This window comes from Ochotona curzoniae, unplaced genomic scaffold, assembly GCF_017591425.1.
Source record: "Ochotona curzoniae isolate NIBS_2020 unplaced genomic scaffold, NIBS_Ocur_1.0 scaffold_1852, whole genome shotgun sequence".
Taxonomy (NCBI): Eukaryota; Metazoa; Chordata; class Mammalia; order Lagomorpha; family Ochotonidae; genus Ochotona; species Ochotona curzoniae.
In genome coordinates, this window is record NW_024467087.1 from 56,152,144 (window position 1) to 56,286,789 (window position 134,646).

Here is a 134,646-nt window from a genome sequence, read left to right on the forward strand (position 1 = left end):
TTGGATGTCAATACTGGTTTTGCTCAAAAACACTCAAGGGAAACTAGCTTCTCACTTTTTTTTTTTCCTGCATGGCTATATATTTGAATTTCTTCTGTTTGTGAGTGGAGTGGGAGATAGAATTGTTTATGGTGAATATTTTCTTGAAGGGATAGCCAGGGGAGTCTCAACTTTACAATGAGTTTTTTTTTTTTTTTAACTTTTCTTGGGAATGAACGCTCAACTTTTTCACCTCTTTCCTCACAATCCACCTGACTGTGAAAGCTGAAACCCAGTTTAACTGGGAGCAGCAAGTACCCTCCCTGTGAAAGCTAGGTTAGGTGTTTTACTCCATTCTGCTGCTTTTTACTTCATTGACGCATTATTCCAATAGTATTAGTTTCTACTAGGAACATTGATCAAGATAATCTATTAGACCACTGTACTGCTAGGAATGATATAGCATTTTAATTTAAAATCAGTAATTCATTCAACTGCTCATTTGTAAGCTCTAGATAATTAAATTTACTCATTTAGTAGAATGTGTATTAAGACTCTGTCATGTGCTGAACCAAATTAACTTAAAAATTACATAAGAGGCAGATGTTCGGCGCAGTGATGAACTCACCACTTGAAAAACTCGTGTCCCATGTTGGAGCGCCTTGTTCGAGTCCTCGGTCCTGTGCTTGTGATTCAGCTAATGCGCATCCTGGGAAGTAGCAGGGCATGACTGCAACACTTGGATCCTCACCGCACATGTGGGAAGGGAAAACTGAGATTAGAAACAGACCAGACGAACTCCACCCCCACTGCCCCTTGCCAGCAAATACAAAGTGCAGTTTCCTGCCAGCACATACACTGAACAAAACAGGATACAAGTTCAGTTAGAAAAGTATTTGCCACTGAACAAATAGCAATAGCCTGTGAGACCTCAGCAACCTGGTCTTCTTCCTTTGATTCTCTCCCGCCCCCACCAGACCCTTCATTCCTGGAAGTTACTCTGTTTTCTATTCAAATAAAACCACTTTTCTTCTCACCATTGTATCCAGTCTCGTAAATTGTCACTTATAAAAGGAAACCAAGCTAGACTCATCCTGACAGTTTTCCTGCAACACCAGGAGACTTGAATGGAGTTCCAGGCTCCTTGGCTTTATCCTGGCTGGCCCAGCCATAGCTCTGATGAATGTCCCTCATGGTTCATAACTGATGTACCAAACTCCTATCCTACAATACTTCAAAATGGTGAACTCAATGTTAGGCGAAGTGTATCTCAATAAAACAGGCTATGAAAAGAGAAACCTAGTATTCATAGCTCTAAGATTTCTTGCCTACTTTGAAGATTATTTTGCAATATATAAAGAGTCTCTTTAAAAAAAAAAAGATTTATTTACTTTTTTATTGAAAAGTCAGATATGCAGAGAGGAGGAGAGACAGAGAGGAAGATCTTTCATCCAATGATTCACTCCCAGGTGACCGCAACGGCCGGTGCTGAGCCAATCCAAAGCCAGGAGCCAAGAGCCTCCTTCAGGTCTCCCATGCGGGTGCAGAAACCCAAAGCTTTGGGCCGTCCTCAGCTGCTTTCCCACACCACAGGCTGGGAGCTGGATGGGAAGTAGATTAGAGCAGCTGGAACACAAGCTGGTGCCCTTATGGGATCCTGGCATGTGCAAAGTCAAGACTCTGGCCACTAGGCTATCACGCCAGGCCCTAAAGAGTCACTCTTAATCAGGATTTTTTTTAAGATTTATTTATTTATTGGAAAATCAGATATACAGAAAGGAGGAAAGACAGAGAGGAAGATCTTCCGTCTGATGATTCACTCCCCAAGTGAGCGCAACGGCCAATGCTATGCCAATCCAAAGCCAGGAGCCAGGAACTTCTTCCAGGCATCCCACAGGGGTGCAGGGTCCCAAAGCTTTGGGCCATCCTCGACTGCTTTCCCAGGCCACAGGCAGGGAGCTGGAAGGGAAGTGGAGCTGCTGGGAATAGAACCGGCTCCCATATGGGATCCCGGGAGAGTGCAAGACAAGGACTTTAGCCACTAGGCCATGCCACCGGACCCAATCAGGAATTTTTTTATTCCATTATGTCTAGATTCTTCCTTTTTTGATCATCAAAATTTCCAGAATCTATTAAAAATAAAAATAAATAAATAAATAAAAATGTATACAAGTATGAAAAAATTTTTCTAGAATCTTATTTCTCCTATCCCAGTGATAGATTTCATTTCTCAAATTTGTTTTACATTATTTTATTTAGGTGTTCTATCACGCTAAATACAAACATCTTCAATAGGTATTTATAGGTTTCTTAAGCAAAGTACTGCAGTAAGCACCGTGGGGAAAATGTCCTCAAATGCCATATTGTGATAATCATTACTGAATATGTCAAAAGATATCACTTCGCAGCCTTTTGGTTAAGATCAAGTAAACATGTCATAAGAAGAAATGGTTCTAGGAAAGCCCATGGAAATACTAAAACTCAAGCTCATTATCATCAATATGATTGGCAACATTTGAGGAGCTATTTTAGGCACTAGAAGTTGTCGTACAAATTATGTAACACTGAAATCACTTGAATGTAAGCTGCAACTGACCAATGTTGGGCCCTGTAGAGCATGGCAGCCATGATTTAGTAGCCATTCACAGTTTAAAATGTCAAGCAAAATGAATGAATTTTTACTTTGATATAAATGCAGAATTTTTTTATGACAGAAATTCTACTATCTTATGTGTTTTTAAAAGAACTTTAAGAGTAGTTACTTTGGGTCCGACGGCGTGGCCTAGCAGCTAAAGTCCTCGCCTTGAATGCGCTGGGATCCCATATGGGCACCAGTTCTAATCCTGGCTGCTCCACTTCCCATCCAGCTCCCTGCTTGTGGCCTGGAAAGCAGTCGAGGACAGGCCCAAAGCTTTGGGTTCCTGCACCTGTGTGGGAGACCTGGAGGAAGTTTCTGGCTCCTGGCTCCTGGTTCCAGATCAGCACAGCACCGGCTGTCGCGCTCACTTGGGGAGTGAATCATTGGACGGAAGATCTTTCTCTCTGTCTCTCCTCCTCTCTGTATATCTGACTTTGCAATATAAATAAATAAATCTTAAAAAAAAAAAAAGAGTAGTTAGTTTACTCCAGGCATCAATTCCTATCTGTATGCTCTAGCAGGGTCACAATCACAGCACATTCTAAACCGCTCAATACCTCCTTCTATCACTCCTTCTCCCACGGGTACCTGGAAACTTACTCTTTTTCTGTGTCCCTTTTTAAAATTTAAATGCATTACCATCTTCCCAGTTTTCATGACTAGGAACCCCCTTGATTTTGTTCACATTTTCCATCTGAACAGTCAACAAATGTTGTCCCTATAAAATCAAAACCTCTTCCTTCTCATTTCTTCTGCCAATATCCTTTCTCAGCCCTCTGTTACCTGTTAATTAAACAGTTGCCATAGTCTACCAACTTATTTTCTTGTCTTTAAACTCTGTCCCTCTCAATTTATCATTTTCACTGTTATCTGTTGGCTTCCAAATACAAGATGAATCATATTTGCTCTCCTCAAAAGAGTTGTCATTGCTTACAGCATAAATTCTGAGATCCTTAAGTCACAGAGTCTGGTAAATAAAGAACATAAACTGTTAACATTGTATAGTTGGGCCTGAATCTTTGTTGTACTGCTTCCTCGTTGTATCAGAAAGTATTCACTTAACCTATCTGAGCCTCAGTTTCCCCCTTCATGATATGATACAGAGAGTATATTCCAGTCCATAGTTGATGTATAAACTAATGTTAATGAGATCATGCTGTGTGCTTAGTATCACATAAGAGCTCAGTGTTAGCTATTATTAATACTATTATTAGACCTCCATAGTCTCATCTGTTCTACTTCTCTTTCTTGAATTTACTTTTTTATTTGTTTAAAAGACAGATCAAAGCGAGATAGCCAGAGATTTCCATTCACTGGTTCACTCCCCAAATGTCCACAGCAGCCAGGGCTGGGGCCAGACTAATGCCAGGAGCCTAGAATTCAATTGGAGTATCCCACATCTGGTGACAGAGATCCAAGAGTTTGAACCATCACCTGCTGTCTCCCAAGGTGCATATTAGCCAGGAAATGGAACTGGAAGCAGAACCACAACTAGAACACAGGTACTGTGATGAGGTGTGCAAGCATCCCAAGTAGTATCTTAATAGCTGTAACGAATGCTTGCCCCTCTGTTCTGCTTTCAGTGGAGTTTTTGCCTGCTTACTGCGCCCCTCTCACCATATTGTGGAAACAAACTTTGTACTCTTATTTTTATTGCTTCATTAACCTGCAGTGCTGTCTATCCATCTCTTTTCCTATTGGAATTCTCTTTCAAAACCCAGTTGTTATGTTTTTCATCCTGTAGTATTTTCTGATCCATGCCCCTTCTTCTCAGTCAGAATAATTTTTTCCATTTCTTACTGATAGACTTATGTTTATTCTTCTAATGAATACTTCTTTTGTTCTGCATTTTATTACTTACATATTTACTTATATTTCTATGCCCTTTGCTATGCTATGGGTTATTTAAAGGACAAAGAGCTCTTATTGTAACATTTTCATTTTTTCACTGATTACCGTGCCTTTTTAAGTACCACAGTGCCTTCATATACACATTTGTTGAGTCAATTAAACAGCATGCAATGAACAGTAAGGGAATCCAAGAAACAACTATTTTTTTCGCAACAGAATAGTTTGTCCCCTTAGAAGCTCTTTGTCTATACTTTTAAAGATTTATTTTATTTATTAGAAAGGCAGAGTGACAGAAAAGGAGAGAGATCTTATTTATTTACTTACTTGCTTACTTAATCTATTTAAAAAGCACAATTAGAGAGAGAGTGAGTAAGAAAGAGAAAATGTTTCATCTACTTGTCTATTCCTCAAGTGGCCAAATGGCCCCAATGGCACGGGATCAGCCACAATGAAGGAAAGAGTCTGGAACTCCATCTGGGTTTCCCAGGTGGGTGACAAGGGCCTAAGTACTTGGGCCATTTTCCTCTGTTTTCCCAGGCATGTTAGTAAGGCTATTACCAGTGCTTGTACGGAATACTGGCTCAAAGGCTTAAACTGCTGTGCCAGAATGCCAGCCCTAGGTAACTTCTTTTTATTCTTTCAGTTGAGGATCCAGTCTTTCCAGAACCAGAACAATTGTGTAGCTGAATACGTGAGCAATTCCTCTTTCAAAGCTTATGGAGATAATATATTGCATAATGCTATTTGAAAATTACCTTTGAAATCATAAAATTAAATATGTACACAAAGTTGAACATAATATTGAAAAGCTACACAAAAATCAATTCACTATGTTCTTCGATGATTTAATCAAAACATTGCTTAGATACTTCTTACAGGTTTAATAATGTTGCCTCGTTGCTTAAAGATGATAAAGAGATATATATATAGTTCATATCCATGAATCATTTAAAAGCAATACCAAAGTATTTCCAGCAAAGCTATAATACCTTTTCAGAAGATTCAGTGTGGGAGATTTTTGTGACACATGTAGCCAACAATGAACTTATATCAGAATATATAAACATGCTTACAAAGAAAAAACAAAAAAAAAGTAAAATAAGAAGTCTTGAAAAGCATGTCACAAAAGTATCCCAATTTCTAATAAATATGAAAAGCACGTAAAATGTTTAGAGAGTACAAAATTACAAAAATTGGATACAAATAGAGAGTAGAATATACCATTGTATATCAACAGAATGTATAAAAGGAAATATATGTATACATCAGTACAAGTTCAAGTCCTGGTGAGGCTATGTGACTCAGCAATTCTTCTAGGTCTGTTCACAAGAGAATCGCACGCCCATGTACATCAATGGAATACTTACAGGAGTCAGCGTTGTGGTATAGTATGTTAAGCCACTGCTTGCAGTGTTGGTATTCCATATAGGTGTTGATTCAAGTCGTGGCTGCTCTACTTATGATCCGAATTTCTTTTTATGTGTCTAAGTAAGCAGTAGAAGATGGCCTAAGCATATGGGAGAACTGGATAAAACTCATGGCTCTTGGCTTGAGCCAGTCCTAGTTGTTGTGGCCATTTGGGAAACGAACTGATGAACAGAAAATCTCTATTTTCCCCCTCTCTCTGTCTGCCTCTCCCACTCTGTAACTCTGTCCTTCAAATAAATAGATAAATCTTTAAAAAGAACACATACAGTAACATGATTCAAAATGGTCTCAAATTGGAAACAACTCAAATGTCTATGAAACAGGAAAAAGGATAAAAACATGTAATGGTACTATGGCAGAATATAAATATAACAGAATATGACATGCTTATAAAAATGAATTATACAGCTATATGTAAATACATGGACCTATTTCACAAACAGAATGTTGGGTAAAAATATGATCGGGAAAATCAGCATATGATTTCATTGACTAAAATTGAAAATGAAGCAAGTCTACTTCCAGTAAAGGTTTCTTTAGTTTTCTTTAGTTTCTTCTGGGGAGACGGAATGTTTGTAATTGGGGACCTCTAGAAGTTTAGGAATGGTCTATCTCTTTGCCCAAGTGATGGTTGTTTGGAAATGTTGCTAGAAATAGTCATTTTGCCTTTTATATACTTTGATTTAAATTATTCTTCACAATAGAAACGGTTAAAATAAAATTTAAAAACAGACTATTTGGTGAATAAAATAACTGAGCAGAAAAATTTTAATGCTTTTAAGGAATGGAGCACTTGCATTCATAGTCTTAAATATACGTTTTCATTATGGAGAAAGCCCCATGGAAAAGTCTGTAAAGTTCTGTCAGGCTGGCTTCCTCTTTTCTAGAAAGTGTTAGAAACAAACTGCCAAGTCTTGGCTTTTCAACTCTTTCCGCACTATGCAGAAACCTGATGTTTCTATTTTTATTGCTTACCACAATATCATTCATCTCAAAGTGAAATTTCTTTTCAAAATACATTTGTATCTTATTCTCTTTTGCGTTGCTGTAAAAGCATGCCTGAAGCTTGATAAGATGAGGATTTATTTAGTTCAGAGTTCTGAACATTTAAGACCATGATGCTGATATCTGCTTGGCTCTGGTGAGATGACACAACAATGGTGAAAATACATGTGAGAGTAGGGAACAGCGTATGTGGAAGATGGATCCAAGGAAAGGCGCCAGACCCCCTTATTTTTTTTTTTTTTTATTGGAAAGGCGGATATACAGAGAGGAGGAGAGACAGAGAGGAAGATCTTCCGTCCAATGATTCACTCCCCAAATGACTGCAACTTGGCCGATGCTATGCCAATCCAAAGCCAGGAGCCTCTTCCGGGTCTCCCATGCGGGTGCAGGGTCCCAAAGCTTTGGGCCGTCCTCGACTGCTTTCTCAGGCCACAAGCAGGGAGCTGGAAGGGAAGCGGGGCTGCCGGGATTAGAACCGGCGCCCATATGGGATCCCGGGCGTGCAAGGCGAGGACCTTAACCACTGCGCCACTGCGCCACCGCGCCGGGCCCACCAGAGTCCCTTATAATGACCCATTCTCATGAGAGCAAATCTAGTCCCACAATATCTGCAATAATCCCTTCTGTTGTTGGTTCCACCATGACCTAAGTATCTTCCCCTACACCCCAATTTTTTCTTTTTTAAAAGATATTTATTTTTATTCAAAAGACAGATTTTAAATAGGAGAAACACGCAAGAGAGGTCTTTCATCTGTTGGTCCACTCCACACAGGGCCGGTTGCAAAAGCCAGAGCTGAGCTGATTCAAAGCCTGAACCAGGAGCTTCCTCTAGGTCTCCCACATGGGTGCAGGGTCTCAAGTCTTTGGGCCATGCTCTGTTGCTTTCCCAGGCCACAGGCAGGGAGCTGGACAGGAAGGGGAGCAGCCAGTAGCCATAATGGTATGCTGGCATCCCAAGTAGAGGATTAGGCTTCTAAACCACTGTCCTAGCCCCCAGGCACATTTCTTAAAGGATCCACAGGACCACATTGGGGACCAACCCCCCAGCACATGGATCTCTGCGAAACAAACTGTATTTAAATCATAACAGTTGGAAATTGGTCATAGGGAGAAGGTAGGCAGGAAATGTTTAAAATATGGGGCAGATATTTGGAGGGCAGAATTTAAAAATTTACATTAATTTTAGTTTTTGCATATCATAAGCATTATGAGTATAAAAGGGATAAGAGGCCAATTCTGTACAAAATTCTTTTAAGATTAAACTTGGACAGCTAACCATTCCATTTTTCACAAGTTACTCTAGTTTTAGTGTTAAACATTCTGTATCACATTTTAATATTAAATGTTTTTATCGATTATATTTTGGGTTGATGACTTCTTTTCCTGATCTTTTTTTTTTAAAGAGTTATTTATTTTTATTGGAAAGTCAGATATACAGAGAGGAGGAGAGACAAAGAGGAAGATCTTCTATCCGATGATTCACTCCCCAAGTGACTGCAATGGCCGGTGCTGTGCCGGTCCAAAGCCAGGAGCCAGGAACGCTTCTGGGTCTCCCACGCGGGTGCAGGGTCCCAAAGCTTTGAGCCATCCTCGACTGCTTTCCCACACCACAGCAGGGAGCTGGATGGGAAGTGGAGCTGCCGGGATTAGAACCGGCGTCCATATGGGATCCTGGGCATTCAAGCCAAGGACTTTTCAGCCACTAGGCCATGCCACCGGGCCCTATTTTCCTGATCTTATGAATAATCTGCCTTTAGCACCACACTATGGAATGAACTGTACCTTAAGAACATGTCACAATATGTGAATTCTTCTTCATCATTTTAATATGACATTATTTATTTTAAAACAAAAAATATATAAAAGTATTAAACTTTTAAAAACCAGCCTCTGATGTTTTCACTTTTCTTTTTAATTTTTTCCCCACGAAAATATTTTTGTGTTCATTTAGCCTTTCCCTGTAGGCATTTTAATATGTCATTGACATGTCTGTCAATCTTTGTGATTTCATCTGCTGTTTTAAACCTTAGAAAACTGTAATCCCTGTGGATTCTTTTTAGTTTCAATTAAATAAATGTCTTCCAGTCCCTCATATCTTATCCTTTCCTTGACCTTTGCTTTAAATATTGCTTGTTATAGATAGACCCCAAGGTAGATCTTACTCTTAAGCTTGCAGCCTTGTTTATCTCTTACATATAAAAGGATCAGATGAAGGGCAATGATATTTCAATTTATGAGGATTTATGAGTAAAGGTTAAAGAAATTGGGCTTGTTTAGCTTTGAAACTGGATTAGCTTATTGATGCTGAGGACAAGGACTGAAGAATTTTAAATAAAAGACTTCAAGTAGATGAAAGGGATAGATAGTATTGAGCACCTGTTCTCCATTTCTGTTGAGAGTGAAAAGAAATGAACGTATGAGGGCAAGGCTTTAGTCTTGAAAATATAGAAAAGATGCCCAGCCATCAGGATGAATATTTTGGGTGCTATTATCAAGAGAGCCTGAAAAGGAATTAAGTTGATCCTGCCTTTGATTGTAAAGCTACAGGCTACTTAAAAATAATTTAAAATTTTTGTTTAGCATTTTACAGTTTAGAAAGCAGTTCCGGGTAATTATTTCATTTGAACCTCACTGCAACCTTTGTGAAGTGGAATTATGTCTGTTTGAGGATAGTACTACATCCATTATATCCACTTAACGTTGAGGAAATTCAGTCTGAATTATCAAGCTTCAAAGGAGATAGCAAGTAGTACAGCTCAATTTCTTAACACAGCTTTATTAGGTATAATTAGCAGCCACTCCACCATTTCCCCATCTGTATTCCATCTTTATAAGCCTATTCATTTCGGTCATTTCATATCAATGGAATCAGGTTTGAGGTTTTATTTTATTTTATTTCTTCACTTAGCATCTGTTTGAGGTGCGTAAGTTTTGAAGCGGATACCAATGTTTATTCCTTTGTATAGCTGCAAAAATAATTCATTGTATACATATATAACAATTTTATTCATCCTGTCACAAGTTTATGGTCCAACATTTTGGCTATGATTAATGGTCATTTTATGAACATTTGTGTGCAGTTTTGTGTGTGTGTGAACATATTCTCATTACAACTTGGTCTTGAACTGCACTGTTTTCTTATAGGAATAATTCTAGGATGGTCCCCACCTCCCAGTACATATATGCCATGTGATTTTCTTTCCTTAATTGTGGGGAAGAGGAGGACAAAAATCAGAGAGAATTATCTGGCAAGTTATTTTTATGAGGTAGCAAAGCAGTTGAGGGGATTGAGTATGGTATCAACTTTTAAAAACACTTAATTATGTATTTGAAAGGCAGAGGTGTGGAGAAAGAGGCAGAGACAGAGTGATCTTCCATCTGCTGGTTGGGCCATCCTCCTGTACTTTTCCCAGGCCCTTACCAAGGTGCTGGATCAGAAGTGGAGCAGCTGAACATGAACCAGACAGAGCCAATATGAGAGGCTGGTATCACGGGTGACAGCTTTATCTACTGTGCCACAACACTAACCCATGCTATCAATATTTTTTAAAATATTTATTTCATATGGGATGGCATGATGGCTACTCTTCCTAATGTAAGCTCTGGCATCCCATATGGTCACCAGTTCAGGTCCCAGATGCTCTGCTTTTGATTTAGCTCCCTGTTTGTGGCCTGGGAAAGCAGCAGAGGATGGTCTAAAGACTTGGGACCCTGCACCAGCATGGGGAGACCCTAAAGAAGCTTTTGGCTCCTGGCTTTGGACTTAGCTAGCCCTGGCCATTGAGGCCATTTGGGGAGTGAACCAGCAGATGGAAGATTTCCCTATTTGTCTCTCCTTCTCTCTGGAAATCTGCCTTTCCCAGAAAGACAAATAAATCTTTTAGAAATAAATAAATAAATGTTAAAGATGTTATTTATTTATTTGTTTGTTTATTTATTTATTTATTTATTTATATTATTACTTCTCTCTGGGTTTTGTCTTCCTCTTACCCCACACTTGAGGAAAGAAAATCATACGGGATATATGTAATGGGAGGTGTGGACCATCATAGAATTATGCCTATTATAAAAGACAAATAGATATTTTAGAAATAAATAAATACATTTTAAAGATTTATTTATTTTATGGGAAAGGCAGATTTACAGAGAGAAGGAAAGAGAGAGAGGGAAATCTTCCATCCACTGGTTCGCTCCCCAAATGGCCTCACCGGCCAGAACTGGGTCAGTCCAAAGCCAGGAGCCAGGAGCTTCTTCAGGGTCTCCCACATAGGTGTAGGGGCCCAAGAACTTGAACCATCTTTTGCTACATTTCTAGGCCCATTAGCAGGGAGCTAGATTGGAAGTAGAGCAGCCAGGACTAGGACCAGGTCCCATATGGGATGATGGCACCTCAGGTGGAGGATTAGCCTTATATACCACAGCACTGGTCCCTGAATCTATATTGTTTTATTGGAAAGAGGGAAAGAAGGAGGAGGAGAGGAAAGTGGAGAAGAGAGGAAAGGAGAGGAGAAGAGGGCGGGGAGGGGAGGGAGAGGAGCGGAGAAGAGAGAAGAAAGAAGTTCCATTTGCTGGTTCATTACCTCCATGACTGCAACTACTTGGACTAAGCTGGGACCACAAGAGCTGAGAGTTAGGATCTCAACCCAGGTTTCCCACATAGATGGCAAAACCCCATTACTGGATCCATTGTCCTGCCTTGCACAATCTGTATCAGAAAGAAGCAGGAGTCAGGAGCTGGAGCTGGGATATCAAACTCAGCTCTTCCAATATGGAACAGATGTGTCGAGCAGCATCTTAGCCGCCAGGCTAAATACTCAGCCCTAATATCAATGTTTAATAGGCTGAGACTGTTGAAGATTATATCCAACTGTGGATATAACATCTTCAAGATTCATGCTTAGTTACAGCTTCATCATGGGCTACATGGTACACAGGTTAGAAAGACATATTTTGTCAGTTTACTGGATCCTTCACATCAGGCTTAAACTGTGGATTCACAAAACAACAAGCTAATTAGACATTTAAGACATGAAATCAGGGTATACCTAGAAACACTCCTAGGGAATCTGCTTGATGACACTCCAAGCAATGGCATGTGTGGTGTTCAAAAAAAAAGTTCCTTTATTGTGCATGAGCCCCACAAAATTCCAAGATCATTTTTTAAAAAGAAAGATCTTGGACATTGTTTCATAATATACAAGAGTGCATGTGTTATTAAACAGTGAAAACGGCTTTAGCATACCTCCTGAATTTTGTGAATGACATTGACACATAAATGAAGAGGCAGCATGGTTTAGATTGGCATCACAGATATTGGATTCAGGCTAAGGAATGAGTTTTGATTCTGCTGTTTATGGAGTAAGAGATATTGTGCAAAAACCTCAGTTTTCCTCAGCAGGAAAAAAATGATCATTACTACCTCCAACATTTGGAAATATTATGACATCATTTATGTAAAGCATGTAGAAAGTTCTGGTTAAAGGATAAGCACTCAGTAATTGATAGGCGTGTGTTATTATTATGCATGAGTGATTAATACATGGCTATTTTGTATTACATGCAAATGAACCTGCTCACTTAGAAATTTGCGAAGTATTTTCCCTTAGGAGTTAAGAAGCACTGTTGACTGAATTCTTTAAAGTTTTACTAAGTTAAATACAGCTAAAACTTTTTATAAGCTTTTAAAATTCTATTTTACACAATCAACAATGATGAAAATATGCTATGGCACAGTGATAAGATATTCTGGAGTGAGACCTCCTGCATTTGGATGTCAGTTCTACCACTTCCAAGGTACTTGAGCAAGCCCTGAGCTTCCTTTTCCTCATTTGTGAAATAGGGACTACAATCGCATGCACTCTATATGCTCTTTGAGAGGATTAAATTCTATGGTAAGTAGAAGCACCTGGTGTAATGCTTAAAATAAAATAAAGTTTGAATAAAATATTCCCCCGAAACATGGGGAAAACAACTATTTTAAAACGGCAACTTGTGACATGGAGAGTTGAGCTACTACCAGCAATGTTGACATCCATACCATAGTATTGGTTTGAGTTATCCAGCTGCCCTGCTTCCTATCTAGGTCCCTGATAATGTGCTGAGAAAACAGAGGAAGATGGCACAAGTCTTTGTGGCCCTGTCACCCAAATGTGAGACCCAGAAGAAGCTCCTGGCTTCACCCTGCTCAGCCTTGGAGGTTGTGGCCATTTTAACATTCATTTACTTATTTGAAAACCAGAGTTACAGAGATATAAGGAGAGACATAGGGAGAGAGAAAAGGATCTTCCATCTGCTGGTTCACTCCCCGAAAGATTAAAGCCAGGAGTCAGGAGCTTCTTCTGGGTTTCCCAGATGGGTACAGGAGTCCAGACACAGGTGCATTAGCAAGGAGCTGGATCAGAAGCTGAACAGTCAAGTCTCAAACCAGAATTCTTACGGGATGTTGGCATTCAGGTAGCGGGCTTATCTTTTATGCCACAGTACCATCCCAAGTAGAATAAATCTGAAAATAAATCAATTGCTTATTCTGTTGAAATTTTAATAGTAATAAATGCATGTGAGTATATATGCACATATAAATATACACATGTGTGTACACATGCATATATATGTACATATATGAAGGAACTTCAACAAGTTCATGGACAGCTGAATAAGAAGATAAGTTTGTCCCCCAGCTGTAGGCAACTGTCTAGGTTGCCTTGTACCTAGGCAAGTGTTACACTGCTGGGAGAAAAGCAGCCAACAGCTTGTGGGCATTCTGGGCCTAGTAAGTGCCAAATTTGAGTTAACTATACCAATATGCCAGCATAGTTACTTACTCTATATATTTTTTACTTTTAAAGATCTGGGGGGAAGGGGATGGAGCATTCACTGTGCCACCACAGTGCATGCCAGCCAGGGCTACAACAATTGCATCACCACTGCTATGAGCACATGAAGGGCCATGCATTACTAGGGGCTGGGGGACTGGGGACAGGTCAGAACAGGGGCCACTGAGGGCTTACTTGATATATGTATCATGATTTCTGGGGTCATCCATGAACCAAGCAATTGTACCCACATGTAACTGAGGGAGCTGAGATGGGGATCAGAAGGGTGTCTCACTGAGTCATGCCAAAACATCCCACCAATGCACAAGATCTGATCCTGGGGACAGACTGGGCCAAGGCAGGCTAGATCACAGCAGCCGAAAGCACAAACAGAAATTGAGTGTGGGACGGACCAGGCAGGTGCATGCATTGGCTGGTGCAGCAGGCAGATTAAGCCTTACCCTATAGCATATGACACACATGAGAACAAGGTCTGAAAGATCTACCAGGTAAGGATTATTAAGGTTATCCAACTAGATCTATGCACTTGACCTCTGACCTCAGGGAAACTTACATAGATTCATGGTCTCATCCTGGAGTACATGTTTTAGGGACTGGGCCACCTCCATGGCTGACCCCTGTGCAAGAATAGAGAGCATAAACAGATGAACATGAAAGACAAGACAGCCAGCTCATCTAAGCCAACAGAAGATTTTGAATACCTCATCAAATAAGGAAACAAAGACAATTTGAACAACACTCCAGGCCAAGCTCTATAGCAGGTACCTAGCTAGGTCTGTTGACATACTGAGATAGACCAAAGGCAGAAAAAGATCTTAGAAAGAATTTTGCACCTCTGGTGTAACAAAGCTGACAACTTCTCAGAACGATCAAGACCACTCAAGTAACACCCTTGAAACATTTTTCCCTATACTGGGGATTCAAAGAACCATTTTCATCCCCCTGTACTGATGTAGAATCACAGCAAGGAGCGGCACACTTTCTACCCACTGCCCCATCTTCTGAGGACACAGAAGAGTGAATCATTAATTAAATTCCCCGAACAAAGAAAAACCCAGGACTGGGTGGCTTCACTGCTGAATTCTACCAAATATTACCAGGACTTCAGCACAGCACAATGGCCTAACGGCTAAAAGTCCTTGCCTTGAACACACCGGGATCCATATGGGCACCGGTTCTAATCCCGGCAGCTCCACTTCCCATCCAGCTCCCTGCTTATGGCCTGGGAAAGCAGTCGAGGATGGCCCAAAGCTTTGGGACCCTGCACCCGCATGGGAGACCTGGAGGAGGTTCCTGGCTCCTGGCTTTGGATCAGCTCAGCTCTTGCTGTTGTGGCCACTTGGGCAGTGAATCAATAGAAGGATTTTCCTCTCTGTCTCTCCTCTTTATATATATCTGACTTCACAATTAAAAAAAAAAAAAGAATTACCAGGACTTCCAATGAAACTGTTAAATATATCTTGACAATAGGATGTTAGATTTTACACCATTGCCTATACCTTCAATGCCATGATGCACTAAAATAGCAGAACGATGGACTTGTGACAGTTGCTGCAGAACTATGCTATTGTAATAATATGGGGGAAAATAGTGGGATAGGAGAACGGGGAGGGAGAAATAGGAAGTAGAGGAGATAATTCCTATACCTACAAAACTGTATTGTGGAAAGTAATAGTAAAAAAAGAAAATTTTAAATAAAAAGGTTGATTATTATGGCCACATCCTCATATTCTTGCCGTCAACATGGGCAGCTCAGATGGAGTTCCTGGCTCCTGACTTCAGCCTAGGCTACCACTTACTGTTGTGAGCATTTGTGGACTGAATTAGGGGATAGAAAATTTCTGTCTCTCAGTGTCCTTACTTCTGTCTGTCACCCTGCCTTTCAAATAATATGTCTTCAAAAATATGTGTATAAGGGCCCGGTGTGGTAGCCTTATGGCTAAATTCCTCACCTCATATGCGCTGGGATGCCATATTGGTACTAGTTCGTGTCCTGGTGGCACCGCTTCCCATCCAGCTCCCTGCCTGTGGCCTGGAAAAGCAGTCAAGGACTGCCCAAAGCCATGGGACCCTGCACCTGCATGGGAGACCGAAGGAGGCTCCTGGCTCCTGGCTTTGAATTGGCTCAACTCTGGCCGTTACGGTCATTTGGGAAGTGAATCTTTCTATATTTCCTTCTTTCTATATATTTGACTTTTCAACAAAAATAAATAAATCTTTAAAAAGTGTATAAAAACAAATAAGGCCATTTTAGAAAGTGCTTTCAGTACCTCTCAAATTAATATGCGTATGAATAAGCTAAGGAATTATTTAAAATCAAATTTTGAATCTTTAGGTCTGGTATGGGGCCTGAGATTCTGTGTTTCTTTTTTTTTAAGATTTATTTTCATTGGAAAGTCAGATATACAGAGAGGAGGAGGGACAGAGAGAAAGATCTTTCGTCAGATGTTTCACTCCCCAAGTGCTGGTGCTGTGCTGCTCCAAAGCCAGGATCCAGGAACTTCTTCCAGGTCTCCCACACAGGTGCAGGAACCCAAAGCTTTGGGCCGTCCTCGACTGCTTTCCAGGCCACAGGCAGGGAGCTGGATGGGAAGTGGAGCTGCCGGGATTAGAACCGGCACCCATATGGGATCCTGGCAAGGTGCATTCAAGGCAAGGACATTTTAGCCGCTAGGCCACTGCGCCAGGCCCAAGATTCTGTGTTTCTAACAACCACCCAGCTAGTGCCAGTGCTCACAGTCTAGGGATCAGATTTTTAATTTATTAATTTATTTAGTTATCAATTTCTTTTTATTTTTCATAATAGAGTTCTATGGGTACAGGGATTTCCACTTCCATCCCCACCTTCCTTCCACACTGTTTTCCCTCATATTGTTCCAGTAGTATAGTCCTCCAGCAACAGTCACAAGTCCATCATTCTGCTATTTAAGTGTAGCATCACATTGTAGGTATAGCCAATGATACAAAATCTAACATCCTATTGTCATGATATATTTAACAATTTCATAAGCTAATCCCAAAAGCACAACTGCCATATGTTCTCTTAACATAAGGCAATCTTTATGCGAAATACAATATATATATATATTTGTAAGCATGTGTATTCGTATATTCTCATAGATGAATTGTATAATGGAGACTAGCATATCAGGAAGTGAAGACGTGCTTCAGTATGCATCTCTAATCCTGAATAAAAGAACTAGCAGGAAATTTAAGACTTTAAGGGAAGGGCCTGGCAGGGTAGCCTCATGATTAAAGTTCTTGTCTTGCATGCACCGGGATCCTGTATGGGCTCCAGTTTGTGTCCTGGCGGCCCTGTTTCCTATCCAGCTCTCTGCTTTTGCCTGGGAAAGCAGTCAAGGATGGAACAGTAGACCCAGAAGAAGTTCCTGGTTCCTGGCTTCAGATCGGATCAGCTCTGTCTGGCAGTTGCAGCCACGTGGGGAGTGAATCATCAGACGGAAGATCTTCCTCTCTGTCTCTCCTCCTCTCTGTGTATCTGACTTTCCAATAAAAAGAAAAAAGAAAGAGACTTCAAAGTAAGTAATGCAAGGCACCATGGAGCATGGAGAGATGGTGGTGGGGAAGGTGTTATTGGAAGCTTCTTTAAAAAAGTGACATTTAAGTTGGGACCTGAGTGACAATAAATGGATTATTAAAAAAACAAAAAGCTGGGCCTGGTGGCATGGCGTAGTGGGCAAAGTCCTCGCCTTGAGCGCGCCGGGATCCCATATGGGTTCCGGTTCTAATCCCTGCAGCTCCACTTCCCATCCAGCTCCCTGCCTGTGGCCTGGGAAAGCAGTCGAGGACGGCCCAAAGCTTTGGGACTCTGCACCCCTGCACCCATGTGGGAGACCTGGAAGCAGTTCCTGGTTCCTGGCTTCGGATCGGTGCAGCACCAGCCCTTGCGCTCACTTGGGGAGTGAATCATCAGACGGAAGATCTTCCTCTCTTTCTTCCTCTGTATATCTGACTTTCCAATAAAAATTAAAAATAAATCTTAAAAAAAAAAAGCCAGGGTGACATGGTGGCATAGCATAACTGCAAGTGACACTGGCATTGTATATGGGCTCCAATTGGTGTCCTGGTGTCCTGGCTGCTCCACTTCCCCCTCTAGCTCCTTGTTTGCAGTCTGGGAAAGCAGTCAAGAATAGTCGAAAAACTTGGGACTCTGCGCCCTCATGAGAGACCTGGCAGAAGCTCCTACCTCCTGGCTTCAGATCAGCTCAGCTGCAGCTGTTGTGGGCATTTGGGGTTAACCAGAGGTTGGAAGATCTTTGTCTCTCTTCTCTCTTTCTTCCTGTAACTATGCCTTTCAAATAAGAAAATTAAAAAAAAGTCTCCATGTATGAAGTAAAGGCAAGGAAAGAGAAGTGTTAATTACTCTGATTTTATCAATACATGCTGCATATGTATATTGAATTATCACAGTATACGATTAATATTCATCTTATTAAATGGTGATGATAAAGTTTTAATTTTTAAATTTTTTATTGCAAAGTCAGATATACAAAGAGGAGGAGAGGCAGAGAGGAAGATCTTCCTTCCACTGATTCCCTCCGTAAGTGGTCACACCGGCCAGAGCTGAGCCAATCTGAAGCTAAGAGCCAGGAGCCACTTCTGGGTCTCCCACACGGGTGCAGGGTCCCAAGACTTTGAGCCATCCTCGACTGCTTTCCCAGGCCATAGGCAGGGAGCTGGATGGGAAGTGGAGCTTCTGGGATTAGAACTGGAACCCATATGGAATCTTGGTGAGTGCAAGGTGAGGACTTTAGCTGCTAGGCTATCACACCAGGCCCAATGAAACATTTTATAAGTCTGCAGGGGAGATGTTCCAGGTAGAGGCAGAAGCAGTTGTGACAATGAGTTCTGTCATTTTCTAGAAACAAAGAATATTGCAGCCTATTTAAAGTACTCAAGTGTTTTCCCCACATTTCAGGTGTCATTAAGTGAAAAGAGCACTTTATTCAGAATCAGAAAATCTCCGTTTGGTCTCCATTCCATTAGCTCTTTGGCCTCTCGTCATATCATGTTTCAGCTTCAGTTTCCTCAAAAATATGAGAATATGAATAAGTAATAGCAACCATCCAGGAAGGTTGATGTGAGCATTAAATGTGAGGTAGGATAAAGCACTTTTTAAATTGCAAAATATTATGCACACTTAGATACGATTATTGCATACACATTGTTATCATATGATCTGTGGCTGCATCATCTATTTATAGCAGCTTTTATTGTGTGTGCCTCTGTCTATTTGATTTACAACAGACACTTATGTGTCAAGTTGCTGTGGGCCAACTTGGCCTGTCTGTTGCTCCTGTTCCCTAGCAATGTTCAGCTTTCACAATGCTTCATATTCTATTTCTAGGTGCATTGCAAGTTTTCTTTGGATTATTTGGCAAATAAATATTTGTCATGTTTTATATCACTGGTGAATAGCTCTTTGTCTATTTTGATACTATTTACATGCTTTAAATATAAAAGTTGGCTGCAATGATCATTACTTTCATAAAAAGACATTGAATTCATTCAAAGGCCTTGGTACTGTTATTCCACATCAAAAATATTTGTATGTAGCTATACTACAGTATTTCAAGAATTTTAAGGGCTATTCTTTGTGGTAGATGTAGGTATTTCAGGCCTCTGGAGTCTTCTATGGTTTAGTGGTTTTTCGATTATGGTAGCAAGTTTTGGGAATAGCAACTAAGATCCTGCTTGGGAGGCACATGCCCAATATCAAAGTACCCGGATTCTAGTCCTGGCCCTACTGGCCATTCTTGCTAATCCGTATCCTTGAAGGCAGCAGGTGATGGCTCAGGTGGGAGATCTGGACTGGGTTCTACACTCTTGACTTTGGCCTCAGCTACAGGCTACTACAGGCATTTGGGAAATGTCTCTGTATCTAACGCTCTGCCATTCAAATAAATAAAATAAATACATAAGTCAATCTTATGATTTTGTATGGCTTCTAGAGACTTTTGTTGAGTCTTGTTGTCGCTGTCCTGCAGTGATGGACTTCATGCACAGAGTTGATAGTAACACGCGTGGACCCTGACTGATGGTCAAAAGCTGAAGTTTATTAGGGGCATCAGACTTTATACACTGAGGGTCATCTGGGATAAGGGAGAAAGTAGTGAGCTTATCAACAAAACCCATCAACTGTTTCTATACTTTTGTTTGGAACTCCTTTTGTTTTGTATATTCCACCAAGTGTTCTCATTCACTTTCTGTCCACTCAACTGTTCACATGCAAATCATATCCAATCAGTTATACAAAAGGTATCCATTCAGTTGTTCTCATACAAATATTACCCAATCAATTGTAATCCTGGGCTGGTTGACCTCCTAGGGTCATAATGTCCTTCTTCGCTTGTGTGGGTGTATAGGGAACATCCTTTTTTTGTTTTAAAGATTTATTTATTTTTATTGCAAAGTCATATGTACACAGAGGAGGAGAGACAGTGGGAAGATCTTCTGTCAGATTGAAGAACCTCAGTATCAAAACCCAACCATTTGTTCATGGCTCATTGTTACTAACAAACTGTAGGCTAAACGGCCTATGTGACCTTTAGCACTGATGGGTCCCAATTCTTTTTTTTTTTTTTAAGATTTATTCAGATATACAGAGAGGAAAATCCTCCATCCGATGATTCACTCCCCAAGTGACCGCAACGGCCAGAGCAGAGCCGATCTGAAGCCAGGAGCCAGGAACTTCCTCCAGGTCTCCCACGCGAGTGCAGGGTCCCAAGGCTTTGGGCAGTCCTTGACTGCTTTAACAGGCCACAAGCAGGGAGCTGGATGGGAAGTGGAGCTGCCAGGATTAGAACCAGCACCCATATGGGATCTTGGTGCATTCAAGGCAAGGACTTTTTAGCCGTTAGGCCACGCTGCCGGGCCCGATGGGTCCCAATTCTTATGAATCAAGACCCACCTAAGTCTGGTTGTCTCACAGGTGGCTCCAAGTAATTAAGTGGGTGCTTCCCTTAGTTGCTGGAGGCATGGGCTGTCCAGCTGAAGTGTGTAGGGAATGTGTGGTATTTCCCCACCTTGCAGCTATTGTGAATTGCCCCTTTCAAACTATCGTGGACTGCCCCTTAAAAAAACCCTATGAATGTTCTGTTCAGGGCCACACTCCCGGTGAGGGGTGTTGGTCCTGGCCCGTCAGCCAGCTGCCTGCTCTCAACCAAGTACCCAGGTTCGGATGTGCTGAGCTTCAATAAACCATCCTTGTGCACTTGGATCGACTTCAGACTCCTGGTGATCTCTGGGGATCTCAAAATCTGGGCACAACAAGATGATTCACTCCCCAAGTGGCCGCAACAACCAGTGCTGTGCCGATCCAAAGCCAGGAGCCAGGAACTTCTTGCAGGTCTCCCACATTGGTGCAGAGTCCCAAAACTCTGGGTCGTCCTCTACTGCTTTGCAGGCCCCAAGCAGGGAGCTGGATGGGAAGTGGAGCTGCTGAGATTAGAACTGGTGTCCAAATGGCATCCCAGCACGTTCAAGGCGAGGACTTTTAGCCGTTAGGCCACTGCGCCGGGCCCTAGGCAACATCTTTTAATGTTCAGAGCAGAACTACAGCCAAAACATGATGGTTTGGTTTGTGTATCTATCACCATAGGCTTGAACCTTTAATACGTTAAAGGTAATAAATAATACCTGCAGAAAACTTTAGATTCAGGGAGATAATGTGTGTTTCTGAAAATAAGAAAATGTATGATGATATTCAAAGAATCTATATTACATAGGTTTGCACATTTAAAAATATTTATTTGTTTGTCTAAAAGGCAGTTAGGGAGGGTCAAGGAGAGAGGAAGGGAGGGAGGTGGAGAGAGAAAAGAGAGATTTCTATTTGTTGGTTCACTCCCCCAGATGGCTTTAATGGCTGGAGCTGGGCTGGTTCAAAGTTGGGCGGCAAGAGGTTCTTCTAAGTCTCCCACGTGCCTGTAGGTTGCCAAGCACTTGACCATCTCCCACTGCTTTCCCAGTTACATTATCAGGGGGCTGGATTAGAAGTGGAGCCAGGACTCTAACCAGAATGCGAGCATGGAAGGTGGTTGCTTTACCTGCATGCCACAGAGCTGACCTCAGATTTGTACTTTTTTTTTTTTTTTAAATGAGAGCATTATTGGATAATGCCTGAACTAGACTGTACCAAGCAGTGGCATTATTCAATCCTAATAGAAATAATTTCTCTAGTCCAGGGTTTCTTCAGCGTAGACTATTGCTATCTAACATGAAAAAATTGTTATGATACAGTCAGTAATAAAAGAGAGCATTCCTTATTTATAGCAAATAAAGCTAGAAACATCCAAATAGTCACTAAGCCCTGTCGATCCCATCTTCTTAATATTCTTGGAATTGATCTATTGTCACTGTGGGTGCTAAGTTCAGGCCTTATTTATTTTATGATGGAACTGCTCCATTAACTTCCTAACTCCTATCTGAACTTCCTCCAACCCAACCTTCCCACTTCGACCAGAGTGGGTTAATGCAAAAAACAAATCTGATTATGTTATCAATCCAAATAAAATCCTTCACTGGTTACAGGATGAAGCATTAACTGCTGAGTTAATGAAATACAAAGAATGAGAATGAAATGCAAATGAAATGGAGTTATTAAAAAAAAATCAGTTTATTTTGCTGTAAAGAACTTTGAAGCCTAGGGATTCTTTTGCAATGTATTGTTAAAACTTTTATTTATTTTATATAAAGTGAACAAAATTCATGTATTTCACAATACAGGTTTAGGAACAAAGTGATACTTTCCTCTTCAACCTTCCTCCTGCCCTCATTCTCCACCTTCCCTTCTCTTTCCTTTTTGAAAAAAAATTTCCAACGGCAAACTTTTGGTTAACTTTGCAACCACATACTTAACTCTCTCTTAGGTAAAGAATTCAACAAGTAGAAAATGGTAGTGTGTGTGGGGGAACCCTACTGTTCCTCAGGAGTATAGACAAAAACACATTTCTGATGGATTTCAACATTTTTTTTTTTACATCAAAATAAATTCATCCTTTAACTCCATTTTCCATGAACTTTTTGAACTGCCTTCATATAAGCTCTCTGGTCAAGCAGTCTCGTTTCCTGGTACTTTGCCATTCATTCCCCTGTCTGCTGAGGCTGAAAAATGTTCTTTTACTTTCTTGCTTTCAATATACCATCTTCTTTACATGAAAAGAAGTTGAAGTTCTTCAACTTGAAACTGCATTATTCAGCCAAGGAGCTCAAATATCTTTTTCAATGGAAATCTGCAATCTAACTTTTTTTTTCCCTGAAAAAAGTAAATGGAATTGTATGGGTTACATATATTCTTGTGTGTTTTTTCAGCAGATTTATTATTAGTCCACAGTCCAAGAAGTTTGCAACTCTGTGTGTTCCTTTTTTGGGGGTTGTGGGTGGGGTAGGGTGGAAAGATTTGAGAACACAGCAATGAATATAAGATTGCGATTGCATTATTGCCTCCAGGGTTTCAGGTAACAGCTATCTCAGTTTTCCAGGTAATTGTAAACATTCTTTGACATTCTTATTTGATGATAATAAAAACCGAATAGAAACCTGTCTTAAATAAAGACTTCTTGATTTTTTTCATTTGGCCATCCCTCAGCCAACTGATAGGTTTTTCAATAGTTACGGATCCTGCAGAAGAAACCAAAGGTAAGTGGTAGTAAGAGAGTCAAAATATCAGAGCAAAGATGTTCGGGGTGTGTGTGCATGTGCGTCATGGTCTCAAGAGCAACAGAACTAACGAAAACTGCCTCAAGGTTTATGTCACAAGCAGGAAAGTGAAAGTGATTACAAAACAGTGACAGTCTCACAGGCTAGGCCTTCTCCCAAGGGAAATTAGTGTTTGTAGTATAATCTTTTCTACACATTAGACCACAGGACAGTGGAGATAAGAATATGTATAGGGAAAGCAGAGAAAGTGGAGCGTGGCATTGAGCTGAAGGCAGTCAGGCAAGGGTGGAATGAGTTACAGGATAGGGTTGCCAGGTGTAATAAACTCAGTGTTTTCAACATACCCACATAACACAATATTCATTTGTCTGATATTCAAACTTAACTGGAAATCCTTTATCTGGCAACCCCAGAAAAAGAAAAGACAAAGCTATTCCCACGTTCTTGGTTGTACAAGAATAATCAATGCGGGCCGTAGGGGAGAAAAAAAGAAAAAGGCAGGTAGCCGAAAGATCACCATGGGCACACAGGAGCTATTTCCGGTCGCGAGCCCTCGGGGAAACGAGGGGGCGGGGAGAGAAGATTAAACCTGTCGCCTTCGGTCCGCCAGTGTCCCACAATCCTCCGCTCTCGGTTCCTCTTTCCTCGCTCAAGATGGCGCTGCTCGCGGTACACACTTGGCGTTGGGCAGCCGCGGCGGCTGCTTTCGAAAAACGCCGGCACTCGGCGATTCTTCTCCGGCCTCTAATTTGTGTCCGCGGCTCGGATCCTCAATGGAGAGCACCTCAGCGCGCCGCCTCGGGAACTACTCGGATCTACCAGGTGAGCCGCCGTTCACTGGGAAAAGTGGGGTGAAGGACAAGGGGACCCCTGGGGAAAAAGGTTGCCCTGGTGACCTCGGGTCAGACAAAGAACCAAAAAAAAAAAAAAAAAAAAAGAGTCTCAGAGCTAATCGGCGGCAGCAGTAAGTGAAGGAGAGTGGTGTTAGTAATTTGAAGGAAGAGAAAAAGCTCTGGGGACAGTAAAGCGAGAAGGGGCAGGAGGTTCTGGGCAGAGGGCACCTGGAGCGCTGGCGTCTTGAGGTTAGATTTTTCGGTTTTCTCTGGTATTGGGAGACTGGGTACACACCACTCGCAGCCCACTTACTTTTCTAAATACAGGAAGACCTGACTACTTCCCAAAGTTAGTAATGGCATTTGGCACCAATTTGCGTTAGCTTCCTAGATTCTCCTCAGAGGGCAGCAATTTGGATAGTGCCGTGGGATGACGGCAAACCACGAATGAACAAGCGGCAAATTGAGTTAGCGCCGGTTAACTCCCTTGTTGACAGGACAAAACCGTAATTATCTTCTCCTCCAAAACATAGACTGACTTTCAGTTCATATATTGACACATATGTCCTTTGATCTGAAAATACTGTGATGCTCTATGTGCATAGGTCACTTTGGAAGCCATAAGGCTTCTAATTCTTAACTTATGAATGTCATTGTGGTTAGAGTGCCTCTTAATATTTGTGTTCACTATTCTCTCACGCAGAAGGAGGTTTTTTTTTTTTTAAAAATTACTTGTACTTCTGTTCCTCAGCATATTTCTCCATGTTATTGACAAAAAAAATTAAGTGCATCCGTATCACTTAAAAATGTTTGCTTTTTAGAAAACAAATAACTATTAAATTTTGATTACTCACCAAATATGTAGTATATTAAGTATTAGTTTACTATATGTGCAGCAGTGTGCTAGATAATGGAGTATCAAGAGAAACATACAGTTATGCCCTCAAGGATTGTGCACTTTAATTAAGGAGATTAGATCTGTACGTTACAAGAATAACTGGAAAAAACCAGAGCAATAGGTTAAATGTTAAATAAATAGTAGCAGTAATGGGCATAAGCATCTAGATGAAGAAGTAATTATTAAGGAGCATCTTATAGCAAGGATCTCCTGCTGGTGATAGAACTAGGGAGAATGTTCCAAGCAGGGAGAAAGGGGGAATGATGCTAGATACGTAGAAGGCTGGTGGAGTTTGATTCCTTCATTTATCCAGTATTTATTGTGCCCCTTGATACTGTGAACAAGCAAAATATAAATCCTGTCTTTAAAAAGGCCTGACTGAAATTTAGTAGTGGAAATAGATAAATAGGCAATTACAATGAAGTAGAATTATGCACTGATGGGAGTGTGTAGAGTTCAGGGAAAGCTCCCATGAGTGACATTAAATATAATCTGAGAAAGATTGCCTTGAATAACTGATATATACCTGACAAACAGCAGTGGGCTAGTTGAAGACAGAACAAGCTCTGCAAAGGCCCACGAACATAAAGGCAGGCATTTGCCGTGCTGAGTAAGACCTCTCACTTGGGACACCTGCACTCCTAACCAGGGTTCCTGCGCTCAAGTCCTGACTCACTTCTGATTCTAATTTCCTGCTGATGTAGATCCTGGAAGGCAGCAGTAGTGGCTCAGTTAGTGGGTGCCTGCCTCCCATTTGGGAGACTTAAATTGCGTTTCTGACTATTGGCTCCAGTCTGGTCCAGCACTGGCTGTTGGGAGCATTGGATGAAAGAGCTCTTTGATTCTGTCTCTGTCTCTAATTTCAAATAAATTTAAAAAATTAAAGAATATGGATCTTCTGTAGAACTGAGTATAGTTTATAGTGAAAATTCTAGATAGGAAGTAGCAGAAGATCAGGTTAGAGAAACAAATCCTGATTATTTCAAGATTTTAAAATTATTTGGGAGCTGGTCATGTGAATGCTGGTTTGTGTCCTGGATGCTCCTCTTCTGATTGAACTTTCTGTTTGTGACCTGGGAAAGCAGTGGAGGATGTCTCATGTCCTTGGGCCCCTGCACTCTTATGGGAGACCTGGAAGAAGCTCCTGGCTCCTGGCTTCAGATCAGCTCAGCTCCGGCCTTTGAGGCCCTCTGGGAAGTGAATCAGCAGATGGAAGATCTTTTCCTCTGTCTCTCCTTTTCTTTGTAAACGTGTCTTTCAAATAAAAAGAAAGAAATCTTAAAAAAAAATACTCCATAGCTTTAACTTTGTGCCACATTTTCTCTTGAAGCTGTTTTTGTTCCCATTGAGCTCCAGCAAGCCAGATGCAGTTATGATAAAGTTTATAGGACTATTCTCAGGCTAGAAGAGTAAGAGGGAATTCTGGAGGAATCATTAGGGATTTCAGAGGGGGTGTTGGTAATTAAAATTCAGCCTTCCAGGAAGTGCCATTAGGTTAAACTACCCCTGTGGTGCTGACATCGCAAATAAGCAGTTCCCTGCTAATGTGCCCGGGAAAGTAGTGGAGAATGACCCAGGTGCTTGGGCTCCTGCACCCACATGCAAGATCTGGAAGAAGCTCCTGGCTGCTTGCTTGAGACTAGTCCAGCTTTAACCATTGCTGCCATTTGCGGACTGAGCCAGTGAATGAAGATTGATCCCTTTCTTTCAGTCTCTCTGTCTCCCCTCTCTTTGTTGAAATTCTGGCTTTCAGGTAAAGATAAAAAAATAAATAAATAAAATTAGCCTTTTCCCATGAGCGCTATTGCTACAACTTTGTTCTACTCTCTGCTCTAAATCTTGTTATTTGATTCCCATTTCTCAAAAGTGTGATTATTATTTAAATACAAAATGAGTGAATGTCATGCTTTTCATGATTCGTATTTAGAAGCATAGAGACTCTTCCGTGCCCCTCTTCCTTCTCTATTTCCTCCCTTCTCTTATTTTTTCCCAGGTTATCACATTGGCATATTCTTTCATGTCATAGTAACAAGCTTAACATTTCATTTTATATAAAAATATTATGACATAGTAAGTAGAGGAAAAAGAAAAAAAGAAAAATGGATGTCCTACTATTATTCAGAAGTATAGACACAGACTATGAATGACAGTTCATTTCCAGTATGTTAATCTCATTTATAGAGGTTACGCTTCTTGGTATATATTAGTCGTTCCAGATCAGAGAGAACATACGATATTTGTCTTTTGGGGATTGTCTTGTTTCACTAACCATGATGATTTCCATCCAGATCCATTTTGTTGCAAAGATAAAGTTTCATTCTCTTTTATGGCTGTGTATTATAGTGTATGTGTATTACATTTTCTTTATTCAGTTATCAGTTGATGGGTATCTGGGTTGGTTCCGTATCTTAGCTATTATGAATTGCGCTGCTATAAACATAGGGTACAGGTCACTTTCTCATATACAGATTTCATTATGTTTGGATATATTGCCAGGTGTGGGATCGCTGAATCATATAGTAGATCTAGTTTCACATATCTGGGACATCTCCATATTGTCTTCCATAATGATTATTCTAGTTTATATTCTCACCAACAGGGGATTGGAGTACCTTTCCCCCCACATCCTTGTTATTATTGTTTTCTGATTTCTGTGTGGTAAGCATTTTCCCTGGGGTGAGGTGTAGAACCTTATTGTAGTTTTTATTTGTGTTTCGCTGATAGTGAGAAAACCTGAACAGTTTCATATGTCTGTTGGCCATTTGAATTCCGTCCTTTGAAAAATGCCTGCTTGATACCCTACTCTCATTTCTTAAATGAATTGTTTGTTTTGCTGTTGTTGAGTTTCTTGAATTCTTTATAAACCCTGGATATTAGTCTTCTGTCTGTTGTGTAGTACAAATATTTCCTCCCATTCTCTTGGCTGCCTCTTCAGCTTATTGGTAGTTTCGTTTGCAGTGAAGAAATTTCTTGGAGTGATATAATCCGTTTGTTTATTTTTACTTTAGATGGCTGTGCTGCTGGGGTATTTTCCAAGAAATCTTTGCCTATACATTTCTTACAGAGTGGTACCTAACATCTTCCTCTAATAATTTGATGGTATCAGAATGTAGATTTAAATCCTTGATCTGTTATAGTTGATTTTTTTACAAGGTGTAAGATAGAGGTCTTTTTTCTTTTGCTTGCATAGGTTTAATTTTCTCAGCCCCATTTTTTGAAAAGGCTGTCCTTTCTGGATTTATTTTGCTGCTTGTGAAAAATTAGTTGGATATAGATGTGTGGGTTTATTTCTGTAATTTCTCTTCTGTTCTGTTGATATGAAAGTCTTTATGCCAGTACCAGGTTGTTTTTAGTGTATGTGCTGCTGAAGCAAGCACCCAGGCTGCTTTGATTACAGTGCTCCTGTGGTACAATCTGAAGTTTGGCATTGTGATACCTTCAGCTTTGTTTTTTTGTTAAGATTGCTTTAGCTATTCGGGTCTCTTGTATTTCCATATGAACTTTAGAATAATTTTTGTCTAGAGCTGAGAAGAATGTCATAGGAATTTCGATTGGGGTCACACTGATTCTGAAAATCTCTCTTTGTTAATATAGACATTTGGATAATATTAATTCTCCCCGTCCACAAACAGATTTTTTTCATATTTTGGTGTCTTCTGATGTTTTCATTAATGTTTTGTGTTTTTCATCATAGTGATCCCTCACATCCTTGGTTAAATTTATGCCAAGATATTAAGGTTTGGGTTTTTTTTTTTTTCAGATTTGGATTTGTTTTTTTCTTCCTAAAAATGTCCTTATTCCCTTTGTGATTAGATCTGGGCTGGACTGAAGCCAGAAACTAAGAACTCCCTTTGGGGTGGTCAGGAAATTGACCTATTGAGCTATCACGTGCTGCCTCCCAGGGTCTGTACCGGCAGGAAGGAGAAATCCAATTGGAAATCAAACCCAGCCATTCTGATATAAAGCATTGGCATCTTAACCATTAGGCTAGTTGTCTGCTTTTGTCTTCTATGTCTAAAGGGCATGGAAGGCCTTGTGTTTGAAAAACATGGATTCCACAAGGAGATAAAAGTAGAATGTATAAACTGAGCAGCCTACCTACAAGTTATTAGTGATTTGTGACTAAAATTGCAAGATAAATATTGAATACACCTTTAGGAGAATCAGTAGTATACGGTATGGTATTTGATTTAAAGAGAGTTATTGCTCCTTTTTTACACATACACACATTCCCACTTTATGTGCGATGATTATTGGTGTGCTGTTTAAAATTTATTTTTCATGCAGGGTCATGCCATAGAGTTGTGCTGCACAGTCTGGTAAATACTAGTTTCGTGTGGCTAGTAATGTTAAAAGGAAATTTAAAAAAATATAATTCTGAAGTTATATTCACCACATTTCTAGGATTCAGTAGCCACATATGGCTAGTGGCTATCATTGAACGCCATAGATACAAAGTGTTTCTTGCACTCCTGAAAGTGTAGTTGGGCAGTGCTGCTTTGGAGAATGTATATTCTGTCTTTCTGCTTTTGTCAAGTGAGAAAACTAAGTCCCAATATGAATAAATAACAGGCTTCATTAAGAGGAGATTATTTTAAATATTTAAAATTTTAAATGTTTATTTTAATTTGAAAGGCAGATTACAGAGAGAACAAGAGAGAGAGAGAGATCTTCCTTCCATTGATTCATTCCCCAAATGGCTGCAGTGCCTAGAGCTGAGCCAGTCCAAAGTCAGAGCCAGGAACACTTCCATGTCTTCCACATGGGTGCAGGGTCCTAAGGGCTAGCCTGCACTGCTTTCCCTGGGCACCAGCAGGGAGCTGAATGGGAAGTGGAGCAATAGTGCTCAAATTGGCATGTATATGACATGCCAGCACCATGAGTAAAAGGATTAATCTATTGTGTCACAAACCACATGCTCACCACAAAATATTTAAATTCTGAAAATTGAAAGATTTCATGTAAGATTTAAGTTGTATGATTTATTATGCTATTGACAAGTACATTAATGTTAAAATAATTTATGAATTTTGAATGATAAAATTTTAGATTTATCTCATTAATATTTAAATGTGTAAACTGATATATAATACAGTTTTTCCTTAGCACCTTTTATGCAGATTAAAAAATCTTAACTATAGGGACTAGTGTTAGAGCACCATGGGGCTGGTCATTGTGGGAATGAATTGGCACATAGAAGATTTGTTCTTTCTCTCCCAACTTGATAAACAAAAAAGAGATCTTTTTAAAAATTTTGCTTCTATTGATTCTGACATTGACCTTACACTATTTATGTTAAATATCTTTTAAACAATTTATCCATTTATTTAAAAGACAGTGTAATAGAGTCCTTCCATTCACTGCTTCATTCTCCAAATGGTTGCAATGGCTGGGTGGGCCAGGCACAAGCCAGGAGCCTGGCATTCCATTTGAGTCTCACATAGGTAGGTGCCAGGGGCCCAAATACGTGGATCATCTTCTGCAGTTTTCCCAGGTACATTAGCAGAGAGCAAAGCCAGATAATAAGTTTTAGTGAGGATGTTGAGAAATTTGAACCTTCCTGTGGCTTCTAGTGGTAATATAAAATATTTAGCTTCCCAGGTACCGTATCAGGAAAATAGATCTCAAGTTGAACAGCTGAAACTTGAGCCAGTGCTCTGATATGGGACGCAGGATGCTAGCATTGAAAGTGGTAGCTTAGGGCCCGGCACAATAGCATAGTGGGTAAAGTCCTTGCACGCCCAGGATCCCATATGGGCGCTGGTTCTAATCCCAGCAGCTCTGCTTCCCATCCAGCTCCCTGCTTGTGGTCTGGGAAAGCAGTTGAGGGTGGCCCAAAGCTTTGGCACCCTGCACCCATGTGGGAGACCCAGAAGAGCTCCTGACTCCTGGCTTGGGATTGGCTCAGCTCCGGCCATTGTAGCCGCTTGGGGAGTGAATCATTGGACAGAAGATCTTCCTCTCTGTCTCTCCTCCTCTCTGTATATCTGCCTTTCAATAAAAGTAAATAAATCCTTAAAAACAACAACAACAACAAAAAACAAGACCCCTGTTTTTCTCTGTACCTCTACTAAAAAAAAAAAAAAAAGTGGTAGCTTAACCTGCACCATAATGCTCACCCCAGTTTATTTTTTAACATTTTTATTGAGTTTTAATTTATATGCCATATGATTCACCTATTTGAAGTGCACCATTTAATGGAGTCTAGCATGTTCTATGATATGGACCATCATTGCCACAATCAGTTTTGTATTTTTTTCTTTTAAATTTTTGTTTTTGATGTTATTTACATAGTTGACAGGCATGCAGATCCATGAGGACCACTAAACAGAATGGGGAGGGTTGAGGCCTGAGGGAAGGTGGGTAGGACAAATGCTTCTAATTTTCCTTTTCTTCCCTTTTCTCTTGTATGGAGGGAGAGAAAGGGAGGGAGCTGCTCCCAGTTGCTGAACTACATCAGTACCTAGGAATGGGGAAGTCCGCTTTTCATCTTAGGAACCCCAATGTGGAGAATGTTCCAAGGATATTGCTTGAGTGGTTTTTGATGTTTTTTTTTTTTTCAATTTCTTATTGAAAAGTCAGATTTACAGAAAAAGTAGGAGAGACAGAGAGAAAGATCTTATGGGATCCTGGCACTTGCAAGGTGAGGATTTAACCATTTAAACATCATGCCAGGCCCTGTATTTGATAGTTCTGAAACATTGTTGGTTTTGTAGCTCAAAGGTTGAGAAAATCCTTTCAAAGCCCATTGGCTGACAGAGGCCACCCTGGTACATCCACTCACCCAGACACTTGTTGCCTAGGCTTGACCAGAAGAGTTGTGCAACCTGTTCTCTCTATCTTCTTATTTGGCACTTGATGTCCTCTGCAGGCCCAAATGAGCTGGCCATCATGTCTTCCTTATTCCCCTGAGTATGCTGTCCACTGTATAGACATCGGCAATCAAGGAGGCACAGAGCTGATACATGCAATCCAAGGGCAGACCACAAATCCTATGAGTCTCGCTGTTGCCACAGTTTTATGTTTTTAAAAAATTTCAGGGTGGAACTTGCAGGATAGTTGTTTGAACTAGCGGATAAGATGGCTTGCATCCTGTTACCAGAATGTCTAGGTTTAATATCAGCTTCTGGCCCCTAACTCCAGTTTCATGTTAATGAAGACTGTTGGAAGCAATGATGATGGCTCAGAAATTGGGTTCCTACATTTATATGGTGGATATGGGTTGAATTCTTGGCTCCTGGCTTTGAACCTGGATCAGTCCTCATCATTGCAGTCATTTGGGGAAGTAAACTGGGAAATGGGAGTTCTCTGTCTCCCATCAAATAAATAAAACAGTTAAAAAATAAAACTCTGTATCCTTTGGCATTAACTGTCATGTGCCTCTCCCCTACCTTCCTCCATGAATACTCACTAATATGTCTTCAGTCTATATATATTTGTTTATTCTGAACATTTCATATGAACAGAACCATGCAAGTATGACATGTGACTTTTGTGACTGGCTTCTTTCAGTTAGCATTATGTTTTCAAGGTTTATCCATGTTGTGGCAAATATAAGTTCTTTATTTCTTCTTGTGGCCAAAAAAATAGTCCATGGCATGAGATTTTTTTTGGTACATTCATCATTTGATGAACATTTGCATTGTTTTTCACCTTTTAGCTGTCATGAATAATGCTGCTGTAAATAGTTAAATGCATGTTTTTGTGTGGATATAAATATCTGTTTCTCTTGTATGTATACCTAGCAGTAGAATCCCTGAATCATGTGGTAACTGTGTAATTGTTTGAGAAACTGCCAGACTGTTTTTCCTTTTTGAAAAAGATTTATTTATTGTAATAATACAGGAGAAAATGACAGGATGGAAAGTAGGGGAGGAGGAAGGAAAGGGGGAGGGCTGAATGTCTATTCCTACAAAGCTATATTGTAAAAAATTTTAAAAAAAGAAACAATTAAAATCCATCCTTTCGTATGGATTATGGTTTATACATAAGAAGGAAAATACTTTGTTAAAAAATTAGTCCATATTATGGACTTGGATCAGAAATGTGTTCATGATAAATTTGTTAATCAAAAACAGAGCAGCAGTATTGTATGCTTTGAAATGATGAAATGAAATAAACAAAAAAAGACCCCCAAATTTATTTATTTGAAAGGCAGAGTGATGGTGGGGATTGGGGAGAGTGAGTGCGAGTGATCTTGCAGCTGCTGATTCAGTTCCAAAATTGCCACAGCAGGTGGGGCTGGGCGGTGGGCAGGCTGAAGCCAGGAGCCAGGAGCTTTATCTGGGTTTGCCATGTGAGTGACAGGGACCCAAGTACTAGGATCATTTTCTATTGCTCTCCAGGTGCAATTGCAGGCAGCTAAATCAGGAGGGGAGCATCTAGGACTGAAGCAGTCACTGCACATTTTATATCACCACTAGAAGTATATAAGGTTCTAGTGTCTCCATATTCTCACTGAAACTTATTATCTAACTTTGATTCTAACCTTCCTTATAAATGTAAAGTGATATCCCATTTTGATTTTGACTTATGGCTTTAGAAAAAAGATTTATTTAATTTTACTTGGCAAGTCTGGGTTACAGAGAGAGATGGAGAGGGAAAAAAGAGAGATCTTCCATCTGTTGGTTTACTCTGCAAATGGCTGCAAGGACGAGAACTGGAGTGTTTCAAATGTGGGACCCTGAAGCTTCTTCCAGATCTCCCATGTAGGTGAAGGGGTCTGAGGACTTGAGCTATCCTCTCTTGCTTTCCCAGGCCATAAGCAGGAAGCTGGATCAGAAAGTGGAGTGGCTGGGATATGAACCAGCACCGATATTTGATGCTGGCAAATGGAGGATTAGCCAATCACATCACTGTACTGGCCCTGATTTGTAGAAAGATATTCCATCCACTGGTTTACTCCCTGAGTGGCTGGTTGCAAATAGCTAGAACTGAGCTGATATGAGTCCAGGAGCCAGGAGCCAGGAGCCAGGAGCCAGGAGCCAGGAGCTGCTTCTGGGTCTGTCACACAGGTGCAGGGCACCAAAGCCTTGGGCTGTCCTCTTCTGCTTTCCCAGGCCACAAGCACAGAGCTGAATGGGAAGCGGAACAGCCGAGATACAAACCTGTACCCCTATGAGATCCTGGTGCATACAAGGAGAGGACTTTAGCCACTAGGCTGTCACGCTGGCCCTTGTATTTTCTTCATGACTAACAATACCAAGCATCTTTCTGGGTCCTTAATGGTTGTTTATATATCCTCTTAGGAGAAATGTTATTGTTCCTTTCCTTATTTCTTTTTTAAAGATTTATTTTATTTTTAATGGAAAGGCAGATATATAGAGAGGAGGAAAGAGAGGGGAAAAATCTTCCATCTGATGATTCATTCTCCGAGTGACCACAACGGTCAGTGCTGTGCTGATCCGAAGCCAGGAGCTAGGAGCTTCTTCCAGGTCTCCCACATGGGTGCAGGGTCCCAAAGCATTGGTCCATCCTCGACTGCTTTCCCAGGCCACAGACAGGGAGCTGGATGGGAAGTGCAGCTGCCGGGATCAGAACCCAGCGCCCATATGGGATCCTGGTGCATTCCAGGCAAGAACTTTAATAGCTATGCTATCGTGCCTGGCCCTCCTTTCTTTATTCTTAATTGAGATACTGATGACTTTTATTATTTTGTTGTGAGAGTTCCTTTAAAAAAATGTTTGTTTTCCCTTTTTTTTTGGTTGTTAGTAAGTTTTATTTTGTAAAGTATACAGCCAGAGATGTGGAGAGAGTTCTCCAGTCTGCTGGTTCCCTCTCTGATTGGAATAACAATTGCTGTGCGTCATTGGTTCACTCCCTGGATGTTAACGACAACTAGGGCTGAAACTCCATCCATGTTTCCCATGTGAATGGCCAGGACCCAAGTCCTTGAGCTGCTGCCTTCTGTGGTCTGCATGAACAAGAAGCTGAAATCCACAATGGAGCTGGGACTTACGATGCAGGATGCGGATGTCTCAGTAGTGTCTTAATTGCAAGGCCGAATTCTTGCTCATATTTTTGGTGTTGTAGCTAAGAATCCATTGCCAAAGTTGAGGTCATGAAAACCCATATGTTTTCTTTAGATAATTTTATAACCTCATTCTGGTAAGATATAGAGACATTACTCATATGTATCTACTTCCCTGTTTGTTTTATTTTTATACATAAGTGTTACAATCTCAATAATATCTTGTCATGATTATTGCTTTATATAAATCTTTTAGAGATGCTGAGAGAAGAGAGCTAGTACATATTTATAGATTTTGTCATTTTAATCATTTTATTTATTATTTTTTTCTCCTTTACTCATGTATTTGCTTTACTCTCTGGAGGAATTTGCTTATCCCAGTAAAGTTGTGCTTCTAGCCATCTACTTGTGATGTTGTTGGTAAATATATCTCTAAGTGTTACCGGATAGGCTTCACAGTATATCATACACATATAAATTGTAGATATAATTGTTTTATACACTTTTAAATCAGGGTCTTTGCACTGATCATAGTCTTTTACAGTTGCACAACTGCCTTTTCAAATGCTCTTTTTTGGTATGAATTTGAAGTACAGTCTAGGATCACATGCTTTCAGCCTTGGGAACTTCCCATAGTATTTTTATGAGATTTTTGTTTTAACTAGCAAGAAATTCTTTCAGTTTTTGTTTGCCTTGGAATGTATTTTGTGTCCATTTTTGACCAGTATCTCTGCTAGATATAGGATTCCTTTTTTTTTTTTTCTTGAAGGCTTATTTATTTATTTGAAAGGCAGAATGAGAGAGAGAGAGAGAGATGGAGAAAGTAATCTACCCCCACTGGCTCATGTGGGAGACAGGAGCCCAGGAACTTGATGTGTTTCATTGCTTTCCCCAAGTGCATTAGCAGGGAACTAGAGTAGAAGGTGAGCAGTTAGGACTCAAACTTGATTTAAATGGGATGCTGGCATTGCTTTAGGGGGTTTATCCACTGCACCATCATGCTGGATTCTTATTTGCCAGTTTGCTAATGTATTTAGTATTTTGATTGTGGTGCCTCACTGCCTTGTGTTCTCTATTATTTCTGCTAAGAAGTCTGCTGTTCATCCTAGAGTTCTCTTGTTAGTAAAGCTTGTTTTTATTTTTATTTATTTTTTTGTTTGTTTTTGTCTTGCAGGTTTCATTGTTTTCTCTTTATGTTTGACTTTCTATTTTCTCACTTGTCTGTGGTTTTCTTTGCATTTTTCTTGTTTGGAGTTTGTTGACCATACTGGATGTGTAGTTTTTATTTTTTTAAAAAGTAAATTGTGGGCCCGGCATGATAGTGTAGTGGTTAAAGTCCTCGCCTTGCATGCCCGGGATCCCATATAGGCACCAGTTCTAATCCCGGCAGCCCTGCTTCCCATCCAGCTCCCTGCTTGTGGTCTGGAAAAGCAGTCAAGGATGGCCCAAAGCCTTGGGACCCTGTACCCGCGTGGGAGACTCAGAAGAGCTTCTGGCTCCTGGCTTTGGATTGGCTCAGCTCCAGCCATTGCAATTGCTTGGGGAGTAAACCATTGGACGGAAGATCTTCCTCCTCCTCTCTCATCCTCTTTGTATATCTGCCTTTCCAATAAAACTAAATAAATCTTAAAAAAGTAAATTGTAAATTTTCAGCCATCGTTTCATTGATCAACTTTTCTTCTCCTCTTCTGGTATACCTGTTATACATATGTTAGTGCATTTAATAATGTCCTGTATTTTTCAGAGACTTTGTTCATGTTTCTCCAACCTTTATTTTTGTTCTTCAGGTTGCATGAGAGCTATTGATCTGTCCTTAAATTACTAATTATTTTTTCAGCTAATTCAAATTTGTTGATTTCTTATAGTGAATTCTTCATTTTGTAATACTTTTCAATTATTGGATTTGTTTCTTTTAAAAATAATTTATGGTTATTGAAATTCTTTATTTAATGTGACATTATATCTTCCTTTACTCCATTTAGCATGTTTTTCTTTAGCCTTTGGTCTCATAATGACTATGTTGAGAGTTTTTTCTTATTAATCCAGCATTTGCTCAAAACCGCAGTTTCTCTTGATTTTTTTTTATTAATGTATGTCCTGTTTTTTGTTTCTTAGTGTATCTGATAGCTTTAAAAAAAATTGGACATTTTAGAAAATATATTATCATCTCAACTCCTGAGTGCTGGTTCCCTCCCTTGTGTGGCTTATTATTTGTTTAGAAAAGGGTGGATTATTTTAGTAATGATTCCCTTTCATACTCCTGCCCCCATCTTTGCTTTTCAAGGGGACATAGCTCTGAGTGCCTACAAACCATCCTAGGATGATAGTGGTTTTGGCAGGGTTCCCCTTTTCTCATTCCAAGTTGTGTTCCACTAATTGCTGGTGGATTGTGCTGTTGCTTTCCATGTACTGTATGGCTTAAATTATTAAAGGGCGTTTGCTGAGGTCAGGGCTTGGGATTTTTCTGAGCGCAGACAGTCCACTAGCAGCTGTCTTCTCTTGGTTTTCTGATTCTCAAGGGCAGATGATCAACCTCTGTGGATTCCATCATCTCTGCCTGATTGCCTTTCCCCCATAATCTTCATTGTTAAGGACAGTCTGAAACTTGAGTTTTTTTCTCACCCAGTTGAAAATAAAAAGTCAAATTTTGGAAAGACATTTGGGACTTTCCCAGCCTGAGCTTTGGGCCTGGGATGGGGTCCATGGTACTCTTATATGTGCTAGATGGAGAGGCTGAGAACAGTAGCCTCAGATGTTCTTGGGCTTTCTTCGTATGGAACCAAGGTCTTATGAGCTGTGGCTGGGGGTTTGGGGCCTTATGAGTCTCAGCCTACTACATTCAGGGCAGACCTTTGTCCCTCCAGTGGGAGTATGTGGAAGAAGAAAACTGCTACCTCTTTACCACTGTAGCCCAGAACAGCTTCAGCAACAGGTCATTGGGGACAAGATGAGAACTACTGCTGTTCTGCTTTTCCCAGTAGGAAGTCTTCAGAGTAGCAGCTCTAGAATGTGTGTGTGGTGGGGGTCCTCTACCATGCCAGATGGGGTCTGCATCTCGCTGAACTGGGAGAAAGGGAGCCTAGGGGACATGAAGGTCTTCAAAAAGCTCACAGAAAATGCCTATCACAATACATGGGATTTCTGCCTATATAACCCCACCAATAAGTATGCAGTGTTCCTCATAACACTTGCCATTCTTACTAACAAATTAGTAAGCCTTCATGCATCAGAATAAGCATCCTTTCATTTCATTTCCATGAACTTTTCGAAGTACTCTCATATATTCTGCTTTACACAGCAGAGAGCATTTGCATTCTTACTGAGTTTAGTAGATTTTCTTGAATAAACATTTCATTTGCTCTCTGCTCCCAGGACTATTTCTAGGGCCCTTAAATGTTTGTCATTTTATGATTTTTTTTAAAAACCAGCTTTGCTGAAGAGTTTGTTCAAGGGGCTCCTTATGTTTTTGTGCCAAATATGGAATTTTTTTTTTCATTTTTGACTGGCTCATGTCCTTTGGCTTACTGCATGCAGTGAAATAGCATATCTTTAATTTTTACTTTGTAGGACATATTCCCTATGAGGTCTTGCACACTTATTGTTTTGGTATGCTTACCTTGTGTGTCCCATGTAGTAGTTCTTGTGGATAGATACTATCTTGTTATTTGTAGACTTTGACCTCAAGGCCAAAGGGTGGGAGCTTCAGTTTTTGGTTAAAGTTTACTTATTTAAAGGTATAATCACGCACACACAGTTTGGGGGGAAGAGATCTTCCATTTTCTGATTTATTTCCCAAATGTCCTAAACGGCTAGGACAAGGCTAAACCAAAATCCGGATCTTTTCTGTGTGTGACAATGTTTGAGCTAATACCTGCTGCCTTCTGGCATGCACATTAATGGGAAGCTACATTAGAAACAGATGAAACTCAATACCAGACACACTCTTTAATGGGATGCCAGCATCCCAGGTGGCAGTTTAACCTGCCCCATAATGTTGTACCTACATATGATCCTTATACTTTGTATTTTTTGCTTTATCAAAGAAGATTTATTTGTTTAAAAGAATGACACAGAGAGAATGGAAAAGAGTTTCCATCTGTTTCACTCTCCAGATGGTCTTGATGATCAGGGGTGGGCCAGGCCAAAGCTACGAGCCAGCAATTTTTTTGGCCCTCATGTGGCTAGCAGAGGCCCAGGTATGCAGACCATCTTCTGCTGCTTTCCCAGGTACATTAACTGGGAACTGGAGTGGAGTAGCCAGGAATTAGTGATCATATGGCATGCTGGTGTCGAAGGCTGCAGCTTAACCTACTGGACCATGATGCTAGCACTTCACATTTTTCTTTTGTAATTGTATAAAGCTGTATCTAATAAAACAGAAAAATTACTGTAACCCTGCAGTTTTAGCATTTTTCTTTCCCCTTTGAATCTCTGTTCTTATATGTACCTCATTTTACATTATTGAGATAATTTTATGTATATGTATCCTAAATATGTATATTTAGTTGCCTGCAAAGGATGATATTTTTGTTGACTTGATTTTCTTTTTATTTTTTGAGCAGAGATTTATTTGCGTATTTACATAATTGAGAGATTTTGTGTGTGTGTGTGTGAGAGAGAGAGAGAGAGAGAGAGAAAATTTTGCACTTGTAGGTTCATTCCCCATATAACTGCAAAAGTTAGGGCTTTCTTCATCTAATTATAACAACTTAATCTTTCTCTTTTCTCTGTGTGTAAACACATAAAAAGGTGAAAGAATAAATTATTTTCTAAAAATTTTATTGGAAAGGCAGATATACAGAGAGGAGGAGGAAGATCTTCTGTCCAATGGTTCACTCCCCAAGTTGCCGCAATGGCAGGAGCTGAGCCAACCTGAAGCCACGAGCTAGGAGCCAGGAGCTCTTCTGGGTCTCCCACATGGGTGCAGGGTCCTAAGGCTTTGGGCCGTCCTTGACTGCTTTCCCAGGCCACAAGCAGGGAGCTGGATGGGAAGCAGGGCTGCCAGGATTAGAACTGGCGCCTATATGGGATCCCGGGCATGCAAGGTGAGGACTTTAACCACTACACTATCATGCCGGGCCCAAGAATAAATTCTAAACTTTATAAACAGGTAATTGATCACCTCTACAGAGGGTATAGGTTTGGAGATCAGAAAACAAAAAAGAATCACTTTCATTTTATTGTAAATACTTGAGCATATGATATATTTTGATATATTTGTTTTTACAAAGAGAAAAATTTGATATTTAGGCTTTCCAGTTGGCTAACGTTTAAAATAGATTATATTAATATGTTCATTTATTTGAATTCTAATTTGTTGTATTTATTAGCAAGAAATTTTAACCTCCCGTTAACATGACTCAGTGATTATTCTGCAGATCCTAGAAAGGTCTTTAAGATGTTGAAAAAGCTTTACAGGAATATTTTACTTCTTTAGATTTAATCAATTTTATTTGTTATTTCATTGTTTAATTGAGTCTGAAAATTGAATCTGTTTCTCATTCAGTATAGTGTACAATTCTAATATAACATGTGCATTCAGCATGTTTAATTTTGTCTAATCAAGAGCTATCTAAGTTTTTTCTTTATTGTTGAGAATAGTTTTTTTCTTTTAAGTAATAAATTCGTTTTATTTTTTGATGAGGTTTACATAGTTGAGAAGGATATATGCCCATGTAGACCACTGATTATAGTGGGGGGGGGTATTAAGGAATAGGGGAAAGTGGAAGAGACAACTGCCTCCAATTTCCTTTTTTTTCTTCCTGTTTTTGGGAAAAGTGGGAGAGAAGGGGAGAGGGCCACTCCTAGTGGCCCAACTGCATCAGTACCTGGGGATGGGAGACAGTCACCCGATGTCATCCCAGAGTCCTCCATGTGTATTATAATCCGAGGGTAGTGCTTGAGTGGTTTCAATAGTTCTGAGATGCTGTTGATTTTGTTGCTCCAAGGTTGAGGAAATCCTTCCAAGGTCTGTTGACTGACATAGTCCATCTTAGATTCTCCATTCACCCAGATACTTGCTATCAAAGCTTGTCTGGTAGAAATGTCCAATTTGTTCTGCCCTCCATGGTGCTAGACATCCTTTGCAGGCCTCAGTGAATTGGTTGTCCTGTCCCCCATGAGCATCTTGACATGCTGTCTGCTGCACAGGCTTCAACAACCAAGGAGACCCATATGACATATGCATGCCATGATCAGACCACAGATCCTTGATTTTCCCTGGTATTAGAGTTCTAAGTCAGTGGTTCAGTTGTGGGGGGTCTCCTAAGAAACCTTGCCAGAGGTGATCCCAGACCTGACTCTTGTGTGTGCCAGCCAGTGCAGGGTCCTGCTCAGTCCATCACGCTCATTAGCCTATACACACACATTGGTGGTTGCAGTTGCCTGTTCAGTTCTGTCCTCAGCCCCATCTCATATGTAAACCAATGGATGCTGTGGTGCAGCCCATTTTGCCCATCTCTATTTTTTTTTCAAGATAGAATTCTTATATTTTATGAAAAACATTTTAAAAATATTATTTTGAAAGACAAAATAACAGAGGGAGAGACCGGGTGGCTGGCTCACTCCCTAGATGCCCACAATAGCCAGGGCTAGGTCAGGCTAAAGTCAGGAGGCAGAATTCTATTTGAAGCTCCACATGGATTGGAGGAACCTGGGCACTTGAGCTGTCATTTTCTGCCTCCCAGGTGCATTAGTAGGTAGCTGGGTGGGAAGTGGAGTAGCAGGGACTCAGATTGGTACTCCATCTTGGGATCTGAGCTTCCTAAGTGGTGCTTTACTTGCTGCACCTGAATACCTGTCCCCTGTCCTGTACTTATATTAAAAAAACAAAACGGGGGCCTGTGTGGTAACATAGCATATTAAACTGCCACCTGTGACACTGGCATCCCATTAAGGCAACATTTTTAGCCCTTGGCTGATCTATTTCCAATCCAACTCCCTGCTAGTATGCCTTGGATGGCAGCAGAGGATGTTCCAAGTTCTTGTGATGTTATACCCACATGGGAGACCCAGAGGAAGCTCCCAGCTCCTGGCTTTAGCCGTTTGGGGAATGAACCAACAGATGGAAGATCTCTCTCTCTCTCCCCTGGCTTCCAGCTCTGCCATTCAAATAAATAATTTTTAAAAAATTACCAAAACATACAGATTCACTTGTAAAAATTTAGAAAATTCAAAAAAGAAAAAAAAACCACCTCTGCTAACACTTTGGTATTACAATACTTTTAGTTTTATGTAATGCCTTAAAAATTCACTTCTTTTTGGTTCTACTTATTTAGTACAAAATAAAGATGCTCTTTTGTTTATATCAGAGATTGGAGATAGGGGCATCAGTTAGGTGGATATTGAGGTTTTATGTATATATATAATATAATGATATATCATACTATGTAAATATATTATATAATATTGTTATTATATTATCATATTATGATATTATGTAATTATACATTATAATTATAATTATATATTATAAATTATATATATAGTAATATAAGAGAGAAGTGTTAAGAAGTGGTAAGGGCCCATACTGCCTGTCATGAGGTAAAGTTGTTAGGGTTTGTCATCAAGCATTCTTGTATCGTGGAAAGAAGACAGGATTTTGAAATGGGTGAATATTATATTACTTTGCTTTAGCTACTTTATCTTATTCTCAGTGTTTTTTGTTTAAAAATTTTTATTTGATTTGAAAGGTAGGAAGAGAAAGAGGCAAAGATCTCTCATCTGTGGATTCATTACCCAAATGTTTGCAATAAGCACTGCTGGACAGGCCAAACTGTGACTCTTAGAACTCAATTTGGGTCTCACACCTGGGCAGCAGGGGCCTGAGTACTGAAGCCAATATATGTGGGCACTCCAGTACTGGGTATGGGACTCCCAAGTAGTGTTTCAACTGCTGTGCCAATTAGCTGTCCCTTGTTCTTAGTGGTTTTAGATTGTCAAATTGGTATTTGAGTGAGATTTTCCTTCATCTCACAGTTCTTGTGCAGGGTCAAGTGAAATGATGTGTATGGAAAAACTGGTTAATTATAAAGTGCTGTAAATTTTACCATTACTCTCTTGGCTTATCATGGTTCCATAATAAAGCACAGCCCTTGGTGATGGATTCTGTGGGGATGGCCTGTGCAGTTCATATGATTAGGTCATAGTGTGGATCCTCTGCAACATTCCACCATCTGCTACTTTCATCAAACACCGGATCAGTAAGGTCACCTGATTTGGGATTTTGAACCTTCTGAACTGTGAGCCAAAATAAGCCATCTTTCATAAGTAGTTTCTCTTAGGTATTTGGTATAGTTATGAAAAACTGGCTAATACATGTATGTATAGTGATGTGTTTCCCCTAAACTTTCACTATCTGATATTGGTCTTAATGGCCTAGTTAAAAAATCTGAGCTCAAAAATAAACCCATATGGTAATGGCAGAGTTTTCAGTTTCTGTTAGTCTGTATATCTGTGCTCATGCCAATATTGTGGGCCTTTAGTTATGTACCTTTACCTCTGAGCACTGCTTTCATTACCTCGCGGAAGTCTTGGGTTGTTAGTATTTGTTTTATTTTCATTTAGCTTTCATTCTTTTTATTGTGATTAAATGTATGTAGCATACATTTACCACTTCATCAAAAATTTTTACATTTATTTGGGAGAGAGAAACAAAGAGTTCACATCTGGTTCACTCCCCAAATGCCCACAACATCTGAGGCTCTGCTGGGGCTGGAGCTGACAGGTAAATCGAGGTTTCGTGTGTGGGTGGCAGGCATCCAATTATTTGAACAGTCATCTCTTCCCAGGTTCTTTGTTTGCAAAAAACTGGAGTTGGGAACTGAAGCCAAGAATCAAACCCAGGTATCCAATAAAGGATGCAAGCATCTTGCCTGATGCCTTAAGCACTAGGCCAAACCCCTTCCTCCCGCCCTTTGTTTTTGAATGTACTGTCTGTGACTGAAGGATGTTTACATTTTTTTTCAAGCCACCTTCATACATTCAGAACTTTCCTCATCTTTCCAAACGGATACTCTGTACTCGTTAACCTCCGTTACCTCTTTTCTTAGCCCCTGGCAGCCAGCATTTAACTTTCTATTTTATCTTCAGAGTTCATCCATGTTATATTTTGTGTCAATACTTCCTTTCTATTTTAAGGCTCAATAATATTCTGTTGTAAGCATATATACATTTGGTTTGTCTTTTCCTCTGTTGATGGAACTCATGTTTCTTCTGTGTTTGACCAATGTGAGCTGTGAGCATGGATATATAAAATGTCTGTTGTAGTTCCTGATTTCAATTCTTTTGAGTAAATAGTAACCCTACTTTTAATTTTTTGAGGAACCACCATATTTTCTACAATTACTGTACCATTATATATATATCTATGTAAAGATTTATTTGTTTTTAGTGGAAAGTCAGGCATACAGAGAGGAGAGACAGAGAGGAAGATCTTCTGTCTGCTGAATCATTCCCCAAGTGGCTGCAACGGCCAGAGCTGAGCTGATTCGAAGCCAGGAGCCAGGAGCTTCCTCCAAGTCTCCTGCATGGGTGCAGGGTTCCAAGGCTTTTTGGTCCATCCTCGACTGCTTTCCCAGACCACAGGCAAGAACTCTAGCCACTAAGTTGCAGCGCTGAGCCCCCCAAAAATAAATCCTTATAGACAATGTGTACCGTTATAGGACTATGTTTTAATGTTTACTTTCAGTTTTGACTTAAATGATGTTTGAAATTGCATTAAGGCTTCCTTTAAGAATTTTACTTCAGGGCCCGGCGGCATGGCCTAGCCGCTAAAGTCCTCACCTCGAACGCACCGGGATCCCCTGTGGACCCTGGTTCTAATCCAGGCAGCTCCACTTCCCATCCAGCTCCCTGCTTGTGGCCTGGAAAAGCAGTTGAGGACGGCCCAAAGCCTTGGGACCCTGCACCCGTGTGGGAGACCCGAAAGAAGTTCCTGGCTCCTGGCTTTGGATTGGCATAGCACCGTCCATTGCAGTCACTTGGGGAGTGAACCATTGGACGGAAGATCTTTCTGTCTCTCCTTCTCTCTGTATATCTGACTTTCCAATAAAAATAAATCTTTAAAAAAAAAAAAAGAAACTGACTTCTAAGAATTTTAATAAAAGAAAACACGGATTTCAGTGATAGTCATATTAGAAGGCCAAATATTGTATTCTATCCAAATTTCATTTAAGTGTATCTTGTTTACTTTTGGATGGTATTTCACATGGCTTGTTAACTAATATATTAAGTGCCAGCAAAGGCAATTGCTTTTTTAAGTGCAAGAAATGATTATACATGAGTCATAGACTTGTTGGATTTAGATTTAGAAAGATGTTAGAGTTGATTTTTTCATTTTACTGATTTGACAATGAGAAATGGAACCATCACATGCCTAATATAATAAGGCAGTGAATGAGCTAGGGTTACAATGAAAAGTTCTAATTTCGGAAAGAATATTTGTCCCAATTTTTTATTCAGTTCACCTAAGCAGGCTTTTATTATAGATGTTATAACTTTTCTTCAACTCTTCCTTAAATTCTAACCTCAATACTGCTGAGAGGTGAAAATCCATGCACAGGCTGATATTGTGATGCAGCAAGTTCTAACCAGCTGCTTGGGACACCTTAAAGTGTTGTGCCGACTCAAGCTCTAACCACTGTGGTTCTGATGGAGCTCCCTGATGATACACCTGGGGAGCAGCAGTTAATGGGTTAATGGCCAAGTACTTGAGTTCCTGCTCTCCACCTGGGAGACTTACAGTCTGTTTCAACCCTGCCTGTTGCACTCATTTTGGAGAGTGAACCAGTAGATGGAAGATCTCTATCCCTCTTTCTCTGTCACTCTGCTTCAAAAAGAAAATCCAGAGAGAAATTCAGGAATAAATGAGGATGTTATTTTCTTTCCAAGGGTCCTTAGTAGTACATTTTAAACCAATTGGAAAGTCGAGCATGTTTTAATTTAATCACTAGCAAAGGGAAATATTGTCCCAGGGTTGGCGCTGTGGCTGAACAGACTAATCCTCTACCCCGTGGTGCTGGCATCTCATGTGGGCACTGGTTTGTGTCCTAACTGGCATGTTCCTGATCCAGCTCTCTGCTTGTGGCCTGGGAAAGCAGCAGAGGATGGCCCCAGTCCTTGGGATCTTGCACCCAGATGAGAGACCTGGAGAAAGATCCTGGCTTCTGCCTCCAGGCTTCAGATTGGCTCAGCTTTGGCCATTATGGCCATTGGGGGAGTGAATCGGTGGATGGAGGACTTTGTGTTTCTGTCTCTTTATCTCCCTGTAAATTCTCCCATCAAATGAAAAAATTACTCTAGGTTTTTTTTTTATTCATTCGGTTAGCTATTTATTTGACAAATCAGAACCATGCCGCACAATGTGAAGAAGGCTGTTGAAATCATGGAAGGAAACATACTTTGTCACTCTATTTTTCCTTTTGTCAATAAAATGGATAGGGTAGATGGGGATATATAGATTAAATGATGATAAAAATTAAAATGCATAATTAGAAAGATGATAGGTGTTATATTAGGAAATGCATGTCACTGTGAGACTAGCTATTATGGAGACTTGATCTTAAGAAAGAGAAACCTTTCCTGAGAAAGTGATGCCCAAGTTAAGATCTAGAGGATGAGTAGGTGTTACTGAGATAAGGAAAAAGGGAGAATTCCAGGCAGAGGCAAACACATGTACAAAAACCCTGTGGTGATTGGGAGTCTGCACACACAGGACAGTGTAAGGTGCTACAAGATAATGCTGGAGAGACATATGGGGGACCTAATGGCAGTATCTTCTGGGTCATATTAGGAAGGCAGCAATTGTAGAATCATAGCAAAAATCTGTTCTTAGGTACCTATGAGGCTTCAGGTGTTTCTGAAAGGAGTGTTACCAGTGGGTAGGAGTTGGGGGAGGATGTCTTAAAAAATTCCTATAATCAGGACTGGCATTGAAGTGCAGCAAGTTAAGCTGCTGTTTGGTATCAGCATCTAATAACGGAGAGCCCGTTTGAATCCCTGTGTACTCTGTTTCCATTCCAACTCCCTCGTAACACTCCTGGGAAGGCAGTAGGTGATGGCCCAAATATTTGGGCCCCTGCCACCCAATAGGAGATTGAGATATAGTACTGGTTTAGGGCTAGCCCAGCCCTGTCCATTACAACCATTTGAGGATTGAGCTAGCCGATGGAAGAGTGCTCTCTCTTTTTTTCCTCTCTTTTCCTTTCTCTCTGCCTCCCTTTCTGTCACTCTGCCCTTCAGGGAAGCAAAATAAATCTTTTAAAAAAAGTTTTTAAGCTGATTTTTTAGATGATATCTAGACAAATTTCTACAAATAAGCTTTTAGTCTGTAAGTGTCTAGTCATAAAGCTCTACAAATAAAGGTATAAAGCTCTACTACAAAAGCTCTGTATACTATCATGCATTGTGATGATACCCTTAGTTTGTGGAGAATGAGTGAAGACTTTTACAGTGCTGACAGTACATATACATATTAACAGTAAGTTTTTATAGAATGTTTGAGACTCATATGTCTAGAGCCATAGGACGTTACTGGAGTACATAAAATGAAATTTGAATAAATGGAAAAAAAGTCCTTGATTATGTAGCATTATGCTTATGTTATTTTCCAAATTAATTTGAGATTAAATGGAATCCAATCAAAATTCCTACAGGATTTTTTGAAGAGACCTTGACAAATTTATTTTAATAGCTTCTCACTGGTGAGAGAAGCCAAAACATTTTTGGAGAAAAAGTAAGGCAGGCATGTTTAGAAGGAGAAATTTACTCTATCATATATTAGATTGAACTGTAAACAGTGTGATACTGGCATATGAGTAAAGTGATTAATGAGGCCAAATATAGACTGCTGAAACAGACCTAAATTAGAAATTTACAGTCTGACAGATCCTTCAAATTTCTTATCAGCAGAGGAAAAAAGGAAGAGCTAGTTCTTTACTTGCTGCTATAATAAATGTGAATGAATGGAATAAAGGTTAAGTCTCATAAAATTAAACTTTAAAATCATTGAAGAGAAATTATATGACTGTTTCCAGTATAGAACAGATTTTTCTAAGTGTAACAGCAAAAGGAAAAACACATAAATAAATTTGATGATGTATCTTTGTCAGAGATGTCATAAAAATATTTATGAGGCCAGTAAAGAATTTATATTCCTTGATATGAAAATAACTCATATGAATGAATTTTCAATTAAGACCAAAATCTCAATTGGGAAATAAAGAGGTGAGGAAGAAATATTGGGTGGATCATCATTAAGAATTTGAAAAATATATAGGGCTGGTGTTGAGGTACAGTGGGCCAATGCATTACCGATGATGCTAGCATTCCAGTGTTTGTCCCAGTCCTGGCTGCTCCACTTCCAGTCCACCTGCTAATGTGACACAGTGGAAATGGCCCACTTGCTTGGACCCTTGCTGCAAGATGGGGTTCTAGGCTCCTGGCTTCAGCCTGGCCCAGTCTTTTCTGTTGGAGCAATTTGTAAAGTGACTGAGCAGAAGCAGCTCTCTCTCTCCCTCTCTCTCTCTCTACTGCTTCCTCTCCCTTCCCTTTATTCTCTCTCTGTGTTAACTTTGTTTTTTTTTTTTTTAATTTTTAGTTTAGATGTGTAACTTTGAAAAAAATATTTTAAAAAAGTGTATAGTAGGGGCCCAATGCAATAAACCTAATGGCTAAATCCTTGCCTTGTAACTACCGGGATCCCATACAGGCACTGGTTCATGTTTTGGCTGCTCTGCTTTCTTTTTTAAAAACTTTATGTGATAAGATAATGGGTGCCTATTATTACTATATTCTCTGTATTTAAAAAAAATTTTTTGGGCCCGGCGCGGTGGAGCAGTGGTTAAGGTCCTCACCTTGCACGCCCGGGATCCCATATGGGCGCCGGTTCTATCCCAGCAGCCCCGCTTCCCTTCCAGCTCCCTCCCTGTGGCCTGGGAAAGCAGTCGAGGACGGCCCAGAGCCTTGGGACCCTGCACCCGTGTGGGAGACCCGGAAGAGGCTCCTGGCTTCGGATCGGCATCGGCATAGTATGGGCCGTTGTGCTCACTTGGGGAGTGAATCATTGGATGGAAGATCTTCCTCTCTGTCTCTCCTCTCTGTATATCTGCCTTTCCAATAAAAAAATAATAAAAAATAAATCTTTAAAAAATATTTTTTTTTGGAATTCTTTATTATGAGGATACCTCAGAAAGTTTGAGGAAAAATTAAAAGATAAATTTATTTTGGTGTAAAGGACAAATTGTCACATAGTTTTTTTTTCTTAATATCTGTTTCTCCACCGACTTTTGCAAAATCTGTCATGTTACAGTAAATATGTAGTTAAAAGCCTAGTAATTGTTTCCCATTTGCTGCAGCCTTTAAATTTCTTGAGGAAGGAATTGCCGGAATCTGAGTTGCTTTCTGCCTGTGTGGCTTTACTTAGAATAAAAAGATGCCAACATGCTGGTGAAAGGTGACTTTAGCTTACCAGTTTCTGTGTGCCCTTCTGCATCCTGAGGACGTGATTGTTAAAGTGTCTTTTTTTACCTTATATGATTATGTCTTGATGTTGAGGCTCTTACTACTTTCTCCAACTCTGAGTGCTTGTGGGTAAATTGTAAAGAATATCAGGACTTGGTAAAGAAGAGGACAAGAGAAGTGCTTTGGCCTTCGGTTCTGTTTTCTTTTTTTCTTTTCTGTTTTTTTTTAAAGATGTATTTTATTTTTATTGGAAAGGCAGATATACAGAGAGGAGAGACAGAGAGGAAGATCTTCTGTCCGATGATTCACTCCCCAAGTGAGCGCAACGGCCGATACTATGGCGATCCGAAGCCAGGAGCCTCTTCTGGGTCTCCCACGCGGGTGCAGGGTCCCAAAGCTTTGGGCCGTCCTTGACTGCTTTCCCAGGCCACAGGCAGGGAGCTGGATGGGAAGCAGGGCTTCCGGGATTAGAACTGGTGCCCACATGGGATCCCGGGCATGCAAGGCGAGGACCTTAACCACTGCGCCATCGTGCCGGGCCCTCTGTTTTCTTTTGCTTTCATTTTTGACTAGATAGCTTTTCTTACCCTTTTTCTACATCCTGCCTTGAAATTAAAAAAGGTGTCTGAATCAATCCAGAAATGTGATTTCATGGGAGCAAAAAAAAAAAAAAATCTTTGCTCCTAACTTCATTCCTAATCCTATGTTAACCTAACCTTTCATTCTACTTATCTATAGGAACGAGAACTGAGATCTTCCAAATGGATAGGAAGTGAATTAAATGAAAGTTTCTATGAGTATTTCCCTGGAGAGGCATTATGAAATTTGGTATGATAAATATATAAAAAAGTGACATGCTGCCTGTCCTCATTGAGTAAATAGATTTAATGGGTAGAATTTAGTACACACTGTAACAATTAAAAGATTTAAAGAACACTTTACAGGGTGAGAGATGTCTGGCCCAGGTTGTACAAGGCTGTCAAAACCATTTGGTCTGGGCCTGGGGCAGTGGCCTAGCAGCTAAGGTCCTCGCCTTGAACACGCCAGGATTCCATATGGGCACCAGTTCTGATCCTGGCAGCCCTGCATCCCCTTCAGCTCCCTGCTTGTGGCCTGGGAAAGCAGTCAAGGACGGCCCAAAGCTTTGGGATCCTGCACCCGTGAGGGAGACCTGAAGGAAGTTCCTGGCTCCTGGCTTCAGATCTGCTCAGCACTGGCCGTTGCAGCCATTGGGGAGTGAATCATCGGACGGAAGATCTTCCTCTCTGTCTCTTCTCCTCTCTGTATATCTGACTTTGCAATAAAAATAAATACATGTTTAAATAAACAAACAAGCAAAAAAAAAAAAGCCACAACATTTGGTCTGGCCCTGCCAAGAGAACCTCAGGCAAGGCTCAAATTCAGTAAATCTACAGCAGGCTAATTTCTTTTTTTTAATGTTTATTTAGTTTTTATTGGAAAGGCAGAGACACAGAGAGAAAGATCTTTCATCTAGTAGCTACAATGGCTGGAGGTGAGCTGATCCAAAGCCAGGAGCCAAGAGCCTCCTCCAGGTCTCCAAAGTGGGTCCAGGGTCCCAAGGCTTTGTGCCATCCTCTGTTGCTTTCCCAGGACACAGGCTGAGATCTAGATGGAAAGTGGAGCAGCTGGTACACGAACCAGTACCTGTATGGGGTCCCAGCAGTTACAAGGAGAGGATTTAACCATTAAGCTATCATGCCGGACCCAGCAGGCTGATGTTATACTTATTCACCTGGCCCTTGACAGCAACAAGGTTCCCTTTCCCTGATTTACAACTGTGGTAGAAGAGTAAGCATGATTACTTCATCAATGATCTTTGTAAACAGGTACTCAAGGAAAAATTACTTTTGGACAACAAAGTTGTGTGGAAAATATTTGGGAAGGAAGTGGAATTTTGAGTGAGATTTTGAGGGAAAACTTGGATTCAGATAAAGAGGAAAGAAGATATTGTAGACAAGAGAACTGATGCCAGCAAAAGTACAAGTCATGCTGGAAATACAGTGAACATAGTAGTTATTTGGTATCTGAGTGATTGCTTCTAGGACCTCCATGGGTATCCAGATCTGGATACCCCAAAATTATATTTTCGCATAGCCTATGGAATAGCATCCAGTATACTTTAACTCATCTCTAGATGATAACACTTAATATAAATACTATGAAATAGTTATGCTAGATTGGCAAGAAATAAAAACCTTTACATGTTCAGTGCAGGTATAGTATTTTTTTTTTCCAAATATTTTTGATTCATGGTTGGTTGAATCCATCAATGTGGAACCCATAGAAAGCCAACTCTGTATCACTTTGAATGAGTGGAGGTTATGAAAGAGAGCTGGAGGAGATAGGACTGAAAAGATCAGTTGATGTTAGGTCAGAAGAATCGTTCAAAAGATAGTGTTATTGCTAGGGAGCAGAACGAAAGGTTTTAAACATTGTTTCAGAAAGATTCATCTTCTGTGGTATGCAAGTGGTTCACAGAAGTGAACCTGTGTTTAGGTGCGGGGCTAGTTGCATCAGATTTATTTAGCATCCTTAAAAAGTAGTTTCAGATCTCCGTATCACATCCCTGGTGAAGCTTGCGCAGTAAGTTTGGGATAGTTGTACGACATTTAGGGGATTCTGAGGCATCCTCAGGCTTGGCAATTCCAATGACTCATAAGAAGCAACAGAGATCACTGAAAATATGTCCTGGAGCCTGCACCCTGGCTCAACAGGCTGTTCCTCCACCCTGTGGTGTCAGCATCCCATATGGGCACTGGTTTGTGTCCTGGCTGTTCCACTTCTGATCCAGCTTTCTGCTTACGCTTGTAAAAGCAGCGGAGGTTGGCTCAAGTCCTTGGGCACCTGTACCCATGTGGGAAGCCCAGGAGAGGCTCCTGGCTCCTGGCTTTGGATCAGCTCAATTCTTACCATTGCAGTCATTTGGGGAGTGAATCAGCAGATGGAAGATCTTTCTGTCTCTATCTCTCCTCCTTTCTGTAAATCTGCCTTTCAAACCAAAAATAAATTTTTTTTTTAAATCTATCCTGACTGTTGTTACTTGGTGATAGCTGCAAAGTGATAGAGAAGGTATCCTTACTTCCCTCTGACATTAATACCTAGTTTGGAAAAATCCTTATAGTGAATTTTTAATTTTTGCTTTGTTTTTTAAAGACTTGAAAAGAGGAGCTGGCATTGAGGCATAGCAGGTAAATCTACATCTGGAAATGCCAGCACCTCATATGTGACCTAGTTTGGGTGTCAGCTGCTCCAGTTCCAGTCCATTTTCTTGCTAAAATGCCTGGGAAAACAGCAGAAGCTGACCCAAGTGTTTGGGCCCCTGTTGTCCTCTTGGGATGGCTGTATTACTCTCCTCACTCCTGGCTTTGGCCTGGCTCAGCTCCAGTGATTTTAGCTAGTTAGGGAATGAACCAGCCGAGGAGATGCCTGTCTTTACTCTCCCTCTCTTTGTCTGTAACTCTGGCTTTCCAATACATCTTTTAAAAGAGACTTTGAAAAAAATTGTAAAGCAACGAAAGCTAAAACAAAAACCACTAAATAGATTTGACTAACACCGTTGCCGAGCCTGATTTTGTGTATATGTGTATGTATATATGTGTATATTCATCTTTATGTACATATGTGTGTGACAGTTGCAGAGTACATTGTTTTCTGTTGGACTTTGTGTGCACAGTCCTCCCTTGCTGTGTTTTTTTCTTACCACAACATTTTTAATTAAAGATTTACTTATGATTTTAAAAGGTGTATTTATTTTTATTGGAAAGGCCGGTTTCTAGGGAGAAGGAGAGATGGGGAGAGCCTTATCTGCTGATTCATTCCTCACGTGGCCACAACAGCCAAAGCTGAGCCCATCCGAAGCAAAGAGCTTCTTTTGGGTCTCCCACGTGGGTACAGGGTCCCAAACTTTGCCATCCTTGACTGCTTCCCCAGGCCACAAGCAGGGAGCTGGAAGGAAAGTGGAGCAACTGGGATACGAACTGGCACACGTATGGGATCCTGGCTTACGCAAGGTGAGGACTTTAGCCACTAGGCTTTGGGCCCTTACAAGTTTATTTAAAAGAGCCACTAAGAAGGATAGAAAAACAGATATTAAATTTGCTAATTCATTCCCAAATGACTGCAACAGTCAGGTGTGAGCCAGGCTGAAGCCAGGAACCAGGAACTCCATCCCAGTCTCCCACATGTGTAGCAGGGGCCTAAGTGCTTGGGCCCCTTTCTGCTGCTTTTTCAGGTTGCATTAGCTGGAAGCTGGATCAGATATGAAGCAGCTGGTACATGGATTGGAACATCGATCTGGATTACCAGCATTGCATGTGACAACTTAATCTCCTATGCCACAGTACTGGCCTCTGTAGGGTTTTTTTTTTTTTTTTTTTTTTTTTTTTTTTTTTCAGTTTAAGCTCATGTGGGATTCCAGCATGTATACGGTGAAGATTTAACCACTGAGCCATTGTGCAGGGCCCTCTTAGATTTCTTTAAGAAAATGTCAGATTTTTTACCCTTCAATTTCTAAACTTGCATTGATTTGCTTTTTGCTTGTTGTAAGTTTTTCTTACATGTTTTGGATAAAAGTCCCTTACCTGCAATATCATTTACAAGTATTTTCTTGTGTTACATAAATTGTCTTTTTTTTTTTTTTCATTCATTTGAAACACTTAGAGACAAAGGCAGATAAGAGAGAGAAAGTGTTTCCATGTGCTAGCTCACTCTCTAAATGACTGTAACTTCTCAAGCTGGTCCACTATGAGGCCAGCATCTAGATGTTTCAATCCAAGTGTCAGGGCCCCAAGTGTTTGAGCCATCTATTTGCTGCCTGCCATCAGCAGGAAAGTGGAATCCTAAATGCAGCCAGGACTCAATCCAGGGGCTCAGATGTGGGATACAAACAGCCTCAGTGATGTCTTAAAATAACACTGAATGCCTTACCCACTTGTCGCTTTCTTAATGGAGTCCTTGGAGGCAAAATGGCCTAAATTTTGATTAGGTCCATTTTGTCTTTTTTTGTTCTTACAATCTTATCCTTTTGGTATCTTCTCTAAGAAGCCTTTGTCTAACCTAAAGACATGAAAAAATTTCCCTTTGTGTGTTTTCTTCTAAGTGTAATAGCTTATATCCTTAAAATTTACTATGTGGTCCATTTTGAGGGGATTACCTTTTTGAGTAGCCAGTTGTCCCAGAAAGAACTGTGGACAGAACTATTCTTTCTCCCATCTTCCGTTCTTCACACTCTTGTAAGACAGTTGACCATAAATGTGTTTATTTTTTTATTATTTTTTAAAGATTTATTTTTTATTGGAAAGGCAGATATACAGAGAGGAGAGACAGAGAGGAAGATCTTCCATCTGATGATTCACTCCCCAAGTGAGCACAACGGCTAGAGCTGAGCCAATCCGAAACCAGGAGCCTCTTCTGGGTCTCCCACGCGGGTGCAGGGTCCTAAAGCCTTGGGCTGTCCTCGACTGCTTTCTCAGGCCGTAAGCAGGGAGCTGGATGGGAAGCAGGGTCGCTGGGATTAGAACCAGTGCCCATATGGGATCCTGGTGCGTGCAAGGCAAGGATCTTAACCACCATGCCATTGCACCGGGCCCCCACAAATGTGTTTATTTTTTGACCCTCTGTTCTCTTCCATTGATCTATATAAGGGTACTCAAAAAAGCTCATAGAAAATGGAATAAAAGATGAATTTATTGTGCAAACTTAAAATCATTTGTGGATTTTCATAGTAATTTCCATGGCATTTTTGAAATATTTGTATTTTTGCTTACATACACCCTTTCTTAATTACTGTCGTTTTGTAGTGAGTTTTGATATCAGAAAGTATGGTTTTCTTTTTCAGAGATATTATTCACATGCTGCCTCTTCTTTGTGTATATTCAATCATGTCACTTCCTCTTGGTTTCTCTTTTGTTTGACGTCTTTGATCCTTGACATTTTCTTTTCACCTCCTTCTTAAGACGTGACTTGCCACTGCATTTCCTCTAGTTTTGAAAACCCCCTAGTCTTTCTTGGGCTCTTTCCTCTTATTTCTGAGTTTTCCTCCTGTTGATATATTTTTGCTTTTCCATGTATCATTTCTTTCTTTTTAGCTTATTTTTAATTTTTTTGTAGTTCTGACCTGTTTTCTATATGCATGTTTTTTTTCTTGTGCCTTGTTTATGAGATTGTCACATTATTTTCTAACTTTGTGTGAGCTTTGATAATTATTTTTCCATTGTTCATTTTTATGTGTCTTTTTCTGAAATTTTTTACAGTGACTTGGTTTAGGTTTCTAACTTCCTAAAGCCCCCTGTTGTGTTCTATTCACTGAGGTCTTTCTTCTTTCATTACTTTTATTTTGGCTTCTTTTGCTTTGTTTTTGTTGCTCTGGTCCTGCCCGATTTCAATTCCACTTGCAGCAGTTTTCATCATAGTGTTCTGAAAGAAAACCTTCACTGCTCAATTTTGAATGTTTATGGATTTATATTTTTTTGGATTCCTTCAAATCTTATTTCAGACCACTTACATTCATCCACTGTTGAAATGGACACAACCTCTTCCAATTTCAGCTTCTGTTTGTTCCACTGAGTATTTAATGGGTTATTTGGAAAACTCCTGGTTTCAGGTCTGCACTTGCCTCCTGCTTGTTAAAGGCATTGCTCTTACCTTGTACTTCATGCGACTGTTGGCAGGAGCTCTTTATGTACGTGGAATTTTGATACTCAAGGGATTTGTTATAACCTGATTTTGTTGTAAATGTTGTTTATAGAGTCTGTCCTTGATTTTATTTGAGTCTGTTTTTCTTGCAAAGGTTTATTTTTACAAAGACATAAGGAGGAAAGGATGGAGAGAGAGAGAGAAGTAGTTCTGCCATACACTGGTCCACTCCCCAAATGATCTCAATTTTCTAACTGGGCTGAGCTGAAGCCAGGAGCCAGGAACACTATCCAGGTCTACCATGGGGGTGGCAGGAATCTGAACACCTGGGCCATCCTCTGCTGCCTTCCCAGATGCATAAGCAGGGAACAAGATCAGAAGCAGAGTTCAGGGCTGGAACCAGTGATCACATGGAATGCTGGCTTCATAGGCTATGGCTTAGCCCACCACACCACCAGTCCCTAGTTGAGTCTGTTATGAATGTGATAATTTGAAAAGATAAAATAGGGCCCAGTGCATTGGCTCAGTGGTTAAATCCTCACCTTGAAAGTGCCAGGACCCCATATGGGCACAGGCTTTCCTGTTTGTGTCCTGACTGCTCTACTTACCAGCTTCCTGCTTATGGCCTGGGAAAGCAATGGAGGATGGCCCAAAGCTTTGGGTCCCTGCACCCATGTGGGAGACCCAGAAGCGGCTTCTGACTCCTGGCTTCACATAAGCTCAGCTCTAGCCATTGTGGCTACTTCGAGAGTGAACCAGCAGATGGAAAATGTTTCTCTCTATCTTTCCTTCTCTGTGTAAAATCTGCCTTTCCAATAAAAATAAGTGAGTCTCAAAAAGATAAAATAATTATCTATTGCCTTACCATCTCTGCCATTAAATTATTTTTTACTCTTTGTTGAAGTATGTGCAGAAAAATGCAAGTGTTATAAGTATACAGTTTAGTGGTCTTAAAAAACGGATTTATGCAGATCTGTGCCAATAATGTCATTTTATTTGAAAAAAAATTGTTTATGAAACACTTAGTTCAACATTTTTGTTCAGTGCTTTGAAAATTTTGCTCCACTGTCTTTTTCCATTGGTGTTACTTTTCAAAAGTTTGATGTCCTGATTTATTTTATTTCATCTTATTTGTTATTCCTGTATATTCTTTTATACTATATTATTTAGCTTTTATATTTCAGTATGAATATGCCTTATATTAGTTTCTTTTTATCACTCCTATGGGCATTCTGTGAAGTTTTATTTATTTTTACTGGAAAGGCAGATTTTCAGAGAGAAGGAGATACGAAGAGAAAGGTCTTCATCTGCTGGTTCATTCCACTAGTGGATGCATTGGCCAGAGCTGAGCCAATCCAAAGCCAGGAGTCAAGAGCCTCTTCTGGGTCTCCCACACCGGTGCAGGGACCTAAGGCTTTGGGCCGTCCTTGACTGCTTTACCAGGCCACAAGCAGAGAGCTGGATTGGAAATGGAGTAGCTGGGACACAAACAGAGAAACCCGCGCCCATATGGGGTCCTGGCACTTGCAAGGTGAAGATTTAGCCGCTGGGCCATCGTTCTGGGCCTTAAAATCTTTTCTTTTCTTTTTTTAAGATTTATATATTTGAAAGAGTGACAAAGGAGATTTTCCAGCTTCTGATTCACTCTCCAATAGTTGTAAGAGTCAGGGCTGGGCCAGGTCCAAACCAGAATCCAGGAATTTCATGCAGGGCTACCACATGGGTTGCAAGGGCTGAAGTACTTGGGCTGTCTCCCACTGCCTTTCCAGATGGATTAACAGGAAGCTGGATTGGAAGTGGAACATCCAGGACTTGACTGGTACTTTAGCCAGCACTCCAGTAGGGGATGCTGATGTTGGTACAACTTAATCCGTTGTACCACAATGCTCACCCCCAAATACAATCTTTTGTCTTTAATTTTGCTATTTGTAATCTCTTATTTTTGTAAATATTTCTTCCCTCTAGCTTAGTTGTTTTACTTTTCCCCCTTCTTGGCATCATAGAGGCTAATACTCATACTTTTATGATCCTTTATTTAACTGTTGCTAATTTTCTTTTCTGGCATTTCCATTATATTTTCAAAGCCTTTATTTCTGCTGTGTATGTCCTTTTCTAGGATCTTTCTAGGTGTTTGACTCTGTTTGCTGCCTTATGGTCTTATTATCTCTTGCCCCAGGTAATTTTTAAAAAAAAATTTTTCTTTTAACAAATGACCCTTGGAGGGCCACTGAAATCTCAAGAGAGTTCTAATGGGCACAAGGCAAGTTAAGCTTCCCGACAGTCCTTCAGGGAACTGCCAGACCAGTTAAAAAGTCTAGGTGCAATTTTATGAGAAGGTCCGTGTTCCCCTTCTGTTACCAGCAAGCCATACAAAAAATGCGGGTTATCATTCTCCTGGGACAGTGACAGGAGTTGGGAAGATAGTATATGAGTAAGCACAAATGTTCTAAGTCTTTTCTGAAATTTAGCAACTGCTTTTCTATTAGAATTCCGAGTTCTGAAAAAGTTGATTTAGATCTGATAATTTTTGATATTATAATCGTTTTAGTGAGAGAATGAATTTGGGGAATTTTATTGCTATGATTTCTGGCACAAACTCTTGGATTTTTAACGACCCAGTTGGACTGATGAATGGTCTACAAGGTGACAATTAGTACTTTTAGGTGATCTTTGATTTTTTGTTACTGTTAGTATTGATAGTATTGGGAATAGCGATCTCCATTCCTGTGCTTAACTGCCTGAGTAAGTCAATCTCTCTGGGCTTCAGTTTCTAGTATATAAAATGAAATAATAATAATAATAATAATAATAATAATAATAGTTGTAGTAGCTGCCTTGTAGAGTTGCAATGAGACTGAATTGGGAAAATGTAGTATTGGACATTAGGCTAACAGAACAGTAAGTGCAAAGGTAATGGTGTCTTGATCAAAATGATTATAGAACAATTATTACTAATCACATTACTGAATAATATAACAAAAACTTAGTCAGGATTATAATGGCAATATAAAAAAGTAAAGTATTAACTACTTTGTCTTTTATTGAGTAAGCTATATTGTTTGGCACTAAGTGTCTCCAGGAATGAACTAAAATTGAGGAGTTTTTGGGACAGTTGATGGTGAGAAGGAAGCCAAGATATTATAGTGCGGCTAGCATTGTGGCATAGTGGTTAGAGTTGCTGCCTGTGACATTAGCATCCCATATGAGCATCAATTTTAGTTCTAGCTGCTTCATTTCCTTTCCAGTTCCCTGCTAACCAACAGATGACCAAGGTGTTGGGGCCCCTGCCACTCATGTGGGGAACCTGGATGATGCTCCTGGCTTCCGTGTGAGCTAGCTCTGGCCATTATAGCCATCTAGAGAGTGGATCAGTGGATAGAACATCTGTTTCTCTATCTCCCTCCCTCTTTTCCTCCCTCCCTACTTCCCTTCCTCTCTCCCTTCCTCTCCCTCTCTTAGACTTTCAAATCAATCAATCAATAAATCTTTTGAAAAAAATATTGTCTTGCCATAGCACTTGCTTTGGTGTAACATTTAGGTCTATACTTGCCAGTTTCCGTGTATGGATTTCTAAGGCATAAAGATCATACATTTAAAAGTCTAATTGTGGACGATTGATAAGGTAAAACGTCCTTTGTGTTGTAATATGAGTGCAAGTGAAGAAGATTGGCCAGACAATTTAGGACAAAATTTATTTTCTTTTGAAGAATTCTCAAGCAACTTGGAGGCTCTAGGTGCTTCTTTCCAAGGCAGCTTAAAAAAAAAAAAATAAAGTAGTTAAGATGCTTCTGGGAGAGCTGTCATTTTTATTCTGTGATTATGTGAACACAGGTGTTTCAGTTATTGTATAATTATGGCCACCTTTTGGAATTTCTAAAGTGCAGTTGAGAAGAAGAATGGATATTTTTAGAAAAAAAGTGACAGATTTTCAGGGCTGAAAGAGACTTAAGCAAAAGAGAAAGAGCAAAATTAAGACGTGTGTGTGTGTGTGTGTTACATTTGGTGGTGAGGGTTGTGATAAGGGGGTGATTTGCAGTGTCCTTTGAAAAAACATCCCCCCTTTGCAGCACCCATTGGCTTGTTGAGGATGGGGGGCAGAAGAAATTGATCAACTATCCTAGTGAAGCTTGACAGCAAATTTCTGGGTTGAAGGAGACTCAGAGGTAGACTGTGGCAGCCAATGGAAAGGATTTCCTCATCCTTGGAGTGGCAATATCAGCAGCATCTCAGAAATATCAAAACCACATGAATAGAACCCTCAGAAAATGCTCCACAGTGGGTTCCCTGGGATGATGTGGGGTGGCGGCTCTCCATCCCCCGGGTAATGTGGCGGTTGGGAGACTGGCGTGATTTCTTTTCTCGTATCCGCTTCTTCCCCATATACAGGAAGAAGAAAAAGAAAATGTGTAAACAAGGGTCTTATCCACTATCCCCTGATCATCAACACTTTCCATCTTTTTTTTCTTTATATTAGGGTAGGAAGTTACAAGGGCTGAAGGAAATATTGAGGAGAAGCCCCACCCAGTCTCCCACAACACTTTCCATCTTAATCAGCTAAGTAAACAGCATCAAAAATAAAATAAAAAAAGAAACAGAAAAGAAATACTCCCCCTTAAGGAACATGGTTCAGCTCAGCTATGGTACAGCTGCCCAAGGTGGAACAACAACCCCCCCAACATACCCAGGTACTAGCATTGAACTCCAGATATTGTCTCCAGTGTCAGTCATGCCTGAATCTAACCCCACACTCCTGCTGTGTCACTGTGTGCAGCTGAGGTACAAATGTCACCCTTTGTAAACATCCTGATTTATATTTAGCCAGAATCTTGGTCCCAAATCTTCCCATTGGCTCTTGGGAGGTTGTGCCCTAGGGTCAGCCAGAAAACCTTGTGGCAAAGTACAGGACACGTATATGGATCCTAGCTAGAAGGGTGAATGGCAGTACAGGTTTTCCAGGTGCCCATAGGAGACTCCAGCATGTGACCCTGGAAAGCCTACTTTGCAGGAGCAGATATTGACCAGTTTCAGAGGAAAACGGGCTCTGTGGACTGTGCTCCTAAAGCAAGGACATTATGTGTATGTGGGAGGTCACATGCGAGTGAAGTAGGCCAAAGCTGAGCTGTAGTATTCATTACATCTGCTTTGATGAAAATAAGTAATTCTTTACACACACATGGAAAAGATTACTCTGGTTTTTTTGTTGAGGAACTTTATTCAGTTGGTGTTATCAAAAACACAGTTACACTCTATATTTACAAAAAAGCAGTTACATTATATATCATGTTTCTGTTCAGTTAGTCCATGTGCAGATAATGGAATAGGGGTTAGCAACCTTCTTCAGCTTGAGTGCCATTAGAAGAACTAAACAATTAAAAACATAGGCAGAAGAAAAGAGAAATCCATGAACATATAAAAAGAAAGATAAGAAGCAGCAAAAGTATATAATAATGTACCTTTTTTTCTCATTTTCTGATCTTTTTATTGAATTCTACATTAAATAATATGAACATATCTACCCCTGCTTTCTTTGTGTTTGCATTTTCCTGAGATAGTTAACTCTTAAATCTGGCAGATCTTTTTGTTGAGATATAGCCCACAATTGAGTTTGCCATGTGACTCATTCTTAAGACCTTTTTGCCTTAGTGATTTTTACTTAGAAAATATAGGTAGTGAGGAGATAAAGGCAACCACTTATGTTGAAGACTGACAGATTGCTATAACAAATTGCCCCAAATGCCTTTGTTGACCTATTTCTTAGTAGAATTAACTTTTGTCATGCTAGAAAAAGACTAGATATGAGTAACACAAAAGGCATTTAAGATGCACAAAACCAAGTACCATCCTAAACATTTTTTTTTTCTCTGTATTTATTTGAGAGGCATAAAGAACGGGAGAGAGACAGGTCTCTCATTAACTGGTTCACTCCCTAGATGACTGCAATGGTCAGGCGTGGGCTAGACTGAAGCCAGGAATCAGGACCTCAGTCCGTGTAGGTTATAGGCATCCTATTTGTTGAAACATCACTTGCTGCTTCCCAGGGTCCACATTGGCAGGAAAATGGAATTTGGAGAAGAGCCAAGAGTCAAGCCTAAACACTTTGATTTGGGATGCAGGAATCTTAAAATGATAGACTACATACATTCCTGCCTGCTCCCTAAATACATTCTTTAATATGTATTTTTCAATTAGTGCTAAGTAGGAACTCATTATTTATCATTTATTCATCCTGATGCTGGTTTTGTATTAAAACCGGTATTCTCTTAGTCTATATCTCTGTTATAATTAGCCTATGTTACTCATTTCCTACCGAGAGGACTGTCTGTTAACAGACTTTGCTGCACTGCACACACACAAAAAAATTTTTTTTGATATAGGGAATCTTGCAGAATGACCCAAGTAAATGAAAATGTTATCTTCTGTGAGTTTAGGGTGATTTTCCAGGTAATTTAGCCATTAATGGCAATCTGACACATCCATGAAGTGCAGTAAACATAAAATGAGCATTTATAGGAAAATATAACTAAACAAAGTGACAGATCTACTAATGATTCAAGTTGTCCAGCTGTGGAACTGAGAGTTAAGAAATATGCTCGAGGGTTCTTTCCCAAGTCCACATTAGTAAACATAAAGAGCAAGACTATTAAATTACTGAATGTTGAAACCGTAAAGTAGCAGAAAATAGGTCCAATTCCACTTTCTGACTTCTTTCACATTATCTCTGCATTCCAGCTGCAGTGTGAAATGTGTGATAATGTCTCTATTCCATGCATAAACACAATAGGACTAGGAATCTTAAAAGTACTAAGAGATTCATACCATTTTCCCAAGTTCTTGGGTTGAAATAAACCAGCCTGATGAAATAATGCAGTATTAAATGGATCTAAAGTATTTCCTTCTTAAATTCACTCTTCATATGATAAAGTCCTTTATGTGTTTATCTATCTATAATTTCATGATTTGGAAGGAGTTGGTTCTAAAGTTTCTTTTTCCTTAATATGTGATATTGCATCACTGGCTTTTATTACCCTGAATTTGGCAAATGTTTTGTAATTCTTTGTTACTGTTAGCAAAATGGAATCTAATATCACTCAGCTAAAACTTAAGGAGTGGTGAACAGTTTCATGGTTGCAAAATGCCATGATCAGTAAGTTGCTTATGTGAGTGGAAAACAAAGAAATTTTGCTTTATGGAAGTTGCCTAAACAGAGTTTTTATGCTGCTACTAAATATACCTTGCTGGCTTCCAATCCCAGAGATATGAAAATTTGAGTGACAAAATTAGGACTAACTATTGGAGGAAGAGGGGAATTTTGTACATGTGTTTTGTTTCTGTGTTGGTTTTTTATTTGATGAGGCTTATTTCTTTCCAAAATACTTGGAGAGGTTAAAGAAATCTTAGAAATTGTCTAGAACAATCACAGCCCTTGGGTCAAATCCACCATAATACATATTTTATATGAGTCCTCTGTGCTTTGTTCTTTTTTTAAGAATTTTTTTTATTTCTTTGAAAGGCAGAATTATAGAGAGGGAGAGAGAGGGGGGAAGAAAGGGAGAGAGGGAAGAAAAGAGAAAGAGAATGTTGTATCTGTTGGTTCATTCCCCAAATGGATGTAGTTGAACTGGGCTGAAGCCAGGAGCCAGAAGCTTCACTTGGGTCTCCTGCACATGTGCAGGGGCCCAAGGAATTGGGCCATCTTCCAATGATTTCCCAGAAGCATTAGTAGGGAGCTGAATGGCAGTAGAGTGCTGGGACTTGAGTTGGTTGCCCATGTGGGATGCTGGCACATGTTGCAGCTTTATCTGTTATGCCATAGTACCAGCCTCTGTTTTTCTTTCTTTTATTTTTTTTAACTTTTTTTATAGCTTGGAAAACAAAGCTGAGAAGATTAATAATTTGTGATAGATGACAATTATCTAATATGTGAATTTCATTGTCTGCAAATAGAATTTTATTGGAACATGGCCATACTCATATTGTCTATGGTTGCATTTGTGCTACGGTAACACGGTTGAGTAATTATGACAGAGACCATGGTTTTAAATCCTAAAATACTGTTTGAAAAAGAAAGTGAAGAAAAAAAGTCTATTTTATCACAGAAGTTAAAAAATACCAGAGATAAACTTAATGAACTTAATGAAGACAGTAAAATATCTGTACACCCACCTGGGAGACTCAGAAGAAGCTCCTGACTCCTGGCTTCAAATCAGCTCAGCTCTGGCCATTGAATCCCCTTGGGGTGTGAATCAGTGGACAGATCTTTGTCTCTCCTTCTCTCTGAAAATCTGACTTTCAAATAAAAATAAATAATTCTTTTTTTTTTTAAAAAAATGCTGCCTGCTCTTTTGCAGAAACATTTTGCCAATCTTTGTTCTAAAGTAGTATAGTGATAGAGTTCCAACAGATTGATTTTGTGGGTGAAGTGGGTTGTTCACAATCTTTGTACTGTACTGCCACTTATCTATTCATTCAATAAGCATTTGTTGAATAAATAATATACCTGATGCAATAAAGGAAATCCTGTGCTCTTCAATATTTGGCTGAGAATTTTAAAAAAATCTGGGAAGTCAGCCTACCATTTTCTTTTTTTCCTCTCCTACCCCTCTGATAGCTAGGTCCTTGATAATTAGGAAGAAAATAAAAATTCATGCCTGATTTTTCTACCATTAAAGTAGATTAAATGTAATTTTAAGTCACAGCAGTTTCTTGTTAAGCAGGTATTGAGCTAAATGTTTTGGGTTTTGATCACAGATTAAATGATTAAATTAATGATCAGGTGGCAGCTGTTCACACATGACTGTTATTTGATGCTGTTGAAGTGTTCCATGCATCCTGGATGGGTAATTGTAAAACTAAGTTTTCTTCCTAAAGCTTCAGGAGTATATATTTGGCTTCAAATTCCCTGATGGGTATTATAAATTGTTTTTTAATCTCTTCATAGGTAGCTAATTCTTTGGTTGTTGAACACTGTACATAACCTAAATTTGTAAAGCTAGCTATTATAAGAAGGGATGCCACCGTTAATAATTAGTAATTAATTAGTAAGTTAGTCGGTTAAATTGAATTTTTACCTTAAAGGGATAATGCATTTGGAATATGAATAAGTTTCATTTTGTTTTCTTTTCTAGCATCCTCGCTTGGGTGTTGGTCTTATTACGTGGAAGTGGTTGTGTCTGCTAGATAATGGTTTTAATGTTGATTTTCATTTTATAAATCTTTATTAAATGTTGACACAGAGCAAGGCATTGTGCCCATGCAACTGTCTATTGAAGATTAATATATTTAGTGATTAGTAGAGGAATATTTTTGATCCAAATGAGAATGTACATTGTTATGCTTGGTGATCACAAATTCCTTAACTTTGCTTTTCCAAAATTTCAGTATAAAATTATAACTTATCTGCCTCCTAAAATGAACTGTCAAATTGTCATTTTCAGTGTATTGGATTTGTTCAGTAACTGTGCATATCATGTCCAGTATGTCGAATAATATCCAGCTGAAAGCTGTCTTTGTCACTGGTTGGGTGGAAATGGGTGCAATTATAAATAAATTCAAATGCTAGATTTACTGAAAAAATAAATGAGAATTTATTCAGTTAAGTTTCTAAAAATTCAATCATTAACAACCACCTTTTCATCTCATCCCATGAGAGTTATAGAATTTCAGAATTGGATGGAACCTAAGAGAGCATCTAATTCTACCCTCTATTTTCCAAGTTAAGCTTCATAGAATTAATACTCCTGTGTTCTTCTGTTGTCCATCTCAGAGTGTAAATGGAATATATTTTGCTGTAAACTTGTCCCTAGAGATTTTATATAAGTAGAGCTAGTCTAACTTACAAATGAATTGTGCTTCAGAAATGTTTGTAAATCTGTTTTAAGACTCAGAGCATTTTCCCTTAGAAATGATATTATAAATGGTGATAGGATTCTAGGACTGGCCCTCAAAGGTTGTTAACTCCTTAAGTGAATGAAATGTTTACTTTTGCAATCAAAGACATTTGTAGCATCCAGTGCTTATTATTTCTAGAGGACAGAGATGACATTATAGGGGCATATATTGGGGACTCTCTTTTTATCTGTTATATCTTAAGCTAGTGAGTGAATATACATGTGCTAAATGTTTTTTGAGTCTTTCATGTCTGAGATATAATGTTAACTGCTGTTTTAGAATTCAAAGTTGAATTTAAATGTGAACATTTAAAATTTATTTACCTTGGCGGTGGGCATTGTGATACATCACATTAAGCCACTTCTTGGGACACCCAAGTCGCATTGTCAGAATACTTGGGATTGTGCCCTGTCTCTTCTTCTGATTCAGCTTCCCACAAATGTGCCTGGGAGGCAGCAGATGACTGCCCAAGTACTTGGGTTTCTGCTAACACAGTCAGAGATAGGAATAGTGTTATTGGCCCCTGATTTTTTTTCTGACGCCCATCCTTGGCTGTTGCAGGCATTTGGGAGATTGATCAGCATATCAATCCCACCCTGTCACTCTGACTTACAAATACATCAGACTTAAGAAAAAAAAAGCCCATTGTTTTCATTAAATACTGATTTTAGAAAATTTTTTAAAATGTATATTTATTTTGAATTTTGAATTATGTGGTACAATTTCTTATAAGCTGAGATTTCCCCACCTCCAAAACTCCCACTCCCTGACAGATTTCCCCCATTTTACTACAATGATGTAGTCCTTCATAAGGAATCATAATTCTATCAGTCTCTTATTTAAATGTACCACAACATTGTTGGTACAGACAATGTCAGACAGTCCAGCATCCCATTCTCTACACATGTCCAATAGTTTCATTGGGAATCTATCTTTCATCTGGAAGCAGGGATGCATGTTCCATTATACCCCAACATCTGTATATGATAGACCCCAGTACTCCATCATTATACATTTCCATAATTGAGAAGCCATGAAATAAGGTCAACAACTGGCATGAGTTAGAACAGCCACAATAACAACAACAAGAACAAATTACAGCACAATGAAAAAACACGCCACTGAGTAACAAACACATGAATGACAAAAGGGAAACATAAAAGTCTCTTGGGAAAAGTGATGCCATCGTGAAATCCATGAGCCAGTGATGAATTTGACAAGAGAAAAGAGATTATTTGGAATGAACCAAACTGAAATAAAAAAACATCAAAACACATGGGATACAGCCAAACAAACAAACAAACAAAAAAACAGTATGGATCAGATTACTGAAGTTGCTGAGTTATTGATTATTGAATACTGATGTTTGAGTAAAAAAAAAATAGTTGGATTCTAGAATAAAGAGTTCTTGATGGCCCAGCACAATAGCATCATGGCTAAAGTCCTTGCCTTGAATGTGCTGGAATCCCATATGGGCGCCGGTTCTAATCCTGGCAGCTCCACTTCCCAAGTAACTCCCTACTTGTGGCCTGGGAAAACAGTCGAAGACGGCCCAAATCTTTGGGACCCTGCACCCGCATTGGGAGACTTGGAAGAGGCTCCTGGCTTCAGATTGGTTCAGCTCCAGCCATTGTAGTCTGTAGACTGATACTAGGTTATACCAAAGCCAGGAGCCTGGAACTCCATCTGGGCCTCCCATGCGGTGGTAGGGGGGCAAGTGCTGTAACCATCTTCTGCTGCTTTCCCAGAAACATTAGCAGGGAGCTGCATCAGAAGTGGAGCAACTATTTGAAAAGGTGCTCATGGGATGCTGGTGTCACAGAGTTAACCCACTGCAGCACAATGCTAGCCCCAAAACAAAAGTTTTTGCTGGTGTGTGTATCACCAACAAAGATTGATAGTCATTGACAAGATAACTGGACAAGTTGTGAAACACAAAGATGAAAGCTTACATATATGTGCAAAAATGGGTGTAATCTTGTTTTGGTATGCAGTACTTGAACTAGAGGCTTGTCTAAAACAGAAAAATGGGCCAGGGCAGGTGGTTCTGGTTAAAGCCTATGTAGGGAAAGCCAGTGAGAAGAACAGTAGAGTTAGATATGAGAAGGGTATCATTGACAGTGAATGGCCCAGTAACTGTGGATTTGGGAATATGTGGAATGCTGTGGGATGCTGAGTTCAACAAGATAATGTGCAAATAGTAATATGTATTTTTGAAAATTTCATAAGTCAGAAGATGGCATATATATTTGTAACTATACATAAGTAGAAATCAACTACTGCTGCTGCATTATAGAAAGACAAATAATTTTCTCAGTAATTTGGTTGCTTTTTTGTATGTAGAGGTTGTTTTTTGATGTTTTTTTTATATTTTGTCATGTACCACTGATTTTTATAGAGAAAATAGTCCAGATGTGCAATTCATTTATTGTTTAGAGAAGGAGCAATATTAACTTGCCTTTCAGAAGAATCTGATCTAAGAAGCTAATTTTCTTCAATAAATTGATGGTGCTTTTCAGAAAGACTGTGTCCATTTTACAAATGTCTTTCTGGTGTTACCATGGGGAGTTCTGTATATTGCATTTTTCCAGCTCTACTTTTAGAACATTGCCCAAGGGGTAAAGCACTGCCCCATGGTAAATTTCATTGGAATCTATCAACCAGTTATATAGAAATGTTTGGCAAAACTGGTCCCTCTTTTTTTTTTTTAAGGTTTATATATTTATTTAATTTGAATTAAGGCGGGGGAGGTAGAAAGAGATCTTTTATCCACTGGTTCATTGTACAAATGGCAATGGCTGGCACTGGTCTAGGCTAAGCAGGAATCTGGAACTCCATATGGGTCTCTCATATGAGTGGCAAGGACTTAGGTACTTGGGCTTGCCGGAGTCCAGCTCCAGCTGAGTTCAGAACTCGAGAAGGGTGCGTGGATGAGGTGCAAAGAGAGAGAGAGACGGACCACTAGGATTCCATGACCATTGTGGACAATGCAATAAAGCTGTCTGCTTTATTTATACAGAACCAGTCAAACTCTGGCTCAGACTCTTTACGTCATGTTAAGTGGGTGTTTCTAAGGATAATTCTGCCATTTGTTTCACTTTAAAGCAGGATGTTATCCATCCTGGCGCTGTGGTTAGGAAGTTCTCAATAGATGGTGCATATCAATCAGTAACACATTCCTGCTACAATCCTCAGTCTACAGCTTAGTCTAGAATCAGTTAAGGGAGGAAAGGGAGGAAGGCAGGACCTAAAGGTCAAAGAAGGAGGGAAAGAATAGATTCCCACTACACCTGGGGACGGAGTACCCTTGATTATTATATGGTCAATGGGAACAGAGACAGCAATAATAAAAGGCTCTTTGGCTAAAACAGTATCAGCAACATCAACTTCCAAGCTCACATTGGTAGTAAACATTAACTCCACAGAGGCAGACAATGCCTAAACAGATTACAAAATTCTCAGCGGGGTTGTCCAGTGTCCATGCAAAGGGAGGTGGAGCTGCATTCAGGTTGTTACCGGGCCCTACCAAACAGCAGGAAGTTCCTTGAGGCCCTGTCTGCATTGGAACAATACTCTTCACACCTTCCTGTCTTCCATACCTATCACACGGACCATGGGCCATCTTCAGCTGCCTTTTCAGGTGCACTAGTATGATGTTGGATCAGAAGTGGAATAGCCAAGCTGGGGTTGTGTAGCAGGGAAAGCCTGCACCTGTAATGCTGGGTTCCAACATGGTCATTGGTTAGTGTCTTGGCTGCCCCACTTCTGATCCAGCTTCCTACTAATGGCCTGGAAAGGTAACAAAGAATGGTCTAAGTGCTTAGGCCCATGCCATCCACATGAGAGATAGGTATGGATTCCTGGCTCCTGGCTTTGGCCTGGTGAAACCCTGAGCATAGCTGCCATCTGGAAATTGAAACGTCTGTCTCTCTATCTCTGTCTTCTTCTCTCTCCATATCTCTATATCTGTAACTGAATGACATTCAAAAAATAATTAAATCTTTTTTAAGATTTATTTTTTTTATTGGAAATTCAGATATATGGGGAGGAGGAGGGACAGATGGGAAGATCTTTGGTCTGTTGATTCACTCCTCAAGCAGCCTCAACAGCCAGAGCTGGCCTATCCAAACCCAGGACTCTGGAGCCCCATCCAAGTCTCGCACGCGGGTACAGGGTCACAAGACTTTGGGCCATCCTCGACTGTTTTCCCAGGGCACAAACAGGGAGCTGGATGGGAAGTGGGGCCATCGGGATTAGAACCAGTGCCCATATGGGATTCCGGCACATACAAGGCAATGACTTTAGCTGCTAGGCTACTACACCTGGTCCAAAAATAGTTAAATCTATACAAAGTGGAACTTCAACTTGACTGCATCAGAAATGGTAATTCAACCCACTTTTCTACACTGCCCACAAAACTATTCTTTTAACCAGTATCTAATGGTGCAGAAGGAATGGACATGAGGTTAATAATAAAACGCTGTAAAGGTAGTTAGAACAGTGGAAGAGGGGACTAGTGTTGTAGCACACCAAGTAAAGCTGCTATTTGGAAAAAAAATCATAAAAGGTATTTCAGAAAGAAATGAGGTTGAAGGCTTTAAGAACAGATTTTAAAATATGGAGAAGAGGAAAGAATAAAAAGAAACACAGAGGAAAAGTAGTTGGGAAATACAATTTGACATTTTTAAAGAGTAACATAATTTGCTTCATACTTGAACCACAGATCTTTTCAGGTATGTATTTAAAGCATGATCATCTTTAACACTGACTAGCTGGGGTTTAAAATGTTTCAAAGATTTATTTAAAGGCAGAGTTACAGAGAGAGAGTGGGAGATAGCAGAAAGAGAGGGAGAGAGATATTTCATTTGCTGATACAGTCCTCAAACAGCCACAACAGCCAAGGTTGGGCCAGGCTGATGCCAGGAGCCAGGAGCTTTTTGCGGGTCTCCTTCATGGGTGCAGTGGCCCAGGCTCTTGGGTTGTTTTCTACTATTTTCCCAGGCCTGTTAGCAGGGAGCTGGATTTAAAATGGAGCAGCTGGGACAGGAGCCAGTGCCCATATGGGATACTGGCATTGTGGGCAGTACCTTAACCCGTTACCCCTGTGGTTTTAATTTAGTGCATGTTTGAATAAAGGAAATAATCTATGAGTATTAACTCCTCACTCTAAAATTCTTCTCCCTCCTTTTTCTCTCCTAAGCAGATCCCAGAGTCATTAGGAAATACCACAAAGCAGAGATTGGGAAAAGGCAATTCAAGAGAATTATTAGATGCTACAAAGGTAAGATTAAGCAAATGCTTCTGCATATAGCTAGGAAAAATGTGTAAGCCGTTGGAGTATTTCCCAATTTATACTACATATTTTATATTTCCCAAATAATTTTCTTTTTTATATTTTCCTAAACACTGGCAGGAAGGTATGCTCCTGGAAATGAAGAGAGAAATCTCGATGTTTTTCTGCCCCTGGAGAAATCTGTCTGAATCCCTTGAGATCAGTGCCAACCACAGTAACATTTTCAGAAAGCTTTTATAAATGTAATGGCAGCTTGTTGACACTTAAATTTATCCTGGTAATTTGTATCTGATATGTGGAATGCTGTTAACTTTTTCAAGTGAGTGAAGTTTCTTTACCTTAGAAGATGTTCAGAAAGCAGAATATCAAGGGATTGTAAGCTTATTAGAGCCGGTGGCGTAACCGATGCTGAGTTTACATGTTGATGAGGGTTATTTTTCATTGCTAATGTAAGTGAAAGACATCTTTAAAAATTCCTAGTGTCTTAAAATAAGACATGTTAGGAAAAGACTAGAAAATTAGAAAATGATATAAACCCTGAGTACTTTAGTTTTTCTTTCTGACTGATAATTATTTGCCACCAAGGTACAAAAGTATTCTCATTTATGCAGAAGCTGAAAATTAATTAGATTTCAATGATTAAGTTAAAGCTTTAAAAGAAAATGTACACGATCTTCTCATTGTCTGTGAAACCACTGAGATTACTTATATTTTAGTCTTTTTCTTTGCTGAAGACCCTAATTATCGCATGTGGTTTTCACCAGACCCCTTGATAAAAGTTGTTGCCTAGTCTTTTAGAGGAGAAAATGTGACAGAGACATTGTCAACTCGAAATTACCTTTTGATGTTTTCTTTTTACAAAATGCTTCAAGATTGTTGATCCAAAAATCAATAATCCATTTATGGCAATTACTTTTAGAGTCTCAACTGGTGAGAACCAGAGGACGTCTTAGCTTTTTTGTAACTCCATTTTCAAAGCTTGGCCCTGAGCTGATGCTGTAATAATGTGTATAGTATTGATACACATTTGTTTTTGTTAAGAACTGAGTCCTTGTTCTTTAATTATTGATTATTATGGTTACTGAAAAAGCATCATTCAATCCAGTGTATCTCATTTAGTATTTTTCAATTGTGAGAATACTTTAATATCAGCAAACCTTAATTTTAAGCATATTCTTTTTGTTTTTAAAGATTTATTTATTTTTATTGGAAAGGCAGATATACAGAAAGAAGGAGAGACAGAGAGAAAGACCTTCTGTCCGCTGGTTCACTCCCCAAGTGGATGCAACAGATGGAGCTGAGCTAATCTGAAACCAGGAGACAGGAACCTGCTCTGGGTCTCCCACATGGGCACAGCGTCCCAAGGCTTTGGGCCATCCTCTACTGCTTTCCCAGGCCACAAGCCGGGAGCTGGATGAGAAGTGGAGCAGCCAGAACGTGACCCAGGACTCACATTGGATCCTGGTGCATGCAAGACGAGGATTTAGCCATTAGGCTGGGTCCAAGCCTATTCTTTATACTATCTTTTCAACTATTGTATTTGCTTGAATTTGTTTTATACATCACTAGCCTCAGCAGCAATCATAAAGCTCTTTACAAGATTTAAAATGGTTAAAATATTTAATATTTTAAGGCTAGCTGGGAGTATTTTAGATAGCTATATGTTATAAGTGAGTCTTAACAGGCATTGAGACCTAGATTGCCTAAATGTAGGACCCACTTGAATGTGTTAAGGGTGGAAAGATAAAAAGATATTGTCATTCATCTAAAGTTTTCCATTAAATAGGAAAGACAAAACATGTATAAAAATTTCTGTAGCATAAAGATATGTTATGACATGTTCAAAATATTTTATTTCTAAATATAACAGGTTTTTCAGAAGGTTCATAGAGACAAGCTATGCTTGATTTTTTAAAAAAAGTTTGCACCAAAATAAACTTATGTCTGGATTTTGTTTTCCATTAACTTTTAGAAAATTTTTAAAAAAATTTTATTTGAAATATAGGGAGATAGAGAAAGAGATCACCCATTCACTCCCCAAATGCCTGCAACAGTCAGGAATGGGCCACACCAGAGCTGGGGACTAGGAACATGCCTTGTGCTGCAGTGGGTTAACCTATCACCTGCAACAAATGGCATCCTGACTTGAGTCCTGGCTGCTCTGTTTCTGACCCAGCTCCTGATCCAGCTCCCTGCTAATGAGCATAAGATGACTGAAGTGACTGGCCCTGCCACCCAAATGAAGTTCCAGGCTCCTGGCTTCAGCCTCGTGCCCTTTGCTTCCATTTGGGGATTAAACCGGTGGATAGAAGTGTTGTTTCTCCCTGTTTTTATGTTGCTTGATCTTTCCTTGTGCCTTTCAACAAAATAAAATAAATCTAGGTCTCCTACGTGGGTGCAGGGACCCATGTGAACCATCAGCACTGCTTCCCAAGGTATACATTACGAGGATTGGAAACAGGATTTGAATCCAAGATACTCTCAAATGGGTTGTGGTCATCCCAAGTAATCTCTAACTGCTGTGGCAAATATTCCCTATTTTTAATAGAGAGGACCCTTTTAAGTGTTTAAAAAAATTTCTTTTTTCACTTTATTTGAAAAGCAAAGAGAGGAAGAGAGAGAGATATATCAATCTTAATTGGTGGTTTACTCTTCAAATGCACGCAACAGTCAGGGCTGGGCTAGGCTGAAGCCAGGAGCTAGGAATTGAGATGTCAATTAATTAAATATATATTATATTTGCTTGCTTATAATCATATACTGTATTGCCAGCATTATACTTGTGCTTACTGGATGACATAAGAAAACCGGTATACAAATGAAATATGAATGTAACGTAAATTGAGTCTTGTAAACATTAATTTTAAGAGCTAGAGACAGTGACTTATGAATAAGAATTCTATATAAAAATTCATGATAGTTCAAAATCGCTTATATACATTTAACTGTAGGCTAATTCTGATGGTATTTTTACTTACTATTCCAGACTAAAAGCTAATTTCAGCATTTGGGAATTACTCGTTAGATTAGACTAACCCAGATGTTTAAAAACTTTAAATTGCTTACTTGGTATCCTTATCCACTAGGCTCTCCAGGCATGGCCACTGATAGAAAAGAGATCATGTTGGCATGGTCATGCAGGAGGAGGACTCCATACGGACCCAAAAGAAGGGGTAAGAACTGGAAACTTTTGTTGATAAATATACTTAAACGGAAGATAATAGGTATTTAAGAATACTTGACCCATCTAACTTCTTATTCTGTCATGCAGAACCATTTGAATTGGTCTTGACTAGATAGATAAAATCATCTCCTGCTTAAACACAAAAATCATGATTCACTCAAAATAATTGTCAACCTAAAGACATCTTAGTTCTTTATTTTTTAAATTTTACTTTGATAATCTTTATATAGTTGATTAGTGTGTGACGGGTCAAGGGCTACAGGAAAGTGGGTAAGACCATTGTTTCCACATTCTCTCTCTCTTTTTATTTTGTATCTTGGGTAAGAGGGGAGATAAAGGGAGAAGCCACACCCAGCCTCCCACCCATCCCTGGTCTCCGACATGGGGCATGCTCCGAGGGTCCTGCTCAAATGATAGTCCTACAGTTCTCAGTTGCTGCCAATCTTGCCATTCCAAGCACGATGAAATGTCCCCAGAATACACTGGCTGACATAGTCTACCTTACAGTCTCCCTTTGCACAGATATGCACTGCCAACACTTGGCTGGGGTAGTTGATCTATTTGTTCTGTCCTATGTGCTCTGTTGTGGTACTGGGTATCCTCTGCAGGTTCTGATGGACTGCCATATCCTCCATGTGCAGCTGGATATGCTTTGCACTGCTCTGCCTGAACACTAAGCACTGAGCATCTTCGTTCTTAAAAGTAATATTGGTTGTGGTTATTTGTTATGTAATACAATCTTACAAATAAGTAGACATATTAGAGCTAGCTATTACAAGTAAGTTGTGTGTATTTTAAGGTTAATGTTTCCCTTTCTCTACATTTGACTAGAAAAATCCTAGAATATCTCATAATTTCGTGACAAAAACGTATCTATATAGCTAATCCATCTATTTAAGTATCTATATTCTTTATCTTTCTGCAAATACACTAATCAGTATAGCCACTAGGAAAAAATTTCATTGCACTATACTTTTTCTTAGTGAATGAGAATGTCATTAAAATAGTGTTACACATTTCTCCATCTGTCCCTTTTTCTCTGGGCTTGCCTTTATTTTCCTTGTCTTGTTTGATCCAGTCTGTGTATATCTAAGTAGAAATAATATTTTTAGTGTTGGTAATCAAATTAATTGATTTAATGTTAAATTGCTCTGTAAACGCGAGAGGTAAGTAATTGTTAGTTGTTTTATTGATAGAGGTTGATTGGTAAGAAATACTGTTCAGTGCTTTTCTTAGATTCCATGTGTAGCTTTTTTCTTTCAAGGAACTCAAGTTTCACATCTGTTTCTAACCCCCTTTGCACATTACCATCCGTTATGTCCATCAAAACAGCCACATGTCGTAAGAGAAAATATTTTAAAATGAAGCCAAGTAGTGATATTTGTTTATCTCTGTGTTAGTCTTTGGCATGGTATTTGCCAGCCTGTCAGGATCCTCTGTTACCGAGACCTCTTAAGGCTAGTTACTGATACTGCTATAAACACACCCAAAAACTATGCTGACTAATAAAGAAGTAGTCACTTCTCTTAAACTCAAGCAATAGACACTTCAAGGTAGTTTCTTCTCCAATGAAATAAAACAGAACAAAATCATTGTTAATATTTTGTAGTTTTTCTTTGTTCTTTTCTCCCAACCACCTTTGTATTACTGTAGCTTTACTAGCTAAATAGAATCATAGAATAATGAATCTTGCAGTTTATGCCTTATATTAAAGAATCTGAACCCTGGAGCCATACTACCTGGATTTTAATTATGCCCTCACTTTCTAAAGGAAATAACCTTGAATGACATACTTGATTTCTGTGTGCTTCAGTTTCTTCATCTGCACAATGGGAATGATCATTCCAATTGAAATGAGTTAACTCTTCACAGTGTGTTCGAATTCTTAAATAGTGCCTGATACATAGTAAGAACTCAGTAAATATTGGCTGTTATTGTAATGTGAGATTGTAAAGTTTGTCATCTATCATAATTCGTTCATTTTAAAGGTATATTTTTAATACCTTTTTTGTACTGAACTCTGGGTTAATTACCAGAGATAGAATAATGAAGACTAATGAACAAGAAACAGTCCCCTGCCGTTTAGAAACTGAAGTTTACAAGGCAGATTGTCTAAACTATAATGTAGAAGGTTTATCACTCTAACAAAGACTTTACTTAAAACCAGCTGACATCTTTATTACTTATTCATTGCTACTTGTGTGTATTTAATGGCTATTAGTCAACATTACTATGCACATCAGAATGTATTTATCTTTTTATCCAGTATGGTTATAATAAAGGGTTCATGAAAAAGCAGTGGTAATCCAGTATTTTGAAACTCCTGTTCTGTTTTTAAAGATTTGTTTTTCATTGAAAAGGCAAATTTGCCGAAATGAGAGAGAAAAATCTTCTGTCCACTGATGCATTCCCCAAATGGCTGCAATGTCCAGAGCTGACCCGATCCAAAGTCGGGTGCCAGGAGTTTTTTTCCTGGTCTCCCACATGGGTGCAGGGTCCCAAGGCATTGGATCATCTTCGGTTGCTTTTCCAGGCCATAAGCAGGGAGTTGGATGGGAAGCAGAGCAGCTGGGACATGAACTGGTGCTCATGTGGGATGTTGGTGCTTGGAGGTGGAGGATTAGCCAGCTGAGCCAAAGCACCAGGCCCCAGTCCTGTGTTCTTAATGAGGATGTCAGTATTGCAATACTTAATGCAAACATTGCTTCTCAGAATTTTCTTGATTTATTCTTTTTTATTTAGAAATACTTCCTCATTGATTGAATACAATCTGAAGTTAACATTGTTAAAGGTCGGCACTTAGTAGAGCCATCTCAGAAGTTTGATATAAATTTTGATATAACTAGAAGAAATGAAACAGCCACCTAGAGTATTAAAAATTAGAGGATTAGGGAGATAATGTAATAATGAAAGTTTAGGCTTGTTAAAATGAATGGGTACTCAAACCAGTGGATAGGAATACCTGGATGACATGGCAAGACTATTCTCTTATTTTATATATCATCAAGCAGCCTTCTGATGTTCATTTGGTTTCTCAAATTGACTTCTCTTTGAAAGAGAAATCACTGACTGGCCCTGGGAATATCAGTTTGCTTAATAGTTAGTTTTCTTGTAAATTATTACTTAGACTGGTACAAATTCATTCAATATGTGGCACAATCCATTTTTTTTTTTTTCATAGAGCCTAACCACTGCTGGGTAATGCTCTTTGTTGAAATTTCAGACCAACAGAACCTAAAAATCAAGCCCTGAGCTGTAGAGTAAAAAATTATAAAAGCTTTTTCTTAAAATTAATGTATATTATCCTTCCCCACCCAAACTTACTATACTTACATCTCCAAATAATATAGGGAAAGTTTTCCAGTTATCATTTGGATTTTATAGTTAAGCAGCTACTGAACTTATTCCTTTTGACCCAGTTTTACTGTTTGCCCTAAAAGTATTAAGGTAGTGGTTTCAATTATTCGCTTAATTGCATGTCCCTTTAGCTTGGGTTGAAGAGGTAGTTCTTTTCTCTGAGCAATTGCTTGCTCTTGAAATTGTGGGCGCTTCCGAATTTTCTGCTAAATGAGTTCTTCAGGGAGAAAATATTCAGCCCAAAACCCATATTTTTATAAAACAGATAGTATTCCAAATTTTTTCCTATAGTCTTTCTCACCACCAAGTTTTGCCCTCATGTAGCTTCATTTCAAACAAGTCCCTTGATTTGTGAGACGTTCTTATTGTTAATATGTAAGAATGTTTGTAAAACAAGTTTTTTTTGAAATATTTGCTTATTTTTATTGGAAAGGTAGATGAGATTTATGGAGAGAAACCTGGATTAAGCTCCTGCCTCCTTGCTTCAGATTGACCCAGCTCTGGTCATTGCAGCCATTTGGGTAGTGAATTAACAGATGGAAGATCTCTCTTTTCTTTCTCTCTGTATTTCTGATTTTCAAACAAATAACAAAAAATAACTGTATGTTAATAAAGGCACGTTTTATTTCTCAGATGGTTAACTTTATACCTCTCACCAGTAAAGGTTGTCAAACACTGAAGCCAAAGCACATTTGTTCACCAAAAGCTCATTTCTTACAAGGTAGTGGAACCCTTTGGGCCTTTTTGCTTTTCAGTTTTGCTTTTGGCCTTTGGCCTTTGAGAAGAAAATGAAGCAGTTTAAAAAATTATCTTTTGATAAAGGTTATGGAATCACTACTTCTTTAGCTAGTGAAGAATATAAGAAGCCTGGTTTTGGGCCCAGCACGATAGCTCAATGGCTAAATCCTTACCTTGCACACACTGAGATCCCATATGGGTGCTGGTTCATGTTCCAGTTGCTCCATTTCCCATCGAGCTCCCTTCTTGGGGCCTGGGAAAGCAGTCAAGGCCCAAGCACTTGGTACCATCTTCTGCTGCTTTTCTCACACACATTAACTGGATTGGAAGTAGAGCAACTGGGATTCAAACCAGTGCCTATATTGGGATGATGGTACTGCTGATAGCAACTTTACTCACTACATCACAGTGCCATCCCAGTTTTCTTTTCTTTCTTTTTTTAAAAAGATTTATTTATTTTATTGGAAAGGCAGGTGCACAGAGAGGAGGAGAGACAGAGAAAAAGATCCTCCATCCGATGATTCACTCCCCAAGTGAGCACAATGGCCGGTGCTGCGCCAGTCCGAAGCGAGGAGCCAGGAACTTCCTTCCGGGTCTCCCACACGGGTGCAGGATCCCAAGGCTTTGGGCCGTTCTCGACTGCTTTTCCAGGCCACAAGCAGGGAGCTGGATGGGAAGTGGAGCTGCTGGAATTAGAACTGGTGCCCACATGGAATCCTGGCGCGTTCAAGGCGAGGACCTTAACCACTACACTATTGTGCCAGGCCCAGTTATCTTTTCAAAATGATTTATTTGCTGGAAATCAGAGTTAATAGAAAGAGGAGAGAGATCTTCCATCTGCTGAAATGACTGCAACTGCTGGGGCTAGTTCAGAAGCTTTTCCAGATCTCCCACGTGGGTGGCAAGGGCATAAGTCTTTGGACTGTCTCCTTCTGCTTTTCCAGGGCATATTAACAGGGGGCTGGGTTGCAATTGGAGCAACCAGGACACGAACTGGCAGGAATTGGCACCTAGGTGGGCTGCTTTTGTGGTAGCCAGTGGCTTTACCTGTACAGCACAATGCCAAACCCACAGTTATCTTTAATATCCAAGAAGTCTACCAAATGAGATGCTACAGGTGCTTTGATTCTTTCAAATTCTTGTTGTGCCCTGTCTTCATGCTACTTCTCTCCCAGGTCACAGGGTCAAGTTGAGCACAGCTGCGTAAAAACAATATGTCCTTTCTAATTACACCTTTTTGAGTCAAATGCTTTTTGTTTTATTAATGTGTTTTTTCTGGCCCACTGTTATTGTGTTGTTTCATCTTTCTGTATGTAAGTAGATGTTTCTTTTATTATTTCTTAACTCTCTAGTGCCATGATGCTTTTAAAGTTATATAGTAATACCAAATAGGCAAATATTTAAAAATCTGTCAAAATTTGTAATGACTCAATACATCAAGTATTAAGTATACCTATGGATATTAAGGATTGTCCTTCTGTGTTTGAAAATACATGGAGTAATTAATCACTTGAGTATATATTGGTGGTGTTTTGTATATCAGCCATGTTTCCTTTACTAGCACCTGTTTTTTCCTCTGGACCACCTTGTCTTTAGTTACTTTCACCTCCTCTGGCAGCCCTCTGACTATTCCAAACTTTCTTTTTAAAAATTTCTGGTGAAAAAGTATAATGTAGCTTTGTTATTTGTAAAGATCTTAGTGAGCAACTAACCTGAATTCCATTTTTGTTCTCTCTGTGTGTGTATGTGTGTGCATTGTGTTTCTTTAATTGCTTTCCTCTAATTATGACTATCAAATTACAGTTTATTTAGAATTTTTCTAGAAATAATCTTTTTTCCACAATACTAACTTTACCTTATAAATTAAAATTTCTCCTTAATGTTTATTTTTCATTTATTTGAGAGAGAGAGAGAGGAAGGAGGGTGTGGTAAGATAGACATTCTCCATTTTCTGATTCACTCCCAAATGCCCTCAAAAGCCTGGTCTAGGTTATACCAAAGGCAGGAGCCAGGAGCTCCTTCCAGCTGTCCCGGAAGGTGAGAAAAATCCAAGTGCTGGGGCTATCTTCTACCTCCCAGGATGTGTTAGCAGGAAGTTGGACTGGAAGTAGAAAAACCAGGACTCAACTGATGTGGAATGTGAGCACCCCAAGACGTGGCTTAACCCACAGTGCTGGCTCTCACCTGATTTTTTTTTCCAGTTAATGTAATATTAATGCAAACAGAACAGGTTTAATGAAGCTCATATATGCAATTCTAATATGTTTTTATTCCCTTACTCTTCTACCCTCCTCCCTTACCTTCCACTCACTTTCCTCCTTCTCTCCTCCTTCCTTGTTTGCTTTCTTCTTTCCTTCTTCCTTCCTTTTTGTTTTAGTTTTTGAAGTACTGTATTGACGTTGCAGTCAAGGGCTTAATGCCCTGCTAAATAAGGAAATCAACAAGTAAAAAAGTGAAAGGCCATAGTTCAGCAATATAGGCAAGCCCCATGTAAATTTTTAAATTTGAGGTTGTTAAGCTTCCACATAGAGGCCACATTATTTAATATTCTGTTAGCAAAGGAGCAAAGTAGATTCACTCCTACTTCTGCAGGCCTTTTGTAACATTTCCATGATGTTCAATTTTAAGAAGCTTTTGTTGTCATGACACAATCATCACGGTAATATTTTTAAAAAAATTTTAAATCCTATTTACTGTAAAATAATAAACACGAAAGTTATTAGGTCTATACTTTCTGCCTATAAAAAGGGAAGCTTTAAAAAAAATCTATCAGTAGCTATATTGCTACAGGAATTTTTATCTTGAGAAGAAACTTCATTTTCTTAAATCACTGTTGAATTTTTTCCCCCTGTACTACCATAGTGAGACCATACCAAGGTTGACTACTCTTTAGACAGCTTTTTTTAAAATACAACCATCAATTTCTTGACTATTTCCTCTGTTTCCTACTTTATCTTTATGAGTGTGATGTTCAAAGGGTATATGTGTTATTTGTATTATATGCTTACACCCTGTTGAGGCAGAGGGCAAATGAGTAATTGATGTGAAGGTGATGTCTAATTCAGTCTCAAGCTAGTGGCCGGTCTCTTTTCAACTGTAGGTAATCCTTCTGTCTTTCAGGATTACTGTTGGGTGATCGGTATAAATTAATTATGGTGGTTTTGAAAGGCAGTGTATTATCTTTTATGAACTGTATTGAGACCACCTGTTTTACGCTTGTGCATCAGAATAAGTTGATTCAAAATTCCTTAAAAATGTTCCTCAAACTCTGAAATGCCTCTTTGATTTGGCCTCCACTTAAAAATAAGACATTATTTTTCAAACTTTATGGTTTACCTAAACTATAACTGAAGTCTTGTCCTTTATAGCTTAATGGACTCATAATGCATGATTACACAACTTCAGAACCCATTTTGTTAAATGAAGTGGTGACATTTTATGCACTATTAAGCCAGCTAGAATAATTTTCTTGCTCTTAGCCATAACTTCTGTGTGTCCTTATTGAAAAAATTCTGGGGTGTGTTGTAGAAGGTTTTGACAGGAGAGAGTGTTTCTAAAGATACAGGGAAACAGGGCCTTTTTTTCCCCCATTATTCCATCAAGAAAAATAAGGCAGACAAAGCTCATGAGATGGAAAAGTGGTTGAAATATTCCAGTTAATGCATTAAATTATATTTATTTAGTAATACTTCTACTATAAAAGTGAATTTTGAAATTACTGCCTTATATTCTCTTTGTAATGCCTTGGCGGTTATGAGAGCGCACGCGCACGCGCGCGCGCGCGTGTGTGTGTGTGTGTGTGTGTGTGTGTAAAAGGAATCATTAAGAATTATACTTCCATACTCCACATGTATTTAAAGCAACTCAGAAAGGTAGTCCTTTTGTTTTCAGTACAATATGAGCAGTTTTGTGTCTGTTACTCTGTATATAATAACTGGCTTAAAATACTAGCAAAATAGTTTGCTGAGCCCTAGGGAGATAACCATAATAAAACTACCTTGTATTATATAATAAACTGTTCTGCGTTTCTCTTACATATTTCTAATTTTCCTCAATCTGTGCTGTGAAAACACACTTGAGATTGAGTACCTTTTGCCTCTTGAAATGAGTTAAATGTCTTCTTATTTTATGTGATGTACAGAAAACATAAGTAAGCAAAAAGAAGAATGTAAAAAATGATCAATGATACTGCCTACTCACTTATGAGTCTATGTAAATTCATATATATTACATTTTTCCCTCAAAAAATGAGTTTCTAATATTGTATTTAAAAACACATTTCTGTGTCATATATTCTTGAATGTCTGTGCTCATATTTTGTTATATGTAGTCAGTCTAATTTATTTACCCTATCCTCTGGAGTTGATCATTTGAGCTCCTTCTAATTTTGTTTCCATTAGGATAACACAGGCATAAATATCCTTATTGCCAAATTTTTCATTCCTTTACTTAATAAATATTGAGTGCATTCTGTGTGTCAGCCACAGTATTTAGTATTGGGTTACAAAGTTATTGCTCCCATGACACTGCAATTTAGCAGGGGAGCAAATATGAATTAAATAATCTTACTGCTGAATATTGAATTTATAACTGAAATGAATACTCTGAAACAAAGGAATAGTGTTTGGTGAGATCATATAGTAAAGGATCCCAATAAGAGTTATTCTTTTTCTGTTAATTTTTCTTTCTTTATGTATGTGAAAAGTGGGAAAGGGAGAGAGAGGTTGAGAGAGACAGATGGGCATTGCTCACCTGTGATTCATTCTTGAAATGTCTGCAACAGCCAAAGGCGGGCCTGGCCAAAGCCAGAGCCAGGAAATCAGTGCTGGTGCCCTACATCTTGAACATCCTCCTAGGATACACAGATCAGGAAGCTGGAATTGGAAGCAGAGCCAGGACTCGAACCTAAGCTCTTCAGTATTGGACGCAGACATCCCAAGAAACATCTCCCGCCTCCTGACAAGAGGTTAAAGAAGGCTCCATTGAGGAAGTGCTGCTTGAGCTAGTGGTTGACTAATTGGGCTATTGAGAGACTACAGGGGAGATACTGGAGAGAGAGAAAGAGAGACCGTTCTAGACAGAGTGAACACTATTGTGTAAAAGTCCTAAGACAGGAAGGTTACGGCATATTTGAGGAACTAACAAAGTGGATTCAACCTGAATACTGATTACATTGTATGACTGAAGAGGTAGTCTGGAGCCAAGACATGCAAACCCTTATAAGGATTTTATCTTTATTCCAAGAGTGATAGGAGTCTGTGTAAGAGTTTAAAACTAAAAGTGGTATCTGATTGTAGGGGAAAGTGATTAGTCAGTGAATGTAATGGGTGTAAGGAGATCAGTAAGGAAGTCATTGCATTGGTTTAGATGAGATTTTATGACAGTTTATTTATTTATTTATTTATTTTTATTTATTTTTTATTTTTTTTAAACATTTATTTTTATTATTATCATTTTTTTTATTGGAAAGGCGGATATACAGAGAGGAGAGACAGAGAGGAGAGAGAGGAAGATCTTCCGTCTGATGATTCACTCCCCAAGTGAGCGCAACGGGTCGATACTATGCCGATCCGAAGCCAGGAGACTGTTCCGGGTCTCCCACGCGGGTGCAGGTTCCCAAAGCTTTGGGCCGTCCTCGACTGCTTTCCCAGGCCACAGGCAGGGAGCTGGAAGGGAAGCGGGGCTGCCGGGATAGAACCGGCGCCCATATGGGATCCTGGGCGTGCAAGGTGAGGACCTTTAACCACTTGCGCCACCGCGCCAGGCCCTTTATGACAGTTTATATTGGGGTTGGATACGGAAAAAAATAAGTTTAAGAGTCTAATTTCATTAAACTTGGAGCATATTTTTAAGGTTTTTCTTGGCATGAGCTTACAGACATGGAGTTCTTGAAATTGACAGCAGACTCACTTTAAAAGTGTAAGCAGGTACGCCTTGGAGATATTACAGATTAAGTTCTTGATGACTGCAATATAGTGAATTTGGTAATAAGTAAAATCATTTATTATTTGGTTTCTCAGTGCATATAGATGTTTGCTTCCTTCTTAGTCCGTTAATTTTCAAAAACCTGTCCACGCAGTATACATAAGTCAATTTTAAAACAATACTGAACATATTGGCAATCATTCAAGCCCTTAGCAAGTCGTAAGTCTTGCTAGGGGAGGATCTTGCCTTGATACTGGTGGCTGCTGACTGAACAGCATAATGGCTGCTGAAATTTGGGGTGTCTGTGACAATTTCTTAAAAGGAGACATCAGTAAATTTGCTGCATCTACTTACTGACTCTTTTCATAAAAAACTTCTCTGTAGTGTGCTGCTGCTTGACAATATTTTACCCTCAGTAAAATGTGTTTCAAAGTCTTCGCAAATGTTGCCACTGCTTTATTAACTAAGTTTATAAAATATGCCAAGTCCTTTGTTGTCATTTAAGCAATATTCATAGCTTCTTCAACAGGAGTAGATTCCATCCATCTCAAGAAGCCCTCCCCCCCACCTTTTTTTTTCATTCATTCGTAACAAACAACTCCTCAATCATTAAGGCTTTACCATGAGATTGCTGCAATGCAGTTACGTCTTCAGGGTACATTTCTGATTTTCTGACAATTTCCAGCATATTTGCAGTTATTTCCTCCACTGAAATCTTGAATCCTCAAAGTCTTCTATGATGGTCAGATTCAATTTCTTCCAAACTCCTCTTAATGTTATTTTTTTTAAATCTCCTCTCATGGGTCACAAATGTTCTAATGGTATATAGAATGGTGAATCTTCTATGGAAGTTTTCAAGTATGCTTTTTCCCGTATCCATTAGAGGAATCCATGGCAGTTATAGCTTTATATTGCTCCTTGATCAATAGGCTCCATGAAGAATGGGTGTTGAGTTAGAGGGCATAAAAACAACAATAATCTCATTGTGCATCACCATCAGAGCTCTTAGATGACCAGGTGTGCTTTCAGTGAGAGGTGATATTTTGAAAGGAACATCTTTTTTTCTGAGCAGTTGCTCCCAGCAGTAGGCTAAACATATTCAGTAAACCATGTTATAAACAGATGTGCTGTCATCCATTTATAGATATAGGTAGAATGTATTTGCTGTAAATTCTTAAGGACCCTAGGATTTTCAGAATAGTAAAGTATTATTGGCTTCAGCTTAAAGTCACCAGATGCATTAGCCCATGACAAGAGTCAGCTCTTCCTCTGAAGCTTTCAAACCAAGCATTATCTTCTCTCCTGGATGGCATCTTCTTTCAATTAAAGGCAATTTTGTCTACATTGAATGTCTGTTAAATATAACTACCTTCATCAGTTATCCTGGACAAATCTTCTGCAGTTTCTCTATCAGCACTTGATGCTTCAACTTCTGTTAGGTTCAGGCTTTCATCTGCAGTTTCCTCTCCTGTCTTGGCCCTTATAAAATTGAAGAGAATTAGGCCTTTACTCTGGGTTAGGTTTCAGTTTAAAGGAATATCATGGCTGATTCAACCTTGTCCATATTGCTAAAGCTTCCTTGATATTGGCAGTAAGGCTGTTTTGCTTTCCTATCTATTCATGTGTTCACTGGAGTTACACTTTTAGTAAAAAGGTTTATTTATTTACTTATTTGACAGGCACATGACAGAATAGAGATGGAGAAGGGAAGAGAGATATGTATTCTGTCTACTGCCTCACTCCCAAATGGTCTCAATGACCATGAGTGTTCCAGGCTAATGCCAGGAACACAGAAGTCTATCCAGGTCTCTCATATGGGTAGCAGGAGGCCAAGTATTGAGGCCATCTTCTGTTGTTTTCCCAGGTACATTAACCAGGAGCTTGATAGAAAGTTGAGAAGCTAGGAATTGAACTGGTACTCCATGCCAGCATCACAAACTGATGTTAATCTGCTATTGCACCACAATGCTGAACCCTGGAGTAACATTTTAAATTTCTTTGCTTCCTTTTCACTAATTGGCTGAATACTTGGGGCAAGAGTCCTATCTTTCAGTCTGTTTTGGCTTTTAACATGCCTTCCTCACTAAGCATAATCATTTCTAGCTTTTGGTTTAAGTGACAGATGTGAGAGTCCTCCGTTTGCTTGAACACTTAGAGGTCATTTCTTGGTTATTAATTAGCACAGTTTCAATGTTGTTTTGTCTGAGAGACCTTAGGGGAGGGAAAATGAAGAGGTTACAACTAGTCGGTGGAGCAGTCAAAACACATACATGGAGCAGTCAAAACACATACAACTTTCTCAATTTAGCTCACCATATTATGTGGGCACAATTCATGGTGCTCCAAAACAATTAGAATTAAACCATGAGATATCACTGATGACCACAGATGTCATAATAATATAAAAAGTGTAAATGATTACAAAGAGTAAATGATTACAAAGTTTAAATGATTACAAAGAGCGCCAAAATGTTACACAGATCTCCAAAGTGAGCAATTCAGTTGGAAAAAAATTGCTCCATTAGACCTGCAGGATGCAGGATTGTCACAAACCTTTAATTTGTTTTTTTTTTTTAAGTGTATGAAGCACAATAAAAGTGAAATAGCAAAATACAATAAAATGAGGTATGCCTAGAATAGATATCAAATTGTCTTCCAGGAAGATTGTCTCAGAGTACTCCGTATTTTATATTAGACTGCTTATTTCCATATACCATCAGGAGCATGAGCCTTCATTTTTTTTTTTAAAAAAAATACCTTTTCTAGATGTTAATATTTCAGTCTTTTTATGTGGGTTTTTTAAACCAACTATAAAATTATGTAATATGAAAGTATATATGGGTTCTTCTCTTTATTGGTCTTAGAATATGTGAATTTGAGTTTGAATGCTCTGTCTTTAAAGCTGAAACTGAAAATGACATAATGGGAATGTTGCCTCAGAAACATGGAGGAAAAAAAAAACAGGAGATAAATTCTGGTCAGATTAAGCATGATGAAAAGCCTTCACTTTTGCTGACATTTTTCATAACTCAGTATCCCTTCCATATACTTAATACCAAAATCCCTACTTTAAAAAAAAAAAAGATTTATTTATTTTTATTGGGAAGTCAGATCCACAGAGAGGAGAGGTAGAGACAAAGATTGGAATCCACTGATTCACTCCCTAAGTGGCTGCAGTGGCCAAAGCTGAGCTGATCAGAAGCCAGGAGTCATGACCCAGGAGCCTATTCCAAGTCCCTCACAGGGGTGCAGTTCCCAAGGCTTTGAACCATATCCCACTGCTTTCCCAGGCCACGAGCAGGGAGCTGGAAGGGAAGGGAAGCAGCCGGGATATGAAGAGTTGCCCACATGGGATCCTGGCACATGCAACTAGCCACTAGGCTACTGCACTGGGTTTTAGACCCCCTACTTTCTTAAACACAGTGTTGTAACTCTGTCCTACTATGAATTACCTAAAGGTTTATGAAGTTTTTGACTACAAAGAAATATGGAAACATTTTAAAGTTTTGTATCACGTTTGATGGTGTTACAGATGAGAAATATGTGTCTGTTCACCATGATGGAATAATTTTTTAACACTAAGAGAGTGGCTGCAGTTGAAGACAAGCAATTTAAAAGAAATAAGTACCATTTTATTTTAGTTTTGAATTAACTTGCAGTGCTTGCACATTTTTAAGCATTAAAATGCAGCACATATACAGAGCTTATAACTGATCATACCAGGTAGCTTGTGTTTCCGTATCCTTATTTTCTCTTTGTGTTTGAAGCCTTCTAGTTTCTCTGATACAGTTCTATATACAGAATATGCATCTTGATAAGCCCTAGTCATCTCACTGCATTGCAGAACACCGAACCCGATCAGATTCACCCTGCTCTGTTTTGGTAACCATTGCCCAGTCTCGTCCACATTCCTCTCAATTTCTGTAATCAGGTCATCTCTCTTCTGGATACATATCTGAAGGAAATATAGTCAGTACATGAAAGAAATATCTGCACTCCTATGTTCATTGTAGTATTATTCACAATAACCAAGATGTAGAATCAACGTGGATGTTTATCAACTAGTGACTGGATGAAGAGAATGTGATATATACACACAATGGAATATTATTTTGCCATAAAAAGTAAAATTCTGACAGTAAAGTTGGTAATACTGGAAATCATTATATTAAATAAAACAAAACACACAGGAAGACATACTGCATGATTTCATGTATGAAGTTAAAAGTAATAATAAATATAGGTATATATGTTCAATGTGAATTTAAAATGAGTTGCTTTAAAAAATCAGTATCATTTCTTTTCTCCAGTATATTTACAGTTTGACATAGCCTTCGATTCAGGATCAATTATGTTTACAATGTTTTCATGTGTTTTGCAAATATTTGTTTGAGTTTTATATTACTAAAATACAGTTATAGTTGAAATGATATGTTACTCACTGCTATGTTTTCTCCTTTCCAACAGTTAAAAGATGTTGATACTCGGAAAATCATAAAAGCAATGCTTTCTTATGTGTGGCCTAAAGACAGGCCAGATCTGCGAGCTAGAGTTGCCATTTCCTTGGGATTTTTGGGTGGTGCAAAGGTAAGAACAGAAAAAATTATGCATTGTTTTGTTACTGTATCTAATACCGCCACATTTCTTGTCTTGAGTTCTGGACTGGTATAATCCACATTAGAGGAAGGATGGCCAACTTTTAGGACCTTCTTTTAGTTCATACAATTGCTTCATGAAATTGCCAGAAATTGTGTAACAATGCCCAAGTTATTGCTGGGTCAGACTTCAAAGAGCTTCAACCTAATGGAATTCATTTCTGAAACCAATAGAAGAAACAGAAGTATTGGTTGTAACCAAACATGAGGAGGTTTATAAATGAAGGTCTTGAGTCTTGTTGGCTCTTAATACATATTTCTGATAAGCCTGGTTCCCAGCCACCAATGAATTGAAAGAGAATAAAGGCGTTAGGCCCATTGATACCCACAAACTGGCATTTTGATCATAAGGTACCCTTTACATTCCAGCAGCCTCTTCAGTTTGTCTTTGTACTATAAAACAGATTTATAAGTGATGACCCTGAGTTTTCAAGAAAAAAAAAATCCTTATTTTTAATTTACTCAGATATTAAAGTCAGGGTAGTATGTATGTATAGGTACAGTATGCCTGCACAGTGACAAATATGAAATCAGGCTGCCTGGATTCTACCACTTAATCCTGTGGTCTTGGGCAAATTAATTAGTCTTCGTGAATCAGTTTCCCTATTTATAAAATAGGACCTGCATGTATTAAGGGAAGTTTTATTTTACTGCTGTCATGCAAAGTTTGTCATAAATGATTTTTAAAGGTACAGTGGTGCTCTGGCTTTTTTGCTTATTGGACTCTTCTTTTAGTGGAGCATTCGATGTTTGCAGTGTACTAACTTAAAAATGTTAGTAAGGGACTGGCATTGTGGTGTAGTGAGTAAAGCCACCATCTGTTGATGCTAACATCCCATATGGGTGACTGGTTTGTGTCACAGCTGCTGAGCAGCTCCCATCCAGCTCCCTTCTAATGACCCTGAGAAAGGCAGTGAAGATGGTTCAAGTGTTTAGGCCCATGTAGGAGGCTTGGATGAAGCTCCTGTCTCCTGGCTCTGACCTGATACAATCCTGGCCATTACAGCCTTCTGGAATGTGAACCAGTGGATGGAAGATCTCCTGCTCTCCCTCCTTCCTTCTCTCCCTCCCTTTCTCTCCCTCTCCCTTTCGCTCTAGCTCTGGTTTTCAAATAACTACATTTTAAAAATGTTATCACAAAAATTATACAAAAGGAGGGGAGAGGAAAGCACCGTAATCTTAGACTAGTTATCTGTGAATTACATGAATTCTGCTCTCTTTATATGAATAAAAATGGAAATAAAAAAAGAAGTACCAGTCAAATGATACCACAGTTTCAGAGGAAAGAAGGGAAACTCTGTGATGGGAAGTCAGGAAAGGTTTTTACAGAGGGGATCACATCTGAGGCTGAGACTGATGAGTAGGATTGGCATAGGTGTAGGCACAACATGGAACTGTAAACTAAATAAAGCACATTGTGGAAGTTAGCAATCCAGCTTTGCTCCAGTGAGAGGAAAATGTTTCAGAATGACTAGAAGTAGGCTTAGAAGGAATTCATAATATGCAATACCTTACCTGTAAAACAGAAAAATTTATTTTGGTATGTGGGAAAAGGAACCTCTGCTTTATATAGAAGACTAATTAAAGATTAGAACTGTGCTTTAAGGAATTTGATTGTGCTTTGTTGTCCTACATGATTTAAAATGCTGAGAGACTCAGAGTAGAGATGCCATTCATTCCTTTCATTGGTTCAGCTAATATTTAATAACCAGTTAGGAAGCTAATGCTGCATGCAGAAAGGAAAGGATTTGTTCTAGAGTGATGGTAAAGTGAAGGTCAAAGATGTTAAGAGATATTGTGAGGTAGAGTCAACCAGACTTAACCAACAGATTTGATATTAGAAATAAAAAAAAAATCAGACTTAAAAGATGATGCCAAGATGAAAGCATACTTGTGACTGTCTCAGAAGTAGGCTGTAAGTCAGGAGTTCTTGTTTGTGGAGGTGAAGTTCTTGATCTTGAGCATATTGGAGGTGCCAATAAAACATCCAGATAGAACTTTTCATTTGGTAATACAAAATGCAGTGTAAGCGCAGGAAGGAGACCATAACTGAAAGAGGCGATGGCTGAAACAATGCAATTTGATGATATCATCAAAGAACGGAACAGACATAGAAGACTAAGGGCGGAACCTTTGGTTACTGTGCTCCTGAATGGAAATAAACAGTAGACAAAGCTGGTTAGAAGTGATTAAGACCAAAATCATTCACTGTGAGACTACTTTCTTTCTTTTTAAGTTTTTATTGGAAAGTCAGATATACAGAGAGGAGGAGAGATAGATGTTTTGTCCACTGACTCACCCCCCAAGTGGCCAAAACGCCCGGAGCTGAGCCAATCTGAAGCCAGGAGTCAGAAGCTTCTTCCAGGTCTCCCACACGGGTGCAGGGTCCCCAGGCCTTGGCCGTCCTCCACGGTTTTCCCAGGCCACAAGCAGGAAGCTGGATGGGAAGTGGAGCTGCCGGGATTAGAAATGGAGCCCTTATGGGATCCTGGCACTTGCAGGGTGAGGACTTTGGCTACTAGGCTACTGAGCTGAGTCCTATTTTCTTTGTTTTTAAGAGTTTATCATCTGGGAGTGAATGGCAAGGAGTATACTTATTTGCTGGTTTACTCCCCATTATGCCTGCAACAGCGTCAACTTGGCCTGACCAAAACCATGAGCTGGGTACTCAGTCCATTTGTTCTGCCTGGGTGAATCCTAATTAGTTGAACTATCATCCGTGCCTGTCAGTTTTCTCATTAACAGGGAGCTGGTGTCAGGAGCCAGGGCCAAATATCACACTCAGGCATTCCTATGTAAGATGCAGGTGTATTCACTGCTAGGCCAAATATCTGTCCCAGATTCTATTTTCTTAATTCCCTATCTCATCTGTGGGCTCTGTTGAATACTTTTCCGCTGAATCTGACTGCCTGGGGACAAGTGCAAATACTTGCTGTAACGTCAGGACGCTGTTGATCAAGAATCAGTACTTCATTTATGTAAGCTGAACAGAGATCTAATTTTGTTGGCTAATGTTCAAATTTTTGGTACCTGATGTTGGAACTTTTACACTCATGTTCATTATAAGCATAGTACTAATTAATGAATGAATTGTCTTTTCCATATAAACTACTTGAGGAAAAATATGATTCTGAGCTCATACAAAGCAAGCTTACGAACTGGTCTTCATTGTTTTCTTGGCTGTTCATACTTTTCTGACAAATTAAAGACTGATTAATTATTTTCTTGACATTTTTTGTGTGTTTTCTAAGATATTTATTTTTTTCATTGCTATGTTAAAATTGCACATATCTATAGGGTATTGTGATGTTTCAATATGTGCACATGTGTAATCCTCAAATCATGGTAAACCTGTCTTCTTAAAATATAATTTCTTTGTGTTGAAACCAGTCAGATATCTTCTGAGTTTTTTTAAGATGGACTTTTTTAATTAAAGAGTGCGAGTTAGAACATGACTAATTAAGCTACCCAAAGTGAGACATCTTAAATAATGACATCTTTATTAGCATTTATTTTTAGAGCAAGCTTCAGTCCTTCAAACTGTGGATTTCTGTTGCTTGGTGACAGTATCAGGTCAGTATCAGGCCATGCAATCTTAGATGTAAGCTAACTTCCTCAAGGACTGAAAATTTTAGAGAGCTAATATTTGATTTGTCAGTCAACAAATGTTAAGAAAACCAAACCAGGTAAACTAATAGTAAATAAACAGAAATGAATCTAAAAATCCTCAAAAAGTATATTTGACTCATTTTCAGTCAGGAAAAGTAATAAATTTCCAGATGTTGTAGTGAGTCCTTGTTGATACTTGAAACATATAGGAGACTAATTTCTATTTACTGATCAGTAACTAGCCCGTACATTGTCTAGGTGTGCAGAGCACAATAGTAGCATATAAACTTTCAAACCAGCATATTTTTCGGTTTGAAAGTATACACTTTTCCAAATCTTCACAAATTGTTCATTGTTTATTTTGAGCAGCATTGCAGGTACATTTTATAATCGGTATGATAATAGATGGAACCATTACATCTTTTGATCCCATGACTTCCTGTTTTTTCTTCAAACTTGATTCCATACTTGCACGTCTAAATACTTTTGACCAATTGAAAACCTTTTACTCTCTGATCTTCCCTACCTCTTCCACATATTCTATGGATAAAAAAATGATTTATTTATTTGTTCCGTGATATAGATGTTTTTAAGATACATTTTTTTGTTTGTTTGTTTAACAGAGATTTTATATAGAGGGAAGGATAGATAGAGAAGATCTCCCATCCATTGGTTTACTTCCCAAATGGCCACAGCTGCCAGAGCTGAGCTGGTCTGAAGCCAGGAGCTTCCTGTGGGTCTCCCTGGAGCAGGATCCCAAGGACTTGGGCCATCTTCCACTGCTTTTCCCAGGCCACAAGCCAGGATCTAGATTGGCAGTGGAGCATCCACTTCTGGCACTGCAAGGTGGAGGGTTAGCCTGCTGCATCACTGCGCCAGCTCCTGTGATATAGATTTATAAGTATAAGGGATCATCTCTCCCTTTCTTCTCCCTCCCTATTTCCTCTCCTATTACTTTTCCCTGGCTTTTATAATAGCATAGTCATTAATTTCATTGTTGTAAACTTAACTTTCTGAACATAAATCTATCATGACAAGGCAAGTATAGGAAAAGGAAGAAAATAACTTAACATAAAAGTGTAAATATCAATGGGAATCATATTATTGATTGGGAGTAAAGACGCATGCTGTATTTATCCATTATTGCCCAGTATGTTAATCTGCCTTGTAGAGTATGTATACACGTACATATAAATCATATATATAGTGTATATACACATACACATTGCGCTTTGTGCATTTATTGTTTCATGTCAGAGGGAACATATTTGAGGAGTTTTTTAGCTCAGCTTTAAGTGCCATCTAGCTGACTGTGCAACCACAGTGGTATCATGACTACGCCTGAGGCATAGGTAAGAGAGAGAGATAGATCGAGTAAGAAGAAGGAGAGGAGGAGAGAGAATTTGTTGTCTGATATTTGAGAGCACAGTATTCCTGCCATCTGGTTGCTGGTTTACCTTCTGATGTAGATCATTTTTGATTTGGAGCATGGTAAAGTTAGTGTTGTCTCCGGCAAGGATTTTAAAGACAAACTATTATATACAGATACTTTGAGATAGACATGTATTTCTTCTAGTTTTGGCAATTCAAAATGAATATGTTTGGGTTTTGTATGAAATAAAGTTTAGATATTGTGCTGTCAAGAGAGAAAAAACACTATTTGTCTTCATCCCTTAAGTCTCCACGAGTCATTTGCCCTACGTTTTTTCCCCATCTCTGTATATATCATGGGAGTATCATATCTCAGAATTTTTAATTCAAAATTTCTATTAGTATTTTACATACAATCATGGTAGGATTTAAGGAAAGCATAAAGGTTATTTACTGAAATCTGATTTTATAAAATCAATGTTACCCTTTAGTATTAAAAAAAAGCTTATTATATTCTTCACTACCAATGTGGAAACAACTTAGTCAACAGAACCATTCAATGCAAAGAAACTAAAGTATTAAGTGAAAAAAGGACTGTCAGTAATCTGTTAGAAATAAAAATAAGTTATCTTTTAAATTACAAAATAATTTCACAGGAAACGTGACTTATAAAAGTAAAATCAATATCCTTTTTCTTCAGGAATGTAGATATTATTTATAGCAAGTGGTAATATATGTATTAAGAAGCATTTCTTGAGTGAGTGCTAGGGACAAAGTAAAAAAATGGGTGAACCATGAGCCTTGCAATTCCTTTTTTTTTTTTTTTAAGATTTATTTATTTTTATTGCAAAGTCAGATATTCAGAGAGGAGGAGAGACAGGAAAATCTTCCGTCTGATGATTCACTCCCTAAGTGACCACAATGACTGGTGCTGTGCCAATCCGAAGACAGGAGATCAGGTCTCCCATGAGGGTGCAGGATCCCAAGGCTTTGGGCCGTCCTTGACTGTTTTCCCAGGCCACAAAGAGGGAGCTGGATGGAAAGTGGAGCCGCCGGGATTAGAACCGGCGCCCATATGGACTTTAGCCACTAGGCCACGCCACCAGGCCCAAGCCTTGCAATTCTGAAGTTAAAGCAAACTAGAGGACAAAAGCATAAAAATCATGATAAAATATCTGTGATGTAATATAAAAATCTAGAAGAAAAAACAGATCAAACTCTATAGGTACCAGGTATTAGGCATTTAAGAGAAGGTTTCATGAAAGAGCTAGCATTTCCTTATAATGATGCTGACATTTATCACTTCAAAATTTTCATGTACTTCTTACTTGAGTTTGATTTTTTTGAATTTTTTCTGAAAACACTTTCAAAAATAAAAAAGCTATTTTTTAATAAAAGCTATTTCTACTTGAACCTTTAATTGCATTAAGAAGTACAATTTCTACCTTGGAGTATTTTTTTTTTTTAATTAAAATGTCTTAAATTTTAGGGTGTGGGCATTATGGCACACCCTAATGATTTAGCTGCCACTTGGGACATCTGTACATCTGTATCCTAAATCAGAATGTCTGTTTAGAGTCTTAGCTACTCTACTTCCCATCAAGCTCTCTGCTGGGAAGGCCATGGGGAATGGCTCAGATTTTTGTATCTGCTACAACTGGTGTGACGTAAACAGAGTTGGAGAGGGAGAAGACATGCAGTTGAAAAATAAGAAATGACGTATAACCACAAGATAAAGACTACAAAAGTGGGGCAGCCAGAGGGAAGCCCACTTCACTAAGGAAGGGAGTTGACCCATAAGGCTTCCTACCTTAATCTTGCTCTTAACTGATTGATGTGGCACAAACATCAATAGCTACTTCCTATATTGATGTTATCTAGCCAGTGTTTGATGGTCAGAAAGCAACAGTGTGACCAAAGTACAGAAGTCAGTGTGTGACTGTCTCAAGGATATCTTTAAGCACACAGTTATATGGCCTTGGAACATTGTCCAATTGCAGACCCGTGCCCACAGGCCTCAGCCTAGGTGTGGGACTTTTGGACACTCAAAAGCCATGTCTTGCAGTTTGACCTCAATCTCTGGCACTTGTAAACTCAAGTTTCCAGGCACAGTCTGCCCTGCTCTTCCTTATCAAGTCACACTGTTTTATATATATATTTGCCAACTGCCTGTGGCAGAATCGCTGCTAGGGATTTCCCTGAAGGGAAATCCAGATCGAGTGCTTGGCTCCTGTTCCAGGCCTGGCCCAGCTCTGACTGTTGTGGGCATTTGGGGAGTTAACCAGCAGATCTTTAAAAATTTTTTTTTCATATTTTAAATCAGTTAGTACAGAGTTCTTATATCTCCCTTTTCCTTATATATATAGCTTCTTCTATTAACATATTAGTGTGATAAATTTGTTAAAAATTGATGGAACAAGGCTGGTACTGAAACATAGTGAGTTAAACTGCTGTCTGTAGTGCCAGCATCCTGTATGTGCACTGATTTGGATCCTGGAGGCTGTACTTCCTATCCAGCTCCCACCTAATGTTCCTGGGAAAGCAGTAAATTTGCTGCAAGAACTTGGTCCCCTGCACTTATGTGGGAGATCAGGAAGAAGCTTCTGGCTCCTGCTTTCAGCCTGTCCAAATCCTGGCTTTTGCAGCTTCAGTTGTGGCGGCCATTGGAGGAGTGAACCAGTGGATGGGAATCATATTCTAGTTTTGTAAGAGGTTGTCAAACCATTTGCCATAGTGGCTCTGCCATGGTAAGCAATGAATGAATAATTCCTACTGCTCCATCTTCTTACCAGCTTTCAATTAGTTTTATCTCTTAACCAGTCCTAAAGGCAGGCAAAATTTTAATTTGTACTTGTCTGAAGACTTAAAAAGATGTATGTTGTACATCTTCTCATTTTCACCTGTGTAATAACTTCTTTGTTAAGATGTCTGTTGAGGTCTTTGACCTGATTTTTCCTTAGGATGTTTGCTTTATTAATGTTGTTTTAAAACTATTTTTAGATTTTGAACAACAGCCTTTTATTGTATGTGTCTTTGGTAACTATTTGCTACCATTTTTTAATATTTACTTATTTGAAATGCAGAGTGCTAAACAGAGATGGGGCAAGAGAGACACAGAGAGATACTGCACGCCATGTTTCACTTTACAAATGACCACAACAGCCCGGACTGGCCCCGTTAAATTCACTAGCCTGAAATTCCATCTGGGTTTCCCACCTGTGTGGCAGGAATCTAAGCACACTTGGGCCACTATCTGCTGTCTTCCAAGTGTATTAGCAGTAAGCTGGGTCAGAAGCAGAGCTGGGACTTGATCCTAGACACTCTAATATGGGATACAGGCACCCCAAGTAGTGGCTAAACCTACTGCACCGCAGTACCTACTTCCTTATCTCTTTTTCAAAGAAATTTTTCTTTTTAAATGTTTATTTACTTGTTTTTTTTTAATTGAATTTAAAAGACAAAGAGACACAGAGATTTTCCATCTGCTGGTTGATTGCCCCAGGTACCTACAACAGCCAAGGCTGTGTCATGCTGAAGTCAATGAGCTCAGATCTCAATCCAGGCCTTGGACGTTGGCAAGGACTAAATTTTTTGAGCCATAATCTAATGTCTCCTAAGGTGATAATGGAAGCAGAGGCAGGACTTAAACCTAGGCACTCTGATATGGAATACAGGTGTCTTAAGCAGCATCCTCTTCTAAATTGTTTAAGTTATTATTTATTTTATTTGAAAGCCAGAAACAATGTTTCATCTACTGGCTCACTCCTCAGATATTTGAAATAGCCAAGACTGAAGCTAGGATCCAGAAACAATCTGTGTCTGCCATCTGTGTCAGGTATCCCATTACTTGAACCTTTGTCTCCTCTGTCTCAGTATGTATATTAATAGGAAGCTGGTTTGAAGAAGAACTGGCACTCTAGCACAATGACCCCAATATAGAATGTGGGCATCCCAAGTGTTGACTTAGCCACTGACAAACACCTGTGCCCTAAGTGGCATCTGAACTGTTATGCCCAATATTTAGCATTGTAACTTTTTTTATAATGCCTTTTACAGCAGAAAATTTTAATATTGGCAAACTCTGAGGTTATTGAATTTAGGTACTTCTTTTGTAATATATACTTTAAATGTTTTAAATTAACCTCTAAGCACTGCTTTCATTACATCCCACAAATTTCGGTGAGCTAATTTTTCTGATCTAATTTGTTAAAATGTTTTGTAATTTGAGATTTCTTTGACCTACATATCATTTAGAACTGTGTAATTTAATCTTTGAGGTTAACCATCTTTCTGTTTTTCTTTTACGGATTTCAAATTTAATTCTATTTAATTCAGTTTCCTGAGAATAGATAAGGATACATAAAAAGTTTCATGGGAAACAGAATTTTTGATAAATCAATCAAAAAGGGGTGGGATTTTAGATAAATTAATCAGATTTTGGGATCTATTCATGAGTGATCCTTAAAATGTTCATGGAAAATGCATATTAAGAGGGAAAAGCTATACTTGGATTTCAAGATTTAATTCTATTTTCTATAAAATTGTTGCAGTGTCTTCATACTTTGTATGTGCATCCTTTTAAATTTTTAAAATTTGTTCTAGTGCCCAAAATGTGGTTTATCTTGGTGAATGACTTGTATGAACATGAGAAAAACATGTGTTTTGCTATTGTTGAAGTATTGCATAGGAGCTGTGAATGCAAACCAAGTTTCCCATATTGGGTGGCAGCAGCACAAATATTTGAATCATTACCAGTTCCTTCCCGGATCTGCCTTGGAGGCAAGCCGGAGTTAGGAGCTATGGAAGAACTATGAGGCCTTCCATGTGGCTGCAAGAATCCAAGTTACTTGAAGATATTACTGGGGCTTGAAGATATTACAAGAGGTTGGAGTCAGGATTGAGAGGTGAAAAATGGAGCATAGCCACTCCAATGTGGAGTACAGGTGTCTTAACCACTTGGCTAAATGTGTGCCCCTATCAGTTCTTTAGATCTCATGATAATTAAGTTTTTCTTAATCTGAGAGTGTTGTGGTGTTCCTTCCCTTTTCTGAAAGCTTGATAGTTTTCTTTCTTCATTGAAAAATGTTGTACCGCTTTCTACTTGTCTCACTGGAAATCTATTTTCAGATGGTTTTGCACATATATAGAGTGCATTGTTTGTGTCTAGCTGTATCTAAGATTTTGTTCTCTGAGAGTGGTTTTTAACCTAGGGATCTAACACGCGCAACACAAACATACACACACATACATACACACACACGTGTCCCACATTGGAGTAACTGGATTCAGTACCTGACTCCAGCTTCCTGCTAATGCAGAACCTGCCAGACACCTGGCGATAGTTTAAATAACTGGGGAATTGCCACCCTCATGGAAGGCCTGGGTTGAGTTCTTGACTCCTAGCTTTAGCCCAGCCCAGTTTCTACCATTATAGACATAATGGGAGTACATCAGTAAACGGAGTTTCTCTGTCCCTCCCCTAACCTCTTAAATGACAACAGTGGTTATGATGATTTTGTTTTTCTCTAAGCTTTTGGAGTTTTAATTATGATGTTTCTTGGTGTGGATTTCTTTGGATTTATCTACAGGTTGGATTGCTTTACTTCTTGAATTTGTAGGTTTTATCTTAATGCCATATTTGAAAAACTTGAGGCCGATTTTTCTTTTTTCTTTTTTTTTTTTTTTCGATTTTTCTTTGAATGCTTTTTCCAGCCCACACTTTTGTCTCCTATCCTGAGACACCAAAAGAATATGGCTCAATAGGTAATTTCTGTTACTCTATGTTCAAGGTCACTGATTCTCTGTACTTTTTATTCTGCCATGGATCACATCCAGTGAGTAGAGTTTATTGGTTATTGCATTTTTTTTCGGTTATAAAATTTTTAATTAATTTTGTTCTTCTATCTGCTGAGACATCTTTTATTTTTTTTTTATTTGTTGTAAGCATGTTGCTAAATGCTGCTTCAAGTAGTTTGTGATGACTCCTCCAAAATCTTTGTTAGTGTTCTGATACCTGTCTTAATCTGATATTGGAGTCCTGAGTGTAGTATTCAGACTGATGTCTTACTGTTGTTGATTTCGTAATTGATTTTCGAAGCCTGGGCATTGAGGTATTGTGAGATTCTGAATTTTAGGTAAATCTTCTGTTTAGCAGGCCTCCTCTGACACTACTTAACTGGGGCAGGGGTACTGCCTTATCACTGCAGGTGGGGATGGAGACTAGGTTCCCACCTCTGCCTCCCTGATTCCCGGGATAACGGATTCCTCATTACTTCTGAGTATTGTGGAAGTTTAGACTCCTCAGTAAGATGAAAGATAGTATAGACTGGGGATAGAATATTTGCAAAGTGCGTATTCGACGAAGGCTCATGTCTGCAATATATGGAGGACTCTTAAAACTCAAACTCATTAACAGGGACAGTCCAAATTTAAAATGTGTAAAAGACATGAAGCAGAAAAAAAAAAAAAAGACATTAACCAGAGGAAACACAAATGGCAAATAAGTGCATTAAAAGGTACTTAATATTTTCGTTTTGGCAATGCAAATAAAACTGCAGTGAAATATCACTACATGTCTGTTAGAATAGCTTGAAGATAACTAAAATAATGATGATATTATGTTAAGAATGTAGAGGAACTGAGTCACAGCTACTGTGTTGTTAAGTTCCACATAGACTTGTCGTAATACTTAGCAGTTGTACTCACGGGCATTTATCCCACAGACATGAAATTTTATATTCAGCTGTATGACATTTTCAGTTCATCTTTGCTCACGATAGCCTGCACTGGGTGTCTGAATTGTGTATGTCTATGGAATACTACACAGCAATGGAAGGGCTATTATGTATGCAATAGAATAGGCTATTATGTATCAACAACCTTCATGAATATCAAAGGTTCAATTTCAAACGGTTACATATTGTATGTTCAGTTTAAATAATATCTTTGGGCCCAGTGCAATGGCTCAATTGCCTAATCCTCCACCTGCAAGTGCTGGGATCCCATATGGGTAACAGTTCACATCCCAGCTGCTCCACTTTCCATCCAGCTTCCTTCTTGTAGCCTGGGGAAGCAGAAGAGATGGCTCAAGGCCTTGAGAACCTGCCCCCGTGTGGGAGACCTGGAGGAGGCTCCTGGCTCATGGCTTTGGATTGGCCCAGCTCTGGCCGTTGTGGCCACTTGGAGAGTGAACCAATGGATAAAGATCTTGGTCTCTCCTATTCTCTGTAAATCTGGCTTGCCTTTCCAATAAAAATAAATAAATCTTGTGACTAAATTATAGTGAGCAAGAACAAATAGTAATCACCAGAGAACAAGAGTGAAAGCAGTGTCGAGGTCAGTTGGAGTGGTTCTGTGTTTTGATTGTGGTGGTAGTTGCACAAACCTAAAGATAGAGTAAAATTGTGTGAAACAATATAGACAGACACATAGGGTACTATAAACAAGCTTAAAATTATGAAATCTGAAGGAGTTCTGTAGTTAATGGTGATGTGTCAATATTAACCTCCTGATTTTGGTTCTGAATTATAGCTAGATAAACTATATTTCTTTCCTTTTTAAAATTACTTTTATGAGAAAACTGACAGTACCCAGTTATTAGATGTAGTGCCATAATTTGGCAGTATGTTAACCATTATTTTCCTACTAGTAAAAACACGGGACAGGTGACTTCCACAGGCTCTACACACTTACAAGGAGATTCCCAAATTAGACCCAATCCCAATATATTTTCAAATACAATTGCACAACTCTGTTGGTGATATGGTAGTTTCAGTCACCACTCACTATGGCTGTGGCAAAAGCATGATGGACTGTGGGTAATGAGAATTGCATGTTAGGTATATCACTTTTTTCTCCTACTCAGTGAAGTTAGAGTGCAAGCGAAGAAATACAGCCTTATTACTATAGAGAACCTTTTGAATCTTTTCAAATTTATTTAAATCACTTGTACATTTGAGAGCATCCATTTTGGGGTTCATAACAAGTATATAGTCCTGCCTTCTAAGCTGGTAATATGGCTGTATGGTGAACTAGAAAAAGCTCTGACTTCAAATGTCAGACCTGAATTTTAGTTCTGCTTACGATTCAAGCCATTTAAATCTCATGGCGCCTGGGTTTCCACAGCTATAGGATTAATACTTATTCATCATTATTTATTGTGGCTCTTACCTTTGTGAAAGTTATTTGGCACCACACCTGACTCATATAGCTGTTGTCCACTAAGCTTGTTTTACCATAAAAGGTTTGTACAAAAGCAGTAAATCATGCACATATTTGTATGCATAGAAGTAAAGTGAATGAGAAGTATATCACAGAAGTGATAAATACTGGAGCATAATCTGTAAAATAAAAGGAGATAGAACCTAGATAGGGCCAAAAGGCATTATATTAGAAATGGGATTCAAATTGGGCTTTGAAAATTGGAAAGGTGGAAACTATTCAAAAACAAGTACAAGTCCAAGGTTATGTGATTAAAAGAAAATTAGAGTTGAGAAATGTGTACTATTTGGGACCTCCCATATATTCTATTAGATAGTGTTTTGGAAGTTGAAATCTTTAAATTTTTAAGCGGTTTATTTCAAAATGTTACATTCTTCAGTGCATTCCTGCTGTATAGTTTAACAAGTATTGTCAACTATGAAGACACTTGCTCTTACTGTATTACCTGGAAATCTTGATTAGTAAGATTGACATAATTTCTATCAGCTGTAGCTAAACTTCTTAGCAATAACCTCTCATGTTTAACAAAAGTGGATGGAATAACAACAAATTATAAGTGTGAATTGGAGTATCAATGTTTTTATGAAGGCTTATAGAATTCTCTCTCCTTTTTATTAATGTGTGTTAATTTATTCTTTAAAGAAAGCTGTGGCAGTCTTTTAACAAACTCGCTGTTCCCAAATGGTGGTTGATTTTTTTTTTCCTATGTAGTAAATGTAGAGATGTGGAACACGATGGCTAAATATTTGCTTTGAATATATAAAAGCATTGTACTGCTAATAGCCTCTTTGGTGTATTCCCATGGATAAATATGTTGGTTAAAAATTAAAAAAAAAAAGAAGTAGCTTGGTTATTAAAAACAAAGTTTGATATTCAGTGAATTTTGTATGCTGTTAGAGAAAAGAATCTTTTTATGGAGCACTAAGAAATATGTGTGATTTTGGGGAGGGGGTGCTGTAGTGAATTAGCCATAGATGCTTGTCATTTTTCTGTTTTTGAGATCCTTTTTGTTATACAATTCTGGTTTTACCATTTCGGTGAAAAATCATATTTAAAGACGTTTGTTGAATATATACTGCATCCAAAGCTTTGTGCTCAGCGTGAATGAGACAAAAAGAGTAATGCGATACAGACTCTGAAGAACCTAGTCACAGGGGAAAATATGTGCACAAATAACTGCAGGAGAAAGCAGTTTGCTATACTTGCCTTGAGCTTTGTAGGATTTCAGATAACAAAGTGTTTTTGAATGGCTGATCATGGCTGATTATGTTGAAGGTAGAACATTTGACTAATTCACAGAGCTTGTATATGAATATTAACATGGCAGTGTGATGTAGGAGTCCTGAAATGACAGCTCTTCTAATGCCGAAGATTTTATCTTTTATAGATAGAGGAACTGATTCCAATACTAATAAATGGTTATAAACTAAACATTACCATCAATGCTAATTTAAGGTAAATATTTGTGCTTTCATAAAAAAAATTTTTTTACCAATGATAGATAATTGATGTTTTTTTATATTTTTAGGCCATGAATATTGTGGTTCCATTCATGTTTAAATATGCTGTAGACAGCCTCAACCAGATGTCGGGAAACATGCTGAACCTGAGTGATGCACCAAATACAGTTGCAACCATGGCAACAGCAGTTCTGATTGGCTGTATGTGTGATTCTTTAATCTGTCTACAGGTGTTTCTTCAAGAAGGTTTCATCATGTTTGAGCAGATGACCTTTTAGCATGTTTGATATTTATTATTTTATGTGAGATTTTTCTTTGTGTTTTGTTTTCGCTTTTCTTATATGATACACTTAAGAATCTTTGTTAATATGAGCAATTTCCAAGTTCTAGAAAATAATAATATGAAATAAGACATAAAATTCATAACAGCCACTTCTAATAGTTGAGCTTTTATGAGCTATCTTTCTGGTAAAATCAATAATATTATTGCTAGTGTTAACTGTTAAATAGAGAATAAGTAAATATCAGTGTGTATATATACATATATATATATATTGCTGCTTTATTAAAATATATCTAATAGCTGTGACATTAACCTGTTACTATAAGAAAAAAAGAAGAGTAATTTGTTGCCATGTGTTATAAATATCACTTTGGGAGGTATGAATGGGAAATGCTTTTAGTCTACATGATGTTTCAAGATCTTCATTTTGTCATTTGTTTTTGAGGGAACTGAATTAGATCAAAAACCTCAACAGATACTGTGCATTTATCCACAATATGGCTATATGGGCTATTATTTCTTAAGAGTATTCTAATTGGAAAAAAATCTTTCAACATCTGAAATCTAGGGAAAAATAACACTGAAAGGGATCCATGGTGGTGAAAAGGTTAGTATTTATTAGGGTGGATGATTTCTGGGTTGCTTTTAGTGATTTCTGGGTTGCTTTTAGTTAACATGTCTGAAACATGTTAACTAATATTTTCTGAGCCTTTGCCATGTTTAAATGCCTATGGTTCTAATGTTTTTATACCCCGTATTTTCTTTTTAGATGGTGTATCAAGAGCTGGAGCTGCCCTTTTTAATGAAGTTCGAAATGCAGTGTTTGGCAAGGTAGCCCAAAATTCAATCCGAAGAATAGCCAAAAATGTTTTCCTGCATCTGCACAACCTGGATCTGGGTTTCCACCTGAGCAGACAGACGGGAGCTCTGTCTAAGGCAATTGACAGAGGAACAAGGGGTATCAGTTTTGTCCTGAGTGCTTTAGTGTTTAACCTTCTTCCCATCATGTTTGAGATGATGCTTGTCAGTAGTGTTTTGGTAAGTAAAAGATTTTTTTGTACCAACTTTTATAACATTCTTATTCATAGAAATTGAGTATCTGAAGCTGTTGGACTATTACATGATCATGGGTTTGAAATTCCATGACATGAGAAATATTACATAACTTGGTTAGTTCTTTTGCCACAAATCTCAGTGGATAGTTCAAATTCTTTATCACTTTTTAAAGATTTATTTACTTGAAGGACAGAATTAGAGATCTTCCATTCACTCATCATATGATAGTAAACAACTGTTCAGTTCTACAGATAAATTAGTCATTAGCATTTGCAAGATATTTTTAAAGCAGGCATTTTTGCCTAAGACATGAAGTGATAATCTGAAAATATCTAGGTGTCTATTCTCAAAATTTTATACAATTTCATCTTTTGTATTTAAAAGTATACATAGCCACATATACCTCAGTAAAATTTCTCCTCAAATTTATTATAATATTTTGTTAGTAGTATTTAACAATAGTAAAAATGTAGCAAGTTTTTTTAAAAATTTTATTTTTTTTTATTGGAAAGGCAGATATACAGAGAAGGAGATATATAGAGAAAGATCTTTAATCTGTTGACTCACTTCCCAAGTGAACTGAGCTGAGCTGATCCAGGAGCCAGGATACAATTCCAGGTCTCCCATGCAGGCGCAGGATCCTAAAGCTTTGGCCCATCCTCTGTTGCTTTCCCAGACCACAAGCAGGGAGCTGAATGGGAAGTGAAGCAGCAAGGGTACTTAATCAGCACCCATATGGGATCCTGGCAGAAGCTAGATAAGAATTTAGCTACAAGGCTATTGTGCTGGACTTTTTTTTTTTTTTAAAGATTTATTTATTTATTTATTTTTTCCATTGGAAAGGTAGATACACAGAAAGAAGGAGACAGAGAGAAAGAAAATGTGGCAAGTTTGACTTCCTGTATTACCCAAGTAGATTTTCCAGGGTATCTGATTTTCCATGTATTCAAATGCCATTTCTCATCATTATATTTAATAAGCAATAATAACTTACTAAGAAATTAAAAGCTTTTAACTAGGCTTCGTTGTTGTATATTGTAAACTGTGTAACAAGAACACTGGCTATTTCTCATTTGTTCATTTGACTTCTTTGTCCAGTATTACAAATGTGGTACCCAGTTTGCATTGGTAACTCTTGGAACACTTGGTGCATACACAGCATTCACAGTGGCAGTCACACGATGGAGGTAAACTATTCCCCAGAGACCAGTAAAGGCTCAAAAATCAGTTATGCTTTTATAACACACATTTCATGCCTGTGCAAATCTTTGTCTTACAGAACTAGATTTAGAATTGAAATGAACAAAGCGGATAATGATGCAGGTAACGCTGCTATAGACTCACTGCTGAATTATGAAACTGTGAAGGTAATATGTTTAATTATACTTGCCTCTACCTTTCACACTGTGCTAGGATTTGTTCTGCCATTTAATTTAATAGGTGCTGTAAGTTACTGCTTCAGATTAGGATAGGATTTCTAGGTGTGATGGAATAATGCTGCTTGGTTCCTTTTCTTTTGTTTAAATATTATCCTTTCTTTTCTCCTTAGTAATTGTTTGGCAACATCAGAATTTTACCTTCTGAATTAAGTTATGGGTGATTACAAATATACAATTAACATCTTAAATCTTTTTTTTGTTTGTTTTTTTTGAATTTGAGCGGAGAGAGAAAAATACACTCCCATCCTCTAACTCACTCCCTAAATGCCTGCAATGTCCAGGGCTGGGCCAGGTTGAAGAGGGAACTCAGGAATCTGTGTCTCCTGTGTGGGTAAAAGAGAGCCAAGCACTTGAGCTATCACTGCTGCTACCCAGGGTCTGTATTAGCAGGTAGCCGGAGTAAGGAACCAGAGCTGGGTGTGGAAAAAATGTACTCTAGTATGGGACACAGGCATTTTATCCTCTAGTGCAAATACCTAGCCCCAATTCGTATGTGTATTCATAATGAGCACTAAGGTAATCCAACTTGCATGTAAACTCTTGGCTCTATTTTTCAGGGTGCCTAGAATATTCCTTTTTATTAATTCTTTCACTTATTATTTTTTCCATTTAACGAAAGAATTACTGTACGTTTCTTGTATACAAACCAATATGCTAAGTACTGTGATGAGGGGCTGGTGAAAATCATTTCCTGCAATGCCAGAATTTTATAATCTACTGAGTTCAAATCGGTATGCAGATGACTAGCCAAGAAGGCATAATGCTGTTATGGCAATTAGGAAGGACTATTCTGCATCTCAGGATCAGGGAAAGGTTTTGTAAAGGTGGTTTTATAGAAAACTTGGGGTTTTTTTTTAATGTTCTTTTAAAATTTGTATTACTTGGAGAACAGATTTCATGCATTCCATAGGTGTGGTTCCAAGAAGACAGGTACATTTCCCTTCCCTTCCCTCCCCTCCCCTCCCGGCTCTTCATCAGTTTTGCAAAGACATAATTGCAATCCACTACATATTCACTGGCTTCCTTCAGATTATCTAAGCATCCAGTAAATGTTTGTTGGGTGAAATTCTAAAAACTACCAGAGTACTGTAATCCAATGTATTAAATGGAATGTTCTTTAAATGGAAGCAAACAGTACAAAATTTTATCTATACATGGAATCTGATTGAAAGAATACCAATCAGTTAAGATAATACATGCCAATTATACTTGTCCATCACTGCTATTTTTATGTATTTTGTAGTATTTTAATAATGAAAATTATGAAGCACAGCGATATGATGGATTTTTGAAGACATATGAAGCTGCATCTTTGAAAAGTACCTCTACTCTGGCTATGCTGAACTTTGGTCAGAACGCTATTTTCAGTGTTGGCTTAACAGCTATAATGGTGCTCGCCAGTCAGGGAATTATGGCAGGTAATAATCTGTTGTTCTTGCATTTATAGACTGCTTAACTTAGCTTTTTAAAATAAATATTAATAAAAGGGATATGTATATTGGCTCTAAGTGTAAAAGATATTCCATAAAGTGCTTTTTGTCATTCTTTGGGTTTTGTGTATCACAATGTATACTTTTGTTTCATAATTTTTTTTTTTTTTTGCTTCCTTTTGTTTAACAGTGGCTCTTTCATTGACAGGAATTACCATGTTTGCATTTTTGTGTCCATAACCTAATTGCTTCAAGAACAGTTTTCTTTTTTGCATCTGATATTTCTAATTACATTTATGGACTTTGATAGCAATACAATGATTTCTTTTTTTTGAACTAGTGATAACTTTTTACTATATCAATTTTTAAAAATTTATAGACGATTCTATTTATTCTTTTTGAATTCTGTTTTATAGTTCAGAGAAACTATTCTTAGGAAGAAAGGAGAGATTTTTTTTTGCTTTCCATTTTTATCTTCACATTACATATACCAAGTATCCCATGTTATCTAAATCACAGATTAGAATGCTTTGAAATTGAGTAGCCCTAGACATTCCTAAATATGCGTATTTTGAATCATGTATGAACTTTTGTATTTTTTTTTCACCCTACCCGTAAACTTCTTCTATTTTAAACTGGAGAAGTTTATAACATTCAACTAAAATAACTTTTTTCTTCTACCAACTATATATTAAGGAACACTTACCGTCGGAGATCTTGTAATGGTGAATGGACTGCTTTTTCAGCTTTCATTACCTCTTAACTTTCTGGGAACTGTATATAGAGAAACTAGACAAGCACTCATAGATATGAACACTTTATTTACTCTACTCAAGGTAGACACTCGAATTAAGGTAAGTGACCTATGTGGTACCTTTTTAAAAGTACGTGACCATCATCCCATTGATAGAATTATTCTAGATGACAATTCTTACATTACTGTGTTAGCAAACCAGTTACTATTTAGTAAGAATTGGAGCTATCATATGTATTAAGGAATTGAAGATTTCACTTCTGTATTTAAATAAATATTTACATAATTAAATTTTTACAGTGAATAAAGATTATACTTAGAAACTGAAGTTTCTTAAATTGAGCTGTTTGTAACTGGATTTGCGTGATGTCAGATGTAAGACTGCCTTTTCTCTCATCCCTAGCCTTTTTATTTCTTTGCCCTATCCTCCTCACAACCCAGGAAGAAGTTACCTAGAAACCAAAACACTCAGGGTTTTTTAACATTAGCGAAAACCAGATCTTTATGCTTAGAAATGGTCTGACTCCACTTACAAATCTCCTCCTTCCTCCATTATGTTCTTTTTTTCTTGCTTTGTGGATTAGAAAATTGTCTGCATTAAGGTACTCTAGGCAGTGTGTAAAGTGGCTTTTTTTTCTTCTTTCCCTGCCTAGGACAAAGTGATGGCATCTCCCCTTCAGATCACACCACAGACAGCTACGGTGGCCTTTGATAATGTCCATTTTGAATACATTGAGGGGCAAAAAGTCCTTAGTGGATTATCTTTTGAAGTTCCTGCTGGAAAGAAAGTGGCCATTGTAGGAGGTAGTGGGTCAGGGTGGGTAATTTAGTTATTTATAACATTCTGCATTATTGTTTGAATACTTCTAGTGTAATATTTTTCTTTATCATGATAGAATGATTACTGTGGTTTAAAACAGAGGTTCCCCAATGCCAATGGAAGCTAAATAACCTTTCTTTATCTGCACTTTCAGGAAAAGCACGATAGTGAGACTGTTGTTTCGCTTCTACGAGCCTCAGAAGGGTAGCATTTACCTTGCTGGTCAAAACATACAAGATGTGAGCCTGGAAAGCCTTCGGCGGGCAGTAGGAGTAGTACCACAGGTATTTAAAAACAGAAAAAGTATTTGGAGGATGTATTGGTTGGTGGATCTGTAACTAGAATAATTTGAATCCAGTGAGTTAAACATATTTTAATGAAATGGGTGATGTTAGACCCTACATGTGAAATTCTGTTGCCAACACCCATTTTCTTAAAAGGGGGGAAAAATGAGTGGAAATTTTGCATGATTAAAAAACTCCAAAGGCCCAGAAGGAAAGCATAGTATAGAATGAAAGCACGGACTACAGTAAGGCTGATCTTGAATTTTTTGTTTTAAAAATCTTATTTTATTCGCCTTCTTGTTATTATTACTATTTGAGAGAGACAGGGGGAGAGAGAGTAAATAAGCTAGGGTGAGCACAGACACAATAAATCACTGTCTCCCAAATGCCTGCAAAGCTAGCAACCAGGAACTCAGTCCTTGTCTGCTACATGAGATGCAGAGATCCAATCTTTTTACCATTACCACTGCCTAAACATAAGCAGGAAGATGAACTCCAAAGTAGAGCCAGGACTCAAAACCGGGTACCTTTATATAGGGCGCTGCCATCTTGACTACTAGGCGAAACGCCTTCCCCCCAGACCTGGATTCCAACCATAGTTAGTTAGTTTTGTAGCTTTGGACCTATTTCCTCATCTGTAAAATAAGGATACCATTTATCTTAGAGAACAGGATTTTTATTTTATATTAGGAATAAGATATATATAAAGCATCAAATATAATATCTATCACATAAAAAAGGAGCATTATGCCTTTGAGTAGTTTCTGATGTAGTGAGTTTATAATAATTGAAACATAGTTTGGCTGCTCATCTCAGAATTGTGCGCCAATTTCAGCACTGTGCCTTAAGTGCAAAGAATAGTGCCTAACCTGTAAGTAAGTGTTTCTTTCATAAGCATTTGCTCAGTTACATAGTTGAGGGTCGTAGGCAGGAGGGGAATGTAAGCATCTGAGAAGACATGAAGTAGATAACATTAGAAATTGGAAATTTTTCTTACATTGAAAGCTTACTGAGTGCCCCGAGACTTAGTTGCAGTTAATATTTCTTATATTAGCTGTTAATTCCTGGAACTAGAATCAAATCCCTGGGAGAACAGGTCAAAATAAGAGGGAAGTGATGAGGAGGAACTCTGAGAAAATGGTTGGCCAGGGACATGTAGCTTGTAAATGACCCCCAACTGATTCAACACATGGCACTTTTCTATCTTTTCCTTTACTGAGAATCCCAAATGTTATGAGCATGAGTTCCTTAGAGATATTATTAAAGCACCAGTTGTGTTTCACACACCTCAGTTGTGATTTTAGAGGGCAGTATGGAACCCAGAAATCTGCATTTAAAAAAAAAATGTTTCCCAGATGTTGAGAAACACTGGCCTTAACTCAACGACAAATGGGTTGCCACTACTTTAGACTCAAGTGTGCTTAGCTGTGTAAATAGGTCCCTGCTATTCTCCTAGGCTGTGTACCAATTTTCCTCATCCTTTTGAAAAAAAAAAATGAAATGCCAAGTAAAACTGTATATAAACAGTAAATGAAATAGAGTCTCACTCTCATTGAAGCCTGTAGCAATATAAATTAAGTCAACAATGGTATGCCATTCTTGACCTTTAACATTTGGCAAAAATTTTCAAATCAATAATGCCTACTTTGGGAAAGGCTGTGTAAAATAGATGGTCTGTTGTTTTGCTGGTAGAAGTGTATACTTTTCCTGACAAGTGAATTGGTGATATGTGTCAGGTGCCTGAAAACTAATCCATGTCCTTTAATCCAATGATTCAGCTTCTAGAAAATTTTAGTAAGGAAATGAACCAACCAAGATGTAAATATACTTTTATGTACAAAGATGTTCATTTATGAAGCAAACGGCAGAAACAATATAAATGTCCAGTGCAAATGTGTGATTGAATTATCTTTGTGGGGGCAAGTGCCATGTGGTCTGTTATAAGCAGTAGGTTTTTAAAAGAATATTGGAGGTGTAGAAAAATAGCTAAAAAGTTTTTGAAAAAGAAGATGCCAAATAGAATAGACTATAAAAAAAAAAAGAATAGAATATCCACATTTGGTAGTATTGATGGATATGTGTAAATAGAGAACAAAGAGAAACAGGAAAATGTTAATTGGTTATATCCAGATGATGGAATTGTGGTTTAATTAGTTATTTAATTCATAAAATTTGTTATGTGTTTAAGGTGTACAACATAATATTATGGATACATATAGATTGTAAAATGGTTACTATAGTGAAGCAAATTACTGTGTCCTACAAATAACTGTAGCTAGTTACCTGCTTTTTGTCTGTGACAGGAGCTGCTAAAACCTATCCATTTAACAAAAATGTTGGGAAGGAAAGTCCTGTATTTTTATCTTACCTTATTTTTGATACTTCCATATGTTTCAGTTACCATCTGTTTGTTAATTTTTTAATAGAGACTATTTTTAAATATTTTTAAATAGTCTCTATTTTATAGATCTTTGCGCTTTGGAGTTTAAATGCCATCTAAATATGAAATATTTTATGTTAATAGTAGATAATGTAAAATTAAAATATTATTTGGAGTATCTGTATTTATCTGGTTATGTTGTTAAAGGAGATTTTAATTTGGTATTTCTCTTGATGAGAATCATGAAGACTGGGTTTAAAATAAGAGATGAATGATGCTAACTCTAAGTTTGTTTTAGTGTGCCATGTCAGAATAATTTAAAATATCAAGTGAATGTTTGAAGTAAATTCACATTATATATGTATGTGTGTATGTCTGTCTGTGTATGATAAATTTTCCGTCTTCTATATTTTAAGTCCAATATCAGAGCTTCTTAAGCACTTAGGAAAACGTGTTGAACCTCATTAGTAACTACAGAAATGCTAATTTAAACAAAAGGCATATTTGACCCTCCTAAAAATGATACCAACTCAAAAATGGTACCAATTCCAGGGTTGCTCAGGATATGTGCGATTCTCATATATTATTGGTTGCCTGTAAAGTATTTTTAAGTGGACTTACTGTTACCTTTTAATCCACCAAGCTACATTAAGAAATTCTTCTTACAGAAATAGTATCACAGGCACACTCAGTCATATGTTCTTATTCCAACATCGTGGTAGCATAAGTTAGGAAGTCACAGTAATGTTCATCAATAAGGGAATGAATAATAAATTATGATATATACATAGTATAGCATATGCAACTGTTAAAAAGAATGAGATAGTTTCTGTTACTGATGTAGACAATCTCCAGGATATGTGTGGTAAATGAAAAAATTAATAAGCAAAATAATATACATAGAATGACTCCACTTATGTGAGGAACAAAAACATATGTTGAAAGCATATAATATTCAGAAAAGGTCTGGAATGGTACCCTGCATGTGTTGATGATCAACTCTGGGAAGGAAATGGGATTATAGGGATAGGAGTGATGAAAGTACTGTTACATTTCATTTTTTATGCCTTGATATCTTTGATATTTGCAGTTTTTATAATGAATAAGTATGTATTTATTTATACATCTGTTTTAGGATGCTGTCCTCTTCCATAATACTATTTACTACAACCTCTTATATGGAAATATTAGCGCTTCACCTGAAGAAGTATATGCAGTGGCAAAATTAGCTGGACTTCATGAAGCAATCCTTCGAATGCCACATGGATATGACACCCAAGTAGGGGAACGAGGACTCAAACTTTCAGGTAATCAAAGATTTTAGACTTATCCCCACCTTGCTTATTCTCTTCCAACTAATTTGTCAGAGCCATTTTGTAGGAAGTTTAATAACAGAGTTCAAACCAATGCTCATCCAATCACATTTGATGACGTTTCCAATCTCCTACCTCTCACTGTAAATATTTTATCATTCTAGAAGTATGTTCTCAAGTTGCTTTTTTTTTTCACTTGGAACAGAAAACATAGTTACTTAATATTAGGTAAAATATAGGTAAATACTCAGGTGAGTGTACCTAGCAGCCTAATATATGATCATCAGGAAAGCCAGCTTTAATCTAGAAACAAAAGTATTGAGGGAAAAGAGCAGTAATTTAATGGTGAATAATGTATCTTCTTATTTTAGTATCCTACATCATTAGAGTTTGTTTATAATGTTTTTGGCCTTATTACACTTATCCTGATAACTGCTATGTTTTTCATATAGCCAGTTTCACTCTTCCTTGTTAGCTCAATGATCAATGAAATTTGGAGGCTTGTAAATTTCCAATTAAATGCTTAATTATGAGATTGCTAGGACAAAAAATGAATTACCTTAAAATGAATATTTTTGGAGAATTCATAAGGTTTTTTTTGCCCCAAATTACATTTATTCAGGAGTATAACAGTAGCTAATACTTGAAAGAATGTATTTCCTAGATACTTATTTCTATATTTAGGGATAAATGCGGGCAAGCATGTTGCAATGGGAAGAACCCTGGGAGTCAGTCAAATCCGGTCCAGATTCTACAGAGATTTGCTCTGTGTCCCTGAGCAAATCTCTATACGTTTTTGTGCCTCTGCTTCCTTCAAGTTGTAAAACTTTATAGAGACCTATAAAAAAATAACTAAGAGGAGGTAAAAGATAATTTAGTATATAACCTTAGCTTTGAAGAATACTGTGAAAAATAACAGCTTCCTGTCAAAAAGCTTCTTTGATAATATTGGCTGAATGTTTTTTTTTTTATGATACAATGTAAATTTAGATACTCAAGTTTATATCTTCCAGTTTCCAGTTAGGATTTTTTTGAGTCTGTCAACTCTGCAATACAAAAATTGTTACCTGCCCTCATCATTATCATTCTTTTTGCCTACCACGAAGTCAGATTTCAGTGTTAACATTTATGCTCCAGGGAATATTGTCAGAGGATATCATATATGACCTTAAACTCTACAACTAGTAAAATGAGCAGTGATCAGGAGTTTAGATAAATGTTGCAAGATATTACTTGGTGGTTGTGATCCATGGAAATGATGGAAACACACAGCACATCTTGCTATATTTCCTTAAGCTAAAGTTTTTCTTTCCAGGAGGAGAAAAACAAAGAGTAGCAATTGCAAGAGCCATTTTGAAGGATCCCCAAGTCATTTTGTATGATGAAGCTACTTCGTCATTGGATTCAATTACTGAAGAGGTAAGTGATGGTGAAAATATGAAACTCTTTAATGTTTGCTGTTTCTCCTTAGAAGTTGCAGTTAAATGGGTGTATTTGTATTTTAAATGAATTTCAGCAGTAGGTGCAGTAGAACACATTCTCTAGATCCTCCCCCGCCCCCGTAGCAAATGATGATGGTGGGAACCCAGACTGCATCACGATGTTGTTAAGTCCTCGTACAAATATGTCTCCTTTGAAACTGTGTGACACTTTGACACATTTTATGGTGTTATCCATGTAAGGATTGTCGAATAATATGACTAAGAAATTCTTTAGGTTTTGTTCTGCTGCCATTTCATGCCTATTAGAATAAATCATGCAAGTGATTTTAACACTGTGCCAGTGTGCACCATAAACCTTTTCACTTACAGAGTGACTCATTGAGGTACAGGTCAGGCACACACAACATGTGATGCTGTTGTCAACTTGTATTCATTTCACAGAAAGTGTTGTGAAGCACTAACATGTTGTGGCACTAGTATTGCCACTACCCAAGCAGCTACATTAAATTTCCAGACAACGTCTTTACATTGTATGCTGAAGTCTCAACACCAGTGATAATTTCACAACTGAAGCCTCTTAATCTGGAACCAAGGAAGGCAGATATCATTTGTCAGTTGCCTATATTCATCCAGCTTTTAGTTTAGTATATAGTATGAACCAAATGTTGAGGAATAGGCCTATTGAGGCTTTACAGGCTGTTGGAGATAATAGTGGCATAAAGAGTTAAGTTGCAGTACACATTATTTGCTCAACATAGTAAAACACTTTAATGTCTTTTTTTTTTGTTAACATTTTAATTTCAATGTCAATTGGCTAGCATAGGGTTTTGTTAGATGTAAAGTAAGCCCTCAGTATGCCAAGATTCCATTCATGCGAAGATTAGGGAATGAATGCATACAGGAACTATAGTTAAAAGTTGTACTAGCAATCATTATTTGGATCTCAAACTTTCATTACACCAAGCAGCATAACCCATGAAGAACTAATGGAGAACCCAAAGAGAACAAGCTGGTGGAAGATTGGTAAATTGTAATGAGCCTTTTTTTTTTTTTTTATTGTTCTGGAGTACTCAGTGGGATATTAACATTTTTGAGAATAAGGAAAAGTGGTCCCATAAACATCAGTTTCTTGGGATTGGCCCTTTACATGATTATGATTCTGCCATAATGCAATACAAACTCATTTTCTGAGTAAGCATCTGCTCTTAGTAATTCTATGCCTTTAAAAAATAAGGAAATGTCTGTAGGAAGCCTTTAAATATATTCCCTGCATTGTTTTTCATCCGGCTACTTAGAACCACCCCAACTCCTTAAATTGTAGGAGAGATCTTCACAAAGCAATAATAATGAAAGAAGTATGCATGAATTTAAAAAAATTTGCACCAAATTAAGCCTGTCTTTATACCATGAACTTCAAAAATTACCTCATAATTTATAATATGTTTTCCAGAATGCTTTTGAAAATGAGCTTTTCTCAAGTTAACAATAGCGTTGTCTCTGTGTTCCCTTCTATCTTCTGAATTTGAACTAAGAAAAATCCAATGTTCATATGTGTTCTTCCAGTTTTTATCTTTCATTGCATTATTTTTTTTCATAGAACAATTGGTTAATTTTTTTAAGTGAATGAGAAGGCTGTTTGGTTTTAAATAACATTTCACTATTTTTAAAGATGTATTTTTTTATTTATTTGAGAGAAACTGAGAGGGAGAAAGTAAGTAAGCTGGTTCACTTCCTGAATAGCTGCAATGGTTGGGGCTGGGACAGTCTGTAGCTAGAAGCCTGAAACTTCATCAGATCTCCAATGTGGGTGGCAGGGGCCCAAACATTTGGGCCGTCTTCTGTTGCTCTCCCAGGAGCATTAGTAGGGAGCTGGTTTGAAAGTGGGGACTCAAACTTTTACTCTGATATTGGATGTCAGTGTCACAAGCAGCAACATAACCTGATATACCACAACACTGGCCCCATATTTCACAATTTTTAAAAAATTAACAGGCATAAAATTCTTATATGTTTATTAATACTATGTGATTTTTCAATACCGGTATACATTGCCTAGTGCTTTGGGTTATTTTAAATTTCCCTGCATCCTATTACTTGACTTTCCCTTTATTTTAATTTATAAATATGTTTGGTTATTTCCTGATACCACTTTAGTTGTTTATTAATTATACAATATACTCATGTTCTCTAAGACTTTGAAAAATGTTGGCTATCACATTGATAACTTTTTTCCATGAGTATGTGGTCATATGTGTCTTCTCTTTTTTGCTTGTTATGCTTTTTTTTCTAATTATTAGATTTGATCAAATAAATGGTATCAAGTTTACACAGTAGGAAATTGCTATTTTATATGTTCCTTTAGGAAGTGTGTGATTATTTTAATATATGTTAACCTATTGGACACATGTTTTTTCCTTCCTACTCTTCTTGTCAAATTTGTAGGCTATTCTTAGTGCCATGAGGGATGTGGTCAAACACAGAACTTCTATTTTCATTGCACATAGATTGTCAACAGTGGTTGATGCAGATGAAATCATTGTCCTGAATCAGGTAAGAAATTAAAGTTTAGAATCTGAAAAACATTGGGAATTGCTACAGATACAGGAAACTTTACTATTCTTTTAAACTAAAATATACAGAATTTGCATTCTGACTGAGTCCTAGTAAGATTCTGATTTTAGCCCTTTTTGATAGGAAATAATACACATTACTTACAAGAGGGAATACACTGTATTTACTCACTTTCTATTGAAGTTTTCAGAGCAAAATTTGACTTTCAAGCATGTATAATAAAACAATTTTTCACACTTGTTTTCCCTCTGGATTGAATCCTTGCTCAATATTCTTGCTTTATTATATATTTTCACTGTTCTAATTCTGCATGTGCCCTTATATACAAAAGAAAATTACCATAAGATAAAGTGGCCATTTTCAAAACAACCATTTTTATTTTGTGTTTTTCCCTATGTTGAAACAAAGAGAAAAGACAACTTGCATTATCTTTTCTGAGGGAATAACTATACGAGTGTGCTATCTAAATGTATTGAACAAATCAGAGTCCTACTATTGTAACTGGTAGACTTGAAAATTGTAATAATTTTCCTTTTCTCCTCTCAGCAAGGACCTCTTCCTCCAACCCCTAGTACTTGATTATTTCTGACATTGTTCTGTTTTCCACCTTGCAGTCAGCCTTTTTCTGTGATTATTTTTTCCTTTTTAATAAATACATTCTCAGTTATTTATCATTTTGAAAGCCTGTATACTGAGAGTTCAGAGAAAAGAAGCATTCTCATGTGCTTTCTATATATTGAGTTATTGAGAGAGACTTTTTCACCCCACTAAAATTCATTATATGCTTCTCAGTGCTGTGATATAAATGCTGTTTCCTTTATAAGGCACCAGTACACGTGTATGATCCTCGGCCTCTCAGTTGTATGTTCATAAACGTTTATATTCATTAGAAAATAAACTGATGCTTCCAGCATGATTATACCAAAATGTCCTAAATTGAACATTTTATAGATATACCTTATTATATTGTTGGTGTTCAGGAATCTGAAATAAAATCTGTTTTGTGCTTTTCACTAAGCTTTCTAGCTCTATACAGCCATGCATTTGAAAAAGCAGGCCTGTACTTAACATGCCTCATGCCATGGGGTTCACAGTATCTGTACAGCTGTATCACAGTATTGCCACTTGACTTCGACATTATAATTGGAACTGACTAGTGATCATAGGCCTTGTATCTAAAATCTCTATGTCAGAAATTTGATGACGATAAAGTTGCACAATCATGAATATCAGAGATCTCCATTATGTAGTGAAATGAATATGACCCTAGTTTAAAATTGAGGAAATAAGATCAGAATAATAAGTATAAATCCGCAAGGATAATGATACAGGAAAAGCAGTAACAATGAACAAAGGTTATGGAAAATATAGCATTTTTCAAATAAGGAAAGATATTGTTAAGAAAAAAGTAAAGGAACTATAGCATAATTTCTGGAATGTAATGATAAAAAGTACGATGCAAACGGGATATCAGATGCTGTCTTTTATGAGGAGGATGCAGGTGGGGAATATGTAAGTGTGGTTATTTTTGCAAAAACAAGCTCAGTTAGAAAAAAGCAGAAACAAAAGAAACCAAATCTGCAGGGTGAGGTAGGAAAAGAAGGAGACTTTTTGTTATTTTACTTTTGAGTGTTTTGTATGTTCAAAAATAAAGCCAACAGAGTGAGACAAAAACAAAAATTTGGTACAAATAGAAGCAAAACTTTATCAAATTGTTAACAACGAAGAAGAAAAATAAAATCAATCATTCTAATTACGAACCCTTAGTAGAATAGATTTTAATAACAAAAGTAACTCCAAAGAACATTTGAATTTAATGTTTATTTTTGGTAGTAGTGTAAGGTTAGCATTTCTGAAGCTGTTTTGTATAAATTTTAGACTGAGCATCTGAGTAAATGTATTGATGTTCTTAAGAACTTTGTGATGATATATTGGAAGCAAGTTATCAGTATGAATTCATGATTTTAAACAAATGAGCTAAGATTCACTGAAAGGCCTAGAAGCTGTGAAAACCCACTATCAATGAGTGTACCTGGCATTGCAGATCTTAAGCAATTAAATACTTTTGTTCTTCCTTAAAAGAAGCCAAAACTCCTTGTAAATAACTGATCCAGTTCTGGAGCACGGGAGCCACTATACCCTTGTCACGAGGACACAAGACATTTTGAATGGGCTTCCACTGGCTAAAACAAAATAATGACACAAATGAATTAGGCAACAGTTGATTAAAGAACTATCTGTGCATCTGTAATGACACTTTAAAGCAAAGTTTGAAGAATGCCAGCTTACAAATATGTAAAAGGAAGTTAAATTTAGAAAATCACATTTTGTGACCACCATTACAATAATTGATTCAGGTAATAGAGACTCAGCAATCTTATACAATCCCACATTTACATTACCCCATTTTTCACTTTTCATAATGAGATAAACAAACACTGAACAAAATTTTGTGATATTATTGCTTCAGACATGAACACAGAAAAATTTTGGTTATTTTGCTTGAAGGCATATTTCTAACCATCCTGTCACCAGGAATACCAGTTAAATGACAAAATTCTTTTTGTCTCCCAGAATGTTTAACTGTAGCTGTCAAAAGACAAATTAATTGTAGATCAGAGTTTGGAATCTATATCACATCTATACAATGTTAAGTTTAATGGCAGTTGTTAACAAAAATAGCTGCTGCAAGAGGCAAACTTTTCATTTTCATGAAGTGTTTTTAATTTCACAGTATACATAAGGATTTCAGAATATTATTTTCAAATCCTTGTATAAATAACAGTGCTTTTGACTAGAATATTTGCTGATTACAGAAAATACCACTTCGTTGCCTTTTTACCCTTCCCCTTTTTCCTTTCAAAATGAAAAATAAAACATTAAAATTGCATTTTCTTTAAGTAAAATGATATTTACAGTTTGAAGAATTTCATAGCTTTCTGTTTGTTCGCTGGCTCCAGATAACTCAGTGAAGAAAAGCATCTCTACCTCTGTTGTCCCTACTTATACTGTGGGTGAGGAATTGGGAAATGTATTTTAATGAATTTAAATCCTTTAAATCCTTAGTTAGAAATGATTATGTATTTTTCAGTTATTGTGCTAGTTAAATGACCTTTTCCTGTGTTTCTTTTGTGTTTGACTTTTAGGGTAAAGTAGCTGAACGTGGTACCCACCATGATTTGCTTGCTAACCCAGGCAGTATCTACTCAGAAATGTGGCATACACAGAGCAGCCGTGTGCAGAACTATGATAACCCAAAGTGGGGTGCAAAGAAAGAAAGTATGTCCAAGGAGGAGGAAAGGAAGAAACTACAAGAAGAAATTGTCAACAGCGTGAAAGGCTGTGGAAACTGTTCCTGCTAAGCCACATGAGGCATTTTCTGTTTTTGATTTGGACTACGCATTAATTTGCACTGAAGCAGAATTGTTGCATTAAAAACAAATGCATACATTCCCATTTCTTAAACTCCTTCTTTCATGTGAGATTGAGCTAAAGTGGAATTCGAGGCTTGCGTCTTTGACGTGGTAACTGTATTTGTCCCCAAATTATCCAGAGTGTACTTATTGGATACTATTTGACTAACTACCCCGATACCTGTTTGAAATCCCTAATCTTATAGATCAGATATGATTTCTTCATTTGTGTAGTTTCTAACACTTGGGTATGACAATTGAGAGGGAAGGTGGCTGTTTCTTAATAAGGTTCCTTGTTTCTTCTTCCCCCTTCTTCCAGTTAAAATACATCATTGATGTGAAATGAATAGATAAGTATATTTAAAGACTTTGTCAAAAGTGAACACACATTCGTGGTTATGATATTTTCTTTGGTAGACACTGTATTTAACAGTTTTTTTTGAAGTATTTACTTCTGTGTATATTTTTGGAGGAAAGCCCAAAGTTTTCATGCCATTATATAATAAGGTGATAATTCATTAGTAACAGGCATGCTGAATAGTTACTAGTGATTGGAATTTTATTTTTTTTTGACCAAAATGAGGTATTGCTTTTCTTTTGGACCAGATCTTTCCATTTTTCTATAAAAACGTATAAGCCATGGTGTAATTTGAGGATTGCTATACTGGGAGTAATCTAAAAAGCTTAGGGAGTTAATGGCCATTTCTATTTCCATCTTAAAACACCACTTTTGCTCTTTGAAAACTGCACAAAAAAGTAAAAAAAAGTAAGTGAATAGGATATATGTCTGTGTTGCACATGCTCACATGTATGTAGAAGTTAATGTCCGCTTGTCTTTAAGTGATAATGAATCTAATCCAGTTTAACACTTGGTATTACTTCATTTCAAAAATTTTCCTTTTTTGATTTATTTAGTGAGTTCCTTTTAAGCCTAGTGTAACGAGGAGGCTAGGCAATATAATCACATTTTATTTGGGGGGTAGGGGGAAGACAAAAGCAAAATAATTTTACTGGGTAGAAATAATTAATTACTAAAATGTGGGTATATGTTCACTTAGGAAGTTCCCTCTTTTCTGATTTGGATTTGTTTTAATTTGCTTAATAGTAATCATTTTATTTGAGAAACATGGGTGTCATGAATGGGTACATAAATCATAGATAATGAGATTTTATTTCTCAGAGAAGGACCTAAAATATTTACTTCATTGGTTTATGATTTTAATGAACTTTCAGCAACAGTTTGATATGAGAAAGATTTTTTTTTTTTTGGCTTTGTACTATTTACATTGTTGGGTAGATACCTAAATTTACCTACCACAAAGTATCAACTGTTGTTATATAAAGGCAATTTGATAAGTAATTTGAAGGCAGTATTTCATAGTTAGTATTTGACCCAGAGTAAATTTATTGTTAAGATTGGTTTTCTTTATTTGAGAGGCAGAGTCAGAGAGAGAGAGAGAATCCACCAGTTCACTCCCAAAATGACCACAATGACAAGGGCTGGGACAGATATAAACCAGGAGTTTCATCTGGGTCTCTGATGTGGGTGCAGGGTCCCAAGGCTTTGGGCCTTCCTCCACTGCTTTCCCAGGCCATTAACAAGGGAGCTGAATCAGAAGTGGAGCAGCTGGGACTCCAATTGGTAGCCATGTGGAGTGCCAGTATCAGAAGCAGTGGCTTAACCCACAACTATACTGCCACACCTGTCCCTGGATCTTGCTTTTAAAGTCACAGTCAACTTGGAGGTGCATAATCAGCTACAAAATGAGTTGGAGAAGGGGAGGGGTTGTTTGTTTTGACTTTTCTTAATCTGAAGCCAAAGGCGTTCTACTTCCTTTAAATAAACCAGCTGCATTACTAGAAAGGTGATTAAAGTCTAGATTGATAGTTTGCATCTTTGTTAATTCCTCCTGTACATTTCCAGTGTTGCTTGTGGAAAAGATTTAGCTTATTACCTAAACAAGCAAGTAAGATTGAAGTAAAAATTAGTAATCATTCATTCTGAAGTGTGAATAGCAGTGTTCAAAGTAAGTTATTTTGTGTGATATGGGGAATATTCAGTCCAAGGGGGTATGAATGTTTTCAGGGTGGGAATAATTTCCCTAATAAAAGATTTCAAGCTATTTTCTTTTGATATTATTGCAGGTGATCCCAAGGCCATTGTCGTCATTAACCAGTTTTTCCAGCTAATAAAAACTTAAATTACCTGAAAAACACAGTTATTGTTGGGGCTATAACTAAGTCTTAAAGACATTTCTCTTAACCACATTCTATTAAGGTGGTTCTATACAGGGAAATAATAGACAAATTAAGCTGAAAATAAAGCTTCCTAAGATGATTCACTCAAAGGAAATGCCAAGAAAAGGGCATTTAATTATAATGCACTAATTTTACATTACAATATTATATACGGAAAAAGATGAAGTATATGAATTTCTAAATCAGTGTTATAACAATGTTTTAAAGGTATTGGGATGAATAATCTGCAGTTTTAGAATGCGGCTCTGAAAAATGGACTAATGCAGTTTTATTTCTTTTAATATACCTTTTGGAGAATGAAAGTTTTACTTTCTTCCTAAGGGAATCCCAGTTTACAAAAATTAAATTGAAGCCAAGGTAATTTGAGATCATAAAAACTGGGCCACATGCCAGACTTAACATAGAAATATCTTGGTGAGCAGATGGACTCAATTGGAAATTTTGAACAGCCCAAATCTGAGGGTCAATTCCAAGAATCAGAAAGAGGCTTTAGTATTCGGACATGAACATGCTCCAGATATGCAATTACTTTTCCTCTGTCAGGATTGGTGCCTTTTATATACCTAAGGATGAATATGTTGTCTTTCCCTTGGATGTTGACAAAGTTCACTTTGTAAGAATACCTGTTTTAATAAGGGCAAGATATTTAAAGCTTGTTCTGTATCATTTTGTCCATCCTGCCTGCCATTTGCCCATATCTTTCCTGCTTGATGACAGAGTGGGTCAGTGAGTAGCAAATTTTTCCACTGTGTATTCATAATTTTCTTCCCTTGTACTTTATTAAAGGTGATCTGTTGTACATTAGTATTCAAATGTGAATGGATTTGGATGTTTTTGCACCTAACAGTCAACTTTATACAAAAGTCCCTCTCTCCTTTCTTTGAGTATGTAGATTTTGAGTGTAAATTGTATAGCAAACAGCAGTATGAAGTCAAACTGGTGAAAGCTGGTTAGTTGAGACAAAGCAGCTCAGCCAAGGAGGCCCTTTGCCACAATTAGTGTAGCTAATCATTGCTACATAAACATCATGTCTTTGTGAGTAAAAATGGGTGTCCTGGTGAAGTCACTTTTCTGCAGTGCTCAGAGAAAACAGATATTTTGTCATTTACAAATTAAGAATAAGTACAGATAATTAATAGATAGTCTGGGGCAATGGCCTTACAGCCTTATGCAGAGGGTGAAAACTTGGCATTGTTTCAGAGGAAAAGTAATTCTTTGCAGAGCTCCTAATGTGATAAAATGGTAGTAAATTATAGCGCTTTCACCTAGTATTAAGCTGTCATATTTCTGATGATGAATCAGTGAAAGGCCCCCGTTCTCAGTTCTAACAGTTAAAAAGGAAGCCTTTTGGTGGAGAAATGTTTTGATGGCGTACTGTGTGCTAAACTAGCATTTTGATTAGTTAGATGCAGTTGTAAATGAATCATATTCTAATTAAAACAGACTGGAACATTTTTAGTTAAAAGTATCAGTGAATTATTTGTTTTCATATTTCCTGTCTCACACAGCTACAATACGGTGTTTTTTTTTCACCGGTGACTTTTTATTCTGTTTCATAGAATCAAGATTTTAGAGTTGGAAGTCATCACATTTAATTCTGTAGTTGAGGAAATGAAACTTCAAAAGAAGTCATTGAGCTTGCTAGAGGCCAAATTGGAATGAAAAGCCCGACTTCTGACACCCAATATATTCTTCCTTATGCTGTATCACATGTCCACTAAAAAGTTACATTATAAAATAAACTGAAGAGGGCCCAGTACAGTGCCCTAGTGGCTAAAGTCCTCACCTTGCCTGCACCAGGATCCCATATGGGCATTGGTTTGTGTCCCTGATGCCCCACTTCTCTTCCAGCTCCCTGCTTGTGGCTTGGGAAAGTAGTTGAGGACAGCCTGAAGCCTTGGGACCCTACACCCATTTGGGAAAACTGGAGGAATCTCCTGGTTCCTGGCTCCTGGCTTTGGATCAGCTCAGCTGGCTGTTGTTGCCACTTGAGGAGTGAACCAGCAGATGGAAGATCTTTCTTTCACTGTGTGGATCTGATTTTACAATAAAAATAAATAAATCTTTAAGAAAGAAAAAAAAAACCCTTAAAATTGGAACTTCTGGAGTGGTGAAGTAAAGGGCTCAGTAGACCCTCTCCCCAGCAAAGAAAGAAAACTTGTTAAAAATCATTTTTTAAAAGAAAAGCAATCATGTAAAATAATTGAAAACTGTTCTAAGGGCATTCAGGAAGTGGAGAAACATTTTTTTCAAGATAATCTGCTATACCTTAAGGACAGGAAGAGATTTTTGGACTTTGAGGAACAGCCTGCTGCATATCCCCTACTGCACCAGGACTGTGACTTTAAGAGCTCCACCCTCAGTGCTGTATTCTAGGCAGGTGTGGTGAAAGATGATGGGTAGATAGGGCTCTCACCCATCTCAGTTGCTACTCTGGGGCTACAGTTTCACCTTGCTGTCTGTATTTTTCATCTCTACTCCCTACCCTGTGTTGCAGAAACTGCTCCACACAGCTAAGGAGAATTCTTTCTGCTACCCAACCTTTCTCCCACTCACTTGGGTTGTTTCTTAATCTGTTTTCTTTTGTTATAACAAAATAGCTGAGACTGGGTAATAAAATTTTATTTGGCTCATCATTCTGAGTGCCTGGAAACCCAGGAACATGGCACAGCATAAGGTGAGGGCCTTCTAGCTGCAGCCTAACATGGCAGGGGTATCATATGATGAAACAGAGTAAGCTTGTCAGCTCAGATCTCTTCCTCTTACAAATCCATCAATACCATCATGGAACTCCATCTCATGAATCCATCTAATCGGAATCTTGTCCCAAATACCACGAACATATAAAGTTATGGATTAAATTTCTGGCACATTAGATTTTGAAGCAGACATTAAAACCACAGGGGAGTCGAAGTTTATTCCACTCATGTTCTAATTGTTTTCAAATCCTACCTTGCTCATAGGTTGGAGTTTTCACTCAGAGATAGGTAAACTGACAAATACTGGGAACTTAAACACACATCCCCCACTGCCTTTGAGTTGAGTAAATGGCTTTACTGCACAGAAGTGGGCCCCACCTCCAGCTCCAGTGTAGTGATGCAGATGTTCTGCATAAGGGGAAAGAGGTGAGATAAGTACAGAGAATTTCATAGTTCAGTGACTGAACTTCATTGGAAACAGACCATGGAAGACTGCATCCCTAAAGTTATTATCAAAAGCAGTGTAGTTCATGGTGGTGAGCAATGAAGAAGGTATGGCACGTGCAAAACAGAAGCCAGAAATTCAGTAATCAAAATGCTCTCTTGGGAACACAGTTAATTTAGGGTTAAAATGACTGTGAATGTGCTGAGTCATACTGACTCAGAATTATTATAGTAGAAAATGAGACCAAAGCTTCCCAATACATGAGGTTCTATCAACGTATGGGAATAGCTTCCAAAGTGCAAGGAGATTAAACCCAACCCTTAACCAAGCACTGAACAATAAACTACACTGACTCAGAGGTGACTCTCGGGGACACAAGTACAAAAATAAAACCACATGGGAAGACTGCATGTCCAATGCTGTACCCTCCTAGTACCATCAAAGAGGGCATCTCCAAACAACTAGTCAGGTGAACATAGACCAAAAGTAAGTTCCCTAAGCTATTGGCAGGAGCCTCCAAGAATACATACATACTATCATGAAGGATAAATTTTGCTGGCCAGTTTGTGCCTTTTGGCAATCCCTAGATAGCTGAGTTAAAAGATATTGATAACATCAGGTTGCACACTGCTGGAGATGTGACCAACCAAGTGACAAATTTGCTATGAAATACTAAAATATCCAGTTTATAACCAAAAAAAGACATGCAAAGAAATAGGAAAGTGAGCCATACACAGGAAAAACTGCAAAACATAAGCAGTGCAATAGAAAGGGTACAGAGGATGGATGTACCAGGCAAAAAGAAAAAAATAACCATGTATCTTTTTACTTTTCTGGGGAGAGTGTCTGCTGAGCTCCTCCACCATTCTAGAAATCTCACTCTTCAGCAAAGATAACTCCAAATGGAAATTATGGTGTTCCAAAGGACAATAACTGAAGTGAGAAATTCACCATGGGAGCTCAATAATATATTTGAACTGCCAGAAGAAGAAATCTGATCACTGAAAACAGATCGATAGATTATGCAGCCCGAAGAACAGAAGCAGAAATGAAGAAAAACAACCTGTTACTGTGGAATACCATTAAGTGTACCCACATATGTATAAGGGAACTATAAAGTTTAGGAAGGAACAAAAATTATTGAAAGAAATGTACTAAAATTTAACTTGCTGAAAAACATTAGCCTACATATCAAAGGAGCTCAACAAACACCAAGTGGGTGAAGGAGAGATCCAATCCCAGCACGTAGTCAAACCTTGCAAACTAAAAGGGGGAGGAAACAATGTTTGACCTAGCAGTTGGAACACCCACATCATGTTATCACAGTGCCTGAGTTCAAAGACCTGACTCTGCAACTGATTCTAGCTTCCTAAAGTGTACCCTGGAAGGCAGCAGGTGATGGCTCAAATGGATTCCTGACACTTGCATGGGAATCCTGAATTCCTAACTCCCAGCTTTGATCTGGCTCAGACCCAGCTGTTGTGTGCATTTGGGCAAAGGGACAATGGATGGGAATTCTGTCTCTTTCTGCACCCTCCACCCAACCCCTCAAATAAATACATAAAATTTGAAAGCCCAACAATGTAATCATTTTTTAAAAAGAGAAAATTGTAAAAAGTCACAGGCAACTCATATACAAGAAACCACCATATGGTTGCCTGGTGAAGAGTCACACTGAGGGCTACAAGACAATGACGGCATATTCAAACTGCTGAAATCATGGCCTGCATTGTGATGTAGCTAGCACATAAAGCTGCTGCCAATGTTGCCAACATCCCACGTGGGCACCGGTTCATGTCCCAGCTGTTCTACTTCCAATCCAGCTCTCTGCTAATGGCCTGGGAAGGCAGCAAAAGATGGTCCCAGTGCTTGGTCACCTTCCACCCAAAAGGGAGACTCAGATGAAGCTTATGGCTCCCACCTGTGTCAGCCTAGCCCAGCCCTTGCTGATGTGACCTTTTGGGAAATGAACCAATGGATGAAAGATCTCTCTTGTTGCTCTCTCCTCTCTTCTCTCTCTTTTCTCTTTTCTCTCTTCTGTCTTCTTTCTCTCTTCCTCCTCCTCCCTGTCCCTTCCTTCCTTCCTCTCCGTAACTCAGCCTTTCAAATAATCAACTCTTAAACAAGAAACAAACTGCCGAAAATAAAATAATCCGCTAAGAGTTTTGTATCTAACAGAAATATCATTCAAGAATGGAAGTGAAGATGTTCCTAGACATAAAAATACAGTTTATGGCTAATACACATGCATTACAAGTAATATAAAGTAAATTTTTGAAACAAGCAAGTGACATCAGACAAATTCAAATCCATGTTAAAACACAGTGTGCACCAGTTAAAGCAATCATGTGGGCACTTTACAATCGCATGCTTCTTCCACTTTCTTAATTGACTTGAATTGCAGCTACATGAAACAACTTGTGTAATATTCCTTAATTATGGGAGGAAACAAATTTATTTTGCAGCAAGAAATTATATCCACTGGTATCTTAAATCCACAGACCCAAAAAAGAAAACCAGAATAACTGCATACACTTGTGCTCTTTTTTCAGCTTTCTAAAGAGATTCAATAATATAAAGTAATGATTATAATGTATTGTTGAATTTGTAATACATTATAATGTGTAATAATAATAAAACGGGAGGGTAGGAGAAAGCTGTGTGGGAATCAATATTTTTGTTTCAGACGAACTAATCAGTACAAATATGGAGAAGAAAGATGTTGCTAAGTTAGAATATATATTGTATCAACCACAAAGGAAATGACTCAAATACATACTCAAAATATTGAAGAAATTGAAACATTACATTAGAAAATATCCATGTAATATAAAGGAACACTAAAGGAAGAAGGGGGCATATAGAAAAAAATGAAAATGGAAAATGTATCAATGTATATTCAACCATATCAGTAATACTATCAAATATGAATACAGAAGGCAAAGGGAAGCATTGTCATATTTACCTGAAAAAAAAAAAAGTCAAGCTGCAACAATATGCTTTCTATGTGAGACTCCCTTTATGTTCAAAGATGCAGATAAGTTGAAAGTATAAATCGATAGGGACAGGCATTGAGGCACAGCAGATAAAGCCACCACTTGTGACAGTATCCCAGAATCAGAGTGTCTAAGATTGAGTTCTGCATCTGCTTCTGAACCCAATTTCCTACTAATGTGCATCGTGGGGAGCAGTGGATGATGGCTTGAGTTTCTGTCACCCATGTAGGAGAGGCCTTAATGTGGTTGAGCTCTGGCTGTTGTGGACATTTTAGGTGTGAGAATAGTGAATCAATGGGTGGAAGATCTCTTCTCCTCTACCTCTCCCAGTTACAGTCGTTGTAGTAATCTGGGGAGTGAACCAGTGAATAAGAAGGGTAGCTGACTCTGCCTCCAACTTCTCCATCTTCTCCCCTGCCCCTTGTCATCCATGTGGGTAACCTGATGGAGTTCCTATGAGTCTTTGGGGAGTAAGGGAAGCAAAACAATGAATCTTGCTCCTTCCCCCTTCTGCTCTCACCTTTTCCCTTCTCCCTTTCCCAGTCCCAGGAGTCAATGTGGGAATTTTGGGAGGTGAATCAATCAATGGTTAAGATACTTAACCCCCCTCTCTTCCTCCCTTATTTTCTCTCTATATTATAACAGCCCAAATCCTTGAGACCCTGCACCCGTGTGGGAGACCTGAAACAAGTTGCTGGCTTCTGGCTTCAGACTGGCTCAGCTCCAGCCATTGGGGCCACTTCGGGAGTGACCCATAGGACAGAAGATCTTCCTCTCTGTCTCTGTCTCTCTTCCTCTCTGTATATCTGTCTTTCCAATAAAAACAAGCAAATCTTTAAAAAAAAAAAAAGTTAAATGCATAGTTACTATATGACCCACAAGTTCTATCCCTAGGTATCTATCCAGGAAAGCAAAATACACATACATGATCAAAGAAAAGCCTTAAGCATGTATTTTATAATAACCTCATTCACTACAGTCTCAAATTGTAAACAACTAAGGAGTTCACCAATTGATAGGTAAATAAGATCTTCTACACCTATACCATGGGACAGTATTTGGCAGTAGAAGAAAATGAAGTACTAATACATGCTATAGCACTGATTACATTTGTAAACATCATGCTAAGTCAACAAAGCCAGTCACAGAAAGTCCATGTCTTGCATAATTCCATTCCAAAACATGCAGTTCTGTAGAAGTAGAAAGTAAATTAGTGATTGGTTAAGGCTGAAGATGAGGTGAGAATGTGTTATGGAGGAAGGGGAGTTTGCTAATGGGTATAGCTTGCGTGGTCATGTGGTATGTGACATGAAGTGTGTTTTGTATGTATCCTGACATTATAGTATGTTCCTAGTATTTTACAGTTGAAGAAGTCATGCAATTGAAATAAGAAACTTGAATCCTCAGGCAGTTTTTCTTCTGATTTTAATTATAGGAGTTTTCAACTGGTATTTCCAAAGATTATTTGCCATGCTGAAAATATTTTTAATGCTGGTGATGTATTTTAAAAAAATCCTACGGATGCTGCCCTTAACTATAGCCATGAAAAATTAAAAACAAACCATTTTCCACTAATGATATTAGATGCCAGATTCTCTATAAAGAAGTGCCACTGCATAAATTAGAAACTACAAATTTATAAATAAGGTGCAATTATAAAGACTACAATTAATAATTCCATAGTTGTATAGAATATCAACATTGGAAGAAATTTAAGATAATTTAGGGATCAGCAAACATTTTCTGTAAAGGTCCAGATAGTCGATATTTTTTTAAGATTTATTTATTTCACATGAGTTACAAAGAGAAAGAAAAAAGATGGTCCAGATAGTCAATATTAAGACTTGTTACTCAGATGGTCTTTGTCACAACTACTTGACTGTGCCTTTGTAGTGCAAGCACAATCATAGATAATGCACAGTGACAGTGAGTGTGTTCCAATAGAGTTTTATCATGAAAAGCACCTCCAGACTCCAGCCAGACTTTAGCCAACCATTTGTCCATTCCATTCTCCTCATTTCTCTGTTTAGGAAATTGACACATCTAGCGGGACATGTCTACCTCAACCAAGCACACAAAGTTGATTGCTGACAGATCTAGGCGTCAAATTCAATTCAGTCTTTTTTTTTCACTGTGCCATATTTTAGCCATCAGATTAGAGCCTTTGTCCCCAATAAGCTGATTATATTTTCCCCAATTTGAATTTATCATCTTTTTGAATTTACTCAGGGAATTGAAATGCATAATTACCTTTTTTGGGGTCACCTTTTACTGAATCTTAAAAATTGATGTAAACCCAGTTAGTAGTGTCAGTTTAAGCTTTTAGGGTACATGTTTAATATGAGTGCATTATTCCTCTGAAGGAAATCATCAGAGTGTGACATAAATCATAGAATATTTTAAAAGCCAGAATAAAATAATCCAAGGAACCAGTAAATGCATGATTCTCATCCAAAGATCTGTCTTGGAACTCTACCTCTTCTACTGGCTGCAAAATGTTTGTCAGCTCCCTTTAGCTGACCTAGCCTCAGTTCTTTAACCTACAAAATAGAGATAATAAGCCTTTTCCCACAGAATTCTAGTCAGATCTAAGTGAGATAATGAATGTTAAATTGCTTGTAAATTATGGTGTCCTGTGCCTGTGAAAAGACCAGCTGTTTCCTAGTCAGCGTGGAAGCAGGGGCCACATTTGGTGTTGACTTTTAAGCATGATTTTAAGAACTAGGCAGAGGTACATTTCTGAATTGATATTAATGCAGCTACTAAAAGAAATGTACAGTGTAAATTTAATTGTGGAATTAGTAATAAACCGGTGTACTAAAAACTGTCAAAGACACAAAGCAAACCCTGTGAATTTATAGGATGAGAGTAAAATTGGTTCAGCAAAGTAGTTAACACTTTTACCCAAAATTAGGCCATTGGAATCCTCCTGGATGATATAACACAGTCAACTTCCTCTTTTTTGAATATTTATTTGTTTTTGTTGGAAAGGCAGATTTACAGAAAGGAGAGCTGAGTCAAACTGAAACCAGGAGCTAGGAGCTTCTTCCGGGTCTCCCACGCGGGTGCAGGGTCCCAAGGCTTTGGGCCGTCCTTGACTGCTTTCCTAGGCCACAAGCAGGGAGCTGGAAGGGAAGTGGAGCAGCTGGGACACAAAACTGGGGCTTAAAGGGAGAGGAAGAGCCAATTGAGCCATTACTCCAGTCCCCTTCTCTCTGCCAATTCTTCATTCATTCACAGCATTTCTCCTCCTGAACATGGCAACTATTATCTTCAGGTGATGAAGGTCGGGGGCTGTAATTATTCCTGATTTGATTGTATCAAAAATGGTTCAATGAAATGCCATGTTTGGTTTTCAGTAATAAGAGAAAAGTAATGGCCCCCTGTCACAAGCTGAATCTTACAAAATGTATTTATTTAAAATTAGTAGATTTCATATTTTTCATGATACAGATTTAAACATATAGGGGATCCTCCCTCACCTGTTTCCTCCCTATATCACCCTCATTATTTTTCTTTAAGTTATAGTACAATATTTTAACATGCATTTCACAATTATAAACCTAACCGTCTGATATTATAAATGTGTCATGACATGGCAACGTGAAGAAACAGAAGAAAATAAAATGGTGTTACACAAAAGTCTAATTAAAATAAAAATGGACATCCTATTATTTAGGAGTAAAAATGCATACCATTAGTTATTTCCCAATATGCTATCCTCCCTTACGGAGTTTACGTATTTGTGTGTGTGTGTGTGTGTGTGTGTGTGTGTGTGCTCTGTGTATTAGTTGTTGCAAAACAGAGTGTACATTTACTTCACAGAATACCACTCAGCCATGAAAAAGAATGAAATCTTATCATTTGCAACCAAATGGACCCTGTTGGAGATCGTTATGCTGGTCAATTTTTTGAGCATCTTCGTAAGATAGTAGCTCCCACTGCTTTCAGTGTTAGTCTTTGGCCTTTAAAAGGTGGGGCCTGTGAGCTATTCCCATGTACCCACTTAGCCTGCATGAGATTAACACAATGTATGCACAAGGTGCTCTGGTACAGCAAGTGGCCCACATTTTCTGTTAGCGTACCTGGTTCAAATTCTGGCTACTCCATACTCCTTTTCCGATTCACATACCCGCTAATGCACCTGAGAAGGCAGAGACTGATGACGCAAGTGCTTAGGTCACTGCCCCCCAGGTGGGGACCCAGATACAATTTTGAGCTCCTCGCTTTGGCACAGGCATTACAATCAATTGGAGGGTGAGCCCATGAATGAAAGATCTCACAATCCCTGTCTCTGTCCCTTCACAACTGCCTCTTCCTCCCCCTCTCTTCACTGTCACTGACTTTCGTACAAACAAATAAATAACAACCTAGATAGCTGAATTGTATTTACCTATTTTAAATGAATCTATATAATGCTACTGAATCTATATAATACCACTTACACACAACATTCAAGGTTTTTGTAATGCAAATACATAGGAAACCTGCCTCCCCTACCCTTTTCTGTAGTTAAATTTAGTCTCCGAAGATGGATTTCCTATCTTCATCTGATAATTTATTATCAGAATGTATTTTGGTCCGGTTTCTGTATAAAAGTCATGCCTTTATTATTCTTAAAGTTTCTAATTTTGCCCACGTCCGTCCTAATTTAGCTTGTAAGTTGTATGCTCATACACGTTGTTTCCTCTTTTTAAAAAAGAATTAACCAACTCTCAAATTCATTTATGCAAAGCACTGTCTTGGTTGATTTCGTGGTGGTCAGCAATTATCAGAATCCATGAAATCCATGAATACTTATTAAATCCTATTCATTCTCCCTATTTATTAACCAGATAAATTAACAAATGAAAACTGTTCACTTTTTAATTTTAGGTGAGAATCTATTTACTTTTTAATTATTATTTTGTTTTATGACACCGTTTAATATCACTGGGATTTTCCCTCCACTCCTCAAATTCCCTCCCTCCCCCCACAAGATTTCCCTTCGAGTGTTACAGTGTTATCTTTCATGAACATAAGTCCATCATGCTGCCACTGAAGTGTCCCAACAATGTAGGCATGGACAATGTCAGAGAGTTTAACATCCAACTGTCAAGGACATTTTAGCCATTTCACTGGGAGCCCATCTTTGT

The 134,646-nt window shown here is 38.3% G+C and overlaps 1 protein-coding gene across 6 annotated transcripts; it reads left to right on the forward strand.

Annotated features, from left to right (window-relative positions):
* The first annotated feature begins 24,047 nt into the window (after positions 1–24,047).
* ABCB7 (ATP binding cassette subfamily B member 7) lies at positions 24,048–121,485 on the forward strand. 6 transcript variants are annotated; one of them, XM_041000118.1, is made up of 16 exons: positions 24,048–24,234; positions 71,316–71,396; positions 74,495–74,581; positions 89,080–89,199; positions 103,996–104,128; positions 104,980–105,248; positions 106,365–106,453; positions 106,546–106,633; positions 107,949–108,123; positions 108,832–108,989; positions 109,543–109,706; positions 109,864–109,993; positions 113,509–113,680; positions 115,002–115,105; positions 117,571–117,678; positions 120,846–121,485. In XM_041000118.1, the coding sequence occupies exons 1-16, from the start codon at positions 24,067–24,069 to the stop codon at positions 121,059–121,061; spliced, it is 2,262 nt and encodes a 753-aa protein (XP_040856052.1). In that variant the 5' UTR covers positions 24,048–24,066; the 3' UTR covers positions 121,062–121,485. The 6 variants fall into 6 exon arrangements, with proteins under 6 accessions (XP_040856052.1, XP_040856053.1, XP_040856055.1 ...); XM_041000119.1 differs by having other exon boundaries at positions 24,051–24,234; positions 71,319–71,396; XM_041000121.1 differs by lacking the exon at positions 89,080–89,199 and having other exon boundaries at positions 24,059–24,234.
* The last annotated feature ends 13,161 nt before the right edge of the window (positions 121,486–134,646 follow it).

Coding starts and splice junctions, on each gene's coding strand:
- ABCB7 (XM_041000118.1), top strand. CDS start 24,067: ATGGCGCTGCTCGCGGTACACACTTGGCGTTGGGCAGCCGCGGCGGCT. Junction 108,124..108,831: donor CAGTCAGGGAATTATGGCAG/GTAATAATCTGT, acceptor CTATATATTAAG/GAACACTTACCGTCGGAGAT. Junction 109,707..109,863: donor GTAGGAGGTAGTGGGTCAGG/GTGGGTAATTTA, acceptor CTGCACTTTCAG/GAAAAGCACGATAGTGAGAC.